The 140,575-nt window shown below is 49.0% G+C and overlaps 5 protein-coding genes across 14 annotated transcripts in view; 4 read left to right on the forward strand and 1 right to left on the reverse strand.

Moving 5' to 3' along the window:
* DPH2 (diphthamide biosynthesis 2) overlaps window positions 1–2,605 on the forward strand; it is a 4,380-nt gene extending 1,775 nt beyond the window's left edge. Inside the window, exons 4-6 of one of the 2 annotated variants that reach the window (XM_020975473.2) lie at window positions 386–1,078; window positions 1,197–1,376; window positions 1,475–2,605. In XM_020975473.2, the coding sequence (XP_020831132.1) occupies window positions 386–1,078; window positions 1,197–1,376; window positions 1,475–1,599 (998 nt within the window). In that variant the 3' untranslated portion in view covers window positions 1,600–2,605. Of the gene's footprint in view, window positions 1–385; window positions 1,079–1,196 lie in introns of both variants that reach the window. The other variant, XM_020975471.2, reaches the window with a different exon arrangement.
* An 8,225-nt stretch (window positions 2,606–10,830) lies between these two features.
* On the forward strand, window positions 10,831–14,422 carry ATP6V0B (ATPase H+ transporting V0 subunit b). Its single transcript, XM_020975474.2, has 8 exons — window positions 10,831–11,037; window positions 12,590–12,638; window positions 12,821–12,904; window positions 13,105–13,182; window positions 13,439–13,508; window positions 13,651–13,702; window positions 13,788–13,978; window positions 14,115–14,422. The coding sequence occupies exons 1-8, from the start codon at window positions 10,971–10,973 to the stop codon at window positions 14,139–14,141; spliced, it is 618 nt and encodes a 205-aa protein (XP_020831133.1). The 5' UTR covers window positions 10,831–10,970; the 3' UTR covers window positions 14,142–14,422.
* A 973-nt stretch (window positions 14,423–15,395) lies between these two features.
* On the forward strand, window positions 15,396–29,281 carry B4GALT2 (beta-1,4-galactosyltransferase 2). 5 transcript variants are annotated; one of them, XR_002322197.2, is made up of 8 exons: window positions 15,397–15,664; window positions 17,283–17,647; window positions 17,756–17,991; window positions 18,937–19,127; window positions 19,320–19,442; window positions 19,721–19,825; window positions 27,698–27,800; window positions 28,075–28,163. XR_002322197.2 is itself a non-coding variant. In XM_020975451.2 (7 exons), the coding sequence occupies exons 2-7, from the start codon at window positions 17,326–17,328 to the stop codon at window positions 28,223–28,225; spliced, it is 1,128 nt and encodes a 375-aa protein (XP_020831110.1). In that variant the 5' UTR covers window positions 15,398–15,664; window positions 17,283–17,325; the 3' UTR covers window positions 28,226–29,281. The 5 variants fall into 5 exon arrangements, 3 of the variants coding, with proteins under 3 accessions (XP_078012724.1, XP_078012723.1, XP_020831110.1); XR_002322198.2 differs by having other exon boundaries at window positions 27,701–27,800; XM_020975451.2 differs by lacking the exon at window positions 27,698–27,800 and having other exon boundaries at window positions 15,398–15,664; window positions 28,075–29,281.
* Window positions 29,282–32,693: 3,412 nt separating this feature from the next.
* On the forward strand, window positions 32,694–36,191 carry CCDC24 (coiled-coil domain containing 24). 4 transcript variants are annotated; one of them, XM_020975446.2, is made up of 9 exons: window positions 32,694–32,789; window positions 33,136–33,306; window positions 33,397–33,575; window positions 33,857–33,976; window positions 34,290–34,364; window positions 35,091–35,145; window positions 35,492–35,561; window positions 35,694–35,814; window positions 35,895–36,191. In XM_020975446.2, exons 2-9 carry the CDS (start codon window positions 33,181–33,183, stop codon window positions 36,130–36,132), a joined length of 984 nt encoding a protein of 327 aa, XP_020831105.1. In that variant the 5' UTR covers window positions 32,694–32,789; window positions 33,136–33,180; the 3' UTR covers window positions 36,133–36,191. The 4 variants fall into 4 exon arrangements, with proteins under 4 accessions (XP_020831105.1, XP_020831106.1, XP_020831103.2 ...); XM_020975447.2 differs by having other exon boundaries at window positions 33,155–33,306; XM_020975444.2 differs by lacking the exon at window positions 32,694–32,789 and having other exon boundaries at window positions 33,039–33,306.
* Window positions 36,192–36,313: 122 nt separating this feature from the next.
* SLC6A9 (solute carrier family 6 member 9) lies at window positions 36,314–89,219 on the reverse strand. 2 transcript variants are annotated; one of them, XM_020975441.2, is made up of 14 exons: window positions 88,949–89,219; window positions 85,504–85,637; window positions 70,079–70,235; window positions 69,526–69,657; window positions 69,024–69,294; window positions 54,918–55,050; window positions 54,552–54,686; window positions 54,351–54,454; window positions 53,768–54,005; window positions 52,641–52,775; window positions 52,253–52,352; window positions 52,056–52,156; window positions 38,005–38,175; window positions 36,314–37,883 (listed from the first exon to the last, which is right to left on the reverse strand). In XM_020975441.2, exons 2-14 carry the CDS (start codon window positions 85,531–85,533, stop codon window positions 37,689–37,691), a joined length of 1,902 nt encoding a protein of 633 aa, XP_020831100.1. In that variant the 5' UTR covers window positions 85,534–85,637; window positions 88,949–89,219; the 3' UTR covers window positions 36,314–37,688. The 2 variants fall into 2 exon arrangements, with proteins under 2 accessions (XP_020831100.1, XP_020831099.1); XM_020975440.2 differs by lacking the exons at window positions 85,504–85,637; window positions 88,949–89,219 and adding an exon at window positions 80,651–80,746.
* Window positions 89,220–140,575: the final 51,356 nt, after the last annotated feature.

The following is a 140,575-nucleotide window of genomic DNA, read 5'->3' on the forward strand; positions in this document are numbered from 1 at the left end:
AATCATAGGATCTCAGAGTTGGAAGGACATTTGGGAAGGCTAATGTATCCCAACCACTACAATGTGGTTGCCCTCCAGTGTCTGTGACCTTCAATGAGGGGGTGCTTTCTCCTTCCCAAGGCGGCCCAGTCTAGTGTGGCACAGTTCTGACTATGAGGAAGTGCTTCATGAGTCAAACTTACATGTATCTTTGTGGCTTCCTCCCCCCTTCTTCCCCTTTGACCTTAGAGGCGAGCTGTCATGTCCCATTTAGTCCTCTTCTCCTCCCTGATAAGCACCCCCGGCCCTTCAGCCTGTCCTAATCCCGATGTCCTCTCCAGGCCAGGCCTGGTGTGGCTGCTCTCCCAATTGGCCCTGCCCACTGACCCATGCATTTTCCCTGCAGAAGCCTTGGCTGCTCTTCTTCGCCCACGGTATAAGGACATCCTGGTCTCCCAGCCAGCTCTGCCTTCTGCTGCCCCAGGCTGGGAACACCCACCGTTGGAGCGTTTTGGCCGCTTTTTCCCACTGGGCCCTGGGCGCCAGCTGGAGGACTATGGTGCCTTTTATGTGGGGGGCTCTGAGAATGGGGACAACAGTGGAGCTGAGGTGAGCCCAGACCTGCTCCAGCTGCTCCTGGGCTGGGCCCCCAGCCGCCCCTTCTCATCTTGCCTGCCAAGCTCTGGAGAGGCCCGAGCAGAGGGCCCCCGGGCAGTCCGAGCCAGAGCTCGGAGCCACTATCTGGTGGAATGCGCACGGGATGCCCGTGTGGTTGGACTGCTGGCGGGTGCTCCAGGTGGGGCAGGGCACCGTGAGGCTCTGGCCCACCTTCGGAAACTGGTGCAGGCCTCTGGCAAGCGGGCCTATGTCCTGTCACTGGGCCGGCCCAGCCCAGCCAAGCTGGCCAACTTCCCAGAGGTAGATGTCTTTGTGCTGCTGGCCTGTCCCTTGAGGGCGCTTGACCGACCCCGCAGTGGTGCCAGCAGAGGTCTCTTCCGGCCACTGCTCACCCCCTATGAGCTGGAAGCCGCCTGCAACCCAGCTCGGGGGCCAGTGGGGCTGGGCCCCTACCTGACTCACTATTCTGACCTGCTGCCAGGTAAGGCCCAGCACCTCTTGCCTTGGGTTTTTTAGCCCTGTGCCTTGGTTTTGCTCCCCGTTGGGAGGGAAGGAGGAGGGAAAGGCCCACCCGTGATCTCCCTCCACTGTCCCTCCAGGCTCCCCCTTCCACGTGCCAATCCCACCCCCAGACTCGGAGCTGTGGGGTACTCCCGATGTGTCACTTATCACTGGAGAGCTTCGCCTACAGCAGGCCTCAGCACATGTGCCCAGTGTCCCAGAGGCCTCGGTCCTGAGCCAGCGATCCCGGCTTGAGCTTGCTGAGAGAAGTCCAGCAGGTAACCCCAGTGTGCGCCCCTCCCCTAGCCCAGCTCCCTGGATCCTCTGGGAGCCTTGCTCAGACCCCTGGCTGACCCTCCTCTTTGTCCCCTCCCAGCTTTGTTCCTTGGTTCCCGTACTTGGCAGGGGTTGGAACCTCAGCTAGGCCAGACAGCACCAATGCGGGCGGTAGCAGGGAGACGAGGCGTCCCCATTGCCTACGAGGATGAGCCTGGCAGCTGAGGAACCCTCAGTGGCAGATGAGACTCCAAGAAAAGACCTTGGCACTCCCAGCGGCCAGTCTGGCTGGAGTAGGCAGGCTCAGGCTGGGCTGTCCTCCCTGGCTTTCAGATACCTCTGCCCTCTGCCCTCTGCGCCTTTACTGATGACTGAACACAAGGGGGAGGGGAAGGAACAAGCATTTAAACAGCACCTACTATGTGTGAGGCAGTGGGCTGGACTCCTTTACAAATAGCTCACGTGGTCCTCCTAATCACCCTGGGAGGTTATCCCGGTTTTGCAGGTGAGGAAACTGAGGCAGGCAGAGGTGAAGTGGCTTGCCCAGGGTCACACAACTCGTAAGTGTCTGAAGCCAGATATGGACTCTGGCCTTCCTGACTCCAGACTCGGTGCTCTATCTACTGTGCACACCTAGCTAATAGGGGGTCTAAGATCAAGGTGACCCCCAAAACCAAACACTGTCCCTTTAGCTGCTGCTGTCTCTGTATTCTGTCCTCCTGGTGTCTCAGGGGCTCTGTCAGCACACAAATGGCATTGATTAGGCACCTGCTGTATACAGTATGTCAGGCTCTGCGCTGAATGTGTAAAGCATACTAACACCAGGGTCCCTCCTCCTCTGCCCTCAATGGGCTTGCCATCTGATGGGGGAAATTGACGACATGGACCAGACTTTCTGAGCTGCAGGGGATTTCGAGGCATCCAGGCCACCCTGCACCTTAACACCAGGTGTGGAAGAGGGACATTCCTGCCTCAGTCCCTGAAGCTGCCCATGTCTTTGAGGGAACCACTTTATTGGGGAGGGGGATTCTTGTGCAGGGACAAAATCAGCCTCTGTGTGGAGTTGGGGGGAAGGAAGTTCCAGTTGAATGTATTAGATATTTAAAAAGAAAAGCAACCTGGTCAACTAGGCAAGAGACCCATGCTCAGGTATAATCTTTTTCGTGTTCTACCACGTTCTTGGAAATGCCCATTGTATTCATCAGGTTCATAATAAATGGGTTTTTTTTAACGTTGAGTGCGTTCGTGAATGATATAAAGGGTGCCCTGAGCTCCTGGACACCTTACCAGAGGAGATTCCTGGGTCTGGGGAGGGACTTGGCCCTAGGGTCGGATTCACCAGGATGGGGGAGGCCTCTTTGCCCCATGTAGCCCTGGCTCGGCTGTCCTTGGTTGTGTGTGGCTTTCTCCAGAGCCACAGCCTTGTCCATTGCTGGCTTGGTGGACCCTGCCTCTGGACGTGCTGTAGGCTCATGTCCCAAGCAGAGCTCCTCTCCCCAGTCCCTGACTTCCCTGTTTCTGTCCGAGGCACCTCCTCTCCCAGCATCATCCCTGACTCCCCACTCCTCCCCCATGTCCAAAAAAATCAGTTGCCAGATCTTGCTGTCCCTCACAACCCCCCACCCAACTCCTTCTCTCTACTCCCATGCTGCCAGCCTCAGTCTCTCATCCTCTCTCACCTGGACTAGGACCACAGCCTCTTCCTTGGTCTCCCCAAAGCCAGCCTTTCCCTTATGCCATTCTTCCTTCTGACGAAGCTGTCAGTGGTACAGTAAGAGTGGGATCACATCACTCCTTCGCTCAAGAAGCCTCACTGGCTCCCTTTTGCCTCTCTTTTGTGGCACACGGAGCCTGTCGCAGTTTGGCTGCAGCCTCTTTCCAGGTTGAACTTGGCATCATGTGCTCCACATGTTAGTCAACTGTCCTCCACAACCTGCCCTCCCCCTTCACACAGACTGTCCCCCCTGACTGGAATGCCCTCCCTCCTCCCCTCTCATCTGGGGACTGTGGGCAGCTGTCATTGGTAACAAGTTCCCTGCCCATCCCCCCCCCCCAGCAATCTTCATTCTGCCTCTCGCCCTTGATTTGACCAGCAGAACAAGCCCTATCTCCAGGTGTCTGATTTTCGAAAACATGAAGGAAGCTACGTTGGCCCACCGAGTCTCTCCAAGACAATCACCCCCAGTTCCTTCAATCCTCATACGACTTGGGCTTGAGCCTCTCCCGTGGCCCTCTGGACACTCCCTCGCTGGTCCAGGTCCCTCTGACATTGTGGTGGCCAGACCTGACCACACTCCTCCAGAGGAAGTCTGGCAGAAGGCCGTGGGGCCTCACCTTACTCCCCAAATTGTGTCTCTGAATGCAGCCCACATCACATCAGATGTTTTGGCCACCTGCCTCATCACACTGTTGGCTCATTGAGCTTGTGATCTACTACCTCCCCCCCAATCTTTTTCCAGAACATCTGCTGTCTGTCCATGGCTCTCCCATCCTAGACTTTTGGTGCCCAAGTGCAGGACTTCTTTCCCTAGTGCCCAAGGCTCCCAACCTAACGCCATCCTTTTGGAGCCCGATTGCCATCCAGTGTGTGAGCTCCACCCTTCCCAGCTCAGGGTCATCCACAAGCTTGACGAGAGCACATAGCATCTATGCTTTTCTCAAAGTCATTGATAACATTAAATGGCTTAGAGCCAAGCATAGATCCCTGGGGAATGCCACTGGAGACCTTCCAAGTGGGACTATTGTTAACAACTCCTGTCCACTGAGCCAGGCCACCGTATTGGACTCTTGTCTGGCTACATCTTTTTCCAGAAGACTGTTGTGAACTATTTTATCTCATATTGCTAAAAATCCAGGTAAACTGCCTGAAGCATCTGCCGATGTGGGAGAGACGCTCTGAGAAACTTCGGGTTTGCCAGGTTCCTATGCCCTCAAATGACTCCCAGTGACTTCCACAGAGAAATGAGGAAGCTTCTTGAGGAGGGGGAGGAGATTGTTCTGGGAGGCCCTGCCCTGGTGGCTGGGACCCCTCCTCCCACTAGCTGAGACTGGAGAAAAGGCAGCAGCAGCAGCAAGGTTATAGCTGGCGTGGGGGGTGAGGGGTGGGGGAGGAAGGGGAGGGACTGTGCCTGACCATAAATCAGCCACTGGGGGGAAGGGATGGCCAGGACAGGGGGCCAGAAGAAGTAATGGTCAGATCAGGCCAGAGAGAGGATCCCACATGTGTTCCCAATCCAGGCCAGAGCCATTTGGCTTTCTTCCCTCTGCCCTGATGTGCAGCTGACCAGAGAGCCAGACTGGCCCTTTCATTTCAGGTGGGAACCCCTCACGTATGGAGTGTTGGGGGAGAAGGTGACCCATGGAAGCTCTTGGTCCCCCAATGTCAATCATCCCCAAATAGCATTTGGAGTCCTTATTCTTCCAGTCATATTCTGCATTTCTGTTACTTGAAGTTGATATTACACCATGTATTTCATTGTACTGTCTACATATGTACTCATACTCTATATAAATACTAGAAAAGCTCATTTACAATGATGTAGACCCAAGTGCCTGGTTCCAGATGGAAGCAGGGGGAGTCAAGACAAAAGGGAAAAATTGAGTTTCCCCTGGAGGGGGAACTGAGAGGGAGACTGACCAGATGAGGAAGAGTTCGGTAGATGGAATACCATTCCAATCACACCATAGACTTGCCGGCTTTTTTTTTTTCTTTTAAACTCAGATAAGCTTAACTGGGAATGAGTCTGGAAACAGTGATAGGGGTGGGGTGGGGAGCAGTTGCACCTTTGCTCCTATTGGTATTATAGGACTCCTGGAACCAACCCCCCTTTCCCATAGAGAATGACACACACACCCTGCCCTGCCCGCCGATTCATTCATCATAGCCCACAAAAAAAGCTTAGTTTGGCAGGATCTAGGCTGCCTCTCTGATCACTCTGCTTCCCTTTCCAGATGTGCACTAACCATTCCTTCATACAGACTGGAATTTTGCCAGGAAGCTCAGAACCAATAGTTGGTAGATTCTGTTCTCTTCCCTTTTTTTGAAAGACCAACTTTTGACCTAGCCATGCCAGATCTTAGATTGTATTATAAACCAGCAGTCATCAAAACTACTTGGAACTGGCTAAGAAACAGAGTGGTGGATCAGTGGAATAGGTTAGGTACACAAGACACAACAGTCAATGACTATAGTAATCTACTGTTTGATAAACCCAAAGACCCCAGCTTCTGGTATAAGAACTCACTATTTAACAAAAACTGCCAGGAAAATTGGAAAAATGTATGGCAGAAACTAGGCATAGACCAACACCCTACACCGCATAAATCAAAATAAAGTCAAAATAGGTACATGATTTAGATATAAAAGCTGATATTGTAAGCAAACTGGGAGAGCAAGGAATAGTTTACCTGTCAGATTTATGGAGAAGGGAAAAATTTATGACCAAACAAGAGAATGAGGACATTATGAAATGCTAAATGGATGATTTTGATTACATTAAATTGAAAATTTTTTGCACAAACAAAGCCAATGCAACCAAGATTAGAAGGGAAGCAGAAGAAAGCTGGGAAAGAATTTTTACAGCCAGTGTCTCTGATAAAAGCCTCATTTCCAAAATATATAGAGAACTGAGTTGAATTTATAAGAATAAATGTCATCCCTCAATTGATAAATGGCCAAAGGATATGAACAGGCAGTTTTCAGATGAAGAAATTAAAGCTATCTATAGTCATATGAAAAAAATGCTCTAAATCACTATTGATAAGAGAAATGCAAATCAAAACAACTCTGAGGTACCATATCACATCTATCAGATAGACTAACATGACAGAACAGGAAAATCATAAATGTTGGAGAAGACGTTGGAAAATTAGAACACCAATGCATTGTTGGTGGAGTTGTGAAATGATCCAACCATTCTGGAGAGCAATTTGGAACTATGCCCAAAGGGCTATAAAACTGTGCATAACCTTTGACTCAGCAATACCACTTCTAGGGCTGTATCCCAAAGAGATCATGCAAACGGAAAAAGGACCCACATGTACAAAAATATTTATATCAGCTTTTTGTGGTGGCCAAGAATGGGGAAATTGAGGGGATGCCCATCAATTGGGGAATAGCTGAATAAGTTGTGGCATATGAATGTAATGGAATGCTATTGTGCTATAAGAAATGATGAGCAGGCAGACTTCAGAAAAACCTGGAAAGACTTACATGAACTGATGCTGAGTGAAGTGAGCAGAACCAGGAGAACATTGTACACAGTAATAGCCATGTTGTGTGATGACTAACTTTCATAGACTTAGCTCTTCTCAACAATGCAAGGATCTAAGACAATTCCCAAAGACTCAAGATGGAAAATGCTATTCACATCCAGAAAAAAACTATGGAGTCTGAATGCAGATTGAAAGCATACTATTTGCTCTCTTTTTTTTTTTTCATTTCTTCTTTCTTGTGGTTCTTCCTTGGTTCTAATTCTCCTTTACGACATGACTAGTGTGAAAATATGTTTAATATGAATGTATATGTAGAGCCTATATCAGATAGGCTGTCTTGGGGAGGGGGGAGGGAAGGGAGAGGGAGAAAATTTAGAACTCATAATTTTAAGTAAATGTTGAAAACTAAAAATAAATACATTTTAAAAAAAGACCACCTTTGCCCTCTCCGGTCCTGTGCCAGTTTTCCTCTTCTCTATGATAGTTCACATCTCAGATGATGGCTCAGCAATCCCACCAACCATTTTTCTCAGTCTCACTGGATGTGTTCTATCTGGGCCCAGTAACCTAACCCCTCAAGTGTGGCTGGGTACACTCTCATAACCTTCCCACATATCTGGAGTATCAACGTCCATTTTTATTACGTCCTGATCCTTTTTCATTCTCCTAGGCTAATAAAGCAAATACAACTAGACTCATTGGGCCATTCTATGGTTTAGAATCCCCTAGAAGGGAAACATACTTGGAGTGGCTTCAAGATTTGTGGTTTATTTCTTGCCTGACTTCCCTTTTGCAAAATCATTATCTACATCCTACCCTCCCCACCCCTTACCATGGGTGTCCTCCAAAATTCTCTCACTTAGAAAGCCCCAGGGAGGTTAGAAAGCCCCATGGTAAACGACTTAGAAGCCCTGTGGAGTGGTTAGGAGAACAATCTGATGCCTACTATCATGGTGTTCCTGGGCTCAGGCTGGGAAAGCCTAGGTCCAGGGGCTTTGAGGTCCCTAGCACTTTGTTCTGAGATGTTGGAGAAGACCCTAAAAATTCAGCACTCTGGACTTCAAAGATCCAGGAGGGCCTAACCTTAGGAGTTGGGGGTTAGCAAGAGAATCCAGAGGGCTCCTGGGAAAGACCAAATAGGACCAACCATTCCACCCTAAAGCACCACAGGTAGTGAGTGGACAATGACCCCGACACAAAGCTACAAATCAGGAACTAAAGCTGAAGAGAAAGGTACATCAGATTGTTGTTTTTCCATCCTTGGTTCTTGGAGAGGACCAATGACATCACAAAGGTGATGTCTTGACTTATGAATCAGAGCTTTGCAAAGTCATCAGTCTCACTCTGTCCTCCAGAGTCATCAGAGTCCAGGGGCAAGACAAAAGTCAAGACAACTGGCAATGGCCAGGGTAAATCAAGGAAAACACTGATCGATATAAAAAATTTTTGTTTTAGAGCTAGAGATCCCCCACCCCCAAAGAAGGAGCAAATTAACCTTGTAAGAACTGCAAGCTACTCAAAGGATAAAAAAGAATTTCTCACAAGGACTACATGCATACATAGAAGAAACGAAGCAAGAAATTTTTGTTTGTTTGTTTTTTTGTTAGTTTGCTTTTTTGGTTTTTGGTGAGGCAATCAGGGTTAAGTGACTTGTCCAGGGTCACACAGCTACCAAGTGTTAAATGTCTGAGGTCACATTTGAACTCAGGTCCTCCTAACTCCAAGGCTGAAACTCTACCCACTGCGCTACCTAGCTGCCCCTGAAGCAAGAAATTTTTAAAAAATCAAATAAAAGCTCAGGAGGAAAGAATTGGAGAGAGAATACATACCTTAGAACAAAAAGTGACAAAGCTTACTCAAATAAGAGACTCCCTGAAATCTAGAATAGACCAAATAGAAATCAATGGCTTCATGAGAGCAAGAAATATTAGACAAATCCAAAAGATTGAAAAATAGAAGAAAATGCAACTACTTGTATTCTAATATAAGAAGACATATGAGTCCCCTCTGAACCCCTATGACCTTCAAGGGTCATAGAAAATCTAATTAGATAGAAGGCCTGATTGTGATTCTGTTAATGTCTTAACGATCTTTAAAAAAGGAAAGGAAAAGGAAGAGGACTATACTAGGGGAAGAAAGGGAAGGAAACAAGAGAGGAAGGGTAGGGAGAATCATCTCACATGATCATAGTGCTCAAGTAGGAGTCTATACAAACAAGAAGGAAAGGATGCACATACACACACTGTTTGATACAGAAATACATTTCACTCAACAGGGAATCAGGAAGGAAAGGGAAGAAGGGGAATGACAGGAGGGGTTAGTCAGAAGCAAAGAAAACTAACTGAATATGTAAAAAAAAATCCATAGCTCTTGTTAAGGTGGCAAGAATTGGGAATTGTGGGGGTGTTCGTCAATTGGGGAATGGCTGAACAAGTTGTAGTTTGTAAAGGTGATGTAATACCATTGTGCTATAAGACGCGATGAAGGGGATGGTTTCAGAGAAGCCTGGGAAGGCTTACAAACCAATGTACCAAATTCCCATTAGGATTGTCCTACACTTGTCCAGAGTTCTCAGACTATTTTTAAAATTTCTTTTTGGAGTGACATTATTTGTTCTGATAATGCAGTTCATCCATGTTTATTTGATTTTTGGAGCACACCTGGACAGCCTGTTTGATAATGGGAAGGGGCAGGACGGTTCAAGAGAAAGCTCTTTTTTAAAAAATTAATTAATTTATTTTGAATTATCAACCATCACTTCCATAAGGTTTTGACTTTAAAATTTCCCCCCCTCTCTCCTCACTTCCCTCCCCAAGACTGCGTGCAATCTGATATAGGCTATACATATACATTCCTGTTAAATGTATTTTCACATTAATGATGTTGTAAGTAAGAATTAGAACCAATAGGAGGAATCACCAGGAGAAAGCTCTTGAAATAGTATTACAGGGGGCAGCTAGGCAGTGCGGTGGCCCTGAAGTCAGGAGGACCTGAGTTCAAATCTGGTCTCAGACCAAACACTTGATACTTACTAGCTGTGTGACCCTGGGCAAGTCACTTAACCCCAATTGCCTAAAAAAATAGTATTACAAAGAGCATATTTGGGGTTCACCTGAGTGCTTTTCTCTCTGAGGAATAAAGCTTTCCCCCGCTTCTATTTTAAAATGTCCATTCTGAGTTCTTTGTTTTACTTTTATGAATGTTTTTTTCTTTCTCCTATCTATTTGAACAAATGTCTTTTATACAGTGTGGACATATAGAATTTATTTTACTACCCCGGCACTCATTTGTTATTTCTTTATTCATAGGATCAGTGTGATCCTGGCTGCTTCTTGTTCCCTACCCTACCCATCTAATCAGCTGCCAAATGGTGCTGCTGCAATGTCTGCAACATAATATCTCTCGTACAGGTACCCTTCTCTCCACTTACACAAGTACCCCCTCCCCCAGTGGAGATCCCCTAGCTGAATTATTGTAATAGCTTGCTGGCTTGTTTCCCTTTCTTGCCAGTCTGTGGTCTAACACAGAGGGCAGAGTGCTGTTCCAAAAGGGCAGATCTGACCACACCACTACCCAAACAGCACTCCAAACACTCCTTGAAAGGGCTCCTTATTGCCTCGAGGATAAAATATAAACTCTTCTGTTTGGTCCTTCTTCCACTTTACTCTCCCTTTCCAACTCGGCCTTCCAACCATACTGGCCCACTTGCTGACCTCCATTTCCCACTTTTGTGCCATGGAACCAGCTGTGCCCCAGGCTTGGTATGCCTTCCCACCTCTGGGAAGCCCTCTTTCCTTCTTGATTCAGCTCAAGTATCACTCCCAACTCTCTGCTTGAAATCTCTTCTGGTTCCCCTCCCCCAATTTCTAGGGCACTTCCTTCTCAAACTACCTTATCTGCGTTTTGTAGATATTTTGTTATGTCTTTGCTGCTGAGGTCCAAGTTTATGCCAGCAGTGTCAGAGGCCAGATTTCCATCCAAGGCCTTTCCCCCCCCCCAGATTTGACTGGGTCTGAGCCTCCCTGGCCCAGACAAGCATCGAGGTGGCGCGCTGTGGGACGTGAAGGGTGGCGGCTTCGGCTCCATTTTCCGCCAGCCCCGTTCTCCCCTGGAGCCCCAGCAGGGCTTGGCGTCTCCTCGGGCCGATCGGCCGACTAACTACAACTCCCAGGAGTCTCTCTCGGGCGGACGCCACAGGATCACGTGGACCCACGGGGGTGGAACCTGCGGTCACATGGCAAGTGCGGTGACGTCAGGTGACCCGGGCGCGGGGACGGGCGGGCGGAGGCGGCAGAGCTTCAGTGCGCTCGGGCCCGTCCGGCGACCGCGATCCCCGACCCCCGGCCCCGGCTCCAGCCTCGGACCCCGGCGCTGTCGCCGCCATGACGGGACTCGCGCTGCTGTATTCCGGCCTGTCCGTGGCCTTCTGGAGCTGCGTGATTGTCGTAGGTGAGAGCCGGGCCTTGCCCGTGGGCGGGGGGCGAGGGAACCAGTCCCTCAAAACCGAGCCCGGGGCCGCGTCCTCACGACCGGGTCCGTGCGCCCTGCGTGTGCCAGCCACCCCCGTGACCCGTGCGCGTCTCCGCGCCTCGACCCCCCCAACCCCCAGCGTGTTGGTGCCCATGACCCTCCCAGGCGTGTCCGTGACCCGATCGTGTCCGTGCTTGCGGGAGACTTCCCACCCCAGTGATTGTGTCTGTGCACCGTTGCGCGAAATCGTGCCCGCGCGCCCCGTGCCCTCTCCCACTCCCACCTTATCCGTGCGCTCCCCCCATCTATCTTTCCCCCACACTCCGTAATCGTGCAACCCTGGCCCCCTCCCAGTCTTCACGTTTCTCTGGAGCCTGCTCTGAGGAGGGAGAGTGAGGGCTCCAGGGCCTGCTCGGGGTCCCGGAAGCCCGGCCCTCGCCACTACTTCCCCTTTCTGCCGTAGTGCCCAGGCCTGGGCTGGTCTGATCTGCCCTGAGCTTCTTAGGACCCACTCTGCCCTTCCAGTTTGTTGAGTAAACAATCCCCTGGGCAGGTCGGGCTGGGGCTGCTACAGCCGGCCTCAGCTACTCTGCCCTCCCCACCTCCAGGGGCCCCCAGCTTTTGCTGCACCCCTCTCCAAACGGAGGGCAAAAGTGGGAATTGCTTGGGAGGCACCGAGGCTCCAGAGGAGAGAGCTGCCTGGCCCGCAGTGGCTTCAGGGACTGCCTCTTCCAGGGCTACTCAGACTCTCCTTGGGATTTGGGAGCATTGGGATCACCTGGGGAGGACAGCCCAGGTCGGCTGGAGATCTCAAGACGATGAGCCACAGGTGCCAAAGCAGTTTTAGGAACTCTCTTTAATAAAATAACCAAGCTCAGGTCCTCCCTGTAGCCTCTGTTTGTAGACTCCACAATAATCCCCAAGCAGGCCCAAGATAGAGTGCTGGGCATTGAGTCTTGAAATATAATCTGGCCTCAGCCACTTACTGGCTGTGTGACCCTGGGCAAGTCACTTAACACTGTTTGCCTCAGTTTGTTCTTACAGAGAAGGAAATGGCAAACCACTCCAGTATTTTTGCCAAGAAAACCCCAAATGGTCACGAAGAATCGGACAGGACTGAAGGAAAACAATAAGAGGTCCAGCAGAGCTGTGACATTATGGTTCCCACCATGGTCCCAGGCAGCTTCTGGCTAGCCCCTGCTCTCATCTTTATTGAGAGAGAATCCAGCCCTGCATGATGTGGGGTTCCTTTAGATCCCTTAGATGAGGGCCCTGGGTCTAAAGTGGGGGGAGGGGGCTCAGAAAAAGCCTTAGTGTGGAATGTGAGGGATCTCCAGGAAGCTGCATTCTGTCCCCTTCCATCCAGCCAAATTCCCCCTCTCCTCCTTTCTTTCCCCTTAGACCCTGCTCCCTCTCAGTCTTGGGGCCTGAAGCAGCACAGCCATGTGCCCAGGCCCAGTAGCTGTGAGGCTGGCGGAGGCGGGTGGGGGTTGAGGGGGCACTCCTAGCCCCTGCTTTCTTTTCTTCCTAGGAATTTGTTATACAATATTCGACTTGGGCTTCCGCTTTGATGTGGCATGGTGAGTCGTGGCCCATGCTCTTCAGCACCCCTCTTCTAGGTCCTGAAGAGAGGTCCCTCACATGGTCAGAGCTGGCGGGATGGCCGGGTGTCCAGGGGCTGGTGGTGAGTCTTTAGTTAGTGTGCCAGACCCAGAATGGGCACTGACCCTTCTTCTTGAGGCTTTACATCTTTCCTCGCCAGGTTCCTCACAGAGACATCACCCTACATGTGGTCCAACCTAGGGATAGGGCTGGCCATCTCCCTCTCTGTGGTGGGAGCAGCCTGGTGAGTATTTGTGTGTTGGGGCAGAGGGAGAAGCAGTTGAGGTCTAGATGTTGGGGAATGGGTTGGGGAGATAAGGATAAGGATTGGGTGCTCACTTATGTCCGATTAGGGGAAGGGGTGGGAATGGGGTACTCGGTAATGTTGAGGCCTGAGCTCCCTTGGGGGTGGGCCTTGGCTCATCTTCTCATGCCTGTCCCCAGGGGCATCTACATCACAGGCTCATCCATCATTGGTGGAGGGGTCAAGGCCCCCAGGATCAAGACCAAGAACTTGGTCAGGTGAGTTTGGGATGGCCTAGGGAAGCATTTGTCCAGTGGTTAGCCTTCGGCCAAAACTCTACTCTGCACCTGTTCTCTGTGTCCTGGGAAGAAGACAGAATAGAATCCATCTCTTACCAGGTTGGGAAGGCAAAAGGGCAGGGATTTGGATGGGTTGGGTGTATGAAGGGGAGGCTTCCTGGAGGTGGTGGGCCATGAAGGATGGATCAAACTCTAACCATCTTGGGCCCCTGTTCTGTGCTTCCAAATCCCACAGCATCATCTTCTGCGAGGCTGTGGCCATCTATGGCATCATCATGGCCATTGTCATCAGCAACATGGCAGAGGTAGGGGGTGACCCTGACAGGGGAGAGATGGTGGGGGTGGAGTGTACTGACATCCTAGGATGGGAGATGGATGTTGGGGCAGGGTGACCTGTCACCCAGGAATGGGGCATTTGTACTGACCAGAACACCATGTGTCTTGCAGCCCTTCAGCGGCACCACCCCCAAAGCCATTGGAAGCCGTAACTACCATGCAGGTGGGCTTGGGTCAGGTCAGGCTTGGGTGGGTCAGGAGTGCCCAGATGTGGGCACTCTTTCAGCATTCCCCTCCCTTGTCCGTAGGCTATTCCATGTTTGGTGCTGGCCTCACTGTGGGCCTGTCCAACCTCTTCTGTGGTGTGTGTGTGGGCATTGTGGGCAGTGGAGCTGCCCTGGCTGATGCCCAGAATGCCAGCCTCTTCGTCAAGATCCTCATTGTAGAGATCTTTGGTAGTGCCATTGGCCTCTTTGGGGTCATTGTGGCCATCCTTCAGGTAGGAGCCCAAAGCCTGGGGCCCCTCCTGGGGCTAGGGGGTGGGCAGGGGGCCTGGGGCTCCCCTGCTCACTCCTGGTTTCTTTCTTTGTTTCTCTGTGTGTCCTGTCTGTCTGCTTCCTGTGCTTCCTTTGCAGACTTCTAAAGTAAAAATGGGAGACTAGGCCTGAAGCAGTGGGAGGGCCTTGCCCTGCTGTGCCCTACTCTTAATTTATTGGTTTTCCTGGGGGGCCTGGCTGCCCCAGCCAGTGGAGCCGCTCCCCCATGGTGTCCATACTGCGTCCCTCTGGCCCTCACTGCAATCTGCCCCTTCTGGAGTCCCTCGGAGGGGCAGACCTTGGCCTTGTGTTGGGAGGGCATGTCCTCTGCCCACCTGTCCTGCCTCCTGCCCTATCCCCCACCTCACCAGTGTTTGAAATAAAGGTCTTTGTCCTGGGTCACCCCAGCCATTGCTTCCCTGTTGATCGTTTCACAGAGGGGAAGGGACAGTCTGTATGGTGCTTCCTGTCCCCCAGAGAAGGGGGGAAGAGGCCCTCATTACCTTTAGTGGGTCTGGCTTTGGGGATCCTTGCCCCTTCTGTCCCAGTGCTTACATACCTGGGTGTGGCCAGCCAGATGCTGGTCATCTAATATGGGGTGGGGGGGGTTCCAGCTGCCCCTGTGCCCTGACATGCCTTCTCCCCCTTAAGTGCCCTTTGGGTGGCCTCTTGCCCTGCTCCCTTTCCTACTCCCCAGCAATCTCCAGTGCCCGTGGCCCTCCCGGAACCCCAGCTGGCCCTAGCCTCCCCCTCCCCCCCTCCTTCCTGACCACTCTGTTTCCCGATCTCGCCCCTCTCCCTTCTGCTCAGTCCGCCCCCGCCTCCCCCTCCCCGGCTTCTTCCAGGGCTTACAGCCGGCCTCCAAGTCCCGCCTCATTGGGAGCCCGGGGCTGTCGGGACCCTCTGCCTGGGAGGCTCCGCCCATTCTGTGGGGCTCCGCCTCTTCGGGGTGCCTGCTAGGGCCCAGGCCCCGCTCCCCTCCCCGGGCCTCGCCCCCGTCCAGCCTCGCCCCCGTCCAGCCCCCGCCCCCGAGGCGGCGTGCTGTGGATTTTACATGGACCTTCCCCTCTCCCCAGGCCCCGCCCCCGAAGCAGCCCGCCGTAGATTTTATATGGATGGGCCCGCCTCTCTATCCAGGCCTCGCCCTTTCCAGTTGCTTGCTGGGGTTTTACCACAGACGGCGACGTGTGGGCTTCGTAGGCTCCGCCTCCGGCGCTGCTGGGGGTAGTTTCGGCCGTAGTCTTTTTTCGGCCCAGGCCCCACCCCCTTCCCCTCCAGGCTCCTCCCTCCGTCGCTTCTGCGCCTGCGGCCTGGAGCTCCAGGGCGCGCGGACGGGCGGGGCGGGGCAGGGCGGAGCGCGCGTGGGGGCGCGAACGCGGGGGCGCGCGGCGCCGCTCCCTGCTTCCCCTGCGAGGCTCAGTCTCGGCGGCTCCGGCTCCGGCTCCGGCGGCCCCGGGCGGGCCGCAACATGCCCCGCGGAGGAGGAGGCGGAGGAGGAGGCGGGAGCGAGAGCGGACTCGGCATCGGGCCTCCGGGGAGGCGCTAAGAGGGCTCCGGGGCCATGGGGGACGGAGCGGCCGCGGCCCGGCCCGGCCCCGGCCCCGAGCCCGAGCCCAGCCCCGCGGGGCCCTGAGCGCCGAGCGCAGCCGGTGAGGATGCGGGGAGGGGCCCTGAGCGCCGAGCCCACCCCACTGCGCCCCCCCCACACCTGTACATCCCAGCTGGGCTCTGAGCGCCGAACCCACCCCGCCTCACCCCCACCTGTACAGCCCAGTGGGGCCCTGAGCGCCGAGCCCACTCCACTGCCCCCCCCACCTGTATATCCCAGCTGGGCTCTGAGCGCCGCACCCACCCCCACTTTGACTCAGCCCAGCGGGGCCCTGAGCACCGAGTCCACCCCTTTTACCCCCAGCCTGTACAGCCCAGCGGGGCCCTGAGCGCTGAGCCCATCTCCCCTTCCTCCGAACCCGTACAGTCCTGTGGGTCCTGAATGCCAAGCCTGTACCTCCTCTTACTCTCTCTGACTGGAGCCTACACCTACTCTGGGTCTGTGAGACCCCCCCAGTCTAGCCCCACTGCATTCTGAAGGCTGAAGCCCATGCCCCCTCTGGTCCTCTCCTCCTGACCCATCCCAACCAGCTGGGCAAAAGCCGAAGAAAAAGAGCAGTTGGGGAATTGGGGAAGCCCCATGCAGGCCCACAGCTTAGGGGACCCCTAGCCTCCCCTTCCAGAATCCCCCCTTCCCCAGTACCTCTCTCTTTTCACCTCCATCTCTCACCTGCTTTGGCCTTCTCTTTGTCCTGGATTCTCCCAGGGTTCCCTCAGGCCTCACTGAGGTTTTTTCTTCATTCAGGCCTTTCTTCCTTTCTTGTTCCTCCCCTTACCTTCAGACTTCCCTAGGTCCTTTCATTCTTCCCTCCCCTTTATTCTTCTTCTTCCTCCCTTCCTGGTCCAGAGCCTCTTTGCCGACCCCTAACTTCAGCCTTGGATCTTTGAGTTTGTTATGATCTGAACTCAGCTGCCATGTGCTTGAATTGGGGCCTTGTTTGGCTGAGAGAACATGGAAGCAGTTGGGTTGGCTGGGCTGGTTGGGGCCTGAGCCTCTGGAGCTGGGGAGAGAGGAGATGGGTGGGTGCTGCTGCTTCTGTGTGTCTGTGAGTACTTGTGTCCCACAGAAGGTAATGATTGCCCTGCCTCTCACATAAGGAGATGGCTGCTGCTGGGCAATGCCACCTGTGACCCCCCAGGGACAGCCAGGGCTACCTTTCTTCTGTTGAAAAAAGGCCCAGCTGCTTCCTTCTCCCTTCCTGAGGTCCTGGGCGTGCCCACTGTCTGCAGTCCCTAAGGCCCTTCCTGGCGTCTTGCTCAGAACCGGGGGTGCCTGGCAGCTTCTGTCTTTCTCAGCTTCAGGGTGGGGTCTCAGATCCTTCCCAGCAGGCCAAGAACTCCAGCCAGGGCAGGAGAGAAGAAAGGCTGTGAACCTTCTCTGGGCTCGCCTTGCCCACTCCAGGGTCTACTTCACTCCCTCCCAGCTTTGTGCCTTAGGGAGTTTGAGAAAGGACTGGTCTAGCTGAGCTCATTGCCCTTCTTGGGGGCTTGGGTTCAGGCACTGGGGGGAGGGCCTTCTGTGGGAGTTGGGGGCTACTTTGAGAACTCGCAGCTCCCCCAGACCATCCGTAGTGGAGACTGCCCAGGTGGTGCAGGCGTTGGGGTCCCAGCTGGGGCTGCCTGCTGCCAGGGTGGAGCCAGCTGGCTGTTTGTTGGCAGGGCCGGCAGGACCAATGCCCAGGCCGAGCCGGGCAGCCAGAAGATGAGCAGGCTGCTGGGGGGGACCCTGGAGCGGATCTGCAAGGCTGTGCTGCTTCTCTGTCTGCTGCACTTCCTCATCGCTGTCATCCTCTACTTTGATGTCTATGCCCAGCACCTCGACTTCTTCAGTCGCTTCAGTGCCCACGGCCGCCAAACTGCCCCTCACTCGTTGCACCCTGCTGCTGCCACGGGCATTGGCACCAACTGCTCCCGGCCCAACGGCACAGCGCCCAGCTCGGAGGCACCTAGCCCCCGGCTGGACGCCAACCACTCGGTCACCACGATGTCCCTGCCCCCATGCCCTGAGGTGCCACCTGGGTTAGGTGAGCCCCCTTGCAGGGTATGGGGGGCCAGCTCTGTGTGTGCAGGGGGAGGTCACTGGGGCTTGAGTCCCCTGGTGGCTTCCCTTACGAGCCCCCTCCCTCCCCCAGTGGGCCGGCTGCTGATTGAGTTTAGCTCACCCATGCCAATGGACCGGGTCCAGCAGGAGAACCCTGGCGTGCAAGGGGGGGGCCGATATGCCCCCCCCGACTGTACCCCTCAGCAGACTGTGGCCATCATCATTCCCTTCCGCCACCGGGAGCACCACCTTCGATACTGGCTGCACTACCTGCATCCCATCCTGCGGCGGCAGCGGCTGCGATACGGCATCTACGTCATCAGCCAGGTGTGCGTGGCCAGTTGGTGGCCAGGGGGGAGGGGATCTGGGGAGCAGGTCCAGTGTCTAGCTCAGCCCTCCCAGAGCCTTGAATGGGTAAAGCTGCAGCCCCCTGGGGCTGGCCTGGGCTGCTGGGCTGTTAAGGAACAGTACTCCCAAGGTGCTCAGGAGATACCCACTTATACGATCACAGCCGGCCATACCCATACCCAGGCCTTCACCCAGCTGCTTGCTCACCTGGACAGCTGGCTTTCCTGCTTGTTTTTAAGCTTTAGGAAAGTTGGGTATTGCCAGTTCTTCCTTGTTACCCAGGATATGCCACTATTGGGCACAGAGCAGGCTCTCCAATTTGTGGTTAATCAGCAATGTGGTGTGATGGGAGGGTCTCCCTCCCCCAGATTTGGAGGCAGAAGGCATGGCTTTGCTGTTACTCCCTGGTGAATCCTGGGCAAATTGCTCTTTCTTTTTGGACTTCAGTTTGCTTCTTAATAAAATAAGGGCCCTGGACCCGATGACTACTGAGACCTGGAGCAGCCAGTGGCCTGTCCAGCCAGGGCAGGCTACCCTGTTGTTCTGCTCTTCCTGATCTCAAAGAGCCAGGCTTAGCGACAGTGGTGACCCCTGCCCCGTCTCTCTGTGTGGGTGGGGCCTCAGCTCAGGGGCCAGTCCCTCCTAGGAGCTTTTCCTGATGAGGCTCTGTGGCATAACTTCTAGTAGGACGTAAGCTTCTTGAGAGCAGGGACTGTCCGTGTCCCCAGTGACCAGCCAGTGCCTGGCTGACCCTGGAGGATGCTTTCTCTCCTCTTTCAAACTCTCAGGGATGTAGAGGCACAGAGTTGTCTTGTGATGTTGTCAGAGGATGGGGCCTGGGCATGGGGCCGGGCGTGTCTGCTGGGGGGCAGTCCAGTGACTGGCTTGTGTTCCCTCCTGCCCTGTGCCTCTCCTCTCCCCCAGCATGGCGAGGACACGTTCAACCGGGCCAAGCTCCTCAATGTTGGCTTCTTAGAGGCACTGAAGGAAGACCCTGCCTATGACTGCTTCATCTTCAGTGATGTGGACTTGGTGCCCATGGATGACCGCAACCTCTACCGCTGTGGGGAACAGCCTCGCCACTTTGCCATTGCCATGGACAAGTTTGGCTTCCGGTGAGCAAGGCTCTTCTGCTTCCCTGGGGGGGTGGGGGGTGAGGCTGGTGTCTCTGCCTTCAGATCTGATGGGGTGCCCAGCCCCTTCCCTGCCATGCCCTAGAAGCTCATGGTTCTCTCGGGATGAGGGGTGGGTGGAGCCTTTGGGCCTGTGCTGCCAGACTGAGCCCATTTGCTCTGGACTCTCTGCAGACTGCCCTATGCCGGTTACTTTGGGGGTGTATCAGGTCTGAGCAAGGCCCAGTTCCTGAAGATCAATGGCTTCCCCAATGAGTACTGGGGCTGGGGGGGTGAGGATGACGACATCTTCAACCGGTGAGGCTGGGGCTTGTGTTGTGCAGAGAGGGTGAAGTGGGGTGGGTAGGGACTGACCTCAAGAGTTAGTTAGGCCAGGGGGGTGGAGATAGGAGGGATGGGCTTGGGGTGCTGGGCTCAGGGCTCAACCAGGTTAAGGGGGGTGAGAAGGATGGGGGGTATCTGTAGGGGCAACGGCAGGGAGCTGGGCAGTTAAGGGGTTAACTGGGCCTACATCATTGCCTCTGACTCAGAGATCTTTACTCAGCCTGAGTCCCACCCCCCTCCATCTCCCCTAGGATTTCCCTCTCAGGGATGAAGGTCTCCCGCCCAGACATCCGCATCGGCCGATACCGAATGATCAAGCATGATCGGGACAAGCATAATGAGCCCAACCCCCAGAGGTGACCCCTGACCCCCTCCCCACATGGCCCCTGACCCTCACCCCCCATCCTCAGATGGTACCTCCCTCTCAATGCCTTCAGGTAGCCTGAGGCACAGTTAAGAATAAAGATCTCAGCAGTTCTTAAGAAAACCATTTTTATAATTTAAGTCTACGTTTAGAGATTAGACTCGGGGTTTCCTGAACACCTGTGCCTGTCCCTCTCCTGGGTACTGTGAGGAATGTGCAGGGAGCCCCCCAGGCCCAGACACACTCAGCAAGAAATGGGGCTTCTGTCTCTGGGGAGAAGCTGAGGCCTCTACCTTAGAGACACTTCAAATCCAGTCACTCTAGGAAGGGGAGGTCCTGGGCCTGGAGCAGTCAGGGCAGGCTCCCTAGAAGAGGTGGGACTGAGCAGAAGGCTAGTCTTAAGACAAGTAGAGGAGCACATTGTGAGCCAGAGCCTGGTACAGGGCAGGCAAGCAGGCCCCTGGGAGGTTAGCTGGAGACAGGCGTGGTGGGGGAGGAGGCTGGAAGGACAGGGTGGCTCTTCAGCTTGAGTGTGAGCTCATCATGTGTAGGTTTTAGGGTGCCTGGAAGCATGGATGGGGCAAGGGGCTTTGAGGTAAACCAGGAATGAGGAAAGGACTCATCAGGCTTTGGTGCTAGACTGGAGAGAGGAAGGAAAGGAAGAGAAGGTGGTCTGCTGGCAGGCAGGGGTGGGTGTGAGTGTGATAGTGGTGGTCTGAACTCTGGGCTCCTGTAGGGGAAGGACCTATCCTCTCCATAAAAGCACAAGATACAAAGCATTGGGAGACCCAGCACTGAGGAGGGGTGAAGGGAGGCTACAGTGGGGAGGCAGCCCCCGATACGGATCAGGATTCAGAGGAGAGGGAGAAAGCACAGGCTAGGTAGAGAGAAGTTCTGAGCAAGCGATCAAGGAGGAGCCTGACTTGGTTGGAGGAATGGGTCATGGAGACTGAGGGCAGAGACAGATTTTGGGGCCCAGGTGAGGGTGGCCTCAAAAGCTTGGGAGCAGGGACAAGGGGGCTCCAAGGTGGCACTTAGGGAAACGGCTGGCTTCTGTGGGTGAGCTTTAGAGGAGGCGCTAATGGGGCATGAGGTGGTGGTGAGGTAGCTGGGTGCCAGACACTGCGCTGGGCACAGGGAATCCAAAAGCGAGTGAAACAATCCCCGCCCTCAAAGAGCTACATTTTAGGCAAGGAAAACATCAGGAACACACATTGAAGTACAAAGTTGAGTAAATGAAAAGTTATTGGGCTGAGATGGAAGGAATTCAGCGGTGCTATGAAGTAGAGGAGGCATGGGGTTGGCCAGTGCAAAGGCCCAGAGATGGGAGATGGAAGGTTGTGTCAAAGGAAGCACAAAGCACAGAAAAGCTGGGAAGGTTGGAAGGAGCCAAGTTAGGCAGGCAGAGTCAGCCTTAGGCTATTGCAGTGGTCCAGGTGTGAGGTGAGGGGGCCCTGTGCTGGGGTGGAGGCCAAGGCAGAGAGAAGGGGGCAGGTGATGAGATGTTACAGAGGTAGATGGGGGGATTTTGGCACCAGCTTGGATGTGGGGTGGGCGGGAGAGTGAGGTGCTGAGGATGTGAAACATGAAAGGTTGTGAATTGCTTTGGGGGCACCCCCTTCCATGGGGGCCAGCTCTCACTGACCTCTGACCTGAGTCTGCCTTGACAGCTTTCCCCATTCCTCCTGAGTCTGCCCTCCCGGGCCAAGCAGGAGTCATAGGCTCATAGAGCTAGTGCCAGAAGGGATCTGGAAGGAGGAAACTGAGGCCCAGGGCATTGAGTGGCCCAGAGTCACTTTGGTAATAAATGGGTAGCAGGATTTGAACCCAGGTCCTCTGACTTCACAGCTTGTCCTCTTTCTACTTTGTCACACTGCCTCTATCCATCCAATCCTGCTCTTCCACCTGACAGCCCCTAAGGGTTCTCATCCCGGAATCTCAGAGGCATCTCCTGCCACATTCTTAGAAAAGATTCCCTCTGCAGCATCCCCAAGTAGTCACCTAGCCTTCATGGAAGACTTCCTTCCTGGTCATTTGTTAAAAATGGTGAGGAGTACAGAGCCGAGTGCAGATGCCTGGGGCACTCCACTGGAGACCTTCTTGCCAAATGACATGGAACCATTCAGAATTCCAGTCAGGTGGGAGTCTGGTAGCCACCTAATCCAGTGCACACCTGAAGAGGAATCATCCTGTTCCACACCTGGCAAGTGGTCAGCCAGTCTCTGCTTAAAGACGAGTGACGGGGAGCCCCTCATCTTTGGGACAGCTCAGGTTGTTGCTCCTGGCTGTGCCCTCTGGGATCGAGCAGAGCAAGGCTGATCGCATCTCTGTGTAACTGGGCACTTACATGCCCTACAGCAGTGCAGAGGCATTGCTTAGGCAAAGCCCAGACCTTCCTGCCTATCTGGTGACTTCTGCCCGCATCTCCCTGCTCCACACATACGCCGGGGGCTCCCTTTGCCTCTTTCAGTGCCAAGTTGGCCATCAGGTCTCTTACTCTGGCTGTGTGACCAGCCCAGGGGTCTTGACCCCAGTTCCTTATCTGGGACACTGCAGCTTTCACCCTTTTCCATCATTCTTGGAGTGGTCCTTCGCTCAGCTCTTGAGGCTGCAGCATTTCATGATTCTCCACTTCATCACATGGCCAGCTGGATGTTGGTGCTCCGAAGCTGGCTGTTCCAAGGACATCCATCTTTCCAAGGCAGTGGCGTGGTCTGCCGGCCACCACCTGTCCCAGCTCAGTGGCCTGGCGGAAGACTTCTATGGGCCATCCGTCCTGTGGCTTATTGGCAGAGCTGGACCAGGCTTCTTCCTCCACCTCCTACGTTCATATTATCGTGACTCCCGAGGGATGCCGGCTTTCCATTTGGATTGTCTTCTGGGGCTCACTTCTGCTGACCTGATGTCGTTGGCAAGTAGTCTGTTTCCTTTGGGCCTGCCCTGCTGATGGGTCCTAGCCTCTAGCAGTCCTGCGTTGTCTGGTGTCATGTCCTGCTTGATCTGGAATCAGAGTGGAGGTTATCCTGTTGCATCCTTTAATGAGGGAGACTCCTGGTGAGAACAGAATCATCAAAGCAGTGTTTTGCTAGACTGAACCCAAGGCTTTTTCTCCTAGTCCCTAAAGAAGAAGTGCAATAGGATCTTGTTTCTCCATGACCTGTGGTCAGTTGGGTGACTGCCAGGATCCATGCATATTGTTTGGGAGAATCTTGCTGATTCCTTCTCCTGGCTTCAGTCAGGGTGTATATAGACATGCCCCGGAACCCATCTTATGGGTGTCCACTCGCTGGCCTGTTTCTGGTAATGATAAGGCCCCACTTTCCCAGCACTGGGCTCCTCTTTCCTTTCTGATATATTGAAACCAGATCCCTTGAGAACTTTATGATCCTGTCTGTGGCTGTGGTGCCAGGCCACTTCTGTGTGGGCTTGGTCTAACCCGCCGCAGTCTCTTTCCTCAAAACCATTTCCCTTTTACGGAGTTGGAGAACTTGAGAGCCAGGTGGGACCTCAGTGGCCAAATTTGTCCAATGCATACCTGAAGAATAATCCCTTTTAGGACATCTCTGCCTGCTTGCATTCCTGCAAGGATGGGGAGCTCACCCATTCCACTCTGACAGTAGAATTGATGGACAGGAAGTCTTTCCTGACATCAGGCCTAGGCTGGCTTCTCTGCAGCTTCCTCCCATTGCTTCTGGTTCTGCCCTTTGAGACTGAGGCCTTTCAAGGCCTGGACCTAGAAGACAGGAATTATAAGAATCTCTAGCTCCTTCAGCTGTTCCTCCAGGCCCTCTACCCTTCTGGCCCCCTTCCTTTGGATACTTTCTGGTTTATCAGTCCTTCCTGAACTGTGGCATCCAGACCTGAGCACAGGTCTCCAGATGACTCTGGAGCAGGGCCCTGGGCGGGGGATCGGTCCCCTCTTGCTCCCAGCAGCTCTTTGGGCCGCCATGTCACATTTCTGACTGATGCTGCGCTTGCAGGCCACGAAAACAGGTCTTAGACAAGATGCCAGCTAGCCATAGCTTTCTCATTCTGTACCTTTGAGCTCTATTTTTTTTTTTAAAGGCAATTGGAGTTAAGTGACTTGCCATGGTCGCATAGACAGTAAGTGTCAAGTGTTTGGTCTGAGGCCGGATTTGAACTCAGGACTTCTTCACTTCAGGGCCGGTGCTCTATCCACTGTGAGCTCTGTTTCTTGAATCCCGACTTTACATTGATCCCTACTGAGTTCCATTTTATTAGATTCAATCCGATGCCGGCCTGCCCAGTTCTTCTGGATCCTGGCTTTGTTATCCAGCACTTAGCCTGGTGTCGGCCACAGATTTGATAAGCATGGCATCTATGGCTTTGTCACGGTTATCACTAACACGGCCCCAAAGCACAGCACCAAACAGGGACCTCTCGGGGCGCTCCCCTGGAGACTTCCTGCAGGAGATACTTCACCAGACGCATGGCTCAAATCTACGTAAATATAACTCTCAATCAACCACCTTTTATTAAAGTGCCTACTATGTTCCAAACTATGATAAGCGCTGGGGATGCAAAAAGAGGCCAAAGGCGGTCCCTTGTCCTCAAAGAGCTTACACTGAATGATCTGTAATATCTGTAATCTGTAACCTAGATCCCGTTCTCCTTGGGTGCCAGCCTGCTAGCCCTGCTGGAGGGCCCAAGAGCAGCCTGGCACAGCCTGGTCTTGGTGCCACTCTCCTTTTGGTGATCACTGCTGTCTATGCTGACTGCTCCCCAGCTGTCTAGAATTTTGCCTGGAATTGATGTTGCGCTCCATGGCCTACAGTGTGAGGATTCTATTCTCTTCCTCCCTCCCCCTTTTGAGACATCACCAACAGTGGCCCAGCCATCCCACCTTTCAGGGCCTGAAGATGTAGTTCATTCATCTTGGCCAGGGGACCTGAAATTCCCCCTGAGCAGCTGGGTATTTTCCTGCTGTCTTGTGATATATCTGGGGTATCAGCTTCCTGTTTGCCACATTTCTTCTATCATTTCCAAGTGTGAAGTTTGTTCTTGGCAGAGAAAATGGAATCAGAATGAAAAGTGAGCAGTTCCTTTTTCCCCTCTGAGCAGTGGTCTCGTCCCTTCTCTGAACCTCTGTCTCCCAGTCTACCTAAAGCCATCAGCTTTGGTCCCTCTTAGCTTTCCTTGCCAGCCTCAGCTCAGCCTGATGGTAGGTAGTCTTCCTCACACTCTTCTTAGAGGTTCATCTTGTTCATCTCCTGGTACCTTCTCCTTGCTTCTATCTACTCTACTTAACTTTTTTTTTTTGCTTTTTTGATGAGGTAGTTGGGGTTAGGTGACTTGCCTAGGGTCACACAGCTAGTAAGTGTTAAGTGTCTGAGGCTGGATTTTAACTCAGGTCCTCCCGACTCCAAGGCCAGAGCTCTATTCGCTGTGCCACCTAGCTGCCCCTGTACTTAACTTTTAAAAATAGAAGTTGGTTGGTGAGCTCCCTGTGTGTCAGATGGGGTGGATACTTCTCCCTAAAATGACCCCGTTCCCTTCTCTTTCTGCCCCAGTTGATTTCATTCACATGTTCTCTCCCATGCCTCCCGTCTGGTTCCTACATTTTCTCACAGTGTGTTCCCTCTGCCCATTTTTGCCATTCTTTCTCCTTTTGAAGAAGGAATCTTGGTCCCAAACCTGCAAGGAAGCCTGGTGGGCCTGGAGTTAGGAAGACCCGAGTTTGAATCTTGTCTCAGACACTACCTATAGAAACCTGGGCGAGTCATTTAACCTCTCTGTATCTGACTTTCTTCATCTGTAAAATAGGGATAGAGCTGTTGTGAGCATCATGTGAGCTGACTGATGTCGCTATTGAAATATGAGGTATTATTATTGCAGAAAATGTCATGACGCCTATGAAGGCAAGTGTGTTTGCCAGTATTAGGGACTTGAGGTCTGCGGTCCTCTCCATCTTGTGCCTGCTGTTGTCTGTCTTCCTTCCACCTTTATCTTTAAATGCCCTTGGGATCACTGCGCTTAGCTGGGTTAAATGTTTTTCTCTTTGCTTCTTCTTAGTGTTTATTAGTTCAGCTTCTTTAGGGAATGTTTTTAATCTGTGTCAATATCCATTCCTCTGTTCATTTGTCAACAGTGTATTTTAATCAGTCATATTGGAGTCATTTTTGTTGTTGATTGTATCTTTGTCTCCTTTGTATTCTTCACGTTTTATATTAGCTTTGTACTAAGCCAGGGCTGGAGAACTTGTGGCCTTCTAGGCCCTTGGGTGCAGCCTTTTGACTAAGTCTAAGCTTTACAGAATCTCCTTTCATTAAGGGGATTTGTTCTCTGAAGTTTGGATTCAGTCAGAGGGCTGCACTTAGGAATGACTCCAACATCAGTAATGAGTTTTTTCTATTAACATTGAGTCTATTAATATAAAAAAAAAACTTTATATGGTGCTCACCATGTTAAAACTTCCCAGTTCATTTCTTGTAGAAAGTATTTCTGACATATTGATGGGAGACTGTGACTTGAAGAGTTCTTGTGGTGCCCCTCTCCCCATGTGTGTGACTTTATATTTATCCTGATTCTTTTTTTTTTTTTTTGCTAGGCATTGGGGTTAAGTGACTTGCCCAGGGTCACATAGCTAGTAAGTGTTATGTGTCTGAGGTCAGATTTGAACTCAGGTCCTCCTGAATCCAGGGGTGCTCTAGCCACTGCACCACCTAGCTTCCCCAGTCCTGATTCTTTCTAGGTCTTTTTGGGTCCCTGTTCTGTCATCATTGTTAACTGTTCTCATCTGTGAATCTGTTAATTATTCCAATACGTGCCTTCCTATGTGTCACTAATACCTACACTGAACCAGTGCAGAATTCTGGGGCATTCCACAAGACACCTTCTTGCAGGTTGATATTGATCATGACTCCTGTTTGGATCTGGTCATTGATCCAGTTCTGAATTAGCCTCCAGCTGCTTTCACCTAAGCCCCTTCATCTTGACGATAAAGGTATGGTGGGAAGCCTTGGTCTGAAGAGGACAGACTAGAAATAGTGGGGTGGGGGTGGGAGGAGAAATCAAAGGTGGGGCCCCCATTACAGGATGCTGCACTCCTGCTTCAAGAACTCTGTTCTCTTAATGCACATAATCGAGGTTGTCAAACAAGATTATCTTTGATATCTTTCAAGGCATCCTGTATACTTTTGATTTATGAAATGCTCCTTGTTGGAAGGTAGACGCCCACTGAGCTTTACCTCTTAGGCCAAACTGGCCTCGTTGCACTGGGGTTTCATTTTTCATGCTACAGTCACTGAATCAATTAAATCTACACTTGATGACTTGAGCTAATTGAGGGTAATTGGGTGCTCCCTTATCATCTGTTTTCCAGACTTGTCATTGATTTTTTTTCTTCTGTCTGAATAGTCTGCAGCAAATTCTTATCTTCTTGTTCCTTCTTTGATCTTCACCCAGTGATGTCTATTGACTTTACCCCACTTTGGTGCCTGGATTTCCTCCCATAAACATTTCTTTTTATGAATATTTTTTGTTTTGACATCACTCCCCAACAGACCATCTCCCATTTTCCCATAAGCCACGTGAAGCCTCCCAAGGTAAGGGGGTCAATGGAGGGTCCCAGTTACTTTTCACATTTGTAGTTGACTGTGAACAGAAAGCTAGCCTGTGTGGGGAGTGTCTTCCCTCATCTTCACGCTGTGACTTCTGGGCTCCTTTGATTTCCATAGTTCCTTCATCTGATGGCAGTCTGGAGCCCCAGACTGTCAGGTCTTGGGGATCCCTCTGGCTCTGCCATTGTTCAGACCCCTGGATCCCAGACCTTGTTTCCTGTCCTGTGTGCATTCGTGGGTAGATAACCAAAGGCCGATGTTTTTATGTTGCCCCCTTTTTGAAGCAGTCTGTGGCAGTCCTGATCCTCCCTCTGCACTGATGGCATTCTTCCTCACTTGGCATCTCAAAGGATCGTAGGGTTCAGACTGCACACCTTACAGTTGGAGGTAAAGCACTTTGCCCAAGGTGGCAGGCAGCAGAGCTGGGCATCAGCCCCAGCTCCTGCCTCCAAATGCTGCATTCCTTCCCTGGCTTAGGGGTTGTGCCTGCGCCCAGGTACAATGTGCTGATGATCTCTGATGTAGAGTGCTTGGCACCTGCCCTGGCCCTTTCCCTTGGTCCTATTCAGGGTCCCGAGTCCTTCCTGCCCCTGCTGTCCTCCTTGCCCCTGCCCTCTGCCCTGCCCAGGGCCCCGAGGCTGACCCTGAGCCCTCCTCCCAGGTTCACCAAGATCCAGAACACGAAGCTGACCATGAAGCGGGACGGCATCGGTTCAGTGCATTACCGAGTGCTCGAGGTGTCCAGGCAGCCACTCTTCACCAACATTACCGTGGACATCGGCCGGGCCCCGCCACGGCCAGCCCGAGGATGACGCGCACCGCCAGGAGCTCAGGGTGTCCATGGAGAGCAGGGGCGGGTGTGCCTACTGGCCTGTGACTGACTTCGAGGAGCTGCCCCACTGGCTGTGGGCATGAGGCCACCCTTCCGGGGGGGGCAGGGCTGGCAGGGCACCCTCATGCCTCTCCTGGTGCGAGACTCGGGACTGCTTCCCTGGGTGGCTTAGCGTTCAGTGGTTGGTCTGTCTGTCTGTCTGAGTCAGAAGGCTTCTTCCTGTTTTCTGACCTGCTGGCTCAGGGACCTGGGCTTCCTTACCACTGTGGGCTCCAGCCCATGCCCCGGGGAGGGGGAGGGGCTCACTCCTCCAGCCAGGCTGCCTGCCCCCCCCCCAGCACCTCAGGTTCTATCGAGGGGGGTGTTTTCTGGGGACACCGAGTCCAGGGGAGGCAGAGGTGACTCAGTACCGCCTGGGGGGTTGGGAGTCTCCCACCTGCATTTTGCGCCCCCCCAGCCGCCCTCTGCCTCACTGTCAGGGGACCCCGTGTGGCCCCCAACCCCACCACTGCCTGGCTGGCCTTAGGCAAGTTCCTTAACCGTTCTGGGCCTCAGTTTCCTCATCTGTAAAATGAGGGGGTTGGACTATATGATCTTTGAGGTCCCTTCCCAGCTCTGAGATCTTGTGTCCCTACTTCACCTCTCTGTGCCTCAGTTTCCCCATTTAAATCCCCAATTCCTTGAGAGGGGAGGAGCCAGCATCACTACCCCTGGGCCCTCTCGAGATGGAGGGCTCTCCCTGCCCTTGCCAAAGGGCCTGCGGGAGCAGGAGGTAGAAATCTAGAAAGGGATGAGCCCAGGCTCAGGCCCTCGCTACCAGCTTTGGGGCCCCCAGACTCAGGCTCAGGGCCCTGGGAGGCTGGGCTGTTGTGTCCATCTGAGGTGGCAGACTTGCATGGGTCAGGGGCTGGGCAGGACAACTGATGACAAAAGCTCGGCCCCTGATAGGGTAGGGGACCCTCCCTCCCCTGCTTGGGGATCTTTGTATATCACATGGGAATTGGTTTGAGTGCTTTAGTAAAAAACCTGAAGAGAACTGAGGCTGAGCCTAAGCTCTTTTCCTACTGTGGCCTCCACATGCCTTTTCGTGGGGGAGGGGAACCAGGAGAACATGGGTCCTCATTGCTACAAGGGGATGGGGGTGGGCCAGTGAGAACCCAGGGAGATCCTCCCCCACACACTGGGGAAAGAAGCCTCATGTGCCCCTCCTGCAAGGAGGAGAAGTGGTCAGGAAACTCTTCCAGCTTGGATCAAGGGGCAACCCTGGGGTCCTCTCATCCCAGAAGGAGGGGGAGCACCCTCAGGGCCTGGCAAGAGCTCCCTTTCATTCTCTGGAATTCCCATTATGTGCAAAGCCTCCCTCTCACTGGAGGTATCAAGGCTTCCAAGCTGGGGGGAGTGGAGGTCTCAAGGGGAATCCTTGTTCAGGAACCCACTGGGCTTAGTTAAGTCCTCTGCAGGCTCTGAGAGTCTCTGACAGAACAGCCCAGCCCTCACCAGTTTTTTTTTTTTTTAGTCAATTGGGGTTAAGTGACTTGCCCAGGGTCACAGCTAGTAAGTGTGTTTGGTCTGAGGCTGGATTTGAACTCCAAGTCCTCCTGACCTTGGACAGGTGCTGTATCCACTGTGCCTCCTAGCTGCCCCAAACAGAATGGACACAGATTTTCTTTATTTTTATTATTATTATTTTTAATGGGGCAATGGAGTTAAGTGACTTGCCCAGGGTCACACAGCTAAGTGAGTGTTATGTGTCTGAGGCTGGTTTTGAACTCGGGTCCTCATAACTCCAAGGCCGGAGCTCTATCCATTGCGCCATCTAGCTGCTCCCCTCGTCAGTCTTGAAATGATGTGGGGTCCTGAAGACCACCAGTGGAAGGCACATGGGCTTGGCTAGGTTCTGCCCAGCTTGGGGCTTTGAGGCGGAGATAGCTGAGGACCTGTCCAGGGAAACTCACCTGGGAGATGAGTTTTTGGCCACAGCAACTCAATCAGATATCGAGATGAAGAAGCCTCGTAATCTGCATGGAAGGAGGGGGTCCCTCATCAGTGAAATCATGGACCTTTTGAGTCACCTGATTATGAGTGGGGACTGTTGGTACAAGGCTAAAATGAGACTGCCCCTGCCTGCCCCCCAGGAGGATCACTCATGAGCTTAAGTGAGTAAAGGACAAAGTGATTAAGGAGGGCAGAGGCAACCCCTGAGTGAAGAAAGGCCCAGGGATGGAAACGAGCCTCCTTTCATTTCTGAGAACATCTTTGTGGGCTGACGTAGAATTTGAGTCCCCAGTCTCCTATCTACCCATCCTTTTAAGCCCTTTGAAATCTGCCCTCCCAGAATCTAGGGTGTGTCATGCTGCATTTGGATTTCCTCTATCACAGACTCCCATCACTCCCACCCCACAAGCCAGTGCCTGCCTGGCTGCTTTGTGAGGCTACATCCAGAACAGAATTTCCTTGAGTGGCTCGTCCACTTGAAAATGGGGAAAAGTCCTTTTGGCTGATCTCTGGAGTCTGGGATGACTGAAGTCGAGGCCTTTGCATCAGTCTGGCAAGCTGCTTCCCAGACAGTATCCATTTCCTCTTTCTGTCCTGGTGGTCTGTAGTATCCTCTGGTTTAAAAAAAAATGTTGCGTCTGTTTCTTCATCTACTGCCAAATGCCATGCAATGTGCTTACCACCTAAAGGTTATCAGATATCCTCATGTGGGTATTCTTACTATGCAAAGTTATGAAGCCATATTTTTCTTGGGGTAGGGTCTCCAGTTCTTCCTGGATTTGTTTTTGGTTTTTTTGTGTACTTTGTACTTAAATTGAATGCCACCTCCCCCCAAAGGAATTCCTGCTCTGGACTCACACAAAGCCTATATTCATCTGACCCCTCTCCCTCCCCCCCCCGAAATGAGTTAGACATTTTTCATTTATTTGGCTTGTATCCCCACTCTGGAGTAGAACTCCAGCTTAGGTACAGCTCATGTCAAGGACCTTCCCCAAAGGAATTAACAGCCTTTCTTTTAGAAATAAACATGGCAGCTAATTCCATATGTATTCAGGACAGTTATATTTCTTTCACAAAAGATGTACTTAAAATACAAAAAGCTCATAAGTACATGTTAACCAATACTTAAAATATAAGGCATTGTTCACCACATCTGTCTCCTGGCTCTTCATCTAGGTCATGCCCCCTAACTGTAGGTGTCCCTGGGCCTTCTCCCTGTATACTGTGTCACTTGGTGATCTCAGCTCCCATGATTCGAAAACTTACTTATCTAGCCTTAACCTCTCTGCTTGTCTAGATGGCAGTTTGATGGTGGGGTGGGGTGATAGAATGTTGAGGCTGGAGTCTGGAAGACCTCAATTAAAATCTGGCCTCACTTACTAAGTTCAGGACCTTTGTCACTTCAATCTCTGCCTCCATTTCCTCAACTGTAAAATGGCATAAGAATAGTACCTACCTACCTCTCTCTGCCCAAACATAGTAGGGGCTTAATATATCCTCCTTCCCTCCCTCCCTCCCTTCCTTCTTTCCTTCCTTCTCCAGCTGCCTCTTGGGTATCTCACACTGGATGTCCGGAAGACATCACAAACTGAACATGTCCAAAATGAACCTCATTCTTTCTCCTCGCCTCCCCCCCGCCCCCCCGCCCCATAAACCTAGCTCCATTCCAAGTTTAGTAATTTACTTAAATACCATCTTCCTTACTATTGACACTCTGTTCATCCTCACCGCACATATGGAATAGGTTTGGCATTTTGCCTTTTCTACCTCCACTGTACTTCCTACAAATGTCCCCTTCTCTCCTCTGACTGCCACCCCCCTGGTTCAGGCCCTTATCATGTCACTCCTGGGCTGTAACAACAGCTTTCTGATGTCCCTCCTTCTAGTTTTTCCTCATCCCAAATCGTCTCTACCCCGCTGCCAAAATGCAGTCTGACTGTGTCATCCCCTTACTTAACTCCAGTGACTCCCTATCACCTCCAGGATCAGACATAAAATCCTTTGGCTTTCATAACTTGGCCTTTTTCTACCTTTCTATGTCCCTCCAAGCACTCTGCGTTCCACTGACTCTGGCCTTCACGCTGTCGCTCACTCATGGAACTCCATTTCCCACCTCCACGCCTTTGCCCTAGTGGGGAATGTTTCCCCTCTTCATCACAGACTTTAGTTTTTTGCCCCTCTCACTTCAAGGCTCCTCATCCTGATGTCCGGGCTACTCGGGCAACTCCCACAGACTGCCCTGGATTTCGTTTGCATTTAATCTGTTATCTGCTTCTGTGGGGACCAGCGGTTTCTCTCGTGACTGCCCAAGGCTCCTGGAGGGCTGGATAGACATTGGAGCTGAGGCTCTAAAAGAACCCTCCAGCCTGCGTGCCTATTCCAGACTTTGGCGCGGGCTGGCCCTTTAAGGGGGAGGGGACCAGATGCCTCTGGGGCGGGGCCTTCGTGTGCGCGCTGCCGTCGTGACCATGGTTACGGCGTGACTGGAACGCAGGGGGCGGGCTCATATCCGCGCAGCGCCCGCTCCCCTGACTCCCAGTCCCAACCCGGTGAGTCAGACCTGCGACCCAGGGACACTGAAGCAGCAAGGGGGAGGCAGCGCGGGGGTTGGGGATAGGGACAAGTCTCCTCTAGGGCCCTGCGATGTGCGGGGAGGGGAGGGACCTCGAGATGGGGGGCGGGGCTTGGCGCGCAGGTGGGCATGGGGAGGGGCCTATTCTCCAGGGCAGGCCCAGGGTGGGGGCGGGGCCTCGCGTTGGGGGCGTGGCCGCTGGCTCGCCTCTGGGCATTCCCCTGACTCTTCCCCTCTCAGAGCCCCTAATGAAGGTGGAGGGCGGGGCTGCACACGGGGGCGGGGACATGGGCTGGAGAGGTGAGCCTGTCCCCGCCCCTCAGGGAGCCACCTGCCCGGCAGGGCGGGGCAGGGGGCGGGGCTCCACCATGTCCCGCGTCCCCGCATCCCTGTGGGGGCTGCTGGAGGAGCATATTCAGCCTCCCGAGAGGGCAGAGGTGAAGAGGATCCTGGGTGAGGCCGCGGTGGACCTGAGCCTGGAGCTTCGGGCAGAGGTGATGGTGGGCGGGGTCATAGTGAGGGGTGGGGTTCTCTGGCCTTCCTAGCCCCGCCCCAGCCCCTCCCCTTCCTTCTGCACCTGGCAGGCGGAAATCCTGGAGGCCCTCCTGGAGGAGGAGCGCAAGGTGGTCCAGGGTTCTGGCCACGCCCCCCACCCCAACCCCTTCTCGCTGCTGGCCCCGCCCCCGCTGATGCGGGACCTGGTGAGGAGGGAGCTGAGGCAGCTACTGTGTGGTCTTCACCAAAAGGCGGTGCTGGAGGGCAGGTAGGAAGCTGGATGCCCACGCCCCACTCTGGGGTCCCTCTGCTGCTACTCTGCTGCCTCGCCCAGGCCCCGTGTCCAAACCCTAGAGACCCCAGGGGTCAGTCCCAGCACTTACAGAGGGTTATCCTAAAGACCCCTCCCAACACTCCCTCAGGACCCAGAGACAGCGCCCCCCATTGTGAGCCCCTTCTCTGTGCAGGGTCCCCTCCCCTTCTCTTTCCTCCCTCTGGCCCCGAGCTCCTTGGGGCGGAGGCCCCCAGCCCTCAGGTGCACCCCTCCAGGGACACGGCCAAAGCATGGGCCCGCTACAGCCCCAAAGTGCTTCGCTTTGCCCTTGGAGACCCCAGGGACCCTGTAGAGGACAAGCTTGAAGCCAGGCTGCCGGGATCCCCGGGCCTCAGGTAAGGTCATCTCTGCCCCCCTGGGTCAGGCTCCTGGGTGTGTTAATTGTGTTTGGGGGTGGTTGGAGGAGGGGGAAAAAGATAGATGGATGGATGGATGGATGAATGAGTGAGTGGGTCGGTGGGTGGGTAGATGAGTGGGATGGCTCTGAGGTTTGCAACCCAGGAGAGGTGGGGACCAGACAGAGGAAGCAAAGTCAGCGGGACGTAAGAATTGGCTTGGTCAGGGATGTGGGGGGATGACTGGGTGGGTGGATAGGGGATGGGTGGGCAGGCCTCCCGGAGTCCAGGAGCCTCTCTCTTGACTGAGAAGCAGCCTCCAGGACCTCAGTGCAATCAAGGATTGCCTCAACGTGGCCAACATCGACCGGGTCATCCAGCATCTCCGGTAAGAGCCTAAGAGCCCACTAGGGGAGACCCCAGGGGAGAGGAAAGCCAAGAAAGGGTAAGGTCAAGGTCAGCTAGGCTGGAGCAGGCAGTCAGTGAAAGTGCTGGGCTTTCAGGGAAATCATGTGAGGGAGAAACCAGGTGAGCAAAAGCCTGGTTGAGCATCTGAGAGGAGCCCAGGTTGGGGGAGGCTTTGAATGCCAGGCTTCATCAAGAGGGAGCCATGACGGTTAGTACTGAGCAGGGGAATGATGTGGTCAGATCTGGATTTGGGGGAAGTTACTTTGGCAGCTGAACAGGGGAGATCTGGAGGTCCAGGAGACCAGTAAGGAAACTGCTGCCGTGGTCCAAGGGAGAGCTGATGGATGCCTGAACTGGGGGTGGTTGGTGTGGGTGAAGAGGACAGAGGCGAGAGCTGTCCACGGAGGTAGAAAGGATGAGAGTCTCGTGTGGAATAAGGGAGACGGAGGAGTTGGGGGTGACTCTGAGGTTTGGAACCCAGGAGACAGGGGCCAGACAGAGGGAGAAGAGTCAGCAGGACATGAGAATGGGCTTAGTCATGGATGCAAACAGTGGTGGGAAAGTCAGATGGAGATGGAGGCCCTGGAAGCTGCTGGAGAGGGGTCAAGGTTAGAAGCAGAGACGTGGATCTGGGGCTGAGGACAGGCAGGGGGAGGCACAGTCCTGCTGTAGCCTGTGACCCCTGACTCCTCTGGCCACACTCCAGGACCCTCCTGAAAGAGGAGTGCTGTGCTCTGGAAAGAGAGATCAAAGCCCTGCAGGTGAGCTCCTCCCCCTCCACAGCTGCCCCTGGATTCAGTCGCAGAGGGCCTTGGTGTGTGCCTGGTCCATGGCCACCTGCATCCCCAGGCTTGTGATCATCTTTCCCTTGGCATTCTCTGCCCCTTACCCCTATGGAACTAGGAGAGTCGGTGGGCACCCCATGGAGGGCCCTACCTTTGGGCCTTCTGTGTGAGCAGGTTTTTGCCTGACCTGTGTTGGCCCTGCCTTCCAAAGATGTCTCTCGACCTGCCTCCCCTGAACTCTGGGGGCTCTTTGACGACTAGGGTGGGCCAGCCAGGGCGGGCAGAGGCAGGGCTCTGAGCCTGACTTTGTGGTTCACTGTAGCTCTGCCTGGAGGACGTGCACAGCTCGGTGACAGAATCCTCTCTGATGACATCGGAGCCCACTCTGGCAGGTTGGGATTTGGAACACCCTTTCCCCCTTCTGTGATCTCTGTGAACCCCAGACAAGGGCGTGGGGGAGCAAGGGAGGGCCCTGGGCCCCTGCCACACTGCCCCCAAGCCAGACTAGATGCTCTTCTTCCCAGAACTCAAAGAACAGAAGAGGGCCATGGAACAGGACCTGCTGGGGCCCCCAACACCCCTGGGCCTTTGTCCCAGCTTGCAAGAAGACAAGAGCCAAGATGCTGGCTGGCAAGGGCTGGGCAGGTACAGGCTTGGGCTGGATTTTGGGGAGGGCAGCCGGGCAAGGCCTGGTCGGGGGGTACAGTTGACCTGTTGTCTCCTAGGCAGGGAATGCTCTCCAGCAAAGGCCAGGACCTGCCCTTTTCTGGGCAGCAGCACCAGGAGTCCCTGAGCTATGGCCTGCTGCCTGCCCTTCCCCCTACTTCACACTTCCCTAAGCCTCCTCAGCCACAGGCCTCGGGCACCTCCTCCCACCAGAGCCGCTGGGGCCGCCGCCTTCAGTGCCATTCCCGAGAAGGGCCAATGCCCAGTGCAGGGCTTCCTTCAGGCACCCCCTCCTGATGGCTGTGGCCTGGCAGCCGGGAGCCAAGCTGGGCAATAAAGACCCCCACGCTCAGGAGCAGCTGCGTGTGTCTGTGTGTCTGTGCCTCCGCTGCACCTGCCCCTGTGTGGTCCAGAGCCTCCAGAGGCCTTGCCCACCTCCCGCCGCAGCAGAGCGGGGAAGAACACCGCCAGCCCAAAGCCAGGAATAAACATTTCATTAAATCCTAGCAGTGCACCGGCCAGGCTGGGCCAGGGCCGAGCTCCACCCTTACGGCCACAGGGGATTAGAGGAGACATACACGGCAGAGGAACCAAGGACAGGGCCAGTGTGCAGGCCAAGGAAGGCAGGCAGGCTGGGCAGAGCAGCGGCGCCCTCCAACCCCAGACAGGCCCGTTTGGCACCATCACGTGACACTTTCCTGCACACCCCTGGGGCTGGGCTCTGGACCAGGGTGTAGAGTAGGGGGACAGGGAAAGGAGCAGTCCCCAGAGAGGCCCAAGGGAGGGTGGGACGAGCCTGGAAGACACACTGGGCCTGGAGCTGGGGGGTGGGGGAGCAACCACAAATACACACAGTTTGGACACAAAGAGGAGCCCACAGATGTACCCCCTGCGGACCGCACGAGAGCTATTGCTAAAGGGGTGGCAGCCGGCCGCACAGAGAATGCTGCTGGAGATGGGCCAGCAGGGCCAGGGGGAGGCAGCCTCCTGAAGTCACAGTGGGGGTCCCCCCAGCCCTCCCCACTCCATTTCTCTACCCTAACTCAGCAGGCAGACAGCTGAAACCAGCTTGGGACATCACATTTCATCTTCAGGGACGGAGTTTGGCATCCTTGGGAAGGGTGTGTGCCAGGCCTGGCCTGGCACCATCTGAGACCCAGGGTGGCAGCCAGCTGCATGCTGGGCACAGGAAGGTCACAGCCCTCCTGGCCCTCAGGGCTGAGGCTGGGCACCTCCCCTTTCTAGTGGGGGTCAAGAGAACAGCAGAAAGCATGAAGGAGGCTGGTCCCACAAGGCCAGACGGGCCCCTGGTTTGGGGTTTTGCCTTTCCTGGGTGAAGGGCAAGGTGGCCCTCTCACTCCAGGTGACACTCAGTGGCTTCTGAGGTCCTTCCCAACTCTCCTAGGCCAAGAGCTTGCCCAGAGCCCAGGGTCCTGGGTGACAGGGGGCTCAAGGGCTCCCGTTCACCCTGCAGCAGCAAAAGGCTCCCAACATCTTGGCCTCCTTGGGGGCGCACCCTCTCCTTCCTCACTGCCACTTCTACCCCATCCTCCCACCAGCCACCTTCAGCCTAGGCCCCACATCCCTTGGTGTGTGGACAGATTTAGGGTGGAGGGACAGAGCTGGCCCCTGACCTCTGCCCCCTCCTGGTCCTGGCACAGAAAAGGGACTTGTAATGTAAACGCTGGGGGAATGGGCAGGGGGAGACACAGGATGAGAGACTCAAAGGGCACAGGGTTAGCGGTGGTGGTGGCAGCAGCAGCAGGCAGGGTGCTCACTGCCTCCTGCCTGGGGCAGTCTCTGAAGGGTGGGTAGGGAAGGGCTTGGAGGGGGTCAGCCCCCTGCAGCAGTGCTTATATCCGGGAGTCCTGGGGGTGGGCAGAGCCATTGCTGCCCCGGAGCAAGTTGTGGGCCTTGTCTGGGTGCAGGGGCTGAACCTCCAGCCCGTCCTCCGGGGAGACTCCTGTAGCAGGGGCATAGCGACCTGTCCGGTGCTCAGGGAGGGCCGGACCCCAGTCCCTGCTCGGTGTCGTGGCATTTTTCAAACGCTGAACGAGAGAGGGTGGGCAAGGGAGCAGGCCAGGGAGGGGATCAGAATAGTGTCCCTGCTCCCCTCCCCACCTCCATCCCTTCTGATCCCCATCCAGTCCCTGTCTCTCTCCAGCTCACCTGTAGAAAAGTGTCCCCATCCACACGGCAGAGCTGGAACAGGGCATAGAGAGGGATGCAGATGACCGAGGATAGAGCCATGAGGAAGCCGATGGCCACTGCCCAGCCTGGGTACTGGTACTGGTTGTAGGTAATTGGTCGATACTGGATCACCGTGAAGATGAGGATGAACTGCATGGTGGGGGCAAGGAGAAAGTGGGCCATGAGGACCCAGAAGGTTCTGGGCCAGATTCTCTCTGGACCCTGTACTCCCTGCCCTGGGACTCCCATGGATCCAGGCAAGGCTTGTCCTAGGCCAGATAGCGGCACAAGGGATCAGGCCCTGCCCTGGACATGCGTGTGTGTGCACACATGTATGTTGAGGGGAGGGAGATGCTTGGAGTCAGGTTTGGGCCAGGAGAGGCCGTGGCCGTCCCACCTAATGCTACCGCCAAACAGGCCAAAGAGAAACTGCTGGGGCCGAGAGAGAGGGGATGGTGCCACTAACATAGTGTCACCCACGGGAAGCTGCAAATATGCAAATGGTGACTGTCGTAAGCCAAATGGCACCAGGTAAGAAGGAATTCTCTAGGGCTGGGGAGGAGCTGGGAAAGGGACGCGAGATCTCACAGAATTATAGCTGAAGGAAGGTATCTCATTGAGTCCAATCTGTGAACTAGACTGTTTTCTCTTTCCAACATCCCTGTCAAATCCAGCCTTGGCTTGAAGACCTCCAGGAATGGGGAGCTCACTACCTTCTGAGGCATCCTATTCCACCTTGGGTCAGTTTTCGCTGTTAAGAAGTTTTTTCTTACACTGAATCAAAATCTGCCCCTGGGATTTCTACATATTGCCTCAGGTTCATGGCACAAGGAGAATTAGTTGAAGAAAGGCCATTTGGCCTTGCAAGGTGAAGGGGGGTGGAGTGGGTAAGAAGTGCCTTAAGGTACTGAAGGGCTGCCAGAATGAAAAGGGAGTTGACTGGTTCTGCCTGGCTTCAGAAAGTAGAACCTGAAGCCAATGGGTTGGTAGATGGGGGTATCACAGAGGCAGAGTTAGGGTTGATGTCAGAAAGAACTTCCTTCCACTCAGAGCTGTCCCAGAGCGGACTGATCCCTTGTGGGGCAGGGGGGTTGGAGTGGGGATTCTTTTTCAGGGGCGTATTGTTCTAGAAGGCCACTTGAGTCCTTTTGGCGCCATACGTCTCTGGTTCAGTGAAGAGGCTGTCATAACATAAGAATATTGTAGAGGTCTGGGCCGGATGACTTCCAAAGTTCCGGGACAAATCCCTCCTTCACACAGCAGCTATTCACACTGGAAGGCAGCTCCCCCTGAGGCTTCTCTTTTCCAAGGTAAATATCTCCAGTTCCAGCATCGGATTGTCCTGTAGCAAGGATCTCAGCCTCCGGTGCCCTTCTCTGGAAGCTTTCTAGCTTGTCAGTGTCTTGGCCAGAACTGGCCCCAGTCTTCCAGATGGGCTCAGACCCAGACCAAGGACAGTGGGGAATGCGTCTCCTTATGCCTCTTTGGGAAACACCTGGGGCCACACCAGCTTTTTGAAACGGACCATTCAGATGCAGCTTATATTGAGCTTGGAGCCCCATTAAACTTGTAGACCTTTCTCAGCCAGACTGTTGTCTGGCCACACATGGCTCACCCTAGCTCCTGTACTTGTGCACTTACTTCCCTATTACATTTTGCCTTGTTAGATTGGGCTGATCATTCTAGTCCATAAAGATCTTTTGGGATTCTGCCTGTTGTCCCATTTACAATGGTCTTAAACCCCTGAGAACAAGCCAACAAACTGGGCTGATCCCTATAATGGGATTTAGGAAGGCTGGCACACAGGTGGAAGCAGTTGGCAGTTTCCTCAAATTTTCCATCTCTTAAAGCGACAAAAGTCAGAGATGAGGCAGCCGAGTGCCAACCACATTGGGGGTGGGGAGGGGGGAGACATTGTCTCATTATATGTTCTGGCAGGACTTTTTGAGGGGGCACGTGTAGAGCTGTGCATCTCTCCAGCTGTGCTGGGCCTTTCCCTGGAAGGCTTTCTGGGAAAGGCTCTTTGAGAATTAGTGCTCACCTAGGACTCCAGAAGATACAGGCACCTGAGCCAGTGGGCAGAAACCCAGGTCAGCCCGTGGGAATATTGAATTAATTCCTGGGACCCAAAGCTGGCTGCCAGCCAAGAGGTGGGGATGGGCCTTTGCCATGCAAGGAGACAGGGGGAACTAGAAGTGGGGAAGCCCTGCTCTGGTCCGCCCCGAGGGACTGGGATGTCTGGGACACTTGGAAGTTCATTCCTGCAGAGGTCTTTCAGCATGTTGGCCCTCCTTCCTCATGGGAAAATGGAGGATTGGGAGAGCTAGACATCTGGCTTGTTCTGGAGTGGGGATGTTCCCATCTCGTTGGTCTATTCAGTGATTGATCTGCTGAAGAAGGAAGTGAGGCCCTTGGGATCCTGTAGGTGAGAGTCATGAAGGACTGAGGGCTGATATGGGAACTTGGGAAGTGGAAGAGAGCATCAGAAGTCTGGAATGACTGGCCATGTTGGTCCATGCTCATCTGCCCAGTTGTGGAACCAGCCTCAATTAAGTGCTTCCTATATGCCAAGGGCTGAGGTGGGTGGGCGCCACCTCGTGGTCTGCCCAGGAACTACTCCAGCCGCTCCCCTGCTGGCTGATAAAATGAATTTCTGTGGGAATAAGAGCTTCAGCGTGATTGAAACAAAATTGAAAAAACTCAAGGACAGCCAGGTTCAGATGAGTTCAGAGGTCTCTGCTGTCCTGAGGTCCTGTGATTCTGTAAAGCACTTTAGGGAATACTGTGAATGGAACACTCAGCACCAGAGCAGCTACTCTATACAGATTAATATAATAATAACAATGATGAGGAACAGCAGAAGGAGGATGTAAATAGCATTTATGTAGCACGTACTCTGTGCTAGGCACTGTGCTAAGCATTTCACAATTATTATGTCATTTGACAACCCTGGGAGGTAGGTGCTATTATTTTCCCCATTTTACAAATGCGGAAACCAAGGCCAACGAGGTTAAATGACTTTCACAGGGTCAGACAGCTAGTAAGTGTCTCAGGGCCCAATCTGAACTCGGGCCTTCCTGACTCCAGGTCTGGCACTCCATCCACTGAGCCACCTAGCTGCCTGACCACGTCCTACTAAGACCATGTAAAAGGACAATGCAGGCTGCCGCCTAGAAACCAGTGATGCAGACTTTAGTTCCTGGGAAAGAGATCATTAAAGAGATGGTTGGTGGGCATCTAGAAAGGGAAGCAGTGATCAGTCACAAAGAACCAGCCTGGCTTCCTCAATGATGGAGAGATCCTGCCAGATTCTCATCATTTCTTTTTTTTGACAGGATTACTAAACTAGTAATAACAATGCTGTGGATAGAGTTTGCTTAGGTTTTAGCAAAGCCATTGATAAAATAACTTGTCATATTCTTGTGGAGATGATGTGAGCTAGATGATAATAAAATGATCTGAAGTCAAAACTGGCTAGATGGCCAGACTCAAAGACAACTGTTCATGGTTCCATGTTAACATGGAGGTCTCTAGTGGAGTGACCCAGGGATCTATGCTTGTCTCTTTGCTGTTCACTTTTTTATCAGTTGACTTGGATAAAAGCATAGACAGAATGTTTCTCTAACATATGAATGACACCAAGTTGGGAGGGATAGCTAACACACTGGATAATAGAATCAGGATCCAAAAGGATTTTGATAGGCTAGGGCATTGGTCTAAATCTAAAAAATGAAATTCCCTGGAGATAAATGTAAAATCTTACACTTACACAAAAAATCAACTTCATTAGAACAGTTAATGGTTATACAGAAGTTCTGAAAAAGATCTGGAAGTTTCAGTAGACTGCAAGCCCAATCAGTTAGCAGTATGATATGGCAGCCAAAACATCTAATGTGATCTTGGGCTGCACTGGGAGGGGGCATAGCTTCCGGAAATAGAGAGGTGATAGTTCCTTTGCCCCTTGCCCTTCATCTGAAGTACTGAATTCAGTTCTGGTTTAAGAGGGACGTTGATAAGGGGTAGCTAGGTGGTGCAGTGGATACAGCACTGGCCCTGGAGTCAGGAGGACCTGAGTTCAAATCCAGGCTCAGACACATAACACTTACTAGCTCTGTGACCCTGGGCAGATCACTTAACCCCATTGCCTAACAAAAAGAAGAAAAAAAAAGAAGGATGTTGATAAGCTGAGAGCGTCCAGAGGAGATGGTAAAGAAACTTGAGTCCAGATCATAGAAGGATCAGTTGAAGGAAGTGGAAAAGAGAACCCTCAGGGGGCCATGATAGATATCTTCAAATATGTGGAGGGCTTTCTGTCATGTCTGAACCCAAGGGGCAGAACCAGGAGAACTTTTCAATAACGAGAGCTGGACAGAATCGACTATCACATAGTAGGTGCTTCATAAATGTTGACTGATTGAGCGATTCTCAAGGTGATGGGTTCCCTCTCCTTGTGGTCTTCGAGCAGCCGTGTCAGGTATATCAGAGCAGAGATGGATGGTAAGCTGCTGAGGTCCCTCCCAACTCCTGACTCCATCATTCTGTGGTAAATGTGGATGTGGAGGCAATGGAGAAAAGCAATGGGGTAGGGCACAAAGATGATGGTGGACATGCTAGATACATTGGTTCAGACGAGTTGCATTTTCAAGGTCTTTCCTGAAAGTTTAGTTATTTATAAATGTAATTTTGTATCATAAGTGAAAGTTCTAGAAGTTTTGTCCACAAAGTCCTACTCCGATGCCTCATCATGGCCCAGGTTCTTGGGTGCTATGCTAGTGCAGAGTGATTCATATTCTGTGAGGCCAGAAGGAGTTCAAGGCTGATCCCAGTAACATTTGGGGTCTGCCTTCTGAGGACCAGGAGTAGCTCCTCCCAGCAGACAGGCTGTGGAGTGGTAAATTTGGTGGTCCTTGCATCTGCAGCATGGAGGAGAGGGGTCAGGGATGGGGAGAATGGCTCTGATGGATTCTGGCACTCTCCAGGTGAGATCTTCCCTCAGCAACCAGGCAGCTGGACTCTTATTGGGAGAACCAAATTTTATCAGTGCTGTCATTCTTGCTAGAAAAGAAACCAGAAGCCTGAAGGGAGCTGAAGTTCTGGCTCATAGGTTCTCCTTGTTGAGGTGTATAAAGAGGTCAGGAGAGTCACTTTGGTTGTGTGACCAGAGTCAGCATGAAGAGCCATTTCTTGGAATGCTCAGCCTCCTGGCCTACAGTGCTCACAGTAAGCAGAAGCAAGCAATGTACTGAGTGGAGAGCTGAAATCATCACAGACAAGTTCTCAAAACAGCCAGATCCACTGGATTGAGAAAGCATATACGTGGATACTCCATGCTTGCAATTCCAAGGTAGACATAGAGGACGGTGGAAAGTCCATTGGAAGAACACAGAACAGTGTTATAAGAAAGGAAGAAAGTCAAAGGCTTATAGAGTGGTCACTCAGAAACCTCTAACCTTTGTGTCATGAGTACTTTTTTCAGGAGGAGAATCAGAAAGTCTTGGACATGAAGAGAACCAGAAAATACCTCAGGGAATGAAACTGACACTATAGGGGCATTACGATAGCTCCAGCGGTGGAAAGAGCACTGATTCTGGAACTAAGAGGACCTCAAAGCCCACCTCCGATGCTCATTGTGTGACCAGAGGAGAGTCACTTAATCTCCTTGGGCCTCAGTTTCCTCACCTGTAAAATGAGGATGGCCTCTGAGATTCTTTCTAGTTTAGATCTGTGGTCTGTAACATCCTATTCAGACAAACTACTGAAAATAAAAAATGAGAAATGGGGGGAAAAAGAGAAAAGACTAATTTGGATTATGTGACTTCCTACAGAAGGGTAACCAATGCAAGGGAATCACCACAATGAAAATCACCACAGGAAAGCAATCCAGAACCTGCCTCGGCCAGCAAAACTTGATTCACTCAACAAGCAGAGACAGAAGAAAAGAGGCTTAGATTATCAGCCCATTTGTAGGAAATTATGGAGAAGGTTGAGGCAAGATCATGAGCAGCACCACCCCACAAAGAGCAAAGAGCAGTGGTAGGGGCAACAGGGTTCTAGAAAACTTGGCATGAAGGCAGCTTAAGACCATGTACAGGGGAATCTGGAAGGAGGACAATAGAAAAAAAAATGTAACCTCCCTGCCAGCATTTTGACAGGGTTCTATTTTCAGTTCAATCCAACAAACATTTCATAAGCTCCTGAATGCAAAGACAAAAAAAAATAGCTCCTGCCCTCAAGGAGCTTATATTCTGCTGAAGACACCCAATGTGCACATATATAAAGAAACTGCAAGGTAACTTGAGGAGGAAGAGAACTCTACCAACTGGGGTGGAGCCAGGGCCAAGGAAAGGCTGCACAGAGAAGGCAGCATCTGAACTCAGTTTTGAAGGAAGACAAAGAGATATTCCAAGCTAAGGAACAGCCACTGCAAATGGTACAAGGTGGGGATATAGAATGTCAAACCTAGAATAGGTAGTAGTCCCAAGTAGGCTGGAATGTTGAGTTCATAAAAATGAATAATATGGAATAAGACTGGAAAGACTGCTTGGAATCAGATTTGGCAGGGTAGACAAGGCTGTAATTGAACTTGTAGGTTATTAGAAACCTTTGAAGATCCTCGAGCAAAGGAGTGACATGATCAGACGTGGGTCTTTGGATGATTCTTTGGTCAGACATGTCGGAGACAGACTGGAGGCAGGGAGACTAATTAAGAGGCTGACAGTAATTAAAGTTGTCCAGTCAATAGGTAACAACAACCTGAACTAGCATGATGGTCATATGTATGCAATGAAGGGGCAGATGCAGGAGATATTGCAGAGATGGACTGACAACTTTTAGATTGGTAGGTAGGTACTTAAGGGTTAGTTAGATGGTTAGAGGATGAGGGAGAGGGAAATGTCAAGGATGATTCTGCATTTACCAAACTGAGTTAGTGGGAAGATGGTGGCACCTTTGATATAAATAGGGAGGCTGAGAGGAGAGAGGAGTTCAGCAGAGGCAGGGAGGAACCTGTGATTTTGGGAAGTTAAATGTTAAATTTGAGATGTCAATGAGGATGATAACAACTATCATTTATATAGCTCTTTGGGCAGCTAGGTGGCACAGTGAATGGAGTACCAGTCCAGGAGTCAGGTAGACTCATCATTCTGAGTTTAAATCTGGCCTCAGAAACTTACTAGCTATGTGACCTTGGGCAAGTCACTTAACCCTGTCTGTTTCAGTTCCTCATCTGTAAAATGAACTGGAGAAGGAAATGGCAAAACACTCCAGTATCTCTGCCAAGAAAACCCCAAATTGGGTCATGACATGGCCAAAAATGACTGAACAACAAAAACATATAGCTCTTTAAGGTTTACAAAATGTTTTGAGAGATATCTCATTTTATCCTCACAATAACCATGTGAGGTAAGTGTCATTATTATCCTCAATTTATAGATGAAGAAGCTGAGGCAGACAGAGTGAAGTGATTTCCTCAAGGTCACACAGCTATTGAGTATCTTAGGCAGGATTTGAACTCAAGTCCTTCCTGTCTCCAGGTCCAGTCCTCTATCCAATGTGCCCTCACAGCTGCCTATGAGGCATCTAAGAGGAGCTGTCCAGTATAGAGCCTGAGTCTGGGCAACCAGTTGGAGCTAAGTCATCCAGGCCGAGGCGGTACTGAATCCATGGAACTGATAAGACCACCAAGAAAATGGATAGAAGGCAGAACCCCAAGAGCCAAGCCCACACTACGGGGCTGGAGGATGGACAGTCATGCAGCAAAGGAGAAAGAGAAGCAGCGGAGGAGAATGCAGCAGAGATAAGGTGGATGACCTGCTCATCAACGTCAGGACCTCCACATTTGGACTCGGATGCCTTTGGTGGCATCACTCTGAGAAAGTACAATGGCCTTAAGAAGAAGCGCACTCAGACAAAATTCCTTCGGGAGGTGACTCAGTTTTTAAAGCATTGAAAAACTGGTTTCCAGGATCTCTGAAAGAAGAACAATGCTGAACAATCAGAAACCCACCCACCCTCATACAGATGGGATGGTCCCTCGGAGAGGCCACTGAGGGGAGAGTTGAAACTATCGAAGGCAAGTACCAGCTACTCAAGAGACAGACAGGAGAGACCCCAGGTAAGAGACAGTACACCAGAAACATCACGTGAGAGATGACACACCAGAGACACCTCAGGAGACATCAAACCAGAGAGATACCATGAGACGCCACACCAGAGACACCACATGAGAGATACCGCATGAGATGCCACACCAGAGACGGCACCCAAGAGACAAACTAGAGATGCCACATGAGAGACACCCCTGTGCCGAGGTGGCTCAGGGGCTGGAGGGCCGGCCTTAGAGCCAGGAAGATCTGACTTACCTTCCAGGCTTGTTATGAAGATTAAATGAGATAATATTTGGAAAGCCCTTTGAAAAACTAAAGAGCTATACAAATCTTAATTATTATTATCATCATTATTTATTACCATATGAGAAATAACATAAGAGACGCCAAACCAGAAATAACACCCAAAGGACACCATTCGGCAGACACCACGTGAGAGATGACACACCACAGACACCATCCCAGAGACACCACACAGAAAGTCAGCCCACCAGGAACGCCACATTAGAAAAACCCCATGAGAGACACCACATGAGAAATGCTGAACCAGATCTCATGTGAGATAACACACAAGAGAGACTATAACAGAAGCAGCACCGGAGACATTCCACAAGATCCCCTGGCACAACAGACAGAGAAATAACTGCTCCACGGTTCTAGACCAATGGAATAAAAGCCAGAAGTTATGATTCCCATGCCACTATAGTAATCTCTGATGTAAGCTTGTCTGCAGGCCTGGAGAAAAGGCAAAGGCCCTATTTTTTTCTAGAAAGGGAAGAACCTGTAGACCAATGAACTTGGTTTTGGTTCTTGGCTAGATTCTAGAGCGGATAGTTAATGAGCATTTAGAGAGGGAAGCAGAACCTACAAGGAGTCAGCTTGGCATCATCAAGAACAGGTCTTTTTGGGGGGGGCACTAAGTTGGTACATTATTGGCAAATACAGTTTTACCTGGATCTTAGAAAATGGATAAAGCATCTCATATTATTCTTGTGAAAAAGGCGGAGGGATATGGAGTAGGCGATAGAACAGTCAGAGAGATTTGTAATTGTTAGAACGGCTGGACTAACGGTTTGAGATCAGCTCAGAGGAGGTCTCCAGTGGAGTGCCCCAGGGATCTGTGCTAGGCCCTCTGTGGTTTAACATTTTGATCAGTGATTTAGAATAAAGCACTGATGGCGTGCACCTCTGGATCTGGGAGGGACAGTTAAGATCCTGGATGACAGAGTTAGGTTCCAAAAGGACTTGGGCAGGCTGGAACTCATTAGATGAAACTGAATAGGAATAAATGTAAAGTCTTATTCCTGGATACAAACAATCAAACTTATCAGTACAAAATGAGGGAGCTATGGCTAGACGATGGTTTGTCTGAAAAAGATCTGGGGGCTCTGGTGGACTGCAAGCCCAATATGAGTCAGCTGGCGAGAATAATAGCTAATGTAGCACTTTCAGGTTTGGAAAGCACTTCATTACATATATTATCCCGGCTCTTCCTCTCAACATCCCTGGGAGGTAGGTGCTCTTATAATCATGCCCATTTTAAAGACAAGGAAACTGAGTCTTAAAGAAATTAAATAGCTTGCCTAGGGCCACATAGCTGTAGTAAGTGGCTTACATGGGATTTGAACTTAGTTTCTCCTGGCTCCAGAGTCAGCCCTCTATCCAATGCAGTGCCCCCAGCTGCCTTAAGAGTATTCATTCTAGGAAGGCAACAATCCTGCTGGACTCTGTTATGAAATATTAAGCTCCATATCTGGACACCTTGGCATTGGTCCGCTGGAGAGCATTCATGCCATGTAAAGATTGGCTGAAGGAGGTGGGGGCATTTTGTGGGAAGAAAAGAAGATTTGGGGGGAGGATGGGCCCCCATGCTCTGGAAAGGCTGTCTTGAGAAGAAGGGAAGAACTTTGCACTGCTTAGCCCCAGAGGGCAGAGCCAGGAACAAGGGCTGGGGTGGAGTTAGAAAGCTTTCGCAGGACCTGCAATATGAAGAGAAACTTCCTAATAACAAGGCATCCAAAAGAGGAGGGGGCTGCCTTGGGGGTCTCCATCCTGAGAGGCTGCTTTTTGGGAATTCTCATTCAGATTAGACCCAATGGCTCCCTGGCCCTCTATGTTCTGAGGGTCTGTGATTCTGCACCCACTATTAGGGATCTGGAAGCTTCCCAAAGACTGCTCTGAACGACAGCTCATTGAGAGAAGGGAAAGAGAGAGAGGGGCTGACTGTCAAGCTGTTAAGTGGGTACCAAAGGGGTAGTAAGAGGTACCAGCTGAGAGACAGCCTGCTATAGCAGAGAGAGAAGCAACCTCTGGGCCAGGAACACCCAGGTTCACGTCGCTCCTGCCTCTGGCATCCACGGCCAAGTCACCTGACTTCTCAGTACTCCGTGATGCAGCCCATTAAGGCTTTAAGTTGTAGAGAAGGAGGGAGTTTCCTCTCTGGGAGCTCCCTAAGATAAAATCATAAACCTGTGATTTGTAAAAACAAACCCAGGTGACAAGAAGAAAGTGATAATCACCCACAAACAATCCCAAAAGCCAGCACTGGGGATTTCGTTTCCAGTAGGGTGGACAGTGGGAAGAATTCTGCAGTGTGAAAAATTTTCCTTTCTGAGGGAAAAGGACAAGTGACTGCTCTCTGATAAAAAACTGGGCTTGCCTCCCAGGAGGCCATATTCCAGGCCATGAAAAGAGGGGAGGGACAATGAAATATTCCTTAAGAAGATTCTCATATGAAGAAATCCAGGACTCCCATGAGGAGGATGGGGTTATGGTAAGAATGTGGTTAAGATCTACCATTGCTGAAACTGAAGCAATGCTGATGCTCAAATCCTGCACACCACCTGTGCAGAAAGAGGGTGGTGATGAAAAGTTCGGGAAACAGATTTCAAGCCTGGCACAGAGACACAGACATAATATAGTAGTGATGGGGGATTTCGTTCATGGAGACATATGCTGGAGTTCGCTGGAGTTCTCTGTCTCTGTCTCTCTGTTTCTGTCTTTCTTTGTCTCTCTTCAGAAGAGTGGAGGACAGGAGTCTTTTAAGAATGAAATTCTGAAGACCTAAAGAAAACCAGTCCCAATGAGGAGGTAAATGAGACCTATCTAAAGAGACCAATGAGGATCCCAACCAAGTGGGACTGAAAAGAGAGCTATACACAAAACAGAAGCAAGGGCAGGTAATAGAAGACAAACACAAGAAGCTGTCAAAGTCCTGGAAGAATAGCGTCAGAAGGATTCAAGCTCAGAATGAGCAGAAGCCTAAGGGAAGCCAATCAAAAATGCGATCTTTCTGGATTTGTAAGGGAAAGAGGGGGATCAGCAGAGGGCTAGGACCCCAGCCAGGGTAGGATGGGACAGTGAGAGCTGGTGACAGCAGAGAAAGAGGATGAACATCAATGAGTACCATAAGGTTTGGAGAAACATTTCCCTACATAAAGAAATTTCCAAAGCCAAAAACGTGGAGCTGTGGGGTTGTGTCAATAAGAGATTTTCAGGCTGTACTTCACTCTCTTCCTTACTGATAATAATCAGCCAGACTAATTCTATCCTGAAGGAGGCTTCTGCTATCTTACAGATGACTAACTATTCATTTCCCTACAGGAAGATCCCCCCTGATCTTATGCAGCTCCTGTGACTCCCAAGCTTTTGCATTCCCCTTTCTCATTCCCTTTCTGCTGAGGAATGCCTCTCATTGGCTCTCTGCTTTACCCAAGCCTAAAAAGCTATCATAACCCAATCTTTGCTCTAAGAAGTTGAAGCTGCTCTTAGCCCAAGCAGTCTACCTTAGCACACTAATAAATTATTTTCTTTTCAGTTTGGTGACTCACTTTTTGACTTCTAGTCTCTCTGACCTTGTGATCAGTGAGCTTTTCCTTGGGTTCCCATGGACCCCAGGCTGGAAAACTCCTGCAACAACAGCACGGGGGCCAGGCCTAGAGGCTCTGGTACTGCTTCTGTCTCTTGGCCAGAAAGGATGATCATTGGACCAGGGAGGGTGGAACAAAAGTGACCTACATGGAGTAGCTGCCCACAGGAACAGTAACACAGCTCCCCAGATGAATTTAAGTACCGTGGCCCACTTGAATGATATCCTTCCTCTGGTCCTGAAAGGGAATGGCTGAGCCATTGTCAGTGATGTTTGAAAGAGCTCTGACAGTGGGAGGGGTGCTGCAGGACTGGAGAAGGACAAACATGGTCGCGATTTTTAAAGAAGGGAAGAGAACTAAGTCTGCAAACTAGAGGCTGGAGAGCTTGACTAGGATTCCTGGGAAGCCTCAATAATGTATTATTAAAGAGACCATTTTGTAAAGCTTCAGCTTTGGGTTCACAAACCAGCTTCCCAAGTACATGATGGGGGAGGGCCAGGATTATGATCTGGACATTCTGATGGCCTGGGAGGTCCACATGAGGTAGCAGTGGGATGTAGTAGCCAAGAAAACAACTGTGATTTAGAGAGGTAGAAGAAAGGAAGCAGGGATTGCAAGGAACCAGGAGGGGCCAGGCCGGGCTCACCTTAATCCTTTCTTTTTTCTTGTAGGTTCACTAAATTGGTGAATCAGAGGGTGACTGTAGATATAGGTTAGCCAACAAAGCACTCAATAAAAAAGTCTCTCTGGTGTGCTTGTGGAAAAGAAGGAAAGATGTAGAAGAAGGAAATAGTACAAAGAGGCGAATTAAAAATTAGTTTTTGAATGGTCAGCCTCAGAGGTAGGTGTTAATAATTCAATGTTAACTTGTCAGAAGGTCTCCAGTGGAGTTCCTCAGTGATCTACTTGGTCCTGTGCTGCTGAACATTTTTATCAGTGACCAGGATAAAGGCATTGGTGAGGTGGCATGCTCATCAACCTTGAAGATGACTCAAAGTGGGGAAGGACAGCTAACACATTAGAGGAAAGAACTGGGATCCCAAAAGGCCTTGGGGGGCCAAGAACATTGGACTGAATGTGCAAGATGAAATTTAATCAGGATGAATATAAAACTCTGGATTCAATTTCATTAATTCAAGATGAGGGTGGAACGGTTAGGCAGCAGTCAGCCTAAAAAAGATCTGGGGGTTTTAGTAGTTGTCAGGCTCCCAGTGATAGTCCAGAAACCTGCTATCATCTTGGGTGTCCTCTGTCCTCCGTCACAGTCAGACCCGATCTGGGCTACTGTGTTCATCTCATTTTAGAAGAAGGGAATTCAGGATGATGAAAGGCCTTGAATCTAAGCCATCTGAGAAAAGGTTGAGGGAACTGGGAATATTTAGCCCAGAAAACAGAAGGTTCAGGATAGACCCAAGAGCTATGGTCAGGTTATCTGAAGGGCTGTCATGAGAAGGAGTCAGCCTTGGTCTGCCTGGCCTCAGAGGGCAGAGCCCAGAGCTCTGAGGGAAGGCTCAGAGAGTCAGATTCAGACTTGATGTCAGGACAAACCTCCCAGCAGTAACAGCTCCCCCAGCGTGGACTGACTGCTTTGCGAGATGGTAGGGTACCCCCTCCCTGGGGGCTTCACATAGAGGCTTGATGCCCACCTGTATGGTAGAGCTTCTTTTTGGCTACAGGTCAGATAGGATGTCGATTCTGTGATTCTGTTTCTGGTGTCATCGGAGGAGTCAGGAGAAGCTCTTTGGTAGTACTGAGCTTAGGGACAAGAACACTACCCTCCTTCCCCCCCAGCAGCTGCCTCTTCTCCCTTATTTGTCTGAACTGAAGGCCAGGCTTCTACCCTCTGGTTAGGCCAGGACCACCCCTGCATCCTGGGAAATCCATCATGTCCTTGACTCTGACAGCTACACCTACCACTGCTCATTGGCTAGCTGCTGAGGCCCTTCAGGAGCCTTCTTTCTGGATGATTAAACCCAGAGAAGGAGGGACTGGTCCTAGGGCTGGCAGGGATTGGGCGAGGGTTGGGGGAGAAGGGTAGGACCGCAAGGACACTTACAAAGATGATAGCTGGGGAGACAAAACGCCAGCACATCTGGAAAAAGAGAGGGGGTGGGAAGCCAAGCATCATCTGGATGTCCTGGAAGTAGTTCCGGTGTCCTGGGGAGAGAAGTCATCAGAGACCATGACCACCCTGGAGAGTCTCTGGGAGGGTCAGAGGTCAGGGGTTGGCCCCAGGGCAGCCTGGACACCTACCATAGATGTACATGATGGTCACACACATGATGCAGGAAATGATGACCAATGAGAAGCTGGCAGCGTAGTTGTCCATTAGCAGTAGCCAGTAGATGCCCGCCTGTTGGGGAGAAGCCATGTGAACCATGGGGGACACTACCTACCTCCCCATCCCCTTTCTGCTGCCTAGTTGCCTACCAGGACAGCAGCAGGTCTGCCCACCTGCCCCTGCTGCCTGAGTACATGCCTGCAGGGCAGGCACGTCCCCTACGAGCCACCAGAGGGCGCTGCCTGCCAGGTCTGCCCACCTGCCCCTGCTGCCTGAGTACATGCCTGCAGGGCAGGCACATCCCCTACCAGCCACCAGAGGGCGCTTCCCTGTTTAGCCCCCTGCTGCCTCTGTGCCCACCTGGCTGGTCAGGGGGACCCCTAGCAAGAACCCAGCGATGGCCACAGCCAAAGTGACGTAGGTTTTCTTCTTCAAGATCCATTCATTCCCCACTTCATCCACAACCGCAGTCACCAGGGTCTCCAGAAGGCAGAACTGAAGGGACGTAACATCAAACAGTCAACAAGCCTGTATTAAGCGCCTGCTATGTGCCAGGCACCGTGCTAAGTGTGGGGGATGCAAAGAAAGGCAAAAGACAGCCCTCGCCCTCAAGGAGCGCACAGTCAAACGGGGAGGTGCTGTGCTGACACCACGGACACACAAGGCATGGAGGGATGAACTGGAGGTAACGTCTGAGGGAGGGCACTAGAACGAAGGGGGATCAGAAAAGCTTCTTGTAGAAAGCGGGATTTTAGCTGAGATGTGGGAGAAGCCAGCGAAGGCGGGAGGTGGAGAGGAGGCATGGCGGACAGCCAGGGAAGGTGCCTGGAGTCAGGAGGGGGGGGGTCTTATCCAGTCTCGCTGAATCATAGAGCAGTGGTGGGGGCTGGAGAAGGAGACAGAAGACGACTGAAAAGACGGGAAGGGGCCGGGTTAGGGAGGGCTTTCGAAGCCAGACAGAGGATTTCAAACTTGATCCTGGACATAATAGGGAGGCACTGGAGTCTGCTGAATAAGGGGGTGACGCGGTCAGACCTACATTTGAGGACAATCAGTTTGACAGCTGGGTGGAGAATGGACTGCACTGGGGAGAACCTTGGGACAGGGGTGGCTATTTCAACAGTCCAGGGGCGAAGTGATGAGGGTCTGCCCCAGGGAGGTGGTGGCGTCAGAGGAGAGGAGGGCATGCATTCGAGAGATCCTGCAAAGGCAGAAATGACAGGCCTGGGCAACAGACTGGCTGTAGGGGTGAGAGTGAGGGCTGGAGGATGACGCCCAGGTGGGAAGGTATCCTCAAGAGCAATAGGGACGTCTGGAAGGGAGGAGCGTCTGCAGGGGCGGGGAGAACGAGGTCAGTTTTGGGTCTGTTGAGTTTAAGGTGTCCATGGGACGCCCAGTTGGAGGAGCCAGTTCGGTAGCCGGAGATGGGCTGGCTGAGGGCCCAGCCTCTTCCCCAAGCCAGGTGTTTCTGCTCTGTCCCTTCATACCTGAGTGCCCAGTCCCAGCAGGATGAGCATGAAGAAGAAGAGCAGAGACCAGAGAGGGGAGATGGGCAGCAGGGTGAGGGCTTCTGGGTAGGCTACAAAGGCCAAGCCCGGGCCATGGTCAGCTACTCGGGATACGTCCACACCCAAGTGGTTTGCCATGAAGCCGAGGATGGAGAAGATGACAAAGCCCGCATAAACGCTGGTGGCACAGTTCGTGATGCTGATAATGATGCTATCCCTGGAAGGACCAAGAAGAGACGATGGGCTCCACCCCCCAGCCCCACCCTGGGCCTTGGGAAAAGGAGCCTTGGGTTCCCCGAATCCTCCCTGAGCTTTCCCAGGCCTTTCCACCTGCCTCCTCGCCCTTCATTCCCTCGTCCTTGGCAGGTTTAGTCTCTGGCCTCCGGGGATCTGAGGTGGGGGTGGGGGGTGTCTCTGGCTCTGATGGTTTGCCAGCTATGCACAGTTGAGATTGAGACGTAGAGGTGGGGCTGGGAGAGGCCACCCAGGGATCTCGAAGGCCTGGTGTGGAGTCAGGGGCGGGGACGCTAAGGGGGTGAAAGGAACAAGGTCTGAGGTTCACCTGTAACAATTGTTGTGGAACTTGTTGTATGAAGCCATGGTGATGAGACCCCCCCAAGCGCAGCCTAGGGAGTAGAAGATCTGCGAGGCAGCATCTCCCCACACCTGCGAGGGTTAGGGAGGAGGGCTAGTGGTCACCTGGGACCGGCAGGGCAGAGGACAACTGCTCCTCCCTCCGGCCCCCAAACACCCAGACACCCACCTTGGCCTCCAGGATCTTGTCCCATTGTGGTGTCAGGTAGTACATGATACCTGTGAAGGCGCCTTCCAAGGTGACCCCCCGAACAAACAGAATGGTCAGCACCACATAGGGAAATGTAGCTGTGAAGTAGACCACCTGGAGGAGGGCAGCAGGGAGGTGTCGGCTCAGAACCTATCTCCTACTGGAGAGAGATTCTCAAAAGCTGAGCCCTTCCCATGTTCCCTTGCTTCCGCTCTCCCCATCCTATCACTTCCCCCACATTTCACAGCCCTGACCTTTCCTCACCCCGCCCCCAATCTGGCCTCCCCTGGCTAGCGGAGACCCTCAGATCCCAGGAGGGGCGGGGGAAGGGGCCAGTGTACTTGCTTTCCCTGAGGACTTGACGCCGCGGATGAGGCAGAGGAAGACAACCACCCAGGAGACTCCGAGGCACCCAAGCAGGGGTAACCGCACCTCCCCAAAGTTGCCAATGTCATCTGACAGCTTTAGCACGTAGCGCCTAGAATGAGGAAGAGAAAGTGTCTCTGAGGATGTCCTCGAACCTCTTACTGCCTAGGAAGGAACCCCCAAGGTCCTGCTCAGCACCACATCTCTCCTCAGGCTCAGCACTCTCTGGGAGCAGAGGGTGAGCCTGGTAGCAACCTGGTCCCCCACCTCTGAAGGGGAGGCAATGGCAAGGGGAAACTCATCATCTCCCCAGACAAGTCAGTGCAATGAACATTCACCAGGACCCTTGCTGAACCAACTGCTGCTCAGGGTGGGCAGAATGACAATATTCTGTGAACAGATGAGAGAAGGTAGAACTTTTGTTGTTCATTCATTTCAGTTGTATCTGACTCTTTGTGATCCTATTTGGGGTTTTCTTGGCAAAGATACTGGAGTGATTTGTTGTTTCCTTCTCTAGATCATTTGACACATGACAAAACTTAGGCAAACAGGGTTAAGTGACTTGCCCAGGGTCACACAGTAAGTCTGAAGCCAAATTTGAACTCAGGAAGATGAGTCTTCCTGACTCCAGGCTTGGCACTCTATCCACTATGGTGCCACCTAGCTGCCCAACTCTTACTTGCTTCTATTTTCTTAACCAGGGACAATGATCCTTGGATTGGGAAAAGTGGAATAAAAAGGGTCAAGGAGGAGCTGAAACACAACATAATAAGAGCACAGATTCCCTCAATGAGTCTAGTTCACCAGGCCAAGCCAGACAACGCCACAAAGTGCTAAAAGAACTGTCAGAAGTGATGGGAAAAGAGCAAAGAATGAGAAAAGGACTGAAGGAAATGGTCTAATGGGCAAAAGGGGGATTTTTCAAACTATAGTCCAATGACCTGACTTCCAATTCCTACCAAGATCCTAGAACTCAATATTCTAAAATTTTTTTTATTAATTTATTTTGATTTATCAACAATCACTTCCATAAGCTTTTGAGTTTCAAATTTTTCTTTCCTTTCCTTCCCCCTCCCTCCCCAAGACGGTGCATAATCTGATATAGGCTATACGTATACATTCCTATTAAACATATTTTCCCATTAGTGATGTTGTAAGGAAGAATTAGAACCAACAGGAGGAACCACAAGAAAGAGGAAACAAAACAAAACAGAAGAAAAAAATAGCAAATAACATGCTTTGATCTGCATTCAGACTCCCTAGTTCTTTCTTTGGATGCGGATCGCATTTTCCATCATGAGTCTTTTGGAACTGTCTTAGATCTTTGCATTGCTGAGAAGGGCTAAGTCTATCGATGTTAGTCATCGCACAATGTGGCTGCTACTGTGTACAATGTTCTCCTGGTAGAGCTCATTATTAAAGGGATGATCTGTGAGCATTTAGAGAGAAGGCAGCAGTGATCATCAAAAGCTAGGATCTATCCATCAAGAACAAGACATTCCAGACTGTGCTTGGGTAAGGGCAGCGGCGACAAAGGGATGAGTTGTTCATCTTATTTAATCTTCTATTAACGCAGACTGGGAAAAGGCACTAGCTCTCCTTCGCCATCCCCTTTTTTGCTTCCTGTCTTGCTTTCTCTGCCCTTGTGATTTGGGCTTCTGGGAGACAGACCCTAGTGGCCATGGGTGACATAGAAAGGTGTGGTGACATCATAACCAGCACCACCTTACAGCTTTGCTGCCACGAGAGCAAGCCGCCACATCTGGGAGAATTTTAGAGCCTGTCCCAGAGGCAGAGGCCAGAGCCCACCAGCTGAGAAGATCCAGAAATGCTGAGGCTGACATCCAGGAATCCTACTCTGCTGGGAAGCTGGAGAAGTTGATCTCTTTCAGCCAAACGGTGAAAGTGGGAACGGAAGTATATCCTGATCCTATTTCCTGCTTTCTCTTTGCTCATGGTACAGCTGACACTCCTCTACAAGTCCTTTCCCACAAGCCTCAGGGGTGTGTAGAATCAGGATCCTCCCTCCCTCACCAGTCACACCAAAGATGTGGCAGGGAAATGGGGGGAGGCTACTTGAAGGCCAATGTCTTTCTAGAGAAGTATTTGGTCTGGCTTCCTTTTCACTTTGTTCTATGTACATGTGTGTGTGTGTGGGAAAAGGACTGGAGTTGGACCCTACACTGACAGATGCTAAGGTGTTAAGCTAAATGTGAAAGTGTGTATGTGCCCTGCTTCCCTATATTAAGTGCTAGGGGAATGTTCTTTGGTTGAATTGGAAGGGGCAGTTGCTACAGACTGACTGAAGAGGGGCCATTACCCTGGTCACCTTTACAAAGTTAAGTCTGCCAAGCCCTAGAGACAGTTAGACAGTTTGAGAATTTGAGGCAGCTTGAGACAGGGGCAGCTTTTAGAGTGTAACTCCTGTGCTTCTTCCAGAAGGCGGTGGGGGGAGGAAAGACTTTTTCTCTTCTCACCTGCCATCACCCATGACATCCTGAAAAGGTTGGTACTCTATCCAATATGGCCAATAGATAATATCCAATATCCAACAGAATCTACCTAGTAGCAGCCAGCTCATCAAAGTGTTTGGAGAATCACCCAGTTTGAGCCAGGGAGCAGACACAGATACAGACTCTTCAGACATATTGACACAGGAAGGAAGCAATCCAGGCAAGAAGCAGCATTAAAGAATAAACCTTCTGGGGCAGCTAGGTGTCACAGTGGATAGAGCACTGGCCCTGGAGTCAGGAGGACCTGAGCTCAAACCCGGCCTCAGACACTGAGCACTTACCAGCTGTGTGACCTTGGGCAAGTCACTTAACCCCACTGTCTAGCCAAAAAAAAAAAAGTCTTCTGGCAGCAGAGAACAGAGCTAACTATAGATCCACGGGAGAATTAGCCCTGACAGTTGATAGCCAAGCTGCAGACCGAAGCAGATCCACAGAGCCCAGGATGAGGACTCCATAGATAGGTATAGAACAGTAAGTGAAATTTGCCATGGTCACATGTGTGCCCTGCATGTGGGCCTCACTACTATTTATTCTGTTTTTGCCCACTCCTCTAACTGATACTGCATTTGTGACAATGTGCATCTAGATTTATGAGGAGAACATTTTATTGTTACTGTTACTATGATATCTTAGTAAAATGCTTTTGCTTTGAGTTCGCTGTGTCTACTGGGTACAATAAAAGGTAAACTCACTGATGAGGGATCATAAATTGTAGTTTTAGGAGTGGGTGATGATAATAATAATAACAACAATAATCAGCTAGCACTCATATAGTGCTTTAAGTGCTACTACAAAGTGCTTTCCAAATATTATCTTATTTGATCCTCACAACAACCCAGGGAGGTAAATGCTATTATTAGTTCCACTTTACAGATAAGGAAAGTGAGGCAGAAAGCAGTTGAGAGACTTGATCGAGGTCAAGTACTCTCTCCATCTAGAACCTTGCAAAGTATCACTTTCCCTAGAAATCAATGTATAAACGTCGAAGTGCCATATTGCAGAGGCAGCCCAGGGAGGCTGTCACACACAAGGATAAACTATGTGACCATAGCATGCTAAATTTCTGAAAGTGCCAGAAAAAGAACATTTGTACTGATCAAATCAGCTTGAGAAAAAAGTCTCAGATGAAATGTTAAGGATAGAGTCAGACTGAGAGAAAACTCCCTTTACCCCGATAAATATATTAAGATGGCCAGTTCAAAGGCAGAACACTTAGTGAATTAAAGATGGAGGCAGTGCCCTGTGTTCCATTGGTTCATTTGAATGCTACTGTTTTCAAGGTTTTTTAAGGTTATAAATGAGATATTATAAATCAGCTTTTTAAGGACTACAGGAAAATCATATCAACATTGCCAGGAGTCTTGCTTGACAGAAAGGTGAATTTTTTGAGTTTTCCATTATAAGTTAAAAATGGGTCACTGATTACAAGGAGGCCTTGATTTAAACCCTTCGAATCCAAAAGAGTTAGGAGGGGTAAGTGATGGTCAGAGGAAGATGGGAGAATAAGTTGAGGACAGGGGAGTCAGGAACTGAAGACTCAGGAGAGCAGTTGCTTACAGAAGACAGAATTTTTTCAAAGCAGATATTCAGGGTCTGCTGTGGTTTTGCTGAAAGCCATGCTGATTGAAAGAAAGACATTGCTTTGCTGAGAGCTGATGGGCTGGAGAAATGAAGGATTATGCTCTAGCACCATCAACTGCCTGAGAGACAGGAAACTTCTCAAGGGTTTGCCTGTGTTGCCCTTTACTGCCCACCTGTGGTTTGAGAGGGAAGAATGATAGGCTTTGCTATGAGAAGTTCATCTTTGCTGAAGACTGATTGAAGACCTAAGAAGTTTTGTAGTTCTCCAGCCTTAAGGGATTACTTGTCACTGAAAGAGTATAATTCTTTCTCAGTACTCTACCAAGAGTGGCTGCTGCATAAAAGGGCTTGTTATTGCTTCAGGACCTGGGAGTAGCAGAGAAGTAGCTTTACTAAGCAGGGAGCAGAGAGCAGAGAAGTGGTTTTTGCCCAGCAATTAACACATGGCGAAGACTGTTCTCTAAAGATATCAAGTCTTGCCATCCAGAAACATGAGTTGTCTTAGGCACATGGGTTTCCTTACTCATGTGCTTTTCTGCTAGGTTTCTACTGTAAGCATGAGATCGCTCTCTCCCATGGACAGGCAAAGTGATATCACTGGTAACTCTCTACTAATGCAAGAGAGTGTCAATGGGACCAGAGACAGGACATGAGCAGCTTATGATGCTCAATGTCTGAGGCAGCAAGAACAGAAGCTTCCTGTGAGAAAGGCCCAGAATAGGCAGAAAGCCCCAGGGTGAGAACCTTTTGGGATCAGCTACACAGGAGGCAGTGACTAGCACAGTGCAGATGGTGTGGTGCTACCCAAACCAGTGCTATAGAACTCATACTGGGCTCTGAGATCCCTAACACTCTTTCCTTTGATAACAGAGTAGTGCTCTGAGATGCTGAACCCCAGAAGGTGGAACTCAGTGAAAGAACCCAGGGCAAGAAGAAACAGGGCCCACCACCCCACCCAAAAGTATAGCAGGTGGGCAAAGCCTGGCCTTGGCAAAAAAGCCCCAGTTCAGAAAATAAAGCTGGAGAGGTGAATAAATTAAACACCAACCAATACCACCAATTGCAAATCTAACTCAATAACAATTGTAAGCAGAGACTTAAAGGAAAAAATGGATTTTCTACAAGAACTACATGAATACCTAGAAGGAATCAGGTAAAAGATAAAAGCTCCAGGGGCAGCGCAGTGGATACAGCACTGGCTCTGGATTCAGGAGGACCTGAGTTCAAATCCAGCCTCAGACACATAACACTTAATAGCCGTGTGATTCTGGGCAAGTCACTTAACTCCACTGCCCCCCCAAAAAACAAACAACAAACAACAACAAAAAACCCCAACAGATAAAAGCTCTGGAAGAAAGAATTGGAAGAACAGTTTAGAAGAGAAAGTGGTAAACCTGACCCAGTATCATATTGCTTGCCTTCTCAATGGGTGGAAGAGGGGCTAGAGGAATTAAAAATAAGATTTTAAAAAAAGTTCAAACAAAACAACAACAAAAAGAAAAACTTGACCCAAGGAACAAACTGCCTGTAAAGTAGAATAGGCCAAAGAGAAATCATTGGCTTCATGAGAGAGCAAAACATATCAGACCAAAAATCAGAAGATCTAAAAATTAGAAAAAAAAAAGTAAGCTATCTGCTATCAAAAACAGCTGACTTGAAAACCAAGTCAAGGAGAGATAATTCAAGAATCATTAGAATCCCTGAAAATCATGATTTTTAAAAAAGCCTGAAACCTACATTTCAAAAGATCATATACAAAAACTCTGTAGAGCTATAAGAACCAGAAAACAAAGTCAAGATAGGAAGAATCCATTGATCACCTACTAAAAGGAACCCCAAAAGAAAAAAATTCCAGGAATGTCAGAGGTTCCCACAAGGGACCATGTCAAAGATCCAGAGGTCCCATGTGTAAGAAAAAATACTGCAAACATCCAGAAGGAAACAGTTCAAGTTCCAAGGAATAACAACCAGAATCACACAGGACTTGGAAGCTTCTACCAAATGTGAGAGTTCTTGGAATGCAATGCTCCAAAAGGCAAAAGATATATGCTGACAATCAAGAATAATTTGCCCTGCTAAATTGAGTATTATCCTACAGTGGAAAAAATGGATTTTAAATGGAATAAAGGACTTTCAAGTATTTCTAATGAAAACACCAAAAGCTGAGTAGGATATTTAAAATATGAACACAAGAGTCCAGAGAAACCAAGAAAGGTAAATCTATTTGAGGAGCTATAGATAATGTGGTGCTGACATTCTAATAGGAAGAGAAGTAGTAAGTGTCCCTTCAGAACCCTTTCAAATGCCCTTTGAAGGCACTGAAGCAGTTAGATAAAGTTAGACTGGTTCAGAGGAGTGTACAAACAGAGGAAGGAGGAGGGTAGAGGGCAGCAGAGGAACCTCATTCTTATCTGAGACAGACAAGGAAGGCTGAACACACATGTTTAGTGTAGAAATATATCAGACTCAACAGGGAAACTACCAGGGATAGGGAGGGGCAGGTTAAAAGGGAGGGAAACACACAGACTCCATCTCCCGCTTGGTGCCTTTGGCTGTGGCTGTCGTCAGTGCTTAGAATATGCCCCCTTCTCACCTCTACCTCTTATAATCTCCATTTCCTTAAAAGCTCAGCTCACGTACCACCTCCTACATAAAACCTGCTCTGATTCCCCTGGTTATATATCTAAAATAATAACTAGCATTGGTATAATGCTTTAAGGTTCACAAGGTGCTTTCTAAATATCTCATTTAGTCCTCATAATAACCCTGGGAGGCAGGTGCTATTAGTACCCTCAATTTACAAGTGAGGAGACTGAGGCAGACAGAAGTTAAGTCACCTACCCAAGGTCACAAACCTAGTAAGTGTCTGACGCAGGAGTCAAGTCTCCTAATCTGGTTCTCTATCCACTGTGCCACCGAGAGGCTGTATGTGTCTATGTCCTTTTCTCCAGTTGGGCTGAGGTTTCCTTGTGGGCAGGGATTACTTTAGCATCCTCAATCCTTAGCACAGTTGACCTCTCTTCATGAAGCCCACCCTCACATCATCTTCTTTGTTGGCTGTGGACTTACAGTGAGCATGCAGTCCATTACAAACCTCAGATCTTTGTCCCATGAGCTGTTGCTCATGCCACACCTCTCTAGTTGGTATTTGTGCAGTTTATTTATTTATTTTTTTTAAGCAAAGGCTACAACTCTACGTTCAATTCACTCTTATTCAATTTGATCTATTCTTCTAGCCTGTTGAGATCCTTTTGAATCTTGACTTAATCACTGAATGTGCTAGCTATCTCTCCTGGATTTACAATAGTTCCAAATTTGGTAGGTATAGATAGCACTTAAGACTTCATTCAGGATTGGCGGAAGGAACTACGGATGTTTCTGTAGCCTGAAAAATGAGAGGATTTATAGGGGACATGATTGCTCTTATCTATGTATCTGCAGGGTTATCATCATTGGGCAGATTAGGCTTGTTCTGTTGGGCCCTAGAGGGCAGAACCAAGAGCAGTGGGGGTAGTGGGGACGAGAGAGGGGCAGTGCAAAAAGGGCCAGTTTAGGCTTGCCGCCTTCTATCGTTAGAGTTAGTTATTCACAGAGAGCGCATATCTGATAGGAAGGCAGTGTGCTTGTCCAACAGCCCCAGTGTGTGTCTGCCCACCAGGGAGAGCTCAGGTCACACACCATGAGTCTGTGTAGGACCTTACATGACAGACAGAGAGATAAGCATAACAATGCCTAATTTCAGTATGGATTATTTCATTCTTTGTATTTGTGTTCTCATACTTAGCACAGCGCCTGCAGGGCACATAGGGCCCGCTTAATAAATACTTTATTGAATGATTAAACATCAGATGATTGCCCCAGTGGCACTGCTAAGTTTATTTCCTTTTAAGAACTACTGTGAGTGTTTTCTGTATCCATTATGGGCTTCTATGAGTCCTTTTTTTATTTGTGAGTCTACATTTTCTGACAGGTGAACTAAAAGGCTGTCCTCTGCCCAGATACTTTTGTTACCATAAGTAACTGTAAGGGAAATGAAGGCCCCTTTTTACACACAAATGTGAAAAACTAGAAATTAGTATATTTGGAGATTTACCAGAGTAAATTCGAGGCGGAACATTGAGGGCATAGAGAGAAAATGGCCTGGTGGGATCAGCCCTTGAGACCAAACCCAGTCTGAGTGAACCCAGAGCCCTGAGGGGCCATGAGTCCCAGGTTATAGACATACTACAGAATCAGAGTCTCAGGGGCTTTCGTGGTAATCAATCCAACCCATCATCTGACACATGAATTCCTTCCACAACAGGTGGATAACCAGCTCCTGCTTCAACACCTCCAGGGATGAGCAACTCACTACTTCACAAGGCAACCTATACCATTTTGGGACAGGTATAATTGCTAGCAGTTTCTTTTTTTATACTGATCCCAACCCCAGACATGATCTGGCCGAGGCTGAGGACAGGAGAACAAAGCACACGGCTCTTCCACTGAATCCAACAAACATACATTGTGACTTCCGAAGTGCAAGGCACCAAACTTGCCCTGAGGATGTTAGGAAGGAGCTTAGAATCTAAGCTAAGGGGAGATAAGATAGATAACACAATGTTAAATACCAGTGAAAAGCCACAGAACAAATACCAAACCAGGTGCACAGAAAGAGAGAGGCTGGACAGAAAGCAGAACGTGGGAAGTGCCAGAGCTGCTAGAAATCAGAGTAGGGAGGGTTTGTTCTCACTTGAGTCAGGGGTCAGGGAGTCTTCACGAAGGAGGGGCCTCGAGGCACCATAAGATCGCACTTCATTTTGGAACATGCAGCCAAGGAAAGCTCCTTGCCCACCCTGCCCCTCAGGCCTTGTCCTATGCACTGAGGTCAAGCCACATTGGCCTCAATCTGTAGAACTAAAGGGAAGGACTTAGGTTCAAAACTTAAGGTTTGCGAAATCCTTTATAAATATTATCTCATTAGATCCTCACAACAACCATGGGAGGGAAGTACTCTATTATCACCCAGGTTTTACAGATTAGGAAACTGAGGCTCAGGGTCACAGAGTTGGTAAGTGTCTGAGGCCAGAGTTTGAACTTAGGTCTTCAATGCACCACCTGCTGCCTCCTTGGAAAAGGCTCAGGGCTACTGGGAAGGACAGCTGTCCTCAGAGCTGTTAGGGAGGGTTCTGGCAGAAAGAACCCGGAGTTTCTCTCACTTCCCTGGGCCCAAGCTGGTGGTAGCATTCATCCTTTCTGACCGGTCCTCTCAGGGACATTATTTTGGCTCCACAGGCAGCTGGGTAGGGGATGGAAGGGGGCTGGAGTTAGAGGGCCTTTTTGGTTCAAGGCCTCATCAGCAAAATTAGGGGGGAGTCCCCTCCGACCCTGTCATCTTCTCAGTCTCACTCTTGTTGACTGTACCTTCCAAACCTCTCTCCATCCCAGTCCCTTCTCCCCACTCCTGCTGCCCTATGAAGTAGAAGGCCTCACTCAGCAGTGCTTAGCTGGATCACTTCAGGAACATCCCCACTCAGGGGTCTTCTTGCCTCTGGTTTCTCCACCATCTAGCAGATCTCTAACCTTCCCTCCCTCCCTCCCTTCCTTCTTTCCTTTTCTCCCTCCCTTCCTTCTTCCCTCTCTTCCTTCCTTTCCTCCCTCCTCCCTCTCTTCTTTCCTTCCTTTCCTCCCTCTCTTCTTTCCTTTCCTCCCTCCCCCTCCCTCTCTTCTTTCCTTCCTTTTCTCTCTCCTTCTCTTCCTCCCTCCCTCTCTTCCTTCCTCCTTCCCTCTCTTCTTTCCTTCCTTTCCTCCCTCTCTTCCTTCCTTTCCTCCCTTTCTCCCTTCCTCCCTCTCTCCTTTCCTTTCCTCCCTCCCTCTCTTCCTCCCTCCTTCCCTCTCTTCTTTCCTTCCTTTTGTCTCTCCTTCTCTTCCTTCCTCCCTCTCTTCCTTCCTTTCCTCCCTCTCTTCCTTCCTCCTTCCCTCTTTTCTTTCCTTCCTTTTCTCTCTCCTTCTCTTCCTCCCTCCCTCCTTTCCTTTCCTTCCTTCATGTCATTTGCATTCTTGCCCAGCAGGGGGCATCAGGAGGCCACTCTGCCAAGGGCAGCTGGACCCGGCCAGGCTGGACATTAGGCCCTGGCCAGTAGCCCAAGGAGTCATGTGCCCCACAGGCTTGGCTGGCTGGATTTGTCTCCAGGCCATTTCCCTTCCATGTCCCATCTGACAAGTTAAGCTGCAGGCTGGTGCCCCATAGGTCTGGTTTAGTCTCTGTCTTTCTCTAGAACCCTGAAGTGGCAATCAATAGAGCCAAGTTCAGGGCTCAGCTCTGCCACTGTTAGCGATGTGACCTTGGGCCCTGGGCTTCCTTAGGGTCTTTTTTGAAACCAGGACTTGGACTTCTGGGTTGGCACCTGCTACTCTGACCCTCCAAGTTCCTATAGGCCAGGGATGGGGAACCTGTGGCCTCCAGGCCACATGTGGTCCTCTAGGTCCTCAAGTGCTGCACTTTGACTGAATCTGGACTTCACGGAACAAATTTGGATTCAATCAAAGGGCTGCACTTGAGGACCTAGAGGGCCACATGTGGCCTGGAGGTAGCAGGCTCCCCACCCCTGCTTTAGGCACTAGCACACATTAATTCTAGATAGAGCAAGAGAAGTCTTTTTTTCCTAATCAAATTGAATGGGCGTGTTCTGAGACACATAACAGTGGTCTCCAATCCCTTTGAGGGTAGAAATTTGGCCCTGGACATAGGGAACCTGGTCTGGGCTCCTCACCACCCCTACTTGGAGAGCCAAGCCTGGGGAATTCTGCATGGGACCAGCTTTCTCTCCTCTTTGCCCTCCCCAACACTGCAGTACGAAGGGGGCCCAGAGACAACAAAGGAGGGGCTCCTGAAGCTGGGCTGGAGACTCCCCTCTACCACTTCCCCAGCCCCTCAAGCAAAGCATAACCAGGCCTCATGCCTTCATCTGGAAAATGGGTGTTTATCCACTCTAGCCCTGAGATCCTATACCCTTTCTACCATAAGTCTGTGGGACTGGGAGTGGGATGTAGGGGAGAAAATCCTGCCACTCACTAGCTGCATGGCCCTGGGCAAGTCACTTTTCTTCTTGACTTGTGTGTCCTCTAAGAAAAAGGGGTTGGGAGGGTGTCACAAGGGGCATGTAAAGGCCTTGCAAACCTTAAAGATCTCTAGGGATGCCAGTTCTTGTGACCCTCCCTCCCCTGGCACAGGCTGCCCATCTGTCTGTGACACTTTGGATTCTTCTCTTGATGTTCAAATTTGCCTGATCATGGGCGGGGTAGGGGAGGAGGGGGAAGAGGAAAAGGGGGAAAGAGGACACTGTGATTTACTCCTGCCCTCCCACTCCATCCTGCTGCACGGGTTGGGAACCCACCACAAATAGCTGGCCATGGGCCACTGCTGGGGAGTGAGAGGGAACTTCAACTATGCTTCCCCTCAGAGGGAGCAGACTGTGCCTTGCTGCTTAGCCCTCAGGGCCACCTGAGCTGGGCCTGATCTGGTGGGGAGAGCTTGGCCTCTGTTCAATCCCCAGATTAGATAAGGGAGCAAGTCCGAGGCTCTTAGAAGGCAACTGGGTTCCAGGAGGCCTCGGCCGTCCTCTGGTTTCAGTTCTAGCCTCAGTGAGGACATGCTCTCCCAAACATGCTCTCAAGGCCTGGGTCTCCTAAAGCCTGCTGAGCAACTCCCATGGGTTCTCCTGCTGTCACCCAAAGGGCTCTCATGGTGACTTCTCAGGGTACTCCACTGTGTACACACTGATACTATAGATACACTGATACTGTATGCACATCGATACTGCGTACACACACTGGTACTATATACACACACTGATATCGTGTATTTACACACTGATACTATATAAACACACAGACACTGTATTCACACTGTATACACACCAAGGATGTGTGTGTAGGTGGGTGGTAACACAGGGAAGGGGAGGGGCTCACACAGTTCCAGCTCTGCTGATCTCCCTTCTCTCTCTCTCTTGCCCCTTCCCGGCTGCCCTAGACCCCCACCATGTTTCAAGCGGCACTGACTGGGCTTTCTGACCCATCTTTGCATCCCATCAGTTCCAAAGTCCTATCAATTCTTCCCTGGAAACATCTCTCCCTTCTGTCCCTTCCTCTCCATTTTTGCCACCACTGAGCCAGTCAACGCCTTCATCTCTTTTCTTGGCCTTGCAGCTTCCATGACTAATCACTTCCTACCTAAGATACCTCCTCTAGCCTTCCCTAACTCCAGATCTCATTGCCTCCCCATAGGGTCCTTGGACATCTTGGTCTCTTTGCCCGGCTTGTACCACCTCCTCCTTGAGGATGAGACCTGCATCTTATTCTATGATTCTGTGATCTCTTTCTCCCCATCTCAGAAGCATGGGGCCTGGTTAAAGGTTTGGGGAAATGTATAGTCTTTGTATCACCTAGGGCTGTGGCAGAGTGGATGGAGTGTTGGACCTAAGGTCTGGAAGACCTAAGTTCAAATCTGGCCTCAGACACTACTAGTATAACCCTGGGTAAGTCACTAAGCTGCTTCCTGCCTCAGTTTCCTTATCTGTAAAATGCAGATAATAAAAGCACTTACCTCTTAGGGTTGCCATGACAGTCAAATGAGATAATAATTAAAAAGCACTTAGCATAGTGTTGGCAGATAGTAAAAGTTACATAGATATGATGATGATGATGATGATGATTATGCAGAAAAGCCAAAAGGCCTTGTCTAACACCTAAAGATCTGTCTGTCCTCCTATCTATCTATCCATTCATCCATCCAACCACTCATCTATCCATCCATCTATTCATCTATCTACCCACTTGTCTGTGTCTCCATTCATTCATTCATCCATCATCCATTTGTCCATGCCTCCATCTGTCCATATATCCATACATCCATCTATCCACCAACCTGTCTGTCCACCTATCATTCCTCCATCCATCCATCCATCTGTCCATCCACACATCTTTCCATCCATCCATCCATCCCACAAACCTTCATTAAGCACTGGTGTGCTGGGCCCTGTGCTAGGCATTGAGGGAAATAAAGAGTTCACATAAAGCTGAATCCCTGCCCACTTGGAGCTTAGATGGCAAGACAAGGGGATGAGATACAAACATAAGGAATTGTAATGCGATTCATTCATGAAAACAGTATAAAACCAAATGCTCTCTCTCCATGGCATTGGAGAGTATCAGGGAAGGGGAATGAGTGTGAGCTCCACCATATGGGAAATTTTTCAGCGGAGGATTAATAGAGAAGATTTGCGAGCCTTTTAGTGGGTGTGGGAGGGCCTGGAGCAAGGACGGTGACCCTCTACAGCACCACCTACCCACCCCCAGCCTCCAATTTAGCTTCTTTCCAAATAAAACCTCTCCTATCCATTGGGAATATGAAACAAGGATGCACTGACAAAGAATGCTACTTTGAAACATCCCTCCCTTCCCCTCCTTGCACAGCTGGATCTGGCCTAGGCTCTGTCCTCCTGTTCCTTCCAGACCTTCCTGCTCCTTCCATGGCACCCCATTTCCATGCTGTAGTCAGGCCACAATGTGGGCTCTGCTCCTTCCTGCCTCCTGGGTGAAGGCTGGACTTTTCTGCCCCCATCCTAGCAATAATCAGAGCTGTTTGCCCTTCACCCTCTGGTGAGAGTCTGAGCTTGGCAAGTTCTTCCCAGAAGCAGGATTATTACCCCCATTTTAAAGGTGAAGAAATTGAGGCCCTGGGAGGCTAGGTCACTAGCCCAGAGCCCCCAGTCGGTGCTCCTCCCTCGAGGCCAGGCTTTCCCACAGAGCCTCTCCGTGGCTCTCCAAAGGCTCCGTCTGCTCTAACCCATCACGCCAGTCTCTGCTGTCACAAGAGCACGGCTCACTTATTCTGTTTGCTTCCCTGTCCCTTCTGCCTGTCCGGCTCCAGCTCCAGGACTGCCCTGAGCCTCAGGCTGTTTGCTCCCTGCCTTCCTAACTCCCAGCAGACCCCTGCAGGAGGGACACTCACCGCCAGTACTCCTCACTGGGGCTGGTCCTCTTAAGGGTGTAGTTGAGCATCTGGGAGAGGTTGAGGGGCCCGTGGGCTGGGTCCGAGCCGTTGGTGAGGTTGGCGGCGTCGAGGACCCCAGCACAGTCGAGCGTGTTCCAGGGGTTGTTGCAGTATGCCCAGGGTAGCACGGGGGTCATAGAGGAGAAAAAGTAGTAGAAGGCGATGCAGATAACTACGTTGTAGTAGATGCCAATGTAGGTGGACACCACCATCATGCCGTAGCCCACACCTGCAGGCAAGCAAATGAGAGGTTTCATGGTGGGCTGGAGGAAGAGGAGGAGGTGGCTTGGAAGGGAGTGTGCGGAGCCAGGCCCAGGCAGTGGCCAAGGGCAAGAAGGGGAAAGAGAGGTCCTGTGTGGGGAGAGGTATGGGAGCCAAACCAAGGAATACATGGCCCCAGCTAGGGAGGTGCTACTGGGGGCAGAAATGTGGGCACATGAACACTGCGCTTGAGCCTCACCTTTAAACATGGGGCTTATCCTCCAGACCCCCAGGCAGCCCTGGCTGGCAAACTGGCCAAAGGAGAGCTCCATGAAGAAGAGCGGGATGCCACAGAACACCAGCATGATGAAGTAGGGGAACATGAAAGCGCCTGGCAGGGTGTGGGGAGAGAGGCCAGGCTCAGGGAGGGAGGCCTCTGCCCCTGACTGCCTTAAGCCCAGAACCCCAAGGAAGAAGGAGTGCTTCGGGGCCCGTGTCCATTGCCTCCCTGCCTCTGCCCGGCTTTCAGGAGCAGGCCACAACCCCCTCCTTCCCCATGGAACAAGGACCCAAGCAAGCGGGGGAATGTTGGAGCAACCCTGAGAGCCCGACACAGTCTCTGTGCCCAGAAGGAGATGGATGCTCTCGTCTCCATTTCCCTCCCCCCCAGAGAGTGTGTGTGCCAGGAGCTGGAGGTGGTCTATGCCCCAGGCAGAGGGGCATCTGTGCCAGGCTGTAGGGGAGGAGCCTGTCCTCGGGGTGGGTGGTCTCTAGCCCAGGTAGGGCCCAAGGATGCAGGGCCCTCTGGGTACCTCCCCCGTTGCGATAGCATAGATAAGGGAATCTCCAGACGTTGCCCAACCCCACGGCATAGCCCACACTGGTCAGCACAAACTCAATCTGGTTGCCCCAGTTGCCGCGTTTGAGGTTCTTGTCCCGTTTGGCCGCCTCACTGGGGACAGCACCATTCTGTGGAAAGAGGAGAAGAGGTGCAATCAGTACGAAGCCAGAGGCAACCCTGACCAGGGTCTAGCCTAATCCTCATGCCTCCTGCCTGCCAGCTCCCAGGAGGGACAGGAGGAGGCGATGCCATTTGGAGATGGGGGCCGGTCTCTCCTCCTAGTCTGCCTTGCCCCAGTCAGCCCGGGACAGCCCAGGCAGGCCTGCCTGATTCCTCTGCCCCTCCCAGGCCTCCAGCCTCCATAGCTCTCAGGGGCATGAGTAGTAAGCGGCTCAGTGTCATACCAAGCAGCCCCGCCGGGACCGGCAACAAAGGGTCCTGTGTCCAGCGTGCGCGTCCCCCCACCCCCAGTCTATCGGTCTGCCTGCAAGCCTGTCTGCCTAGCACATCGCCAGGCTGAGCACGTGGGCCAGCTGGGCATGCAGGAGAACAGGGGGAGCGGGCCCCTTCCCCCTGCTTTGGGCTTCGGGGGCAGGACAAATTGGTCAAAGGCAAGACGAGCAGGCTGGCACAGCTGGGCCTAAGGGCCCTGGGCTGACAGAGTAGCTCAGTGGCTATGGTCGAAGGCAGGAGGAGCCAGCTGGCACAACAGGGCCTGGCCCATAGGCAAAGGTCCCTGAGGAGTAGGTTCCAGCCCAGGGCTGGCCAGAGCCTGTCAATGATGTCAAAGGCAGGGTGGGCAGGTTGGCACAGCTGTGCCCGTGGAAGGGGCCCTGGGCAGCAGGCTCCAGTCCAGAGCTGGCGGGGAAGCTGGGGGCTACCTATCTAAGATAGACTCAGAAGGTCAAGGGGAGGTCAGCTCTGAGGAAGACCTTTAGGAAAGAGACAGAACTGTCTAGGGCCTCTGGGGCACTTGTCTTCTGGGACTTGACAGTGTGGGGGAGTGATTATAGGGTCTGAGTGGTGGGCAGCCCTGTCTGAGGCAGGAAGGAGCCCCTGTAGAGAGGGGAGGATCTGCCCCTGAGGGGCCCCAGGCCCAGAGGCGGGGGATTTGAGAATGATCTCCAAGGGACGAGACAATATCTGACCAGGGAAGAGACTGCCTTCCACTGGAGAGGGGAGATAATCGCTGAGGACAAAGACAATTTTGGAGAGGGGAGAGCAATTCTAAAGAGGGAAAGGTGATGTCTGAGGGGAAAGATGGTCTTTAGTGGGGGAAATACAGTTTCTGAAGGGGAGAGACAATCTCTGGGAGGAAGACCATTTCTCATGTGCAGAATCTCTGAGGGTTGGAGGCTAGGTCTGCCCATGGTTCTCTCTGGGAGGAACAGATTACCCCCCTATCACACCCTCTCTGCAGTCTTCAGTTTCGCCTGATATGTCCCCTATAAAGGATCCCGTGTCTTCCCATCCTTTAAAAAGCCACTAACTGGATCAGATCTCCCCACAAGGCTATCTCTGGAATCAAAGGTCCTGGGTTCAAATTCTGCCTCTGCTGCTCATTGCCTGTATGGCCTTGGGCAAGTCACTAAACCTCCGTCTGGATAATGATGGGGCTGGCCTAGGTGGCTTCTGAGGTGCTTTTGGCTCCAGAGTTGGGATATATGAACCCCATGCTGGGCAGAGTGCCTGGCACTTAGCAAGCACTTAATAAATGCGTGCCGATCGATTGCTGAATCGCCCTCCCTTTTCTCATCCAAATTCCGAGGAAACAGAATCTGTTGAGGCCGCTTATCTCCATTTCCTTACACCTCACTCACTCTGTAGCCCTCTGCAATCTGTCTTCTGAGCCCATAACTCAACTGAATTTGCTCTCCCAAAGCTACCAACGATCTTTAATTGCCAAATATAATCACCTTTTCCAGTTCTCAAGGGGAAAAAAATCCAGGCTTATCAATAGCCATATGGGGAAAAAAATCACTAATAGAGACACACAAATTGAAGTAATCCTGAGCTTCTACCTCAAAGCAGTCAGGTTAGCAAAGCCGTCAAAGATGGGGAATGTTGTAGGGGCTGTGGGAAAAATGGGCTTATTGATACACTTGTCTATGGAACTTTGAATTGGTCCAGTCATTCCAGAACTATGGCCAAGTTACTACTAAACTGCGCACATCTCCTAACCCAGAGAGATACCACTCCCAAAGAAATAAAAGGAAAAGGAAGAAAATCTTTCTGTATGAAAATATTTATAGCTGTGCTTTTTTGTGGTGGCAAAGAATTGGAAATGGAGGGGATGCCCATCAGCTGGAGGAGGGCTGAACAAATTATGGTATCTGAATGTGAGGGAATTTTTGTTGTTGAGTCATGTCCCGTCATGTCTGACTCTGTGACCCCATTTTGGGGTTTTCTCGGCAAAGACACTGGAATGGTTTGCCATCTCCTTCTCCAGCTCATTTTACAGATGAGGAAACTGAGGCAAACAGGGTGAAGTAATTTGCCCAGGGTCACACAGCTAGTAAGTATCTGAGGCTGGATTTGAACTTATTAAAAAATCTAATTCCAAGCCCAGTGTCCTATCCACTGTGCCACCTTAGTTGCCTCATGTGAGGGGATACTACTGTGTTGTAAGAAATGATGAAGGATATTGTTTCAGAGAAATCTACGAAGACTTGCATGAATGGATGTAGAGTCAATCAGAATCAGGAAAACAATTTATAGAAAAAACTGTAAAAATGAAAAAATGTTGAAAGACAGGCACTTTGATCAATGCAACAATCAACTATAATGTCATGGGACTGATGATGAAGCATAATGAAGCTACCTGCCTTCTGACCGAGGGGTGATGGGCTAATAAAATAAAGGCTCATCAAATGAAAAAAACAAAAACCAAACCAAACCAAAACATTGAACTTAACAGCCTTGTCTCAGTCCTCATCTTTCTCAAATTCTTGTGATATTTTCCAGTGTTGACCGCCTCTCCTCAGTGACTCTACCCTCTCTTACTTCTCCTTTCTAACTCACCGGTCCTCAAGCTCTCTGGTATCATCATCGCCTACTATTTGAACTCGATCCTGAGGACCCAGGGACCACTTCTCTCTCTCCTACACTTTCTCACTTGGTGATCTCACCAGTTAGTCATCAAGCATATATTATATACCTACTTTGTACTTGGCACCGTGCTCAGCCCTGGGGATACAAAGAAAAACAAAAGACAATCCCTTCCCTCATGGAATTCACACTCTAATTTGGGAGACAACTTGCAAATAACTATGCACAAATGGGGTAGATACAACTTAAATTAGAGATACTGTTGTTTGTCCTTCATTCTCAAAGAGGACCACGATATCAGGAAGGTGATACCATGACTTGCAAGTGAATTGGATTCAAGTGAGGGAGGGCTGTGCAAAGTCACCAGCCTCACTCTCTCCTCCGGAGCCATGTGGGTCCAGTGGCCAGGTATAGATCAGAACGACTGGAAATGGCCCCCAAATTGGAGATAACCAACAGAAGGAAGGTGCTAAGATGAAAAAAGGGCTGAGAAGGACTTCTTGTAGAAGGTACAATTTTGGCTGAATCTCTAAGGAAGCCCGGGAAGCCTAGGAAGCCAGGAGGCAGAGATGAGGAAGGAGAGATTACCAGGTATGAGGGACCGGCAGGGAAAATGCCTGGAGTTAGGAGATGGAGGGTCCTATCTGAGGAACAGCCAGGACACCAATGTCAACTGAATTACAAAGTGATGGGTGGGGGAGAATAAGGTATAAGAAGACTAGAAAGGTAGGAAGAGGCCAAGATTTTAAATCTGATCTTGGAAGAAAGGGGCAATCCATGGAGTTGACTGAACAGGGAGGTGATATGGTCAGGCTTATGCTTTAGGAAAATCAATCTGACTGTTGTGTAGAAAATGGACTTGAATGGGGAAAGACTCAAGGCAGGGGACCCACCAGCAGGCTACTGCAATGGTCTAGGCATGAATTTGAGCCAGGTTGGTAGCAGTAACAGAGGAGAGAATGGGACTATAGGAGAGATGTTCCGAAAGTAAAATCAATAGGTCACTGCAACAGATGGGGGAGGTGAAAGAGAAGGAGAAGCTGAGGATGACACCTGGGCTTGTGAACCTCAGTGACTGGGAGGACAGTGGTGCCTCAATAGGAGTAGGGCAGTTTGGAAGAGGGAAGGGTTTGGGGGAGAGATGATGAGTTTGGTTTTGGACATGTTGAATTTAAGATGACGACTGGATATCCAGTTCGAGCTGTCTACTAGGCATTTAGAGATGTGAGGCTGTTTAGGGCTGGATAAACACGTCTGAGGATCATCTGTGGAGTCGAATTCATGGGAGCTGCTGAGATCACTAAGTGAAATACGATAGAAGGAGAAGAGAAAAGAGCTTGGGACAGAACCTGGGAGGATCCTTGTGGTTTATGGGAGTGGCTTGGATGAAGCAGATTGTCTGACCACAAGGAGCAATCAGGATAGGAGGAGAACTAGGAAAGAGCAGTGTCACCAAAACCTAGAGAGAAGAGAACAGTCAGAAGAAGAGAACGATCAATAATGTCAAAGGCTTTGGAGAACTCAAGAAGGGGAAAGAATGAGAAGAAGCCAGTAGACCTGGCGATTAAGAGATCATTAGAAACTTTAGTGGCACAGTGGATCGAGCATGGGGCCTGGAGTCAGGAAGACCTGAGTTCAAATGTGGCGTCACACACTTCCTAGCTGTGTGATCCTGGGCAAGTCACTTAACTCTGTTTGCCTCAGTTTCCTCATCTGTAAAAGGAGCTGGAGAAGGAAATGGCAAACCCACTCCAGTATCTCTGCCAAGAAAACCCCAAACGGGGCCACAGAGAGTCAGACATAACTGAAAAACAACCGAACAACAACAGAAACCTCAGTGACAGCAGTTTCAATTGAATGACGAGGCTGAGAACCAGACAGTAGAGTTAAGAGGAGAGTGAGAGAAAAAGAAGTGGAGACAAGTATTGTAGGAAAAGTACCTTCTCTTCATGGGAGACAGAACTGGAGGAGGAAATAGGGGGGGAAGCCATCTGAGTGCTAAGAAAAGAGAAGGGGGGTCTTGGCTAATGGCTCCAGTTTTTCAGTGAAATATGAAACAAGGTTTTCAGCTGAAAGAGTGGGGACAGGGGAAGCCAGGAGAGTTTTGAGGGGCACTGCCCACCCTCGTGCGGGTCCTCATCACCTGAACTCTGGCAATAACCTGCTGGTCGGTCTGCCTGCCTCAAGACTCTTCTTCCTGCTGCAATCAGCTGCTAAAGTGATTTTCCCACCGTGCCAGTCTTAACAAATCACTTTCCCACTCAATAAACTCCAGTGGTTGTGTATTACCTTTGAGACAAAATACAAACTTCTAAGCTCTGCATTTCAATCCATTTGGCCCCAACCTACCTTCTAGCCTTTTGACACATGACCACTCTGCTCCCTCTACGCAGACTGGCCTCCTCACTGTTCTTCCTGCCCTGCCACCATCTCCCAGCTCTGTGCTTTTTCACCGGCTGGCCCCTAGGTCTAGAATGCTCTCCCCCTGCCCCTTACAATCCCTAATTGGCTCCAAGACTCAGCTCAGCACCACCTTCTGCTTGAAGCTTTTCTGGAGCTCCTCTCCTACCTCTCCCCACCCCAAGCTATCTTGTATCTATTTTGTCCCCCACATAGAACAGAAGTCTCCTGAGGTCAGGGGCTACCAGATGATCGATTCCTCTCTGCTCCCCTATGCTGAGAGGAGTTACAAGGTGCCTTCTCTTTGCAGCCAGGAAGAATGGAAGGGCTCCTTAGCTCCAGGGTCCTACTACAAGGCTGGCCGGGAGAGAAGGCAATGAAGGGGGGATGGGGTGGCACTGGACCACGGGTCGTATGCCAGCAGTGGGTAATCACATCAGAGCTGCCTGGCTGAGCACCGATGAGCCCGCTGTTCAGTTTAACGAGAAGCACACACACCAACGAGCCGTGTGCTAACCTGCCCAGTCATGCGGGTGAGGACACGAGGAGGGTCCTGGAAATGGGTATTTGGGGACGCACAGATCTGGCAGGAGACGACTGAGGAACGTCTGATATGAGAGGATCCTGGAAGTCAAGAGGGGGAGGGAGAAAGGGAGCTGAGCAGTGGGGTCATCCCTCCCCATTGGGTTCTTCCCATCTCTGACAGCCCCGACAAGTGGCCAGCCAGCATCTGCTGGAACACTTCACCCTGTGTGCAACTCATGATCCCACCCCCACCCCCCACCCCAGGGCGGCTTATTCATACTGCTCTCACTGCTAGGAAGTTTTGGGTCCTGGAAAAATTTCCAGCCTCCCACAGAACTAGCGATCTGCCAGTCTTCAAGTGCTCCCGAACCGTGGGTCACCGTTACAGTGCCCACGCCCACCTCACTGTGCCGTCCTGGCCAGAGTACTGGGCTGCTCCACAGTGACCGAGACGCCAATGAAGGGAACACTTAGCGATGTTCCGCCTGCAGCAGGCAGCCTCAGCTCCCCGACCAGCAGATCAGCGGATGATGCTCATCCCCACAGTTCTCCTTCGGTCAGTGGCTTTCTGGATATTTATCCTCCTTCTCTCTCACTGGTGAGGCCCCTACACGGGCTCCCCTGGGGCCCCCAGAGGAGTTTCTAACACTTTTCCCCAGACCACACACATTTCTTCCTGAGCCTTTCCCTGCTGCCCCAGTTTGTCTCCTGCCATATGGTCGGGGAAAACACTGGAGGGGCCTCTGTGAGGGTGGGATTCAAAGCTGGAGCCATTACTGAGGTATGGACCCAGATGTGGCCAGGGAGAGCCCCTGCTTGGCAGCGGGCATGCTGCCCCAACCCATGAAGACTGACCACCACCCACTGTCTTGTCATCCACTCTGCCCCCTTGGTGTGCCTCTTTTCCCTGCCTGGCCTCCTCAAGTTTATTTCTTCTGATCATTCAAAGGTTTTCACATCCTCCTCTCTTCTTTTCTCCCCAGGACATCCCCTTCATTTTAACAGCTGCCTCTCTGTGGGCTATTTATTGCCTATCTCTGGAAGTTCTTTGGTTCAGCCCTCTCTCCCCAGGCTTCTCAAACTCAGTTAGAAAAATGGGGTGGCCCCTTTATTCACCAATATTTCCTGCACTCCCACATAACCAGCCCCAACCCAACCCCACCAAGGAAAGTGTTATGATTCTAGAGACAAAGGGAGCCTCTGCCTCCTGGTGCCAGGCCAATCAATCTGTCAGCCTTAACCCTGTGCTGGGCCCTAGAGATACTGAGATAAAAGTCCTGCCCTATAGGAGTTTCCAGTCACCCAAGGCTGCCATTGGGCTCCTACCTGTGACAGGAGGCATAACTGTCTTTCACCTGAACCCTTCAGTGGGCAAGAGAATTTTGATCTTCCCTTCTTGCAAACAATCCTCAGCCCTCGAGAGCACTGTTAAGGCTGGTGAGCCTCTGAATCATCAGCCCAAGAGCCCAAGCCCCCTCTGGCTGGAGATGGAGGAAGCAGAGTACAGAACGAGGAGACATGGTCAGTTTTATGAACACAGACAGGTTCACTAGCTATCCTGGCACAGCCACCCTAGGGCTTTCCTTGTGCTCAGGGATAATAAAGATAATAATAACTAGCATTTTATGTAGAGCTTTAAGGTTTGCAAAATCCCCTGCATACGTTAATCTCATCTAAGCCTCACAATAAGCAGGGAGGGGGATGCTATTGTTACCTCCATTTTACAGATGAGGAAACTGAGGCAGAAAGGAGTTCCATGACTTGCCTGAGGTCACATGCCCAGTAAGTGTTAGAGGCAAAATTTGAATTCAGGTCTATCTTGACAAGTACAGTGCTCTTTCCCACTGTTCTACCTGAGACCACCCCTGCCCCCTCCTACTTCCCCTGCACTCTCTAGGGAGGCTAAGCCTGACACCACAGCCCAACCACTGGGATTCAGAACAGCACCAGGCATGGAGTAGGCAGGGCCGCCCAAATTACAGAGGGGGAAACTGAGGCCAACAGTATTTCCTAGTCCTCTTCATTCATCACTCTTGCTGAGCTTTTCCCTGGCAATGAGGTCGCCCAATTTCCAGGGCAGAATCATCAAAATGGTTTCATAAGAATTTGCAAAGTCTGTTCTCCCCAACTCTCCAAGCAAAAGGTTAGAATATTCCCATTTGGGGGTGGGTGGGTGGGGGAGGGGAGCATGGGGAGGCATAAACTCCTCAAGGGTAGGAGCTATCTTGTTTGTTTGTTTGTCACTGTATCCCTAGCACCTAACTGCTTTTCATGTACACAGCAGGTATTTTAAAAGTCTTTGAAATTAACTGCATTTTCCTCAAATCATGATGCTGCTACTGATACCCTCCACAAATGGTTCTTACCGATCAGCTCCCAGAGCCCATCTGAGTTGGCTCCTGAACACTCCAAGACCAGAGGGGGGGAGAGAATGTCCAATAGTTTCGAGATTCTGATTCTGTCCCCTTTGGGGTTTTTCTGAGCCCAGAATCTGTTTTCGGTTCCATTACCAGGTTCCTGGTCTGGGGTGAGGTTTCTCTTTCATCACAGGAAAGCACTTGTCCAACTATGGGAGACCTAATGGGGTGAGTCCTGGCTCCAGGGGGACAAGCTGCCCTCAGTTTCCTCATCTAGGAAGGGAGGCTGACTTGCCTGCTCTGTTTCAGGGCTGCTAAGAGGCAGGCACTGGGCAAATTGTCAGACCCCATCAATCTGTGCCCTTTGGCCCGGAGGGTGGTTCCCTCCTCCCTCTCTTGAATGGAAAGGAAGGGTTCCTGGAGCTTCCCTGCCTGGGCCGGACGTGCTCTTGTCGATGACTCTCCAGCCCGGTTTAGCTCATGAGATGGAGTCACACCCAAGAGAAACTTCACAAAAGTGAGAGGACAGGACCTCACATCGCATCTTTCCTTGGAGCTCCATCCAGGATGCTGGTGATTTTCTCGGGTCCTGGAGGAAGGATCTGAGACAAAGGCTCTTACAGCCAGATCTATCTGGCTTCTCTTCCCCACCAGCCACTTCTAGGGATCCTGCCTCTTACCATTTGTTTTTCTGATGTGATTCCTGCCTCCAGGGAAGCCAAGTCAGGCCACAGATGGACATATGTCATCCGTCACCTGCCATGTTCCCCCATCCACAAACTGGGCCATCATGGTAGAGGGAGGGGAAGAGCAGACCCTCTTCACTCAAGTCCTCGATGAGACCACTAGGGAGGTTAGCGGGAGCCCAGTCCAGGTGCCTGCTCAGCTTAAGGAGCAAGGATGGGATTCGTGGGGCTGTGGTGAGCACCTGGCCCATAGCAGGTCTAGATGCTGGTCCCTCTAGCCCATAGATACCCGGGGCAGCATCTTGGACCCTGTGCCAGTGCCGGTCCATGGGCAACATAGGACCCCGAGACGGCTCCTTTTCCATTTCCTCTCAGAGCTCTGTTGACAGGGACAGACGCACCAAAGCCCCAACAGAGCAAACAAAAGGCTGCCCTCCCTTCCCCCTCCAGGAGTGCCAGCCAGTGCCATGACAGGCCAGGCCCTGGACACTGTGGGAACCCAGCCGGAGCAGCCTGAGAAGGTACCATCATCCCATCCCTAATTCCGCTCTGGGTGGGGAAGGCACCAGGATGGTGACCGATAGATGCTACGACTGACCCTCTAGGCATCTGAGACGTGCAGACACCTTTTTCTTCAGGGAAGCCCAGCGGTACTAGCTCAGGGAGACCTGGGAGCAGTTCCTATGGCTTAGGGGTATTTGTTCCAGCAGGGCCAGTACCGGAGCCACTCAGGGACTGTTGAAGCATCCTTTTCTAAAGACCCAACCCAAATCTCCTGGATCCACTATTCTTTACCATTTCCTGACAGTGAAGCAGCCTCCCCTATTCCTGGCCCCTGCCTCACACACACAGAAGAGAGGGGACAATTCATGGAATACCCTCACTCCCACTAGCCACATCATGCTTGGCACAATGGCCCCTGCCTAGACCCCAGAAACAAGTACCAGAAGACTTTTCCTAGAGCATTTCCCTTCTAGAGGAATTACATTAATGGGAGGTCATCTCCTATCTCCCCAAATTTCACTCTGAGACTCCTGCCACCCATCCCCCCCATCGCCACTGAATTTGTGGGCACCACATTGGTGCCCTCACCCTCCTCCCCACAGGAGTAACTGCCGTGGCCCAGACAATGAGGCTGTATTGATTAGTCCAATTCCTGGGCACCTCCGGCCCGTCTCCCCGGGAGCCAGGACAATGCCCCTTTGATACACAGAGCAGATTCTCAGCAGGTCCCTGGGCAGGGGGAGCCCTCCCAGCCCCCCCTCTCTTCCCCTACTCACCCCCCCACACACATACACTCACACACACACACACACACACACACACACACACACACACACACACAAACTACCTCTTCTCTCACTCTTTGCCGAGTTGCGACTTTCTGGGTCAGTTCCGTCGGCACAGCTTTCCCCATGCCTGCCCCCTCACAAGAGACAACTCATTCAGCCCTTCACCCTCTCAGCCCCTCCCAACCCCATAGGATGCCCAGGACAGCTGGGACCGGGAAGGGGGATGTTGGCTGACCTGTTCCGGGGAGAAGGGAGCCCCCTGACCACCACGGGCCTCCGCCATCCTGGGATGAGCAGTGGGGAGCTCGGGCGGCGCAGTCCGAGACTCATTCACACCTCTGCCAGCTCAGCCCTCCCAACTCCCTGGTACTCCCTCTGCCGCGCTTGGCCAACGTCAGAATTACTTTCACCTCATCTCCTCCCGAGCTCTGCCTTCTCCAGCACCCCCCCCAATCCTCCCCCCTCCAGTCCCCATGCAGCCCGGATGATTCAGAGCAGCCTCTGATGTACTCCCCTTGTTTCCCAGCAAGTTCTTGGAACAAAAAACACACACATACTCACACCCGCAGAGGCTCCGCCACCCTCCCAAGACCCCAGCCCAACAGGGGGCAGCAAGCCCTGGGAATGAATGAGGCCAGAGAGGCCCCTCCAGTCCTACAGGAGGGACCCAAAATGTGGTCAGGAGGATGGACCACGGCCTCTAGGGATAAGGAGCTGGTGCCAACACACTACCGCCATTGCCACCATCCCACCCAGGGTCCTAGATTGAGGGCTGAGAGGGCCCTTGAAGGCCATCTAATACAACCTCCTATTTTACAGACATGGAAACTGAGTCTCCAAGACCTACAGTAGCCTCAAGGCCCAAAGCTGTAGAATACACAGCTAGGAAGGGAGAGAGCCAAGAGCTGACGGTCCTGATGCCAAGTCCTGTATTCTTTCCACTCTGTTTCCCTGTTCTCAGAGAGGACTCAGAATGCCACCATCAACCTGTGGAAACTGACAGAAATCCTCGCTCCCTGCCCAGTGGTGAGACATAGCCACTTTTCAATTCTGGACAGGAAGAAGGTCAGCCAGAAACAAAAATTCTAGCTCCTCTCTGGTCCCGAGGCATCACCTAGGTACTTGCCAGCTCCCAGGCACAGGCACAGGTCTGGGGGAGCAAAGATTGGCATACATTATCAATCAGGATAGGAGGGAAGAAACCCATCCTTCCGAGGTCCGTAAAGTCTTTCCCTCAAAAAAAAAATCAGACTGAAACTCTAGGGGCTCCCAAAGTCTTAAGGATGTGACGGAGTCCAGGAGCACTTCTCCTACCCCCAGGTGCCTCCCCTGAGGCCAGAGGGCCCAGGCACTGATGTGGAGCCGGGAGAGGGAGGGGGAAGAGTGCTCATTGACTCCCCAGCCCATTCCTGGGTTAGACTTGTTCCTGCTTCCGACCCCTGGCGTGGTTACTGACTTCAGGAAGGGCCAGTCACCCACAAGGTCCAGGGTAAGCGCTGGGCTCTGGCTGCCCTGGCCTGGGCGAGGTGCCCAGAACACACAGCCCTAGCCCAGGGACAGGAGGAGGCAGCAGCCCAGCTGGGCACTGGCCTTAATGAGGCCTCATTAGTGGGATCCAGCTGCTCCCAGGCCCACTTTCTTAAACAGTCTCCCCAGTTCCCTTCCTGTGCCATGCAGGCCACTCTGACCCCTGGCCCTACCCATCAGAGCTGCCACAGTGCCAGAAGGGTATGGAGCCCAGATGCCCTAGAGAGTCAGGCCTGACCCAATGCAGGAGGGATGCACTGAACTGAGGTGCAAAGGCCAATGGGCATCATAGGGCTGGCCTGGGGTGACATGTGCTCATAGAAGAACCAGGCTGCCAAAGAGGCACAGAGACGGGAGATGACCAGAAAGAACGGAAAAGGGTCTCAGGGGCCAGGAGGCCCATGGGATGGACCTTTCCCCTCTGAGCCTGCTTCCTCAGGGACATTGGGCTTCTTCATATCTGCAGTTCATTCACTGAGGCACTAGCCCCACCTCTCACTCAGGCTCACAGCCTGCTGGGCTGGGGTCCAGCTGGAACGGCCTGTGGCCACATTTCTGGGGCTATTTAAGTCCCTCAGCTTGGCCCACCTGCCCCTCCCCATGGGCCCTGGGCTCTGTCACACTTCCCTGGGTCCCTAGAGAGGGCGGCCAGAGCCAGGGCCCTAGACAACCTCCTCTCTAGGGTGGAGGGAGAAAACCAGCAAACAGGTGTCTGGGACCAGGGAGGAGGCCTGGCTGTCTGGGCTATGGTCCTTCTGGGCCCAGGCTGAGCTGCATCCAGGTGCCCTAAGCTGGAGCAGAACTGCTATGAAACCCCCTTACTGGCCTACCTCCAGAGGAAGGAAAGGGCATCCTCCTGGAGAAGGAAGGCCCCTGCTTGGCCCCCACCCCTCTAGTCTCCTGGTTTGGGGGGGATAGGTAGGTTTGGAGGTAGCCAGGGGTGGGCTTGAGAAGATGCTGCGGGGGGAGATGCTTTGGAGTCCAGAACACCAGGTTGGAAGCAGCCTGTTTCCTCCTCTGCCATGGGCCCCTAACTCCCAGAAACCACTGCGGAGGGATTATCAATAGCTCATAGCACCTGGCTTGTCCCCTCAGAGCACACCTCACCTTTCCCAATTGTGGAGTGCACACAGGGGGAGGGGAGGATGGCCCCTGAGCTACCAGGCCAGCCTTTTCTGTCTGGACAGTCCAGTTTATCCTTCAAGCTTCTCTCTGGCCCTGCAGCTGTCCCTCCAGCTTCCGATGGCATAGCCCCCCACCCAAGGGCTCCCTGGGAAAGGGCTTTATTGTGTTGTCACTAGGCCCCCCTCCATTCTGATTCACTCTCACCCTCTGCATCTGCCCCAAAGTCGTCCAGCTGCTCCCCTTGCCCAGGGGCTCCATGGCCAGCTGGCCTCTCGGGAGCCCATGTCCTGGGAGCCACTGAGGCGTGAGTGAGGCAGCCAAGCCAGCCTGGCAGAGCCCATCTGGGCTGGGAGGTATGGGGAGGGGGGCACGTGGGATTCAGGCACAGACACATGCTTCAGAGCTGCCCACTCTCACCATTCCCCTGCCTCCACGGGAGAGGCCCAAAGATATGTAGCCCCTACCGGGAACTCGCTGGACCTATGGTGACCCTAAAGGCATCCAAGCCTGGGTAGCTGGGGGCACCTAACATCCTATCCCTCCTTGTTGGCATCTTTGTGCCCATCACGACAGAAGAATGACTTCTCTGTGCATAAGGAGGGAAACCAAGGCTCAGAATGTTGGGTGCCAGATCAGAGTCAGAAGCACAATTAGCATCCATGGTCCTCCTTCCAGAGAATACACTGGAAGGAGCAGAGCAGATCTGGCTGCTCCTGCCCATGGCTAAGGGACCTACCGTTGCACCCCTCTTCCCACACCAAGAGGACATTCAGCTGTTGGCCAGGCAGCCTGCATGGGATCTCCCTCTCCCCCAATCATCTGGCTGGGCTCCAGCTGCTCAGTAGAGACTAAAGCCTCACTTGGAGACTGTCCGGGAGATATCTTCACCCCTGATCCTGATTCTGAGGGAGCCCCAGAACCACTAGGTTTATGCGGAGGTGTGCAGCAGGGGAAAAACTGGGAGACCACGTGGGGTGAGCTTTCATTGCCACAGAAGGCCAGGGCAGAGCAAGCCAGAGACCTGGGGCAGAAGGGGCCTGCTGGCCTGGGCTTGGAGGCTGGCTGCCAAGTTCTACACTGAGACTGCACAAACCCTAGAGGAAGGATAGCTCCACAGGTCCAAAATGGGAAGCCTGAGAACAGAGGTTTGCCCAGGATCCTCAGAGGGACGGAGGCCAAGACAAGATTAGAATGTCAGAGGCACCCAGCGGGACCTCCCAACCCTGGGATACAGGCTGGAAGCAGGGAGTCCAGCTGTGGAGAGGGCAGAGGGCAGAAGCCAGGCCGTATACTGCTAACTTGGGCAGAGAGGGGAGCTCTGGGAATGGGACTGTGAGCAGGCGCAGACCAACAAGGCTGTTCTGGCAGGAGGCACTAGAGATCCCACTGACTGGGCCTGCTACAGGGGTCCCTGGCTCAGGGATGTTCACACCAGGTTCATGTTCTTCCTACACAGGTGCCCAAAGTTACCCTTTCCCACACCTGACCGCTGCAGCCTCTTCCCACTGGGGCTCCCCAGCCTAAGCAGAGGCCCCTGGCTTGCTTTCCAGGAGCCTCACTGGGTCTCCCTCCCCTCCACAGATTCAGACCAACTCCCAGACCATGGAGATTTTATGAACCGTCACATCAGGCAGCCCTGAGCCTCCTGGTACCCTTAGATCTCAGACTCACTCTGGAGCAGCTCGCATAAACTAAGGTCAGGACGGGCCTGCCTGTCACCAAGCAGCCCCTCTTGGTTTTTGGAGCAGTCTCAGGTCTGACCTTAATTAAGCTGTATCCCCTCAACTAAGGTCAATCTTTAATTGGATGGGGAAAAACAAAAGAAACAAACTAGAGGAGAAGGGGAGGGATAGCATTCGCAGAGGCCTCCATACCCTACCTGGGTTTGAAGCCCAGAATGGTCCAGAGAAAAACAGCTCCAGAGTCTGTGAGATGGGGGTCTAGGCAGTGGTGGCTACTAGACTGGTCTCGTCCGCCTGCTTCTGCTACACCCCTCACTGGGTATCCCTTCACACCTGCTCCTCCTGCAACCCACTTTCTTCCTGTCCCAAATCCAATCCCAGGTCCACACCAGGGCTCGGGGCAGTGAGAGATGAGGCAACTTGCCCTATGACAGGCCCAAAGGAGGGAGACAAAATGACCTCTCCTACTGCCCTATGTTAATTTTCTGACAGAGGAGACTGGGAGTTTGGAGAACGGAGATGAAACCAAGAGCCAGGCACCCAAGATACCTGGATCCTTAGAGTGGGGCCCCTCCCTGCCTGCCTGTGCCTTGAACAGCCCACTTTCGGACCCGCTCAGTAAGGGCTTGACTTCTCTACTAGTCTTTGCTGTTGGCTGTGCAGTCCCAGATCAAACAGTCCAAGAATTGAGGGGAAGACCCAGGAGTGGGCACGGCTGCCATCTTGCTCCTTGACCGGATCCAGTAGTACTCACCTGCAACCCTTTGACATTCTTGACTGCCATGGTGACCCCAGGGAATCAGGCTGCCGTGGGTGTGGGGCTCTGAAGGCCCGGGCAGCACTCACGGTCTTGGGTTCCAGCTCTGTTCAGGCCCCTGGCATCAAAAGCTGAAGGCAAAGCACAAGAGGGCAGAGGTCAGTGAGTGCATGGGCTGCATCAAAGAAGGGAGCACGATAGTCTTGGGGCACGGGGATTGGAAAGATGTTCTTCAGTCAGGCTGATCTCCAGCCCAGGCTTTGGGGTGGAACAGATGGATTGGACAGTCCTGGAAGACTGACATCATACCCACTCAGGCCAGTGATTTCCATCTTCCCCAGCCTGGAAGCACACCTTGCCCTTCATGCTACCCATCATAGGGCATCTCTTTTCTGCCTCCAGAAACAAGGACATAAAGAGGTAGAAGGGACCTCAGAGCTCATCTATCAGACCCATGGGCCCTTTCTTCTCAATGGATAAAGGTATATTTTTGACTCTCCAACTGCCCAATTCTATGAAAGATTTTTTAAGCACGCAGCACACACACACACACCCCAACAACCCACAAAAACCAGACCTGGGCTTATGGCCAAATCTTTTATTAGCAGCCTGGATCACAGTTAATTCTTCCCCTTGGGGGGATGTGGCTCAGACCAGCAGCCCCTCCCCACCCTCCACTCTCACTCTGCCCAGGGTTGCCTATGCTGTGGGCTCTTGCCAGATCTGGGTCTGCTCTGCCTGGCACTTCCAGGGCCTTCCATGTCACACCTGCCAAAGAGGATGAGAACTGTGGCTGAGGGGTGATTCCAGCACTGATCTTCCCCTTCAGTGTCCCAGACCCTCATATGGGAAAGGTGAGGCTGAAGAATGATGGAGGAAGGCCCAAGGAAGGCCTAGAGAGGTTAATGAACTTGTCTGGAATTACACAGCTGGTAAGTTAGAGTCTGCTTGGGCTTTCCTGACTGCCAGTCTAGAGCCCTACCTACATTGCCACCCTAGTGTGGTCACCCCGAGCTAAGTTGCTAGATTGGGGCTATAAGGAACTAGGTAGAGACAAGCGGCTATGTAGGCTGGGCCTGTCCTAGATTCAAGAGGCCCTGCTCCAGTTTCCTTGAGCTAGATGGTCTTGGACCTTTGACCATTTTTTTGTCCTTCCTGGATTCCCAGGAGGCTTGGCCCAGGGCCCCTCACGACTCCATGCCACCCTTCCCTGGGCCATGGGAAGCTTTCTTTCTCACCCTCTAGGATACATGGGAAGGGGGAGAAGCTGATTTTCCTATGCAAATCCACGTTGTCCTTCTTCCTTTGCCGGTCGATCTGGTTCTGCCACTGGAACCTCAACCCCAGGCACTTGGTATGAGAAGGATGGAGAAGGGGCCCTTGCCCAGGTGTTCCTCCTGCCTCTGGTCCTCTAAGGCTAAGCCTCACCGACCTTTTACCTCTTCTGTGCCAGGTTTCTGCCTGCTCAGAGCTGGCCTTTCCCGAGCTGGCATAAGAGGCCAGGGTCTTCCCCAGCCCGACCCCCAAACACACCCTGCTTCCTCAAGGTCTCTAGGTCGCTGAAGCTCAGGGACCCAGGCCTCCCTCAGTTTCCCTACCTGGAGGTCTGCTGGTGACTGCTCTCTGGAGGGGGGAAGGCGGCCAGAGTGGGCGTGCCGGCGCCCGCCGGCCTGCTCACCATCGCCGCCCCAGCCTGGCCGCCTCCGCTGTCGCTGCCGCAGCCGTGCAGACCCCGCAGGCCCCCTTTGTCTGTCCTCCCTGGTCCCGCGCCTTCGCTCCCCACCCCCCCGCCCCCCTCTCATCCCCCAGCTTCTCATCGGCTTTAGGCCTTCTCTGGGGGGCCAGCCTGGGCTGGGCTTTGGGAGCAGGGTGGGGTGGGGCGTGGGGGTGGAGATGAGCAAGCTCCCCGGCCCAGGAGGTCAGGGGAGGGGGATGCGGCCCCTTTAAGGATCGTCAAGCAGAGGGGCGCGGCCTCCTCGGGCAGTTTAGTCTGGCCGGGGGAAAGACGAGGGGCAGGGGTATCGGAATTGGGGGCCTCAGAGCGCCTCTGGAAAAGGCTCCCTGCACCTCCGTTCCGGAGGGGGCGGGGCGCTGCCCCTTTAAATGCGGCGTAGGGGAGCCAGGGTTACATCAGCCGCCACGTGTGGGCTTCCTCAGCTGGAGTGGGAGCGGCGGCCGGCCCCGCCTCCGGCACATGCCGTGGAAAAGTACCGGGCCGCTTCTGCTCCGCCCCCCTCAATCTGCTCCTCCCCGCCCCAGCCGGAGGGGGAAACAGGAGGGAGGGAGGGGCGGGGAGATAGGAGGGAGGGGCGGGGCTCGGGAGGCTCCCCGCCCTCACCTGTGGCTGCTCCGGGAGGCGCCGCCTCTGACCCTGGCCCTGACCCTGGCCCTGACCCCGACCCTGACCCCAGACCCGACACTAGCCGTGGCCCTGGCCCTGACTCTGACTGCGATTCGGCCCTCCAAATGTCCCTCCTCCCGTGTCTTTTGGAGGGCATGGAGCTAGTGGCTGCGGCTAGGGCCGAGGAGGGCCCACAGCGCCCCCCCCCCCTTCCAGGGAAGAGAGAGGTTGATGGAGAGATCCAGGCTGCTAGGGACCCGGGGAGGGAAACCTGGCTGGGCTGGGAGAGGGCGATGCGGGGCGCCCTGCCGGTGGCTAGGCGAAAGAATGCCGACAGAAACTCGCGCACGCACGCACACCACACACACACACACACACACACACACACACACACATTCTCGGAGGGGGTGAGAGTCCCCCACCCGCTGCCAGCCGCCTGCTCGCCCCTTCCGACTCCAGTGATGCCCGAGAGCAAGCCGTAGCCAGCGCCCGCGCGGAAAACGGCAACGGCAGGCTGCTTCCTCCCCCGGCTACCTTGGTGACAGACACTAAGTGGGGCCACACACACACACTCACGCACATTCACGCACGCGCGCACACGCTCGCGTACATTCGCATACACTCGCACACACAGCTACAACGGGCTCTGAGGCGCACAGGTACCCACGGAGACCCACATCCTGGGCATCCGACATCATCCACAGACACGTTGGTTGCAGGCGGGTATGCACACACTCGCACACGCGCAGCCGGGTGGGAGGGCGGCATTGGCAGGGAGCACGGGTGCTCTCACTCACACGACACCGAGAGAACCCGGCACACACGGAACCACAAACGCTCAGGATACCGAGGCAGGAGCAGCACATAAGGCCGGTGCAGACACACAAACAAACACACACACACACACACACACACACACACACACACACACACACACACACACACACACACACACACCACGGAGGAAGACACAAGCCAGAGAGACAGGCACAGATGCCCGCCTCGGGGACGAGCAGGCAGAGCCCCAGACACCGGGACAGCCAACACACACACACACACACACACACACCAGTTTCCCTCGATCCCTTCATTTCCCTTTACCATGGTCCTTGGTCCCTGTCCTTCCTCGCTCGAGCCCTTAGACCCACGGGCCGCGGACTGTCCAGGTGGATTTCTTAAAGGGAGAGTTGCATCAGCCTGGCCCAGGCGGAGGCTGCTGTGGTGTCCGTCTCCCCGACTGCTCTGCTCCAAGGCTTCTCCCGAGCGTGTTGTGTTTTGTGTGTTGGGGGCGTGGGGAGGGAGGCGGGGGCCCAGAGTTTGGTGCAAGTTTGGAGAACCGAGACGGCTTCGGAGCCCCAGCCAAGCCCCTCCCCCTCGCAGCTCCCCGGCCCGCCCCCCTAACCCGTCCCCTTTCTCCCCTCTCCCGCCCCCGCCGCCGGTCCTTCTGTCTCCCCCAGGCTCCTCCTTCCGAGGAATAAGGTTACCAGCCTCCACTGCCGCCCTCCGGGGCTTGAGCGTCCAGAAGACTGATTCTTCCCCCAATGCCTCTGGGAGTTGGCCCCGGAGGCCGGGGCTTACCCCTTCCGACCCTGCAGTCAGAGCTGGGGCGCTGCCTGCCCCCCACTCCCAGAGTGTGGAGAAGCCAGCAGCTGGCTCCCCTTGGACCCTGCAGGCGGGAAGGGGGGCAGCCCTGCTGAGCCCCTCTGTTTTCTCCATCCCCTCCGACGAAAAGCAACTGGCAGTCGTGGGGGCCTCTTTGGTCAGGCCTGAGGGGCAAGGTAGCCCACTGTTTCCGCACTGGCCTGGGCTGTAGTCTGCCTGGGAGCTGAAGGGAAGGGGACTACTGTGTGTGAAGAAGGGACCTGCGTTTGAGTTGGGGAGGTCAGAGGTGACTTTTCTCTGAAGACCAACTGCATTTCTCCTCCCCCAAAGTGCCCTGTGGCAGCTTCAGCTGGCTTGACCAGGAGTGAAGGGTGTATGGTGTTAAATCCTCCACACTGCAGAACTCCTTCATCCTGCTTCAGGGCCCGACTGAGCCAGGATCCTGGCCTTTGTGACCCTGGGCTAGTCATTATTCTTCTTTCTGAGTTCTCTTTGAGAACTCAGGCCTTTAGACCTGGACCTGTCTCCTCTCCCAGGGCAGAGAGGAAGGTGCTTCCAAACCTTTAGGTTACAGAAATATCAGTTAATGTAGAGTTTGCTGAATTGACTCAAGGCTGTGGGGGAAAGGAGAGATTGAACAGAGAGTCCAGAGCCCTACCTTTTCCTCCCAACTTGACCACTCATTTGCTGGTTGACTTAGAAGTCCCTTCCTCATTCTGGGTCTGAGTTTACTCATCTTATAACTGGAAAGTGAAAGGTCTTGGAGTATAGAGGCAGAGACCATGAAATAAGTTGAGGGGTGTGTGCGTGTGTGTACGTGGGTGTATCTAGGTAGATTAGGGCTTGGCTTTTGAAAGCATGCAGCGGTGTGTGCCAAGGCAGAGCTCTGGGGCCTGGGCCATGCCCCTCCTCTCCTTCCCTCTTGCTCAGACACAGCTCCTTCTCTTCTCCTCCTCACAAGTGGGCTGGGCAGTTCCTCCCTTCCTTTAGCTCCCCCTGGGCCTGTGGGGAAGCAGGAGCCTCACCTTCCTGAAAGGGTCCATGGGCCCCTGCCTCCCACCAAGGGTTGGCCATGGCCCTAGATGGGGTGGTGACCCCATAGTTATTTTCCTTCCTCTCCCCCCTAGTTGCCGACAAGAAACCAAGGGTGGAGAGAGCATCCCCTCCTTTCCCCCAGGGTGTCAGCTTAGGGTGAAGTAGAATTTCACCTCTCCTCACACTTTTAAGAGAGGAAACTGAGGCACAGGACAGGGAAGAGATGTATCCATGCTTCTTGCCCAGCAATAGTAGAGTCTAGCTCAGGGGTGGGGAACCTGCAGCCTTGAGGCCACATGTGGCCCTCTAGGTCCTCAAGTACAGCCAAACTTCACAGAATAAATCCTTTTATTAAGGGGATAAGCTAGACTCTAGCCTCTTCCCCAGGGAAACACCACAAGGAAACAGCCTTTATAAGACTCATAGAAATCTGCCATCAGCCTGGGGGTTGGGGTGAGAACAGAGTGTGAGGACCCCAGACAAATAGCAGCCCAGTAGGAGGGGAGAGGATTTGCCCCTGATATTGGGGGAGCCACTGGGGGCTTCTGAGTCTGGGAGTGGGTGGATGGGGAATTAGTTCTAAGGGAGGGCGGCTAGTTGTGTGTGAGGATTTAACACAGCCCAGAGTGCTAGCAGCATGTGAGCATGGGGGAGCACATTAGTATGGAAGACAAAGGTATCCTGGGGAGAGTGTGAGCCTTGGGGAGTGGAAGGTGGGAGAGAGACCTAGAAGGACCCAAGGGAGGGCTAGAGTTATCATTCTGGGGTGCTGAGTGCCTAGGCAGATGTTGGATCTTCCCTTTCTGGTCCCTGTGGGGGTCACAGACTGGGTGAATCTTGCCCATGTCTTTCCATTGAGGGGGACCCAGCCTGGGGGTATGCCCAGGGTCCTGAACTTTCTTTCAGTCTTGCTCCAGGGCTGACCCACCTGTTCACACAAATCCTTAATTATGTCTTACAACCCATTTAGGTTACACCACTGTCTTTGAATCCACCAACAGGCACCTCTCCTGTGCCAGGCCCTGAGGTAGCTATGGAGATGTGGAGATGTGAAACAGTGCCTGCCCTCAGGAAAGGCACTACCCACACCTATCAGGTACAATAAGTACAAGGTGGTTTAGGAGGAGGGTACCTGCAGGAGACGGAGATCTGGGAAAGCAGGCCACACACAACAGAGAGTAACTGAGCGAGCCTTAAAGTCCATGGAGAATTCTCTTGAAGCTCAAGGGTGGCTCGAGGCATAGGAGACTGTCAGGGGAAAGGCATCAAGCTTTGTGGGTGAGGAACAGCAAAAGCAGACCGGGGGTGGGGAGGTGGTGGAAATTGGGTCATCCTGTCCTTGGTCACCAACTCTCACCTGTGGCTCCAAGAGGCTGTAGCAAGGGCAGCAGCCACACCCCAGCAAAACCGTCTCCTCGAAAGGACTAAGCCAGGTGGAGGGCAACAGACCTGTTGGTGAGTTAGTGAGGTGTCCACCCCAAGCATGTGAATAAAGACTTCCCTCAGAGGAATGGGTGGCTGAGAACAGTTTGTTCCAATGATGGCCATGAAGGTGACTGGAGCAGGTGCTGTGGAACACTTAGAGCTTGGGCAGACAGTGAAGATGCCAAGGCCATCCACTGCATCCTGAGCCATCACCTGGCATCCTGACTCTTATCTTGCCACTGGACTTTAATGACTCTGGAAGAGAGAGTAGGATGAGGACTCTGCAACTCTGCCTCACTGAAATCCAATTCAGCAGCAGGTCAAGTCATCCCCCAGTGATCTCATTGGTCCTCTTCCAAAATGAAGGACAAACAACAATTGTGCATGAAGAAGAGTCATGTTTGAGAAGACTGGAAAGCTAGGGAAGCACTGAGTCGGTCCCTCAGACAATAAACTAATGTTTACCTGCCATGTGCCAGGCTTGTTACTAGGTGATGGGGATATGAAGAAGGGCAGAAGACAGTCTTTGCCCTCAAAGAACTTACAGTCTGAGAAAGGAGAAAACATGCAGGGAACTACGTAACCAAGAGCTATATGTAGGATAAATTGTAGATGATCAACAAGAGGGAAGGCACTAGAATTAAGGCGGATCAGGATGTTACCATTGTTGTTTGTCCTTCGTTCTCCACGAGGACATGACATCCGAAAGGTGATTTAAGTGAGGGAGGGCTGTGCAAAGTCACCAGCCTCACTTTCTCCTCTGGAGTCATCTGGGTCCCATGGCCAGATATAGACCAGAATGACTGGACATGGCCACCAAGGAGGATCAGGAAAGGCTTCCTAGAGAAGGTAGGATTTTAGCTGGAACTTGAGGGCAGCCAAGAGGCAGAGAGGTGAGGAGGGAGAGCACTCCAGGCAGGGGGCACAGCCAGTGACCATCCCTGGAGGCAGGAGATGGAGTGTCTAGTGCTAGGAACAATAAGGAGGCCAGTGTCGCTGGTAGTGGGTGGAATAAGTTGTAAGAAGACTGGAAAGGTAGGAAGGGGCCAGCTTAGGGAGGGCTGTAAAAGCCAAACAGATTTTCTATTTGACCCTGGAGGTGAAAGGGAACCGTCAGAGGTACTGAATGGTCAGACCTGTGCTTAAGGAAAATCAATCTGAGAGACTGGTAACTTTGGAACAAGAAGTTTTGGGTGAATCATGAGGTCAGAAGTCAGAGAGTAACTGCAGAAAGTGTAAAAAGAGGGAGGGGCAGCTAGGTGGTACAGTGGATAGAGCACCGACCCTGGAGTCAGGAGGACCTGAGTTCAAATCTGGTCTCAGACCAGACACTTGATACTTACTAGCTGTGTGACCCTGGGCAAGTCACTTAACTCCATTGCCTAGCAAAAAACCAAACCAAACCAAAACCAAAAAAAAAAAAAAGAAAAAAAAAGAAAAAGAAAATGTAAGAAGAGGGAGAGGAAAAGAAGGGGAGCCAGTGATGGTAGCCAGCTTTCTCTAGTGGGGATGGATGGATGAGGTGAGGGTTTCTTGAGGATGGGGGTGACATGGGTGTATTTGTAGGCATAAGGAAACAGTCAATAGGCAAGTCAAGATTGCAGTAAGTGAAAGAGTGGAAATGACAGGAGGCAATCTGTTGGAAGAGATGGGATGGAATGGAATTGCTTATGCAGGTAGAAGGCTTGTCTTAGTAAGGAGAGGGGCCACCTCTTCATGGGAAATGGGGGCGAAAGAGGAGTTAATGGCATATGAGTTATGTGAAATGAGAGAAATGGAGCTCTTGGGGAAGGACTCTTTTTTTTTTTAATATGAGGCAAGTTTCTCAGCTGAGAGGATGGGGGAAGGGGGAGACAGCAGAAGTTTGAAGAGAGATGAAAAGGTTGGGAAGAGCCACTGTGGTGAGCAGGATAGTGAGTCAATCAGAGGGGTACAAAAGGTTTGCTTTGCAGCAGTGAGGGCCCAGTTGAGGCCGTGTAACATAAATTTGTAGTAATTCCAATCAGTATGGTTTCATGATTTTTTCTAGCTTCATTCAGCAGTACATGAGAATGAGTGGAGGTAATGAGTATTGGAAGTGATTTAAGACTCTGGCTTGGCTGGGCAAGTCAGCAATTCGATGAGAGGACAAGGGCCTCCAGGGCAGGAGATAGGGGAGAGTTGAGCTGATTTGCCGAAGTGTCAAAATGGGGAAGGGAGGACACTGTAGCCAGTGTAGGGGTGATGGCCTGGGAAAGAGCTCAGGGGTGGGAAGGTTGGAGGTCATGGTGCAGACAAGATCAGGGTTTGGGGTTTGCAAGGCGGAGGGAAAGCTAGAATGACAATGGATTGTGATCAGAGAAGGGAATTTCAAAGTTCATGTACATGGTAGGTAATGAAGGGTTTTCAATGCCAAATAGAGGTGTCTGTATTTGATCTCAGGACCAGTGGCCTTGGACAGTGATAGCCTCAGAATTCCAGAATCTTAAAGCTGGAAGGGTCTTCACTAGCATCCTGTCCAGCCCAGACTTAAAAAAGACTGTCCTCTTTAACAACCCTACCAAGTGGTTATCCCTTCTCTGCTCCAAAGAGCTCAGTACCTCCTCTTGAGGGAGCCCTGTTCACTAGCCTTTGGTCTTTTGCAGTTTTGATTCTTCAATCAATCAGCTGATAAACATGTATTAAGCACCTACTATGTGCCAGGCACTGTGCTAAGCTCTGGGAGTACTTTTACTTGGCAGGCAGTAGGAAATCACCTGAAGGCTTTTCAATAGAAAAATTTGGGGCAGCTAGGTAGCGCAGTGGATAGAGCCCTGGAGTCAGGAGGACCTGAGTTCAAATGACACTTGACACTTCCTAACTGTGTGACCTTGGGCAAGTCACTTAACCCCATTGCCTACAAAAAAGAAAAAGAAAACAAAAAGAAAAGATCAATAGAAAAGTTATCCATGCAAGAAAGGATGATGAGCAGCATGAAGGATGAATTGGACTGGGGAGACAGCAGAAGCATGGAGCTCTGTTTGGAGGCTGTTGAAATAGTCTAGGGCCAGGGGTGGGTATGGGGAGACAGTACCGCAGTTGAAGCAGCAAGATTCCGTAATGGATTGGTTATGAGAGCAGAGGCCGAGGAAGGAACCCCAGAAGAGCTAGGGAGGGAACAGGGAAGCCCTTCCCCCGTATAGTCCAATGACCCTGCAGGCCAGTTCACTTCTTGCTACCCTGCTCCCTGCCTCTCTTCTCTGGTTGACTGAATGGCTGACTGTGAGAGCCAATGATGGGTCAACAGCTGGACATCAGTGCCCAGCTCCATTCCAAGCCCCCAGCATCCAGCTAGAGAAGACTGGTTGAGGTGATTTAGGATCTATGAACCTTCTTTGGGGCACTATTGTGTTCTTGGGGTCCTGCCTTCCTGTCTTCCTTCCTTTCTGCTGGCAGGGAGAGTAATGTCTGTCCACCATGAACAGTGGACTCTGTCCTCAGTCTGGCTTCCATCGTGCTGTTTCAGTAATTGTCTAACAACTGAGACAAGGTGGTACAGTTAATAGAACTTTGGACTTGTAGACAACAGAGTAGTGACTTCCAAATCCTGATTGGCATTTAGTAGTTAAGTAAATAGTAAATAGTAAACAGTAATTAAGTAAATAACTCCTCAGTCAGTCACTTCCCCTCTTATGAGTCTCAATTTCCTTATCTCTATTCCTTGCCCTGGTCAGACCACACCTAGAATGCATATTATGTTCAGATTTGGGCACCACAGTTTAAGAAAGACTGATCAGCCAGAGCGGGTCTGGAGGAGGCAATCAGACTGGGGAATGAATGTGGGATCTACGTCAGATGGGGATTAGTTGGGAGACCTGGAGGTGTTGACCCTGGAGAAGAGAAGGTTCAGGGAGAACATGAGAGCTGTCGTCAAGTATGGCTGTCATGTGGAGGAGAGATCAGCCTTTGTCTGCTTGGCCAGAGAGGGCAGGACCAGGATGTGCAAAGAGGTCAACTCTACCTGGATGACATGGCATGTTTCCTTAAAGTTCACACCATCCTATAGTGGCCTAGACTGCCTGGGAAGGTAGTGAGCTCACCTTCCTTGGACAGAGGACTGGATGATCACTTGCCAGGGACATCGTGGTGGGGATTCCCTGATGCATGGGTCGGATACTCAGAGGCTGCTGAGCTTCTTTCTGGCTCTCATGCTCTAGGTTTCTTCAGAATAGTCACACCTGTAGTTCTCAGCTCACAGGGTTAGTTTGTGCATCCTGGAAGGAGTGCCAAGCAGCGTTATAGGATGCTTTGTGAAGTGTGTGTGTGTGTGTGTGTGTGTGTGTGTGTGTGTGTGTGTGTACTTCCTGCACTACCTTGGTGGCCCCAGGTCCTCCTTTCCCTGGTTCACCCCAGCCCCACCTCCTTTCTTGTCCTTTCAGCTCCCTTCATGTATAGACCCAGCTGTATCCCAGCTTAAGGAGAGGGCCTACAGATGGGAGGGAGGAGGATGTAAATAGGCCAAAAGTTGGGATGCTCCTCTGGGCCCATTAAATCACTAGGCTGGGGTTCCAGGGCCAGGGGTGCTTGACTCCAAGCCAGCCTTCTCTGGGGCATTGAAAGAATGGGGGGGATGTCTGGCACCCTGTCGGGGTGGAGGCAGGGCGAGTGATTACTCGAGGGCTTCTCTCCTCCCTTCAGGCTCACATATTAGGGGGAAGAAGAAGCTGAAGAGGAGGGAGGGGGACTGGATGGGCCAAGAGATTTGTACCTCGTCTGACTTCTTCCCCATCCCCCAGACCTGGCTCTTTGGATACTCAGGGGTAGGGAAAGAGGAGCTGACAGGACTCAGGAGTCACAAGCTTCCAGCTCTCCAGGCCTGGGACCTCCCGGTTCCCACCTTCCTGGCTGTTCCCAGCTCCCAGTACAGAACCCCCAGGAGCTGGAAGACAGCTCTCAGTCTCCCACATCTGTGCAGTTCTGAGGAGTTATGACACGGGGCAGGGGAGGTGGTGGAGGAGACAGACAGAATTAGAGAGAGCTAGAGATAGAGACAGAGAGAGATAGACAGAGACAAAGGTAGAGACCGAGACAGAGTATGTCTGTGTAACTGTGTAACTATGGGCACACTGTGTAACTGTGAACAGCATGTAAACCAATGGAAAGGGTGTTGGTCTTGGAAGTCCTGGGTCCCTATTGGGGGGCCACCACTTCTGAGCTCTCTGATCCCAGCTTGAGCCTCTTGCCTGAGATGGGAACCACCCACATAACCCCCCTGCCAGGGCCTACAACTGGTATGCAGGCTGGGCAGTTAGTTGGGCCTCCTGAGTCTCCCAGACACTTCCAATCAGGCCAACCCCTACCCCTTGGCAGCCCCAGAAACTTACTGTGTAGGATCTAGAATCCCTAAGAGCCCCTTCCCTGCCTCCCCAATAATAACAGCTCTGAGAAATGGCATTGAACTGGCCAAATCCCCCCAGGCCATCCCTTGCTCCACCCACTCTGAAGCCTGTGGTCACTTCAGTGAACAGTTATTAAATGCCTGCTGTTTGCAATGTTCTCTGTTCAATAGGTTGTGGGGTGGGAGAGGCTGTGGGGGCCCAAGGATTGCTCTGTCTTGTGGTGTGAATCCCAAGGACCTGGGCCCTTCTGCCTGACCTCTGTCCTCTGAAGGCCCCTGCAGCTGATTGCAGCTCCAAGCATAGGCCAGCAGGAGCTCAGAGAGAACTCCAGAGATAGCTGCTCTGTCAGTCTTCCAGCCCAGAACTGGAACACACAGTGAACCCCCTCCACCCAGCGTTGCCTTGAATCTCTTCTAAAACCTCCCTGACTTCTGACTCTGCCCAGAAACCCCCAGCCCCTGAGATGCTCTACCCCCCCCTCTCCCCATTTCTCAGTCCTTCCCCCATGACCAGCAGATAAACCAGAATGCCCAGTCTCTCCCTGGGATCTAGCCACCTCTTGGGACTCTGCATAAGGCCAATAAGGGGGCCTGCCAGTGCCAAGCACTACTCAGACCCTCCCTCCATTGCACCTGTCAATTCCTGCCAGGGCCCCAGATGCTGCCCAAAACCTTTGGTCGTTGAGCAAGAACCCAGTGATCAAACCACTGTGAGAAGCAGGCCAGGAGATGGGAGAGGCAGAGAGGGTGGGGCCTTCTTGGCTCGCCTGGGCTGGATAAGCCCCCCTAGACCCTTATGCTAGTGGCTTATCTGCCCCTCACAGACCTCCCCTTCCCTTCCCAGAAAGCCTCCTGTGGCTGGGGTGGGGCCCAGGATAAAAGACCCAGGTATCCTGATGGGGGGATGGGCCTAGGAAAGGGAGAGCCAGGTGGGGGTGGAGGAGCTGATGTAGAAGGGGTCAGGGCATCCATCCTTCCTGGGGACTCCTCTGAGCTATATAGTCAATAGCCCACCCTCATCGCACCCCCTTACTTGGTATGCTCAGGCCCATTTCAGCCCAGCCAACTGTGGGCCCAGCAGGGGAGAGGGGAGGCCTAGCCCCAGGTCACTGGATTGAAAAGGAGAGTCTGGTTTAAGAAGCTTGGAAAGGAAGGAAGGGGCCCAGTTCTGAAGGACTTTAAACAAAGGTTTGGTTTAAACAAAGGATTTCATATTTGATCCTGGAGGTGATAGGGAACCCTGGGGGCGAGCAGTGGGGAACTGCTGGTCAGCCCTGGCTTTACAAAGCTCATTTTGACAGCTGAGTGGAGGGTGGACTTGAGGCCGAGAAACCACCTGGCAGAGTATGGAGGGAGGGTAATGCCCCCTTGGGGAGCCCAGCTCAGCACCCAGAATAGGTCCCTGCACATGGCAGGTTTTCATGGAACGTTGAATTGGACTGAATGAATGGAGACTGGGGAGAGGCAATCCAGTTCCTCTGGTCAGAAAACTCCCATCTATGCCCCCCATATTTCCCTAAGTCAGGGTCGTGACCCCCACCGTTGGCTGAGGGAATCTGAGATAGGACCCCTACGACTGGATCACTGGTCCTGGCTACTTCCCTCAGGCTTCTCAAGGTGCCATGCACGCTCCGCATCCTAAGGAGGGACCAGAGACAACAGTCCATTTCACCAAGGAGGAAAATAAGAATGGGAAAAGACTTTGCCTGGGGCTTGAGCCCAGGCTTTCAGCCTATAGGTCTTGCTGCCTGGCATAGGCAGATGCTCAGGACTGAAGGGACCCCAGGGCCTTCTAATTAACCAGAGCTGATGACAATTCTGAAGGTCCAAGCTCAGCAGGGGAAGCAGAATCCCAGACCTTCAGTCTCGGAGGTCACCAAGGGCTACTGGTCACCTGAGTCTCCTCCTAGGTTCAGATTTCTTTATCCATCAAAATCCTTTAAATCCAGTGGAAGGAGGGTGAGGAGGTAGCTGTGAGCAGAGAAGGGGGGGGAACCACATAGAGACTGAATACAGGACCTGGAGTGGGGGTGGGGTGCTGACCCACATTAGGGCAGGGACTCTGAGGCTGGAAGACCTCATAAATGTTAACATTGAGGGACTGTCTGGGTCCACAGCAGGGACAGAGGGGACAAAAGGCCGTGTGGTCATATGTTCCCAGGATACCCACATCTTAGCTGGCTAGGGGAACAGCTCCAGGGTCACCTATCCAGTCTCCACCTCCAATTCACACAAGGAGAGAGAGAGCATGATGTTGTGATTCGGGCCCAGCTCTGCCAATCACCACCTGTGTGACTTTGTGCGAGCTGCTTCCTTTCTCTGGGATAAATATATAGCCTTATGATCCAGGCTGGAAAAGCTCCGAGACGAAGTCCGGGATTCTTTTGGAGTATCTGGGGAGGGACAAGTAATGGCCCTGAGTCTGTGACCACTGTCATCTACCACCAAGGATTAGCTGTGTCACAGGGTCTAAGCTCATTACCCTTGGCCACCCCTGCCCTCCCCATCAAGGTCTGGTGGCTGCTCTAATCCCCAGTGGGGGCAGGAGGGAGGAGCAGACCTTGGAGGACAAGGGCAGGGGATGCAAAGCTTCTTACCCTCTGCGCCTCCATCTCTGTTTCTGATTCAGTGCCTTTGGTCAATATCTTTCCTGGACTACATTGACTGTTTCTGTCTCAGATTCTCTTCATCTTGACCTCTTGGGGTCTCGGTGTTTCTGTCTTTCAGTATCTGTTTTTACCTTCCTGTGACTATATAAAACACAGCTGAGACCCTGAGGTTTCTCTGCCAGTATTGGAGAGAAAGCAGCCTGGAACGGGCTGAGAACCAGGCTAAGTGGGGAGTGGGAGAGGGCTGGCCTCCAGCCCAGTAGCCCTTGCCATTCTTGACCCATTCCCATAGCTGGCCCAAACTCAGACTGCACAGCTCCACCGCAGCCATCAGCCCCATGGTCCTATGAAGGTCTGTTTGACTTGTGCGCAGAAGATTTCTTTTGTGCATACACTAAAAGCCCAGCTTCACTAACCTACTCACCCAGGTCTGAATGAATCTAATGGATGATACAACGTGATTGCCCAAGATTACAGAAAAGAAAATCAGGATGATTTGTAACTTTAGAACCCTCATCCACACTCTCCTGAAAATTTTCTACCTCAGTCTGGACCCTATATATTGATATTCAACAACCAACAAATTTACTGGTGGGCATAAGGTATATTAAACATGTCGAATTTACAAAGAAGCTGCCCAATCAGCTCTTAAAGTCTACCTCCTGTACCCACAGGTTATGGAAAGAGAACAAAATGGAAGCCAGGGGAGGGGGCGGTACAGGAAGAATAGGAACAGTTAAAGCAAAGCACTGGCAGCATTCTAGTAGTCAGAAAGGTGCCCAGGCCTTCTCACAGCCCCCGTGACCTTCCTCCCAGTCCATGCTCAGCTGTTGGTATGCTGCTTCCTAATTGAGGGCTCTGGCTCCCTCTCTAATCCAATGCCCCTTTCACATTCCCAGTGGAATCTCAGCTCTCCTGACTCAGTTCTCAAGACAGACTAAAGATAGGAACTGAGGTTCCAGCACTGATTAGTAGCCTCCTGGCTGCAGCTTTCCCTGACCTGTGTCCAGTTATGAACGAGTCTCCCTTGGGTTGCAGCCTTATTGGCCACCATGATTCCCAGAGTCCATTGCTTTTCATCTACCTGGCCATCGGCTACTATTACTGATGGCTGCGAGCTTGTGCATTCCTCCAAATAAGAAAAGGTCAACTCTCCATCACCAGGGGCAGAAAGACTTTGAGAGGAAGCTCCTCAAGGAAGTCTTAGCTTTGGCAGGAATAAAGAAGTCTAGAACCTCTCTTTACTATCTCCCAGGAGACCTATAACCTGAGCAATTTAACTGCCCAGTGACAAATATGTTATCAATCAATCAACCAACAAGCTTTGATTAAGCACCTACTGTGTTTCTGGCACTGAGTAGGCCCTGGGATCACAAAGATGAAAGGAAACAGTGGCCACCCTCTAGGAGCTTCCATTCACACACACACACACACACACACACAGAGATGTATTTACAAGACATACAAAGCTGACAGGCCTAAAGTTAGCCTACACTGTGGCCTGAGCAAAGACCTTAGTGGAGTGGGTATGTGCCATTCACAACTCACATGTATAGCTCTGCCAGGCTGATGTTTGGATAAAAATCTCACCTGCCTTTTGAACTATGCTTTGCAGTATCAGAAGCTGGAGAAGACATGAATACTCACATTCAGTCCATGTCTCAGAGGAGGGAGACAGAAGGAAACCAACCACATTGCCATGACCTCAGCTCTGGCAGAAACAAACCATGGCAGAAGGCTCATGTTTGCCACCATCGGAGACTTTAACATTTTGACAGTCTTGACCAGAAACCTTTGTGCTCAGGAAACATTTAAGGTGGAGGACTAGAAGAAAGCTTGTCTTTACTGCACACTTGAGAAACCAGGCAGCTGACTTGCTTCCAGAAAAGCCCCCTGAGAGCCATGGTGCTGATAGTGGGGGGCTTTACAAGACGGTTCAGCACAACCACATCTTGGCCATATTGGAGTTAGTGGGACCCCCACGGTGAGCAGGAGGATAGAAGTGATAGTCACCTATAGGGACCCTAGGAAGAAGGAGCCACCTTCCTACTGGGGCAGGGGGGACTTGCTCAGAAAAGGGTTATGTGTTATGTGAGAAAGTCATTGGGCACCTCAACCCCTAATCCTGCCTTAGCTGGGGGCCAGAGGCAACTCCTTGCCTGCTCAAGCTTTAGCTGGGGAGATGCCTCAGGGAGAGAGACAATGCAACAGCGTCTGAGAATTCCAATAGCCAGTCAGGGCCACCTGCCAGCTCTGGGACTGTAAGGCAGTAGGTTTGAAGGTGCTAATAACCCATCTGTATTGTCAGCCAGCTTGGCTCATCTACCATCCTCATCTCATCACAACAAACACATGTACAGTGCTCTAAGGCTTGCAAAGCACTTTCCACGGACTAGCTGCGAAACAGGTACTGAACTGGGTGCAGGCTACCTGATGGTGAGAGCGGTAGGAGGAACGGTTCTCTTTGCCAACAAATGACAACATGAATCCTTTTGCCATATAATATAGGCTTTGCATATAATTGCATACACTGGTATATGTTGACATATGTGAATTATTTATTGCATATTTTATGTTTTGCATGATTTCACATGAGTAATTGATATCACATTTCTTGCCTTCACAATGGGTAGGGGAGGGGTGGGAAGGAGAAAGAGAATTCAAAACTCAAAATTTAAAAAAATGAATGTTAAAAATAAGTAATAAATTTTAAATAAAATTATTAAACATACTATTGCATATTTTCTGTTTTCTCTTCTTTCTCTCTCTCTCTTTTTTTACTATTGCTGTTCATGTTTGTTTATTTGCTAATGTTATGAATTTGCTGTTACTAATTGGGCCTATTAGTATTGTTTCCTTCCCATTAATGGTACACAGTTCTGTTTTCTTTTTGTGTTTTGCTATTGTATGCTCATTTTTGGTGTATTTAGAGTATGTGTGTTTCTGTGACACGTCCTGCTTAACAGTCTTGGCACTGAAACAAACTGTCAAGTGATTCTTTACATTATGCTGTGTCTGCCTCATGTAATGGTAATGTGGATGTGATGTGAATGATAATGTGGGATGAATACCTGTGATGTTGGGATAATCATCCTGGTTAGATTAGGGATTGATGCTCATTATGATACTTATAAAGTATGTTTGCAGATGTTCAAGTTAACCTTGAATAATTTTGCAGGGACTGAAAAATCTTTAGCTGAATGGAGCAGTATTACTTGCTTGTAAGCCAAGGTGCTCTTTCTAGGATCCATCATCTTCTTTTCAATTATCACCCGTCCCAATGTCCGCAGTGATTATAGTTGGCTGGCAGGACTAAAAGAGGACAGAGAGCTGATGAAGAGTCACCCCATCCCTTTTCACTAGGAATCAGGTCTCTGGCTCTTGTCATCTTTCCATCCTGTGGGGAATTCCAGAGGAGCGGGTGCTCATTTGGGGGCAGGAGGTTGTTAAATAGAGCAGTAACAGGGTCATACTAAATTAGATGCTATCTAATTTCCCCTTAATATTTGTACAAGATTTCCTTGTCCACAGTATGGCTGTATGATTATGCTTGGTTGCTGCCAGATGAAATTGGTTAGTTGGCTTCCATGCAGGCCAGTGGCAACTGATTTAGAGAATCAGGATTGTAAGAAATAGATATTACAGATGCAACCCAAAAAGACTTCCTAGCTTCCATTCAAGCACAGGTTTATAGAAAGCCACAGCAGTCATGTCAGGAACTTCCAGCCTCAGAGTGGTTGCTGAGACCTGAGATTTCTATATGCAGAGACCAGGAGTGGCGCAAGAGTGACCAAAGGGCAAACACCAGACCTGGTAGAGCCAGAGTAATTCCCAGATACTTCAGCGGCTGGCAAGAAGGCTGTTAGACTGTCCCCTGATTCCCAATGCTTATAATCCCAGACATGCGATCACTTCCATCATTCTTTCCATAACCCATTGAGGGAGGTGGTGCAGCACCGTCCTTCAGGAATCCCAAAGAAGCGACAGATTGAGTGGAAAGCGATTTGTAGAGGATTGTGTGGCACACTCCAAAGTGGTGGGGCGCTTGACAGGTTTTTAAAAGTGGTAACACACGTGGCTTAATACAACAACAGCATTTAAATAGAAGGGAAAGTAATCAACTATACAGCACGTGCTCAGAACTGCATGCTTTCCATTGGAAATGGCTTAGTGTTTAACTCACTGCAATTTTATTATGTATTACTAGCCTTCAGACTTATTTTCTGTAATTGTGCAGATGTGAACGGAACTTGGAGTAATTAAATAAATGAAAAGTCCATTTGCTGCAGAGTCTCATTTCACAAGGTGGCCAGATTAGCTTGGAGAACTAAACTATGCAAGAAACACTAATTGATGCACATTTTAGAAATCAGGAACATTCAGCTGCTCGCCTTGCCTTGCCGATCTCAGCCTCCGGGAGGAACTGGCCAGTGTTCTCTCCCTGGTCTGCACTTTCGGGATGGTACAAATAGATTTCTTTTAAAAAGTCTAGCCAGGGTCTGGAGCATGCACAGATCCCATCACCTGGCTTGCTGTAACGTCTGCACGTAGAAAGGCTGGGAACCTTCTTCTGGGACAGTTGGGATGACATCAAAGGGAAGTGCCTTAGACTGTGGAGCATGTGTAGGTGCTCTGCAACTAGAACCAGTCAGTAAATAACCCTATGTAAATGCTACTGAGTGTTAAGGGGTTAAAGTGAAGCGGAGCTGTAGTCCCTGGTCCCCAACAATGAGGGAAACATAGTCAGTGGGGGCTCAAACTGATGTCAGTAAAGAACTCTAACCACCTTCACCTCAACATCTCAGCATACTCTGGAACTCTCAGAAGCCGATGTAGAGCAAGCCTGTCTTTAAGAGATGCAGAGGGGCAGCTAGGTGGCACAGTGCATAGAGCGCTGACCCTGAAGTGAGGAGGACCTGAGTTCAAATCTGGCCTAGGACCAAACACTCAAACACGTGCTAGCTGTGTGACCCTGGGCAAGTCACTTAACCCCAATTGCCTAAAAAAAAAGAGAGAGACAGAGAGAGAACATGAAAAGCTTTCATGAGTTTCTTTTCGTCATCAACAATTGCCTGAACAGTAATGAGTGTCTTTCTACTGTTTCATTGGATTCTTATATGAATGTAATCTTCAGTGCCTTCCAGAAGTAAATCAGGACCTTTAGTCTTATAAGCAGAGGTTGAAAGATTGATGTTTCTGGATTGTGGACATGTGATATTAGTGAGAGATTGGTGATAGGATAGTGTCACTAGAAGTCCTTGGGAGTCTGTATCAGTAGTCTGTAACATCCAGGAAAGGTATTAAAACAAGTAAAGCAGAGTAAGGGGGAAGATGTGGGAGGAGGGCAAAGTCACAGGGGAGGCCAAGAGGAAGAAATGGCCCTGAGGCTTATCTGTTTAACAGTATGTTAAACAAAGAAACCATGTAGTCACAGAAAAGGGTGCTGCTTGTGAATGTTCAATATAGAGGATCCACATAGAACAGGAAAATTTCCAAGAGTGGAATGAAAGCTACAGCCACAGAGATTTTCCTATAATTTTCCAGTAATTTTGAACAGCGTTTCACCTTCATAACTCCTAGATCAACAACGAAACCAGGGCCAGAATCTACCTGCTTTAGGGCCTATGTTAAGGGTGTTATGAGACTCTACAATGACCAGTTTGGTGAATGGTAGAATGGTATAAATATTACCAGACAAATTGTTGTGTGTTTTTTTTGGGGGGGAGGGCTAGGCAATGGGGTTAAGTGACTTGCCCAGGGTCACACAGCTAGTAAGTGTTTGAGGCCAGATTTGAATTCAGGTCCTCCTGAATCCAGGGCCAGTGCTTTACCTACTGTGCCACCTAGCTGCTCCTATCAGACAACTTGTAAGACACACATACACACATGCACACACACACACACGCACACACACACACACACACACACACACGTCCATCATCTGCTGGTACAGTATGTCTCTGAGTGAATTAACTGTAGGTTTGTCTGTCTCTGTCTTGTGGTGGCTTATTGGCAGTGCTAGGTTAGGGGACCCAAAGAGAATTTATTCACGCCTCCAAAAATTCCCAACTTGCCCATTTCCTCTTTCCATTTCACTTTCATATATTATCTTCTCTCATTAGAATGTGATCTCCTTGAAGGCAGAGGTTATCTTGTTTTAAAAAATTGTATTCCCAGTCCTTAGCATACTACCTGACACATAGTTAGTGCTTAATAATGTTCTATCTATACCATATCACATTCTCCCAATGGAAATACATGTCCTCCTGCAGAGCTTCTCCCAACTAAGCCTTCCATTCTTCAAACATTGGAGAATAATGAGTCAATCGATAAACATTTTAAGGTGCCAGCTACGTGCCAGGCACTGTGCTAAGTGCTGGAGATACAAAAAGAGGTAAAGGACCTCATAATCTAATGGGGGAGACAACGAGTAAACACCTATGTACAAACAACCTATAAACAGGATAAATAAGAAATAATTAGAAGGAAGGTCCTCGAATGAAGCCAAGCTTCTCAAGTTCCACTTCTGAATTGGACAAGTCAGTGCTTTTGTGATGTTCTCTGCCATCACATGCATCTTTCTGTAAGCTTCCATTGAAGCTTCATGGATGGTCAAGGTATTGAGTTCCAGTTTGCTATTAGAATGGTTGGAATATAATGATCCAGTGTAGCAAGGCACTCACATTTTTAGTTTTCACTGTCCCTTCTTCATAGGGTCCTATGACCTCAGATGTGGTGGATCTAAAAGCTATTGCTGATTGGGACCCAGTTTGATCACTGTAATTTCACAGCATTCAGTTTCAATGGTTTCGTTTTTGCTTTTTCCAGCACCATGTATATTATTTGACTAGTTCTGGTTTATATCAGTTCATAGAAATCTTTTCAAACTTTTCTGTTTTTATCATACCATTTATTATATCACAGTAGTATTATATCACATTCATATACCCCAATTAGTTTAGCCATTCCTGAATAGATGGGTATCTATTTTATTTCCAGTTCTTTGCTACCACAAAAAAGGTAGCTGTAAGTATTTTTGTGTATATGGGTTCTTACTTTTTGTCATTGACTTTCTTGGGGGTATATGGCTATCAGCAGAATCTCTGAGTCAAAGAGCACAGACATTTTATTTGCTTTCTTTGAAAAATTCCAAATCACTTTCTAGAATGGTTGTATCAATTCACAGCTCTACCATCAATGCCTTAGTGTAGATTCAGAATATTTTGAATGTCATCAAGGGCATAACCTTTCATCATCACTGTGGTCTACCACCATTGGAACATAGTTGAATTATGCTGTTGCACTGTGTGCTGCGTTTGAATGTGAAATATTTAAACTCAAAGTTAGATAATATTTTGTGTGTAATATCTGTTAGATTTGTATGAATGGGGTCAAAACCATCTCATATCATGACTAGCTAAAAACATATCTCAAGCACTCAGTCATAGACTTTAGACCATGTGTGGAAAATCCTTTGATAGGAATGATTAAACTTTATGTGTTAAGATAGGCTAAGGAAACCTGGATTTCCTCAGAGGTCATCTATAAATTATCAAGGTAGTTAAAATTAAATTCATTTGAAGGGTTGGAGCAAGCATGTTGCTTAGCTAATGCACCTGAGATGAGTTACTTGAGAGAGGAAAGAGAAGCCTCAGCTCAGGCTTCAGTGCTGGTCTCCTTTCCTCCTGCTATTTCCACTCCCTTATCTGAAACCCCTACTCCTGGAGGAGGACGAGGACTTTGTCAACTTCCCAAGGTCTGGAGGACTTTGGACTTCTGACCTTCCCATCAGTGTCCTAGCCACATCCCTGGATCAATTGGTGGTAGTATCTACATTGGGAACCGTGGACAGAGTGGACATAGGTTCATGGATCCACAATGGGATCCAGCAAGAGCAAAACTACACCATGCCCAAGGGGAACCTCTTCCAGACCCCAGGAGATGTGCGTCACGGCTTTTCCACACATGTTCTCTAAACTTGGGGCCACTTTCTCCTGGACTCGACATGTTTGGGGTTGGGGTTTTTGGTGATAGAATGTGTCACAGACTTTTGGTGAGATGTTTTGTACCAACTGTTCTTACTATCTAACCACTTTAGTAAATTCCCCTCTATGAAACTACTTAAGCCTAGCTGGCTAAACTGATTCTCAACTAATGATCTTTTGGGGGAAACACACTAGTTGGGGCTTGAGCCAATGGCATTCCAAACTCTCAGAAGTACATACCCCTAGATCAGAGAGAGAGAGAGACAGACAGAGAGGGAGGGAGAGGGAGGAAAGGAGAGAGAGAGAGGGAGGGAGGGAGAGAGACAGACAGAGAGGGAGGGAGGGAGAGAGAGAGAGGGAGGGAGGGAGAGAGACAGACAGAGAGGGAGGGAGAGAGGAGAGAGAGAGAGAGAGAGAGAGAGAGAGAGAGAGAGAGAGAGAGAGAGAGAGACAGGAAAGGAGAGAGAGAGAGAGAGAGAGACAGGAAAGGAGAGAGAGAGAGGGAGGGAGGGAGAGACAGACAGACAGAGAGGGAGGGAGGGAGAGAGAGAGAGGAGAGAGAGAGAGAGAGAGAGAGAGGAGGGAGGGAGGAGAGAGAGAGAGACAGAGAGAGAGAGAGAGAGAGAGAGAGAGAGAGAGACAGACAGACATACAGACAGAGAGAGGGAGGGAGAGGGAGGAAAGGAGAGAGAGAGAGGAGGGAGGGAGAGAGACAGACAGAGAGGGAGGGAGGGAGAGAGAAGAGGGAGGGAGGGAGAGAGACAGACAGAGGGAGGGAGAGGGAGAGAGAGAGAGAGAGAGAGAGAGAGAGAGAGAGAGAGAGAGAGAGAGAGAGAGGAAAGGAGAGAGAGAGAGGAGGGAGGGAGAGACAGACAGACAGAGAGGGAGGGAGGGAGAGAGAGAGAGAGAGAGAGAGAGAGAGAGAGAGAGAGAGAGAGAGAGAGCACGCACTATGGCCAAGCCTCTGGGGACCCAACTTGTCAGTGGGAGTTGGGATAAGTGTTCATGGTTTATATATTTCTAAAACACCATTTATTTTTGGCAGGTTCAATGTTACAGCTAGTTTCCAAAAGCCACAACCTTCAAAAATGGAAACAATTTTTAAAATGGCTACATGTAATAACTGGGCATTTTCAAAAATTACATTTAAATTTAATTGTTTTAAAATTTAATATCTCTAGCTTTAAAAAATAAAATAATATAATTTTGGGCTGGATAAACATATAAGCAGTTTGAAGAGAAAAAGCTCATTGGAGCAGCTGAAAAAAGTACAAACAGACCATAGAGATCGTTAAAGTAGCAGTAATATAGAACATTCAAGTAGTCAGGTCAATAAGCAACACTTGCCCTGTGCTAGGTAAGGTGCTCAGTGCTAGGAATACAAATCCAAACAGAAAGAAACATGGTCCCTCCTCTCAAGGAACTTATATTCTTTTTCAAATTTTACTTTCATTTTTGGTTCCAAATCCTCTCCCTCCATTTATCCCCTACCCCATTCATTGAGAAGACAAAAAAAAAATTCAATACCCAATATACATATGAAGTCACACAAAACATTTCTGCATTAGCCATGTTCAAAAAAAAAAAGCAAGAAAAATAAAGGAAGAAAAAAAATAGGCTTCGATACCCACTCTAAGACCACTGGTTCTCTATCTGGAGGTGGACGGCATTTTACATCTTGAGTCCTTTGCAGTTGTGGATCCACTCAGTTGATCAGTTGCTAAGTCTTTTATAGCTGATTATCTTTACAGTATTGCCATTATTGTGTGGTTCTGCTCACTTCACTCTGCATCAGACAGTACAAGTCTTTCCAGTTTTTCTGAAGTCTGCCTGCTCATCATTTCTTATAGCACAATAGTATTCCATTACATTCATATACCACAACTTGCTCGGCCATTCCCCAATTGATGGGCATCCCCTCAGTTTCCAATTTTTTACCATCATAAAAGGAGCTGCCATAAATACTACGTGTGGTATTTTGTACATGCTGGTTCTTTTTATTTTCCTTTGATCTTCTTGGGGTATAGACCTAGTAGTGGTATCGCTGGATCAGAGGTTATGCAGTTTTATAATCCTTTGGGCATAGTTTCAAACTGTTCTCCAGAATGGTCACAGCTCCACCAATAGCGTGTTAGTGTCCCTATATTCCCCCATGCCCTCCAATTGTTGTCATTTTCCTTTTGTGTCATCTTAGCCAATCTGATGAGTATCCAGTCATACTTCCGAGCTATTTTAATGTACACTTCTCTAATTGTTAGTGATTTAGATAATTTTTTTTCATGTGACTATGCAGTACTCATAATTGTGAGTGTGAATAGGATGAGCTAACCCACAAAATGCAAGTGGATAGTAGAATGGGTTACAAACCAGAATCCAACAATATGAGACACACTTGAAACAGAAAGACACATAGAGAGTTAAAATAAAGATCTTGAGCAGAATCTATTTTGCTTCAGCTGAAGTAAAAAAGGCTGGGGTAGCAATCATGATCTCAGACAAAGGAAAAGAAATAATTGGACAAACTACATTTTGCTAAAACATACCATAGACAAGTAATATTAAAAGTTCTTACAGCAAGTTTCTCTGATAAAGGCCTCATTTCTCAAATATTTAGGGAACTGAGTCAGATTTATAAAAATAACAGCCATTCCCCAACTGATAAACTGATATGAGCAGGCAGTTTTCAGAAGAAGAAATCAAAGCTATCTATAGAAGCTATAAACCACTACTGGTTCGAGAAACACAATTTTTTTAAAATGCTCAAGTACCACCTCACACCTATCAGAAATGACACATGCTGAGGGATGAGGAAAAATACACACTTTAGTGAATTGTTGGTGAAGTAGTGAACTTCTGGAGAACATTCTGGAGAACAATTTGGAACTATGCCCAAAGGGCTATAAAGCTGTGCATACTCTTCATCCCAGCAATACTATGACTAAGTCTATATTCCAAAGACATAAAAAAAAAGAAACGGGCTTATTTGTACAAAAACATTTATAGCAGCTCTTTTTGTGGTGGCAAGGAATTGGAAATTGAGAGGATACCCATCAATTGGGGAATGGCTGAGCAAGTTGTGGCATGTAATTGTGATGGAATACTATTGTGCTATAAAAAACGACAAGGTTAAGTGATTTCAGAAAACCTGGGAAGACTTCTATGAACTGATGCAAAGTGAAGTGGCAACAAGGGAATCATGGTGCACAGTAACAACAATACTGTAAGGATGATCAACTGTGAAAGACTTGGCTACTGTGATCATTACAATGATCCAAGACAGTTCTAAAGGATTCACGACGTAACATGCTATCCACCACCACAGAGAGAACTGATGAGCTCTGAGTACAAATTGAAGTGTAATTTTCTCATTTTCTCATTGTTTTTACTTTTGTTTTGCAATATGGCTAATATGGAAATGTTTTGCGTGATTTCACATGTATAATTGCTGTCATATTGCTTGTCTTCTCAGTGGATGGGGGAGGGGTGGGGGAGGGAAGGAGAGAGCCTAGACCTCAAAACTTAAAAAGAAAAGAATGTTAAAAATTAAAAGTTAAAAAGGACTCATAATTACCGATATTGAGTAAAGATCACTGCATTTTCTTTGTATGAATGTTTTAGCTGCAGATAGCATGAAATGTAATACACAGGAACATCTTGAAAATGGGTGTGCAGAATCCGTTGTCAAAGCAACAGGATTTTTTCCAGAGAAAATTATATGATCCTATTCAGCAAAAAAAAATTTTTGCATTGTATAAGGTTGCTTGACAATTTGGTAAGTAGTAGTAGCAGTAATAAGATTTATAACTTCATTTGATAGCGGAAACATTGGTGTTACCTACAGGTATCAATATAGTCAAAGCAGTGCCTGGCAAGTCAATTGCACTGCAATTTCAGATGGTTTTTCTTGTAGACAATATAGTGGGAAACAGAATTGTCTACAAATACTAAGAGATTTATGTGATTGATTAATTGAGAAACTGAAATCTTCCCACTTTACATTGCAAGTGGACAAAGCAGCAGATGTAGTTAAGGATGCTTATTTGATGAAAAGATACGTGTTGTTGAATTTCACGTAATAGAGAGTGAAGTATGTGGTGCGTGTGCCGAATGCAGTGATTCAGAGTTGAAAGGTACCTGGAGACACCCACATAGCCGCCTCTCCCATATCATCTCTGACTTACCCTCTCTCTCCAGACTCAATGGCAGCCTAGTGAAAATATGCTATAATATATTCAGAAATTACAAAAAACCCAAAATTCTACCCAATTAACTCAAACTCCCATCTCCCTCCCCCACCCTCCCCAGGCTCTTCTCAATATCAATCACCTTAATTCATAGGATTCAATAATTTGCTGTGAATAGCCTTGTAATTTTTAATTGCCAGTGTCTTTATTGTAGTTAACTACCTTATATTTATAACCTATACTTATTTTTATTTATTCTGAACATATATACGTACACACACATACATATATATGTTCATGCTGTCTGGCTCCAATAAAATTTAAGCTTTATTACAGCAAAAGTTGTTTCATTCTTTGTAGTGGTATTTCCAGCACTTAGTATAATGCCTGGTACAAAGTAGATACTTAATAAAACACTCATTGATTGATTTACTGAACAGAAAAAGCACAAATAGACATCTAAAGGAAAAATGCTTCTAGTTGCATGCTGTGGTAGCATTGTTGCTTGGATTTTCCTTTCCTCTTCAGCCCTCCTCCAAGCCGGTTGGTCTGAGAGGAATGGAGAAGAAAGGGACTGAGACTTACCTTGGGCAGGAATGTGCAAAGCACAGCACTCTGGGAAATGTGGAGAAAAGAAGCTATGGACTGGATTCTGTTTGGTTTCACCAACAGGAACAGCTGCATTCCTGGCCTCGGATACTCTCCACCATCCTTGGCTCTCTCCAGGCCTCTCCAGCGACATGCCTGCTCTTGCTTCATTCTCATCTCTGCATCTCCGTACATGATCTGCAAAGAGATTTCAGTTCATACTTTGCATTTCTCTGTTTTCAGTCTAAGGGGTGTCTCATGCCCTCTGCCACAGTCAGGAGGAGGGATTCTCCTCCTGAAGATGGATGGTCATGTCTTTCTTCTTCTCTGTCTTGATGCCAATATCTACAGCCTTGAGGATGAGTCCCTTTCAAGGCCAAAAGAACTGGAATCCTAGGGACTTCCACAAGAGATTTGCCTGCACACACTCTAGCTCACCAACTCTCCGTGACTCCTGGTCCTCCAAAGTCTATGATTTCTAAGAGGTCCTTTTGATTCCAGGCTGCATTGATGTTATAGAAGATTTAATTGACAGATTTAATCAAAATGATATAATGTGGGGGAATTTCATTGACCTCTGTAGTGTTGGAATTCATTCAATGTTAGGATAAAACATGGGACTACAATGTGGCCCCTTATGGACTATGGGTCTATTGTATGCTTTACGGATGATCGCTTGAACTGAGAAATTTATTTGAGGACATGGTCCTTCAAGTTGATACAAGAACAATCAACTTTACCAAAAGCAATCCATTAAAATAAACGTTCTTTGCAAAATTGTGTGATGATGTAGGAGCAAAGAAGAAAATATGTCTATGTTTTCACAAAATACACCGACTTTCACATGCCAAAGAACTTCCTAGGATATTTGAGCTCTAAGAATAAATTGCTATTTTTATTGGTAAGAATAGTAAAGATGACACAAATTAATTTTATAACAAAAATTCTTCCCTGGAACTTGATATATATTTTTGAAAAATGGGGTGTTACAATTAAATTAATGCAAGGTCCTCACATTCATACTTTGTTTCAGAAAGATAAAATGATGGCGTTTCTGGAAAATAGCTATGGATAATGGATTTTCAGAATATAGTGTTTCCCAAAATTTAAAAAGAACCTTGTTCTGCAAATGTAAAAAGTAATGACTTGCTTTTTGGTCACTTAACTAATCTACAGAAACTATTCTATAGACTATTTATTTTAAAGATCTAGATATTTCTAAATATCAATGGATAAGGAATCCATTTGGCATGGACAAATATGCCAATTTGATCTTATGCCATCTGAACAAAAATAATAAATAGACTTATCTTGTGATAGTATATTGAAGTAAATGGTTGAACCTGAAAATGTTATAATGTTTTTGCTAAGGGCGAATAAATTTTTATGTATCGAAAAAAAGTAGAACCAATATCATTGCCAATGATAGCACATTCTGAGAAACTCTACTTAGAAAAACAAAGCCACCCAGCACATTCATAATATTATTATGGTTATTATTTTTATAAATTATAACATGATAATTAGCGTGGGTGATAGGTGCTGAAGATGCCTGTGTTGTATCAGAGACCTGGACCTTCCTCCAATTTTAACTTTATAGAAACAGCAGGCTGCTTAATTAATTGCCAGTTGTGTGGGGGAAAGGGCAGCTAGGTGGTGTAGTGAATAGTGCCAGGCCTGGAGTCAGAAAGACCTAAGCTCAAATTCAGCCTCAGATATTTAGCAGCTGTGTGACTCTGGACAATCACTTAGCCCTGTTTGCCTCAGTTCTTCATCTGTAAAATGAGCTGTTGAAAGAAATGGCAAACTGCTCCAGTATCTTTGCCAAAAAAACCCAACTGGGCTCACGAAGAGTTGGGCATGACTGAACAGCTGTAACGTAAGGGGTGTAATGTATTGTTTGGCCACTAGATGGCTTTTTGATTACCTATGGGTAGCTTACTTCCCCAACTACTCTCCTGGGCTCATGGGTGACAATAGTGGCCCTCCTCCCTCTTCCCTCTTCCCTCCTCCTCTCCCAAGTTTAATAGAGGTTTTCAAAGAAACAAATCTCTGCCTTGTGTTTAGGATTAGATTCCTTAGAATCACAATTTAGTATTATATGCAGTTGCAAGGAGAGTTTGTCAAGAACCCTGAGTAAAAGACTTGGTCAAGTAGCTTTTATACATTCCCAAGATTAATCTAGGTGGTTTTTATTGGTTTAACACTTAGCTGTAAGATGTTAGACCCAGGGACAGAAGTGTAATTTAGGGGAAGTAAGCTCAAACACTTTTCGGGATTTTATCAGGACCCTCACAAGAAGGACTTTAATAGTTTGCTACTTCTAAACAAATGGATTTAATCATTTTAGTTACATGTTTAGAACAAATCATTTTAATTCTTTTCAGGAGCTGCCTCTCCCATTCTCTGCTCTCCCTCCCCCCTTCCCCCAACACACACACTTTCTTTTTTTAAAAAAATTAATTTATTTTTAGTTTTCAGTATTCACTTCCATAAGTTTTTGAGTTTTAAATTTTCTCCACCTCCCCCTGCCCAAGACAGCATGCAATCTGATATAAGCTCTACATATATATTCCTACTAAACATATTTTCACATTAGTCATGGTGTAAAGAAGAATTAGAACGAATAGGAGGAATCACAAGAAGGAAGAAACAAAGCAAAACAGAAGGGGAAAAAAAAGAGCAAATAGTCTGCTTCGATCTGCATTCAGACTCCATAGTCCTTTCTCTGGATGTGGACAGCAGTTTCCATCATGAGACTTTTGGAGACGTCTTAGATCTTTGCATTGCTGAGAAGAGCTAAGTCTATCAAAGTTGGTCATTGCACATTGTGACTGGTACTGTGTACACTGTTCTCCTGGTTCTGCTCACTTTGCTCAGCATCAGTCCATACAAATCTTTTCAGGTTTTTCTGAAGTCTGTTTGCTTATAATTTCTTAAAGTACACTAGATTTCCGTTACATTCATATACCACAACTTGTTCAGTCATTCCTCAATTGATGGGCATCCCTTCAATTTCCAATTCTTTGCCACCACAGAAAGAGCTGCTCTAAATATTTTTGTACACGTGGATCCTTTTCCCATTTGTATGATCTCTTTGGGATACAGCCCTAGAAGACACACACATATTTTCTACTAGCAAATACACACAAGAATTAAACTGTAATTTGAGGCCTTATTTGGTATGTTTCCTAAGGGTCTAGAGATATGATCTTGTACATGATCCCCCACTCTCTTAAAACTATAGCACGCAAGCCCTCTAAATGTGGCTATCTTTCAGTAGTTTGTCAGAGGACACAGTTATTCCAATGCAAAGGCATTTGATTTTAATGATGGGCTCCACATTTTTCATGGGCTATCATTGCACAGCTCAAAGAGAGATAGAATAGACAAGTCCAGACTTCTTCTTGACCCCATCCTTCTGTAAGGGAGTCTTTAAGTTCTTCCAGGAGGGGAGGCAGGAAGCTGGGGCCAGAGGCCACCACTCTGCTCTCTTCAGAGAGAGAGGGTACTGGGCTAGAATTATATAAGTATTATTAGTCTAGGGGGAATATGATCACGTTCAATCTAACTTATGATCACTGTATCATAATTGGGGGGGAAAAGACCCCAAGCTCTGTATCCATGATTTGACCCCTTTTCCACCAAATGCCAGTTTCATATCCATGGTGAATAACAAAGAAACCCATTTATCCAAATCATAGCAAAACAGAAATCAGAGAAGAATACGTAACAGACAATGCAGAGTGAAGGAACTATCCCTTTGGGAGCAAGATAACTCAGTTCAACCAACAGAGGGAGAGAAAGAGAGACACAGAGAGAGACAGAGAGAGAGAGAGAAGCAGAGAGAGAGAGAGAGAGAGAGAGAGAGAGAGAGAGAGAGAGAGAGAGAGAGACAGAGAGACAGAGAGACAGAGAGAGAGAGACAGAGAGAGAGAGACAGAGGGACAGAGAGAGAGAGCATACTGGATATCACCTAAGGAGAAACTCCTCTAAGTCTTGAGTGTAGCAAGCTAGGGACAGGGACATGATGGAGAACCACCAGCTCCTCGCATGTCTTCCCAGTGCCTTTTCTGTCAACAACCTTAAGTAGGGTTGGGTTTGTCCATCTTCCTTCTCCAAGCTGGAAGCCAGAAGTGCCCAAAGTGACATGATGCTTGAAGAAGCCCAAAGACCGAAGAAGGCTGGAGTTATCCTGGGTGCAAGGTATTCATCTTAATGAATAAGGAGAAAGTCCCATACCCACAGGCCTTGGGACAGGGGTTCCATAATGAATAGCCTAGTAAGATTTATAGTAGAACATTTGCCCACTCCGTAAACATTGACATTCTCTTGCAAACAAATACAGCATCAATGGGAAGGATGCTTAGGTTCAGAGTTTTCACATGTTGGCGCTCACATGTGAGGAATATGTATGGAGGGGCAACTTTCACTTATGACAGTATAAGGCCCCTGTGGCTCCTTTGTGATGTCCCTGACCTACCACTCACTGGAAGTTACATCTTGGCCTAATGAGTTACTCTGTTGGGCTCTCTGGACCTACTCTCTGCATGGCATGTTGCTCTTATGGTTAGCCATATTCTCCACTGCCTACAGCATCTGGCTTACCTGAAATCTTTGACCACAGAACTGCTATCTATGGTCTTTCACAGGAATGGAACTCTTGCCCTAGGACTAGTTGAACATCTTCCCAGTTCTGCTCCCTCAGAGCCTTGGCTCTGAAGCCTGCCTTCTTCTGAACAGCAGGGTCCAAGCTCTTTCTTTTCTCAACTCTCTCTACCCAGAAAGTTGGGGTTCACAAAGTAGTATTCTTGAATTCAGCTTTCAGGCTACATACATATATGTGTCTCCTGTGACCACATACTTCTGCCAAAGGATACTGTTGTAGATGGCGGGGATTGGGGGTGGGGTGGGGGAGAAAGGAAGAAGGAGAGAGAAATTCCCTTCTGTACTTTGCTGCACTCTGCAAGAGGTATGGGTGAGCTTTCAGAGGTTCTGCCAGAGCTGACTCTTAAGCTTGCTTTCTTAGAGTGAGGCCAAGCTTGCTGGCTGGGCCTTAGCAAGTCAATAACCAGAAGGTCTATGTTTCTTATCAAATGTCTGTGTCCAATGGCTAATGCCTTATAATATCATCAATCATGTTGTTTGTGTACACACACACACACACACACACACACCCCACATCTCTTGTAAGAAAGAACACAGGTGAAAGAAAAGTCTAGCAAAATTAGCCAACACCTTTCCACCAGCCAGGTGCTGAGAAACTGAATGTGACCCTCTTTGTGTTTCCAACCTGACCCCACCATCTAGCCACCCTCTTCCTGCTAAATCGCTACATTTCTCTAGTCATTCCACAAGACCCAGTGTCAGGACAATCAAGATTCATCAGATCATCTGCTTTTCTCCCGCCTAGCCCAGAGGAAGAGTCAGGTGACCCCGTGCCCCTGGTTTTACCTGCAAAACCACCCTTCAGAGAATGTGAGCCATAAAATTCATCTGACAGTTCTGTAAGATGATGCCTCAGCAAAAACAACAAAAGAGAAACAGAAATAAGTCCATATGTAGTCCAGAATGGGAAAAAGAGGACTTGAAACCAGTGGCGTCTGGAAGAGTGTTCTACACCAGGGAAGCCACAGTAAGCATCAATAAATGGAACTGAAGCATGTGAGCTCTGGAAAAGGAACCACAACAGGGGAGAAAAAAGGGGAAAAAGAGAAAAAAACACCGAACATAATGAAGAAATCTATGCGTTAAGATAAAGTAATCTCAGATGGAAAGGGGAATTCCACTACAAATTTGAACAGAACTTCAGAGGAAAAAAAATGGCTCAGGCATAAAGACTAAAATAATGGCTGGGAGAACTGAGGCAAGGGATTAAAAAGTGAAATTAGAATCAAAATAAAAACTCTGGAGGAAAGAATTGGAAGTAAATAATTTAGAATGTCAGGTGGAAAATTTTACCCAAGTAGCTGTCTCCTTAATAAATAAAATGGAGCGCTAAGAACTAAATGAATTCATGAGGCACCAAGAACTACTAGAGCAAAATCAAAAGCTTGTAAAAATAGAGAAAATGTAAGGCTTCTGTTGTCAGAAACAACTGACCTCAAAAACATTTGGAGAAGAGAATCTGAGAACCATTAAACTCTGTAAAAAAACCATGATCACACGAAAATTCGGATGCCATACTTAAAAAAATCATGCAATAAAACTGTTCAGATTTATTAGAATTGGAGGCACAGTGAAACAACAAAGAATCCACCAATTACCTCCTGCAAGAAACCTCAAACCCAAAATGCTCAGGAATGTTGCAACCAAATTCCAGAGACACTGAGTCAGAGAAAAAATATTTCAAGAGACCAGAAAAAGGAGTTAAACTACAAAGGAACCATGGTAAGAATCACGTAAGACTGCATGGTGCAATCAGGCTCTTTTGGGGACATATTTATAAAAATGCAAAATAATGTAATTTGTGTACTTGTCTAGACATATACTTATGTATACTTGTATATGTATATATAAATGTAAATGTATATGTATATGTAAAATTTGTAAAAATGTAAAACAATGTAAAACAATGTAAAAATGGTCCATGTCCACAGTAATTCTGTGTTCAGAAGTGTAGTTATGCAATGGACCATACTTATGACCCCAGTTAGAAAGCAACACTCTAATGATGGGCCAGGGGGAGCTTCAAGCTCCCAAGAGCATGATATCAGTTTTGAAAAGCAGGTGCTTGCCTTTTATTGGGCCTTAGTTATGACTCAACACAGTGGCACTGGGTCATACAATCATGCTTTTTCCAGAGCTGCTTATTATGGGTTGAGAGATATAATATGGTCCCTCAAACAAGATGGAGGCTTCTATTGCTAAATAGAAATCATGCTTACTTGAGTCACTCTGGTGGTACTGCTTTTCACAAATAGGTGGTGACTATGCCAGAGAGTAAGGCTTTCAGTCCAGACCCTGGAACCCTGCCTCCTCTGCTAGTCCAATGGATTTCCACCTACAAGGACGTGGCTGCTGGGGAACAGTCTGGTTAACTGATAGTTTCATCTGCTACAAGATAGGTACGTAGAACTGGACTTCAACAGCCGCTAATCTGGTAACAGGAGATACCTTAGGGAATAGGGGTACTGGAAAGTCCCTCCAGTTGGCTGAACTTTAGGCTTCATGGTTGGCATGTGAGAGAACCTTGAGGGATGGGCAGAGAAGATCTTCATCTGTACTAGTTCCTTGGCAGTGGCCATGGGTCTAGCCATGTGGTCTGGGGACTGGAGACCATAGAACTGGATAATCAAAGGCTCTTCCCTTTGGGTCAAGACCAATGAAGGAATTTTGCCAATGCCTTCCACTGCATATAGGTGTTTGTGGGGTATGGCAGCACCCATTAGAGAAACATGTAAACAACCACATTGGATCTGTAACAAAAATCCCAGAGGTTGGGAAGTGGGTCCAGTGTCAATTTGGATATTTGGTTGGTGATACCATGCTGTGCTGGACACAGGGCAATATAATTCCTTTTCACTAAGGATAAGGTAGCTATTCCTTTTTAAAAAAAAATATTTTATTTCCCCCTCCCCCAATTATATGTAAAAACAACTTTTAACATTTATTGTTTTTTTGTGTTTTGAGTTAGAAATTCTAACCTTCCCTCACCTCTTCCCTACCTCCTCCCTGAGAGGGTAAGCAATCTGATACAGGTTATACATGTGCAATCATGTAAAACACTTCCATATTAGTCATTTTATGCAAGAAGACTCAAACTGAAAGAAAGAACGAAAAAAAGAGAGAAAGAGAAAATAGTATGCTTCAGTCTGTATTCAAACAACTCTTTCCCTGGAGTATTTTTTTTTTAATCAAGAGTCCTTTGGGATTGTCTTAGATCATTATATTGCTGAGAATAACTAAGTCACCCATAGTTGTTCATTTTACAATATTGCTGTTACTATGTACAATGTTCTCCTGGTTCTGCTCACTTCGCTTTGTATCAGTTAATACAAGTCTTCCCCAGTTTTTCTGAAAACATCCTGCTTGTCATGTCTTACACAATAATATTCCATTACAATCATATACCACAACTTGTTCAGCCATTCCCCAATTGATAGGTATCACCTCAACGTCCAATTCTTAGTCACCACAAAAAATTTTTTTTTGGTACAAATTGGTTCTCCTCACTCCTTTTTAATCCACTTGGAATATGAGCCTAGCAGTGGTATTGCTGGATCAGAGGATATGTACAGTTTTATAACCCTTTGGGCATAGTTCCAAATTGCTCTCCAGAATGGTTGGATCAGTTCACAACTCCACCAACAGCGCATTAGTGTCCCAGTTTCCCCCCATTCTCTCTAACGTTTGTCATTTTCCTTTTCTGGCATGTTAACCAATCTGATAGGTGTGAAGTGGTACCTCAGAGATGTTTTGCAACTCTCTAATCAATAGTGATTTAGAACATTTTTATGATTGTAGATAGCTTTGATTTCTTCATCTGAAAACTCAAGGCAGTTATTCCTAACCCAAGTGGCCCTCAACCTGTTCCTAACTGGCAAAATGGCTATCTCAGAGCAAGAAACTGGCTCCTACTGATGAATAGCTGCATAATTATGCATCTGATTGCATACCAAACCAGGCATCCAACCTGAAGCCATGTCTGTGACAAATCAGTACTACCCTGGAAAGAAGCTTGTTCAAGGGTTTCTTAGATCCATTCTCCAGGAAGACTTGCCTGATAAGAGTGAACTATTTTGGGATATAATTCTGGCTAATTCTCTCTGGGCCTTCCTTAGTCCTTCCTTAGCACAGAATTGCCTTGGCCTCATTCTCCTTGCCCCTTCAGAGCTTCATATACCTTGGAGAAATACCTCAGATCCCTACAATTGATACTCTTCTTTTCTTCTGGGGTGGTTTCAAGGACCTCCTTCCCAAAAAGGGTTTGGGGTGTGAAGTGGTTGTACCATCGGGAAATGTCTTGTTTTCTAATAGGATAGGGGAGCAGAATAAACTTTTGCTATGTAACCATGGTGGGTGATGTTTACCTGGAAGAAAGGGGATCCCTAGTTGACTTGGAGATAATTCTGAGTCACTAGATGAAAGTGAAGGAGAGTTCTTATTCGGTCACTGTAGAAGAAGGGGGAACCTCCCCAGCAGAGGCCCCTAAGGTGGCAAAGATGTCGTATCATTCCCTGAATGTAGATCTCAGGGAGAGGGAGGTTTTGGCAGGTGGTCCAGGGAATATTGAGTGGATAGTGGTGCAGGGAGAACTTCAATGTCAATTTAGATCCTGGGATAGGTATTTTATAGTTAGGTTCATAGAGGACCTGAGTGAATCACATTAGCTATGTTCCTAAATATTTTATAGTGTCTGCCATTATTTTAAATAGGATTTCTCTTTCGAGCTCTTCCTGTTGGGCTTCTGTTGTAATATACAAGAATGATAATGATTTGTGTGGATTTATCTTACAACCCTGCTAACGTTATTATTTCAGTTAATTTTTGGTTGATTCTCTAGGGTTCTCTAAGTAGATCAGCATATCATCTGTGAAAAGGGAATAGTTTTGTTTCTTTATTGTCTATATTTGTTCTCTCAATTTATTTTTCTTGCCTTATTAAAACAACTAGTATTTTTAGCAATATGTTAAATAGTAGTGGTGATAATTGGCATCCTTACTTCACCCTTGAAAGACCTCTAACTTTTCTCCATCACATATATTGTTTGCTCTTGGATTTAGAAAAATGCTATTCCCTATATTTCAGAAAGGTGCATTTTCCCCAATGATTTTTTTTAATAGAAACAAATTTTAGATTTTATCAAAAGGCTTTACAGCATCTATTGATAGAAACATATTATTTTTATAATTTATATTATTAATATGCCTTATTCTATGTATAGTCTTATATTGAACCAACACTGTATTCTGGATATAAACCCAACTTGCTTACAAGGTATAACCTTTCTAATATGTTGGTACTATTTCATTTAATATAATTTTTAAAAATTTTACATCCAAGTTCATTAAGGATATTGTTCTGTACTTTTCTTTCTCTGTTTGTCTCTTCCTGGCTTAAGTATCAAGACCATATTTACAACATAGAAAGAGATTAGAAGGGTTATTTCTTTTCTTATTATCACAAACATTTTGTGTAGAATTGGAATTAATTGTTCTTTGGATATTTAACAAAATTTGCTTATAAATCCATCTGGTCCTAGAATTTTTTCTTTGGGAATTCGTTTATGAATTCTTCAATTTCTTTTCTGAAACTAGATCATGTAAATAATCTATTTTTTATAATTTGTATATTTTACATTTTTGTGAGTATTCATCTATTTCTTCTAAGGTACTGATTCCCATTTAGTAGTTTGCAAATTCCTTAATTTCACCTTCAGCAATAAATAATTGCCCAATTATGTTACAAATATGTTTTTCCTCTGTGACAACAAACATGTGCATGTTTTAAGTTTTATAAGTTTGTTTCTGCAGTAACTCACAACTGTCATGATTATGTGCCAACAATTGTAGTATTTGTGCGTTGATTACATCAAACGATGACCACTCGCAGTTTGTCATCTTGTCATCAAATTGTTTCCAAACCATCATCAGGGTTTAACATTTTATAGCAAACTGATTCCCAACAGAGAGTCCAATACATACACAGGCCCTAATTTGCATTATAATGTGCACCAGAGTAGGTCCCTTGTTCCCCTCTGTTGCCTTATTATCATATGTTGTCAGGATATTACAAACATTTGCATTCTTGTGGGAAAATGTCAGACTGTTTGAAAACCATACTTGCTAGGCATGTGAATTACAAGCACCATCTTGAAACCATCACAGAACATCACAAACATTCTGCAGAAATACGCTATAATGCCATATTAAGACTGTTTTCCAATGTAAACTTATTCTCCATTTATGTTACTATTTTTCTCTCTGGTGGATTTTCATGTGAACTGGTTGGAAACATTGGTCTGTTAATCAGTAGAATATCTGTGAGCGTGTAGCCAGCATGTCAGTGGTTGAAGAGAAGAAAAACAAGTGAAGAGAGTCTTTCCTTACAAAAATTAGTTTATGCATAAACATTGTTAAAACTGAAGCAATGTGTGCAATTGAAATTTAAGTACAGTGGGGCAGCTAGGGGGCGCAGTGGATAGAGCAGTGGCCCTGGATTCAGAAGGACCTGAGTTCAAATCTGGCCTCAGACACAAAACACTCACTATCTGTGTGACCCTGGGCAAGTCACTTAACCCTATTGCCTAGCCAAGAAAAAAAAAAAGAAAGAAATTTCAGTACATTTGTCATTTAATACAATGCTTGTCATTAACCAGGAGAAAAATAAATATTTTTTATTGTAACTAACTATTTCTCATCAATTGATTTGTTGAAGTTGTTGTTCAGTCGTGTCCAACTCTTCATGACCCTACCTGGGGTTTTCTTGGCAAAGACACTGGAGTGGTTTGCCATTTCCTTCTCTAGCTCATTTTGCAGGTGAGGAAACTGAAGCAAACAGGATTAAGTGACTTGGCAAGGGTCACACAGCTAAGTGTCTGAGGCCAGATTGGAACTCAGGAAGACGAGCCTTCCTGACTTCAGGCCCCGTAGTCTATCCACTGCACTATCTTGATTAGGTGACTAAAATTTAAAAAAATGCTTGTGCCACAAATGCATACCATGGTGGAAGCAATATCCTTTTCCCCCTATTTTTTTTTAAGTTTTAAAATTTATTCTAAACTTAAATACAAAATAAGAAAAGAAAAAAAAACATTGCCATGTACACAGCAGAAGATGAGAGAGGATTCAATATAAAGCAATAAATTTCCATTTCAAGAAAACCTATATAACAAATGTTACACATTATTTTCAAAGCTGTCTATCTTTTCCTTATGTCTTTGTATGTTTTCCTTTGTGCTGTGCACTTTTTACTTTATTTTTTCCCCTTCCACTCTTTGTCTCTCCCAAGAAGGCTACAATTAAGTGCAGATACACACACACACACACACATACATATAAACACATATATGTATACATATACATAGATATCCATAAACATACACATATCTACATATATACTCAAATGCATATATGTAAAATCATATTATGCTTATTTCCACTTGTCATCTGTTTCTCTGAAGGTAGATAGCATCTTCCTTCATAAGTCCAAGTCTTTCCATATTTTTCTAAATCCACCAACTCATCATTTCCTACACCACAACAATACTCTGACCCAATCATATTCTATCTGGGGGATTGCCTATGAGAATTTCCACTCAATTTTCTGCATTCCCTCTATTCTTGGCTACATAGGTTTTATTTATACAGGAAATTTTTGATTTAAAGTAATTAAAATTATCCATTTTACACTTCAACATTGCTCTCACCTTACAATGTGGTTTAAGGTCTGATACTGCTGAATCTAGTTCCTTCATATCTTTTCCTCCTGGTTTCCTTGAAATTCCTGACCCTCTGCTCTTCCAACCCTGTGATTATTTTTTTCTGACTTAGTAAGATATGTTTTAGTAATTTAATTGGGATGGCGTTACATAAATAGATAGGTGAAATTGTCATTTTAAAAATTATATTAGCTTTACCTACTCATGCATAATAAATATTATTCCTGTAGTAATAATAATACTAAATAAATTCCTCTGTATCAGTTCTTCCTCTTGCACCTCATTTGTATGAGATAATTACTCTTTTTGCCTTTTCCTACATCATTTTGCTTTTTTAAAATCACATTATACACAGCTCTACCCCACTCTTTCTTTCAAACTACCCAATTACTAATGACAGTCTTAGACATACGGTTCACATTTCCATGTATAAAAAGTAAACAATTTGTCCTTATTGAGTCCCTTGTAATTAGTATTTAATGTTTACTTTATGTTTCTCTTGGATCTTGTTTGTCAAATTTTCTATTAAGTTCTGGTCTTTTTGTAATAAAATCCTGAAGATTTGTCAATTCATTGAATATCCTTTTTTTTTTCCATTCATTCATTCATTCATTCATACTTAACATTGCTGGATATGATATTTTTGTCCATAACCCCAGGTCTTTTGCTTTTTGATATATGGTGTTCCAAGATCTGTGGTCTTTCAGTGTAGTCATTACTAGGTCTTGTGTAACTCTTATTGTGGCTCTGCCATATTTGAGGCTTTTTTCTCATTGCTTGTAATATTTTCTCCTTAATCTGGAGGTTTTGGAATTTGGCTATGATATTCCTGTAGGTTTTCTTCCTAGGATCTCTTTCAGGTAGTGATCAGTGGATTTTTTTTTCTTTCTATTTTTACTTTCCCCTCTCGTTCTAACACTTCAGGACAATTTTCTTTAATTCTTTCTTGTACTGTTGTGTCGAGATTCTTTTTTTTCATCATAGCTTTCAGGTAGTCTGGTTATTCTTACGTTTTCTCTTGCTCTCCAGACCAGTTGTTTTTTCTATAAGATGTTTCACGTTCTCTTCCATTTTTTCATTCTTTAGATTTCGTTTTATTATTTCTTAGTCTCTTATAATTTCACTAGCTTCCCCTTGCCCAATTCTAATTTTCAGGGAGTTGTTTTCTTCCTTAACATTCTGGATCTCCTTTTTCAGTTGATTGGCTTTCTTTTCAAAATCTTCTTGTTTTTCTTGGACTGTTGTTACTTTTTTTAAAAAAATGTTTCCTCAATCTCTCTTATTTGATTTCTGAAGTCTTTTTTGAGTTCTTCTTTGAATTCTTTTTGGGCAGGTAACCATTTGACATTACTCTTTGGGTAGGAGAGGTTTTTTTGCTTCAATATCCTCCTCTGAAGACGATCTTCTCTATTCCTATAGTAACTGTCTGTGGTCGGGTTCTTTCTCCTTTGCCTGCTCATTTTTTTTAAAAAGCAGCTTATTATTAGAATCATCTCTAATCCTGGGGTGTGGGGGGTGGTGCCTCTGGCCTCAGTTCCTTCTCACTGTTATTTTTGAGTTTTGTCCTGGGCCTAACCTCTATACTCCTTTCCCTGTCCAAACCACAGCTAGGGCCCCCCTGGCACAGTATGCTGGAAATTTTCTTGCTCCCTGAGAACCCTCCAGTGACTATGACCTTCAGTTCTCCCCTCTGGCCTGGAACCAAAACCAAGAACTCAACTCTCTTATGAGTGCCCGCAGCCAGCAGTGTCCTTGCCCTACTGGTTCTGTACTCACTGGATGTGTGCTGCTTCCTTCTCACCCAGGACCACATCTCAGCAGCACAACTGTGCCTGGCTGTCTTGTCAGTAGAGGTTCCTTCAATCTCTCCTCCCCTGCCTATGTCCCTGCCCCTGCCCCTGCGCACACCCACACCCCTGCCCTGCTCAGACAGTGGACTCCCCACACTGTCCAGGAGGTGAAAGTTGCTGTGACTGAGGTCGAGGCTACCTCCCAACCTGGCTGCCCCCAGGGCTCACTGAGTGCTGTTTTAGCAGAGCTAGTCTGTGGCTATTTACACTTCAGTCCTGAGATCTTCAGATCTTCTCCAATTGTCCCAAGAGGAACACTGTTCTGCCCCAACTCTTGTTTATTTTTGCTGCTCTCCATTCATCCTAAGGTGCTATTTTGTCTTGTTTGTGAAAGAAATCTGGAGAGCTTGGAATTTTCTGACCTACTCCACCATCTTCCTAGAATCTTCTCCTAGAAACAATATCCTTACCCCTCTCTGCCCCATGCAAGTGAGACTAGTTTTTTCTTCAAAGGTGTTGAAGCAGTCCTTGAGACTCAGCTGGCTCAGGGGACTAAGAACTCAACCTTGAAGTGACTTTCTCATCACTCAAGTATAAGGCAGCCACAAGGAACTCGATGGTCTCTCAGATGCTTAGCTGGTAACTCACAATGTGAGTTTTGCTCAAATGAGTCAACTCAGGGTGTTCTCATTGCTTGTCCTGGTGGCTCCCCAGTGCCTCAGGAACAAGGTTCCTCTACCTGGTCCTTCATTATCAGAGAGAGATGGGGCCCAAGGCCCAAACTGTGAGTGCCATGGGTCCTGGGGGAGGATGGGCCAGAATTCAGGAGGAAGGTGTCCTAGGGGGCCTAAGCAGGTCCATTTCCTAACATCTTGCTCCTCTTCCTGTATCAGTTAACACACTCATCACTTTAGCCAATCCCTCAGGGCCTTGAGTTTACAACTGAAGTAATCCATCCATAATGACTGGGGAGAAGGAGAGGGAGCTGGATTTGAAGCCAAACAGGCAGAAATTTTTGATTTGTATGTGTACTAGGAGGGGATGCTGACTCCAACTCCTTGGCTTACTTCCTACCTTCTCCTTTCTTGGCCTCGGAGGCTGTGGACGTAGGAGGTCTCCTGTACGAACATAGGTTAGGAACTGAGCTCTAATGTGCTGGAGGTTAGGCAGCTCTAGATCCTGGTTCTGGGTCCCATCTTCTACCTTAGCCACAGAATTGTTCCTCATCTATTTTCCAAGGATGAGTTACTTCTCCTGTAGGAGGCCATCTCTGGCCACCCTGATCTATATCTGGCCACTGGACCAAGATGGCTCTGGAGGAGGAAGTGAGGCTGGTGACTTTGCACAGCCCTCCCTCACTTAAATCCAATTCACTTATAAGTCATGGCATCACCTTTCTGGTGCCATTCTTCTCTTTGAGAACAAGGACAAACAGCAACTCTCCTGAGATGGCTAAGTAAATCTCCTTCTGTTAACTACTGAATGACCTAAAAGTATCTCATTTTATACCAGTATTTAATTTAAACTACTAGTGGAAGAGCAATTTGGAACTATGCCCAAAGGGCTATAAAAATGTGCATACCCTTTGGCCCAGCAATAGCACTACTAGGGCTATATCCCAAAGAGATCATACAAATGGGAGAAAGACCCACATGTACAAAAACATTTATAGTGTCTCTTTCTGTGGTGGCCAAGAACTGGAAATTGAGGGGATGCCCATCAATTGGGGAATGGCTGAACAAGTTGTGGTACATGAATGTAATGGAATCCTGTTGTGCTATAAGAAATGATGAGCAAGTAGACTTCAGAAAAACATGGAAAGACTTGTATGGACTGATGTTGAGTGAAGTGAACGAACAAGGAGAACGTTGTACACAGTAATAGCCATGGTGTGTGATAACTAATATTGATAGACTTTTTTTTTTAAGCAATTGTGGTTAAGTGACTTGCCCAGGGTCACACAGCTAGTAAGTTTCAAATGTTTGGTCTGGGGCCAGATTTGCACTCAGGTCCTCCTGACTTCAGGGTCACTGCTCTATCCACTGGGCCACCTAGCTTTCCCCTAATATTGATAGACTTAACCCTTCTCAGCAATACAAGGATCTAAGACATCTCCAAAGACCTCATGATGGAAAATGCTGTCCACATCCAAAGAAAGAGCTGTGGAGTTTGACATATCAAAGCATACTATTTGTTATTTTTTTTCTTCTGTTGTGTTTTGTTTCCTCTTTCTGGTGGTTCCTCCTATTGGTTCTAATTCTTCATTACAACATCACTAATGGGAAAATATGTTTAATAGGAATGTATATGTATAGCTTATATAAGATTGCTCGCCACTTTGGGGAGGGAGGGGGGGAGAGAGGGGGAGAAAAACATAAAACTCAAAAGCTTGGACATGATTGTTGATAAATCAAAATAAATTAATTAAAAAAAATAAACTACTAGGGGACTTGGCAGCTAGGTGGTACAGTGGATAGAGGGTCAGGCCTGGAGTAAGAAAGACTCATCTTCCCAAGTTCAAATCTGGCCTCAGACACTTCTTAGCTGTGTGACCCTGGGCAAATCCCTTAACCCTGTTTGCCTCAGTTTCCTCATCTGTAAAATGAGCTGGAGAAGGAAATGTCAGATCACTCCAGTATCTCTGCCAAGAAAACCCAGATGGGGTCACAGAGAGTTAGACACTCCTAAAAGGAGTCTACAACAACACCGGGACGCTAGCTTGAGTCGGGCTCAGCCCGGAACATACACATTGTCCATGGAAGAATGTGATTACAATCTTACGAAACCAGAGTGTGGAGACACACAAGGAGGGTCGCACGTGTCCAGTCAGGGTAACCTACAGCTTTAGACTATGCTCAAAGAAGAGTTGAACAAAACTTCTCTCCTGGGCCTCTCTACTTTCCTGCTAGGCTTCCAAGCCGTTTCCCCAGGGCTACTAAACACTCCTTTTCTTCACTGCCAAGGTTATGTTAAGCCTTTAAGTCAAGCTTTAAACCTTTAAATTAAGCTCTTACAGAAAAACAGAACCTTCAGCCATGGACTGCAGTCTTCTCCCTTGCCTAGGCTCTGAGCAATATATTCCGTCAGTTAAAGGCAGTTCCCCTAAGCCTGGGGTAAGCAGAGCTCTTCTAGATCTGCTCCCTTGGCTGAATTCTAAGGGATTTCCACCTCTCAGGAAATAGTCGAAGGTGAAGAGAAAAGTAATGATAGAACTTCCATCCCTCCCTAATGTACTCTTCCAAACAGCAAAGTTTCTCCAGCTTGGCCAAACAGCAAAACTTTTCCTCTAATCCACTGTTTCAAGCAGTAGATGCCAATGTAGATTCTGAAGTCTTGCTGTGAGCCAGATCTGCAGTAATTCTTGGACCCAATTCTAAAAACTCTTTTCAGACCTTTTCAGAGGTCTGGTCTTTATCAAGCCTAGGTATCTAAAGCAGGGTCTCTGGTGTGAAATGACTCATCTCTATGTTATGGTCAAAAACCGAAACACACATATCTGTCAGTCATATTACAACTAGGGAATATATAATTGGCTTGTAGTCCCCAAGCAGATCTAGCTTCTGGTATTTCTCAGTTATCAATTTTAAAGTCCTCCCAATTAGATGCTCTGATGCCCAGAGGATACTCTAAGGTGAGTATCTTTCTCTTAGGGGCTGGTTTTTTCAGCGTCTGTGATGACTATCCTTGTTGGTTTTTTTCCCCTTTTCTATTGATAAAATTGGCCAAATGGGAAGAGGAGGAGCCTCTGATATGTGGATATGACTGCAAAGCACCCTTTACAGGAAAAAAGGGGCAGAAAATAATTGAAGTGATGTTAATTGTTCAGAGATAGGCCATGCCATTATGATCAAATTGACAATATCTCCTAAATTAATTTATAGATTCAGTATTATACAGATCAAGTTACTGAAGCTCCCTGTTCTCCCTGCCTCCTCACTCCACATCACTCAAATGCCTTCTGACACTATCTCCCCTCCATCTCCTGTGAAGGTTTTGCCCTTCCCCTTAGGGAAGCAAACCTTCTTCCTGGCCTTTTCTCAATTCTCCCATTTCTTTACATCTCTGCAGTTGGTACCACCAATCATTCTCTTCTCCCTGACACTCTCTTCTCTCTAGATTTTCATGATACTAGTCTCTGCTCATTATCCTCCTACCTGTGTGACTATTTCTTAGTCTTTGCTGGCTGTCCTTCCAGATCATGCCCAATAACCTTGGGTGTCCCACAGGGCTCTGTCCTGGGCCTTCTCTTCTCCCTCTATACTACTTCACTCGTAATCACATCAGCCCCCATGAAATTCAATGATCACATCAATGCTGATGATTCTTAGATCTACTTATCCAGCACAACCTCTTTTCTGACTTCACCTTGTATCTCCATTTATTACTAGACATCTCAAACTGGGTACCCCACAAACATCTTAAACTCTACATGTTAAAAAATTAACTCATTATCTTTCTCCCGAAATCCTCCCACCTTCCAAAACTCCCCTATTACTGTCTTTTACCATCATCATTCCTATCACTGGTGATGCAGTGGATAGAGCTCTGGGCCTGGAATCAGAAAGTCCTGAGTTCTAATCTAGGCTTAGATGCTTACTAGCTGTGTGACCTTGAGCAAGTCATTTAACCTTTGTTTGCTTCAGTTTCCTCAACTGTAAAATGGGGATAGCAATAGCACTTACAATGCATGATTATTGTGAGGATCAAAGGAGATATTTGTAAAAAGCACTCGGTGCAGTGCCTCACACATAGTAGGTGCTATCCAGATGCTTATTCCCTTTCCCTTCCCCCTCTTGTTGACTCTTCATCCAGGTCACATCCAGCTTTCAAATAAGGCTGAGAGAAATTGAGTGACTTCCCCAGGGTTTCCTCACACAGTAAGTGGCTGAGGCAGGTTTGCACTCAGGTCTTCTGACTCTAAGTCCAGTGGTCTATTAGCTGCCCACTAACTGTGGAGGTCCCCCAAGCCTCTGTTCTGGGTCCTCTTCTCTTCAGGATCACTGCAGGAGGAGTCCTTGTCTCAGCCCCACTGGGCTGAAAGTGACTCCATTATCCTTGAGAAAAGTCCCCTGTGCCTGGAATATTCTCTCTCCTCATCTCTGATTCCCAGATTCCTTGAAGACTCAGCTCAAATCCCCACTTTCCCCACGGGGCCTTTCCTAGTCACTCCATTGTTAGTCCCTTTTCTCTGAGATTACCTGTTCTCCTGCCTTTACCTGGAATGCACTTGGTTGTTTAAAGGTGGTCTCTCCTAGTGGAATGTAAGCATCTGAAGGAAGAGTGGGTACCAGTTAGCTTTGTTTGGTTTTGACTTTGTAACCTAAGCCCTTAATAATGCACCTGGCAAGGAGGGTGTGCTCAAGTAAGCTTGCTGATTGATTATATTAACGATTTCTTTTGAAGTTCTTTAGGGATTAAATGTCACTAAAGTCTCTTCCACCTCTCAGATTTGGGGATGCTGTGATCCAATGCGTTTAGCATTCATTAAAAAAATGAAATTGACTTCCAAATTTTCTCTGCCCCTCCAGCCCCTCCTTTACCTATTGAGAAAGCAAGCAATATGATGCCCACCATACACGTGGAGGTGTGCAAAACATGAATACATTTAGAATTAAAAGGGAAGTAGTTAACTAGAAAAAAATTTGTAGCAAATTTCTCTAACAGATGCTTGGTATTCAAGATGAAGGTCTGATGCTCATGATTTAGAGAAAATTGGTTTAAATACATAAGAACTAGAGCCTTTCCCAGCTGTGATCCTGTATTTCTTCTACGCTTTGTAGCTGAAAAGGTGTCTTCACTGGGTGCCTCCACTTTCTCTCCTCTCATTCTCTTCTTCACCCCTTAAAGTCCTACTTCCAATCTTATCATTCCTTCAAAACTGCTCTCTCCAAAGTCACCAATGACCTTAGTTGCCAAATCCAATGGCCTTTTTCTCAGTCCTCATTCTCCTTGACCTCTCTGCAGCCTCTGACGTTGTTGGCCACTCTCTCCTCTTGGATACTCTCTTCTCTCTAGGTTTTTGGGATGTGCCTCTTTCCTGGTTCTCCTCCTCCCTCTCTGACCACTCCTTCTCTGTCCCCCTTGCTGGATCCTCCTCCACACCGTGCCCTCTTAACTGACGGTGTCCCTCAGGGCTCTGGCCTGGACCCTCTTCTCTTCTCTCTCTATAACACTTCACTTGGTGATCCCATCAGCTCTCATGGATTTAATTACCATCTCTGTGCTGATGATTTTCCAATTATCTATCCTCTCTGCTGACCTCCAGTCTCGCATCTCTAACTGCCTTTCAGACATCTCAAACTGGATGTCCAGTAGACTTCTTAAACGAAACATGTCCAAAACAGAACTCATCATCTTTCCCCCAAACCCACTCCTCTCTTTCTTCCTTATTACTGCAAAGGGCAGCACATTCCTCCTGTCCCTCAGTCTCACAACCTGGAAGTTATCCTGGACTCCTCACTATCTCTCACCCCTACATCCAATCTGTTTCCAAAGCCTGTTGATTTCACCTTGGCAATATCTCTTAAATGTGTCCTCTTCTTTTCTCTGACCCTGCCACCCCTCTAGGGCAAGTCCTCGTCACCTCACACCTCGATTATTGCAATAGTCTGCTGATGAGTTTGCCTGTCTCAAGTGTCTTCCCATTCCAAGCCATCCTCCATTCAGCCACTGAAGTGATTTCCATGAAGCGTAGATAGGACTACGTCACTCCTCTGCTCAGTGGACTGCAGTGGCTCCCTATTACCTCCAGGATCAAATACACAATCCTCTGTTTGGCATTCAAAGTCCTTCATGACCTGCCCCTTCCTACCTTTCCAGTCTTCCTATACCTTACTCACTAACATGTACCTCTTCAGTATAGTGACACTGACCTCTTTGCTGCTCCATGAGCAAAATGCTCCATCTCTCAGCTCTAAGCATTTTCTCTGTCTGTCTACCATGCCTGGAACACTCTCTCTTCTCATCCCCACCTGCTGGCTTCTTTTCAGTCCCAAATAAAATCCCATCTTTTACAGGAAGCCTTCCCCGACCCCTCTTCATTCCAGTGCCCTCCTTCTGTTAATTATTTCCTACTTATCCTGTCTAGAGCTTGTCTGTAGATATCTGTTCGCTTGTTGTCTCCCCCATTACGTTGTGAGCTCTTCAAGGCAGGTACTGTCCTCTGCCTCTTTTTACATCCCCAGAGCTTAATACAGTGCTTGGCACTTGGTAGGTGCTTAATAAATGTCGATTGATTGATTATTTAAGAAATGACAAAACAGATGAGTTCAGATAAACTTGAGAAGACTTGTATGAACTGATGCAGAATGGAGGACAATTTATATAACAAAACAGTAAAGGAAAGACTTTAGAACTCTGATCATTGCAATGAACCAGCAGGACTCCAGAAGGCTGATGATAATATGCTTCCCATCTCTTGGCACAGAGGGAATGGACCAGAGGTGCAGAATGAGACATATTCTCCAACATGGCCCCTGTACAGAGCTGTTTTGTGGGACTATACTTAGTTAGTATAAAGGAAAGGGAAGATCTATGGAAAGAAGGAGAGAGCAATGTATAATGATCAAAAAAAAGAAAGAAAAGTATCAATAAAACATTTCAACAAATACTCAGATGAGAGAAGAGGGAAGTTCAGAAGAGGATTCAGACAAACAGAGTAGTGTTGGAACTACCATGTTAAATTTAATTAAAATTAAAACAAACTGTATAAAAATTGCATGGAGTTATATATAATCTTCCTTCTGTTTGTTGTATAAGGAAACGTTTGTGTTTGTCAAGTTGCTAATAATAAAAAGATAATTTTAAAAATAAAATTAAAATGAACCAATTCATTATCCTTTCAATAATTCACTCTTAGGGGTCATGTGATCTCTTAGACTAACCAAGTAACACAGAAATGCAAACAAACTCAAATGGCTTTGAAAAACCTAGCGGTTGGGAGGATTGGTGGTTGCCAGTTGGATGGACTCACCTTTCCCCAAGCTTCCCTCCTGGAGAATCAAAGGAAGGGCAGAGGATGAAAAGGAAAGGATGGAGCAAAAGTTTTGAATTCTCAGTCAGTCTGTCAATAAACATTTATTAAGGCCTATTGTGTACCAGACACTATACCAAGCACTGGGGATATATATTAAAAGGCAAATGACAGTTTCTGCCCTCGAGGAGCTTGCTAACTAAGCATTTGGAATTCTCAGACATTTCCTCAACCTGATTCTGAACAGAGTGGTAAATGGTTAACAACGAAGCTCTCTGAAAAGTCAGGACGCACTTTAAAGTGTGATGTTCACATTAACATGTTAATAAACATTGTCCCCACCACTTTCTTAAATGTAAAGAATCAGCAAAACAATCTGATTGGTTTGTAGCATTTGCTGATTTCTCAGTTATAAATACAATGAAATCTCATCATTGAGTTCTGTGCTGGGTACTGCCACTACTGAAACCCAGTTCTGCCCCCGTGGCAGAGTTCAGGTGTACATTCCCTGGGCTAGATCCTGAGCACCGCCACAGGCCCTATCTTTTCCTCCTTATGCCAGGCATTGATCCCTCCCACTACACATGAGTGTTTCCCTCAGTGCTGAGCCCAGAGTGCTATTGCAGATATACTTCCTCGTACTGGGGTAGAAACATTGCCCCATGCATTGCCACTCTCCTCCTGTGCCAAGCAACACCGTTGTCAAGGCCCGTGCTCTGCCCTTCTATGCCCACTGAGAATTGCCATGTAGTGTCCCAGGCCAGGATGTAACCACCCTCTGCTAGTATGCCACAACGAGGAGGTCAGAGGTCAGGAATAGCCACACAAGACCATTCAGGCCACTGTACTCAGATAGATGTGCTGATATTTCTTAAAGAGATCACCCAGTGTTAACACCTTGTTATCACAACATCTCATCATCTCTGACTGAATCACCATAAAAGATTCATAAGCGCCCACTGACAAATACTTAAAACATAAAGCAATAACCTATTATACCTACTACCTAGTCTTCTCTCTCAAGAAGTAAAGAAGACTTTATAGAACCCTCCTACAAAGAGATCATATTCTGTTGGATTTGTGTTATCTAAGCAAGTCACTAAGTCCATTTTTTTTTCTCATTAGAAAGTTTGTAACATGGTTCTTTAGTCTGTTCAGGTGCGGGTTGATCCAACCTCTCAAGCATGTTGGGTTACTACTGACCAGACTGGGAACATCCATTTCTCAGTGGTGCTTTTTGGCCACCTGAGCTTAGGGAAAGAAATACAAAGTGGAGAGGCAGCCAGGGATCTGTCTGGTCTCAGGATCATCCAGGCAAGCACCTCACTCCTGGGATGCAGAAGGAAAAAAGATACTCTGCCTTCTTTCTGTAAGTGCAAGGGAGAGGTTGGCCCTGGATCTATCCCAAGAAAGGGCAGGGGTTGAATCTTTCTAACGCTCCTCCAACCGGCTGAGTAGAGAGGCTCTTCCAGCTCTCCATAAAAATCCATTCCCTTGTGGTGCTTGGTGACCCATCCTTTTTGACAGAACCCCCAACCGTGAGGACACAAGGGCCAATCAACAAAGGCTGTGAAGTGAAATCTCAGTAAAGACAAGTGGCTGCCCCTCAGAGAGGAGTCAGTCCTATAAATCTTGGCATTCTTGCCACAAATGAAACCAGAAAAAAAGGATATTGCAGCTCAAGGAAAGGATGGCTCCCAGATGCTCCTTGTAAAGGCAAAGAAAAGATAGGAGAATTGGCCTTAATTTCATGCCCCAAAGCAGTAATGGATGTTATTATCTCATGGGGTAATCGGGCATCGCATGTTATAGTACTGATGATAAGTCTTTGCAAAAAGACCTCTGAACATAATTGCATTCTACACACCAACATCAGTAGCTGAGGACAAAGTGATAGAGAAGTTCTATGAAGAACTTGCTAAGACGCTTGAAATCAAATCAGCACATACTCTGATACCTGATGACTTCAATGGAAATGTGGGGGAGGGAGGAACGTGTGGGAAGGAAATGGGATATGTGATTCAGTATGTGATACTGAAACCTCATGCCTCTATGTCAGGAACACTGTCTTTGAGAATAGGTGAAGGTGAAGGATAAAGTGAACACCAAACACCACGAAGAATGAAATTGGAGGCATTTGGCTAACATGGCTGCCAAAGCAGGAGGGAGACCACCCAGATCCTATATACATACTCCAACAAACCCTCAAAGTGCACACCGGACCAAAGGATGATCAAGAAATCCAAAGAGAAACTACGGTAAGTGATTTTTGCCCTGGACTTTACACAAAGTCAGCCAGTGCCTGCAGCCAAGTCAGCACTAGTACACCAGAGACAGCTAGGGACACATGTAGAAAAGAAGGAAGGAAGGAAGGAAGGAAGGAAGGAAGGAAGGAAGGAAGGAAGGAAGGAAGGAAGGAAGGAAGGAAGGAAGGAAGGAAGGAAGAAGGAAGGAAGAAAGGAAGGAAAGAAGTGTCAAAACATTTTGGAGATACCCTGTTTCCCAGAGATAAGGCTCAGCGAGCAAGTTGTGTCCTGAGCTTGGTGTAACAATAATCCTTTGCACTCTGGATGATATCACCCTCTGGCAAAGTGTATTGCTTGGAGCAGCACCAGGTGTTCACCCAGGGATTTAGCTCCCCCTATTTCCCAGGGCCATCCATCACGTATTCACAATCCCTGTTCTTTGTCACTGACAGGTATTACACTTCTGTTCCCATCACAGATCTGGTTCTGTGCCCTACAGGGTGGACGTGGCCCACAAGACTTGAGACAATACTGTTCTCACGGGGTCCACGGGAACAGTAGTAACTCAAGACTTAAAAATGATTATGTCATGGTCCAGCGCAGTATGGTATAAGACCTACCTTTAGTCCAGCATGTTAAGTGTCCTTCTTGGGCGGGAGGGAGACTTCTATATGCATACATAATTTTCCTCACTCTGTTCCTGTCCTGACTGTCCTGTCTCTAACCTGCTTTGTTTGTTTGCCTCTGGCTACCCACAGGTTAGAGGCTGGCTCCAGTCCAGTTGCTATTAGAAAGGAAAGAAACATTTATTAAATGCTTACTGTATACCAGGAAGTCTATTAAACACTGGAAATACAAATATTACTGGCCTTAAGGAGCTTACATTTTAGGGGGCAGGGGAGAGACAATGCACAAAAGGGAGCTAAAAAGCCGGGGTGGCGGATGTGGGGTATGAAGATGCCTGGTTCAGGGGCGTGATTTTGAAATCCAGAAGGTCAGAAAGAAGGGCAGGAGGGGAATGAAGGCAGGCCAACTTGGTCCCTTCACAAAATGGAGGTTCCAGAAAGAACTCACCAGTGGGAGAAGGGGACAAGCTTTGTGAAGAGATTTCCCAGAGTGAGCAGGCCATAGGGATGGATAGGAGAATGTTCCAGGGTGAGGGAAGTTCCCAGATAGGAAAGCTGTAGAGGCCTGATTCTGAATTCCCAAAAGACAGGACCAAGGCCAGAAGGGGAATTGTGTAGCCCACAATGTTCTGGATCAGGAGGCAGCAAAAACAGAGTACCCCACCCCCCACCGAAAGTCCTAGGGTAGGGATGTTGGAAGCCACAGGGAATGAGAGCCGTCAGCGACCAGTGCACAGTGAAGACCAGATTAGCCTTGTGTCACCTGCTCAGATGAGGACATCCAAGACCCAGGGGCTATGAGGTCCCCAAACCTCTGTCCTGATAGAGGAGATACTCAAAACCCAAGGTTCTGAACTTCAGAGAGCAAAGGGAACTAAACCCCTGAAGGCGGAGGTTTGTTTTACAAAACAAAACAATGACAAAACTTAGGACATGCAGGTGAATGAAGCAGGACCAGCCACCCTGCCTGAGAGCACAACAGGGAAAGAGGCACGCTCTGGCACAAAGCCCCAGCTCGGGGACCAAAGCTGGAGCAATGGGTAAATTGAAGGAAATACCGGCCAGTGTAAAAAATTACTGCAAATTCAGAGAGCCCCCAAAGAAAGAGAGACGAACTTTATAACAACTGCAAGCAGAGAGTCAAAGGAAAAAAAATTGATTTTTCACAGGAACTACATTAATACTCAGAAGAAATGAAGGCGTTGAAGCAAGGAAATAAAGGAAGCTTTGGAGTAAAGAAATGGAAGGAAAACAAGCAATGTAAAGGAGAAAGATTAAACCTACCTAAGAAATGGACTTCCTGAAAACTAGAACAGACCAAACAGAAACCAATAACTCCAGGAGACAATAGGAAATATTAGAACAAACCAAAAGGTTGAAAAAATAGCAGGAAGTGTGAGATATCTGCTGTCAAAACAAACTGACTTTGGGGGCAGCTAGGTGGTGCAGTGGATAAAGTACTGGCCCTGGATTCAGGAGGACCTGAGTTCAAATCTGACCTTAGACACATAACACTAACTGTGTGACCCTGGGCAAGTCACTTAACCCCATTGCCTAGCCAAAAAACCCCCACAACAACAACAACAAAAAACCTGACTTGGAAAATAGATTAAGGAGAGATAATTTAATAATCCTGGGGATCTCTGAAAATTATGATTAAAAAAGCCTGGCCCCCATGTTTTAAGAAATCATAAATGAAAATTGCCCAGATCTAGTAGAACCAGAGAGCAGAAAGAGTAGAAAGGACTACCTGCAAGAAATCCCCAAAGGAAAAGACCCAGGAATGTCATTGCCAAAATGCAGAGCTCCTAGGTCAAAGAAACAAAACTGTGAGTATGCAGAAAGAAGCCGTTTAAGTATTAAGTATAGTCAGAATCATCCAAGTACTGGAAGTTTTTACTAAAAACCAGAGATCTTGGAATACAGTATGTATTCCAAAATGCAAAAGATATAGGTTTACAATCAAAAATCATTTGTCCTGCACTGTTGAATATAATCTGAGGCATTTCTGATGAAAAGACCAGAACTAACTAGAAACTTTGATATACAAATATGAATCCAGAGAAACCTAGAAAGGGAAATTTATTTGAGCAATTGAAAGAAGCTGATGGAGTGCTAACATTGTAATAGGAAGAGAAAACATATATGATCTTTTGTAACCTTAATGTCCTCAAAGGGTATTGAGAGTGTTAAAAAAATAGAGGTCTTGAGGCTAGACTAGTTCTGTTCTGACAGTTTTAAGAGAGGAAAGAGACAGGAGGGCAAAAGGAGGGATACACTGGCATAGAAAGGAAGAGGAAAGGGGTAGACCTTTCTATTTCTCATAATTTCAGTATGTGAGAATACACAAACATGGAGGAAGGGATAGGGAGGTATCAGATGAATATCACTCTTATCTGAAATGGACAAAGGAAGGTTGAAATATGTCATTTCTTTCTTTCTTTTTGCTTTTTTTGGTGAGGCAATTGGGGTTAAGTGACTTGCCCAGGGTCACACAGCTAGTAAGTGTCAAGTGTCTGAGGGCATATTTGAACTCAGGTCCTCCTGACTCCGAGGCCGGAGCTCTATCCACTGTGCCACCTAGCTGCCCCAAAATATGTCATTTCAAGAGGGAAACAAGCAGGAATGAGGCCATGGAAAAGGTTGAGAATTAAGACACAGAATAACAGGGATAGTCAGGGGCAAATCAAAATTCTTGATCCTGAAGGGATGACTAAAGAGGGATGAGGAGAACTGCATCTAAGAGGGTGCTTTCAGTTGCCTCTTGGACAACTAGGGAATGGCTGAACCAATGGTGGCATATTAATGTAGCAGGATATTTTTGTTCTGTAAGAGATGACAAAAGAGAGAATTCCAGAGAATCCTGGGTGGTATGACTTGACAGACTACAGTGAGCAGTATGGGGAGGACAGTGTATACAAGGAGAAC

The sequence above is a fragment of the Phascolarctos cinereus genome, unplaced genomic scaffold (assembly GCF_003287225.1).
Source record: "Phascolarctos cinereus isolate Bilbo 61053 unplaced genomic scaffold, phaCin_HiC Scaffold_5;HRSCAF=322, whole genome shotgun sequence".
NCBI lineage: Eukaryota > Metazoa > Chordata > Mammalia > Diprotodontia > Phascolarctidae > Phascolarctos > Phascolarctos cinereus.

Bases quoted from the DNA above. Each gene is read 5' to 3' on its own strand.
- ATP6V0B (XM_020975474.2), top strand. From the start codon at position 10,971: ATGACGGGACTCGCGCTGCTGTATTCCGGCCTGTCCGTGGCCTTCTGG. The intron at 11,038-12,589 runs GTGAGAGCCGGG...TTTTCTTCCTAG, and splicing joins GAGCTGCGTGATTGTCGTAG to GAATTTGTTATACAATATTC. The intron at 13,703-13,787 runs GTGGGCTTGGGT...CCTTGTCCGTAG, and splicing joins AAGCCGTAACTACCATGCAG to GCTATTCCATGTTTGGTGCT.
- B4GALT2 (XM_020975451.2), top strand. From the start codon at position 17,326: ATGAGCAGGCTGCTGGGGGGGACCCTGGAGCGGATCTGCAAGGCTGTG. The intron at 17,648-17,755 runs GTGAGCCCCCTT...TCCCTCCCCCAG, and splicing joins TGAGGTGCCACCTGGGTTAG to TGGGCCGGCTGCTGATTGAG. The intron at 17,992-18,936 runs GTGTGCGTGGCC...CCTCTCCCCCAG, and splicing joins GCATCTACGTCATCAGCCAG to CATGGCGAGGACACGTTCAA.
- CCDC24 (XM_020975444.2), top strand. From the start codon at position 33,061: ATGAAGGTGGAGGGCGGGGCTGCACACGGGGGCGGGGACATGGGCTGG. The intron at 33,576-33,856 runs GTAGGAAGCTGG...GCACCCCTCCAG, and splicing joins AAGGCGGTGCTGGAGGGCAG to GGACACGGCCAAAGCATGGG. The intron at 33,977-34,289 runs GTAAGGTCATCT...TTGACTGAGAAG, and splicing joins CCGGGATCCCCGGGCCTCAG to CAGCCTCCAGGACCTCAGTG.
- SLC6A9 (XM_020975440.2), bottom strand. From the start codon at position 80,698: ATGGCGGAGGCCCGTGGTGGTCAGGGGGCTCCCTTCTCCCCGGAACAG. The intron at 70,236-80,650 runs GTCAGCCAACAT...CTCTTTCCACAG, and splicing joins CTCCCTTCTCCCCGGAACAG to AATGGTGCTGTCCCCAGTGA. The intron at 38,176-52,055 runs GTAAGTGTCCTT...CCCACCATGCAG, and splicing joins TCTCCCCAGCTATCATCTTT to TTCATCCTCATCTTCACGGT.